The sequence below is a fragment of the Gavia stellata genome, chromosome Z, assembly GCF_030936135.1.
Source record: "Gavia stellata isolate bGavSte3 chromosome Z, bGavSte3.hap2, whole genome shotgun sequence".
Lineage (NCBI taxonomy): Eukaryota > Metazoa > Chordata > Aves > Gaviiformes > Gaviidae > Gavia > Gavia stellata.
Window position 1 is genome coordinate 68,897,720 of NC_082637.1, and position 118,573 is coordinate 69,016,292.

Below are 118,573 nucleotides of genomic sequence, written 5' to 3' on the forward strand. Positions count from 1 at the left end.
CACTTCCAGAGCTATTCTGAAATGTTACACGCTCTGTCTCCCTCTGGTGATCAGCGAGGCCACACGGCAGCGAGCCTCTCCGTGCAGCCGTCGTTTTTCTGTCACTGTACTTTCTCTGTCACTCGTGTTCTACACGCAGTATACAGTTCATTTTCCACTTAAACCCCAAATGATTGTATGCAAACAACGTCTGCATTCTTCCCCACAGACCTTATTTTTTAACAGCTTGGTCCCCGCAATAAAAAATTTGTCACCAATTTGCTGAAATACGTTCCTGTAATACTTTAATGCCAGAAGCTGGAGACCACTTTAAATCGCTATGCTCTAAAACCTGGAGCACGCTGCACTTGAAGAAGCACAAAAAAAGCATCTGGAATACAGAAACTAATACTCTAAGTATAGTTGCTAATTGGAGGAGCATACTACTGACATGATTTTGCAGTTACTGGGTTTCAAATATAATTTCAATGCTCACAGTTTGAACTTTACTTCTGGAAAGTTTGTATATAAAATCTTTCCAACCTTATGTTGAATCAAGTTCTAAATACATCATTGGGAAAATTTTGGCTCCTGAAAAGGCTTTTATGTGAAATATTTCTTAAACTGCTCCGTGGTGCCTTGCACAGCATGCCTTCACTGCTTTGAAGTCACCATTATTCTGAATAAGCAGTGTTTGACTGACATATGTTCTGCTACATAAATGCATATGAGGAGCAAAAAATGCCAGAGAAAAACTGTTAGTTTAACAGGTAGTTGCCAAGTTATATCTTATACCTATGTGACATCTTAAATCCTTCTGTTATATATATACACACACACATTTACATATACATATAAAAGAATATCTATCTATCCATCCATCCATCCATCTGTCCATCCATCCACCCATCTAGAGGACAAGGGTAGAAGTGAAAAATCGTTCTCTGTTAGAAATGGATTTCTCCTGTTTCTGGACCCCTGTGCTCTCTTTGTTTTCAGAATAAATTAATTCTGTTCCAGTATCTGACTTAACAGTCCAAGAGATGGTGACTTCCAACAGCTTCAAAAGGTGCTGTTACAGGAGAAGAATGAAGTGGCATCTTGACCACCAAGCACTTCACTAAGAGACAGCAATGGAGATCTCCAAGTGGCTTAGTTTCTTTGGTTTTAATCAACACCAGACTCTCTTCCTCTTAATCTCCGCTGGATATGGCCTGATCCTTGTCTTAAAGGCTGTTCAGAGCAGATAACACACCTGTTAAACACACCCAGATTCTGGCCTAAAAATTTTATGCTGAAGGACAAATCTCTCCTCTCTTTATATTGAAAAAGGCTGGAAAAGGATGAATAACAGCTCCCTAAAGGTGCCTACTCTTTTTCATGTGGCAAATTTCTTTATCCAAGAAAAACAGAAATTCAAAAAGAGCGAGCATCACTACTTTTCCAGTAGTGGACTTTTATAAATAAAACCTCAAAATAAATTGGAACATACATAAGCATTTGATTCCCAGATGGGTGTTTTGTCTATTCAACACTGCCTAATGAAATACGTGCGTATTTTATGTTTGTTGTTAAAGTATAATAAAAAGCAAAGGGGGAGGATGCCTGATTTTTTATTGCTACAGCATAAAAAGGGTTTTCTCCCTGTTTCTTTTACTGTGGGCTCTTTTGCAGCATTTGCTTAGCTTGTTCATATGAAGACAGCAAGCTTTCAGTGTGGATACCCACACTGGAATTTCTTTGTGAGTATTCTTTGTACATAGTGTCTTATAATACTTTGAAATACTCTTTAAAGCACTTGCCTTTAGCACCATCAGGTTTGTGAAGACACAGCACAATTGTACGGAAAGATGTCAAAAATTATGTCCAGTGCTGACAGTGGATGCCACTGGATGGCCATTTTTCATCACAGAATTAGAGACGCCTGTGAGTATGGTTGACTGTTTTCTAGCTACTTCATACTATAGAGGGAAAATAGCTTCAGAAAAGCAACTTGTGAGAGGATGTCCAGGAACATATCAGGCAGACACTTTCAAGCCAGTGAGAAATCCAAGTGACTTTTAGGTGAGAACAGTCAGCACTTTGCACACAGCACTGCTTGTACTTTGTATAAAATCAATGCATTTAAAATTATTTCTTGCAAATGTATTCCCAGAGGATCCAGAAATTATAGACTATAGAATTTGAGGATATTTCTTTCTCTTGTTAAGATTTTTAGGAAGTCAAAGTACAATTGTGAATTGTAACATTTTCTGTAAGGGGTGCTGTAAAGGGTATTCTCATTATCAAGTGTCTCAGAAAGTAATTCATACAAATGCAGCTGCCTCAGCCACTGTTTTGGGGTGTAAATCCTCACTCTAAGATAAAGTTTATTGTCTCCTCTAGGAGAACTGCCAGGCATCATGCTCCAGGAAACAGAAGAACTTGGCTGATTTATTTACCTCGTCCTGCCCGGGTAAAGGAAGGACCTGGAATGACACAGACGTAACTAGCATCGCATTGTGTATTGCCAAGTGAGACCTTCTTGAGCAACATCAGTGAATCAGCACCTGACACCAGCAGTAAACGCTGAGCAGTGCAGCAAGTGAGTGCTCTGCAGAACAAGGTACCCAAGAGAGCTAGCAGTACCTGTAACGGATTTACCCAATGACATCTTACAAATATTTCCCTCTGAAAAACAGGAAAAGGCTCACCAACAGCCTCTTTTACACATGTGCTCAGTGCAGCTCTTATTTTCTGCACAGGCCTTGCTCCCATTACTGGTAAAGCAGGCAGTTGCGTAGGGCACCAGCACTGCTGCCACTTTGCAGGTGTCAGGGCAGTGGGAACAATAGTGACTATTGCTGAGAGGTGGGAGTACTTTTGGCAGCAGCTATTGCTGAAGGTGCAACTCTCCTGTCCTCTTCTCCTCCCAGAACCTGGCAGCAGGAGCAGCAAGTCTGGCTTTCAAGAGCTCTTCACCAGTGCACCCTTCTCATGCCAAGAACTCAGCCCTTTATCACTTGAATGGCAAAAGTAACTTTTTCCTGTGCTGCTGGGAGAAGCCACATTTATCTTGTTGATGTCTCTAGGATGCTTTTTTATGCATATCTCCAGCAAGGGAAAGAGACAATCCATGTTTGGACAACAGGGAAGGGAACTGAGGGATAAGTACAGGACCAGGATCACTCCCAGGATTGCCACTCTCTCATCCCACACTTGCCCTACTAGCTTGCTTGGGCAGTGGCAGATTCTCTTCACCAAAATGGGTATCTTTAGTTGCTGCTGGAGGCTCTTCCTTTTCACTAAACCTGGACTGACCATTTACCTTTGGAGAGTGATCTCTCCTCTTTTCTCCTGTGCCACTACCGCACGTACAGTGAAATCTGAAGATCCTATAAAATAACCTTTTCTTATATCTCCGAAACCTGGCGCATAGTGAAAACTGGCCTTGCACTGAGCAAAAGGATTTTATCTGGTTTCTTAATGGACCAGAAACATACTTTAGAAGCTGCCACAATTCAGGCAGACATTTTCCAGGAAGCCTAAAGTTATGTCACTTATTTGATTCCTTAGCAAACCTCTGTGTGGATATTATTTGATCAATGTTGTCAGGTAATAAATGCCATATCACAGACCTCCGGCAGACTTGTTGGTTGTGTTGACAGTGCTATAAAAGCCATGAGTTGTAAAGACCTCAACAGTTTTCTCTCTTAAGCTGATTCTGCCACAACTGAATCACAGACGCATTGGAAGAGAGCAGCCTGAAAGGGATCTCAGGAGGTCATCCAAGTTCAACTGCATGCCAAGTTCAACCACCAATATGGTGGTTGTTGCTGGCATGTCATTTCTGACAGTTGTTTCTCTCACCTGTTCTTAAAATCCTCCAGTTATGACTCTCTCACGTCTTTCCCCAGGCTATTGATTCCAGTGCTGTCATTACTTGTGGAAAGTTTTGCTAACACATAACCTCCATCCCCTTTGCTACAGTTCTATATTCGCTGCTTCTTGTTCTACCCATAGCAGACAATGGGCAGAGCAACAAGGAAGGGCATTTATTCCCATCCTCCTTTTTAGTTGTGTACTGAAATACAGGTGTCTTGTCTTTGTCACTTGCCTTTTTTTTTTTTGGGGGGGGGGGGGGGCGGTAAGTAACTTCTTCTCAGCGTTTTCTTATGGCTTTGCACTTGTGCACTTTTGTGTTTCATTGTTTAATACATTTCTAGGTATGCTGTCCATATACACAGCTGAGAAGAAAAATGTAAAGATTGTCTTCTACTGCATGTCCATAGAGATATCTATCTGCATGCATACGCAGACACATGTATATGGCCAGGCCACAGCTTTTTACATTGCAAAACCCCTGAGTTGGTCCCTATTCTGCAGTTTTTCAAGGTTCTACAGATATCTGTACACCATGTACATGTACGTTTATGTTTACATCTATACAGGAAGGAGGATAAACTCCTCTCGGGCCTCTTCCCTTCCAGACCCACATGACATTATTTTGTCTTTTCTTGGAGCAGTATTGCTGACTGACAAAAGAGATATGTAAAAGCTAGTCCTGTGTTCTAACAGCCTCAGGATTTCTTATCAGTTTCCCAAATATACCCAGAATAATTATTTTCCTTCCTCCTGTACACTGCTTGCCAGTAAGCACACTGGCAAAAACACCTAGCAGTTAGAGTGGGAAAGGAAGTGGCTGTGCAGATGTCAAAGACAAAGAGTAACATTTTCTTCAGGAAACAGATGGCTTGAGCTAGTATTTATAGCTGTCCATATATGTTAGAAAAAAGCAGTCCATTTTGCAAAATCTGGAGTATCTGGAAAACTGATGATGCATTATTAAATGTGTGCAAGGAGGATGGATGGTGGATGCTGCCTATGTAGCACCCCTTCTTTATTTAGAAGAGGTTGTGCTGCATATTATGAACCTACCTGATTTTTCCTGGCTGCAGTCTCTGATACTTGGGTCAAAGTTACATATTGACTGGTCAATATAACAAAGAAAAGATTGGTACAGATAGTGGGCAGTATGTCTGGTGTATGCAAGAAGGTGATATGGCAGTGATATTGTGCAGAGGCAGAGGATGAACTGCAGATTATCTAGTGCTTGGGCTTTTTCACTTGGGCAATTTATACTTAACATAGTTCTGTGTTTGACAGACATTTTGGTTACAGGGCATGTGCTGTACTGACTTCCCATGCATAATTGTCTACTTACTTGCAACCTTAAAATGCTGTTTATAAACAGAGAAACAAGGTTATACAAAAGCTAATTATGTAACAGGCTATACTTGGGTACAATTGATGTACAGTTAGAAAGACATTTCTGAACTTACAATAGGAAATACAATATAATTTGAGAAATTATTCCTATTATGTTTTGAGAAACCATGTCATGACAGGCAGTTAAGCCTTGCAGTTTGATGCTACAAATGCAGGGACTACATTTTTCACAGACCTTCTTGTCAAATTTTCATCAAGTAAGTTTTTAAAAGGCTAAGAAATATTTCAAGGGTACTAGGACCTGAATCTTAGTCTACAAGCAGACAAGAGTTGTCTCACCATGAGATCCATTCACACAACCATTAATTCATACCTAGCATACGATGTGCTGACATTTTTACTTTACTTTTAACTGTATTGCATGGCCATATTCTGACATTGCTGTAACGTTAGGTGATGAAGCATGCTACAAATCAGCTCTCAGAGAACACGTTTCTGAGGCAATTACCATTTTATTATAAATAAGTGGATGTTGGAGTAGTTTTTTTACTGTTACGCTGTCAATTGTATTTTGTTATGCCATTGAACTTACATCAGCTTGATGTTACGAAAAGGTTTCTGAATGACAATTACAGTGAAATTAATATTAAATCTAAACTGTTTGTCTAACTTGTCTCCTTCATCTCCTTCATACACCAACTATGATGACTAGTTATTTTATTCATTAGTAACCTAGTAAACCAATGTATTTGAGCTCTAATATGGAGACTGAAAGGCGAATAAATGAAATATTACTAAAATGCTGCTCTACTAATGCAGGACAAAGCATAGCCCACCATCCTGCTGATGAAATAAAGTACCATACTTGGAGTTTTGATACTGCATGTATCCACATGCTGCCTATCTCGAATACCTGAAACAAACAAATGAATCAGCCAACCATGAAAAAGACAAGGCTCCTAGCAAATGATTTTCATTCTTCAAAACAGGAGAGCCAGAGAATACATGAAATTGGGAATTCACTACTGCTCTCCAACACCCTATTTATCACCTTTGGATACAGGACAAACACAGAGAGGTCTTGTTCTGGCATCTTTGGGGGTGACAGGACATGAAAAGCCCTTCTTTGTATCTGTCTGTGGTGTCCACAGGTATAGTTTTACTAGGACACGGACTGGTTCACTAACAAATTACTTCACTACCTTCTTTTGATCAGAAATTTCCAAGTGGGCATGGGAGGACTTTTTCTGCCAAGGGTTGAAATAGAAGGGGGTTTGTGCTCCTGTTAAAAGCTTCGGCTAACTGATATTTTCTGAAGATGTTTCCTGGAAAAAACCTGATCATCTCTTCTGCCTCTGGGAAATGCTTATGCTTTACTGACAGAAGCCTGATTTAGACTTATGGCAGGAGGGATCTGCTGGAGGATTATAAACCAAAGAGAAGGAGTTATGGCACCTGGATTCTATAGCTACCAAGGATTCAAATATGCAGAGCACACGCTTCAGCCAGCTGAAGATCTCAGAATCAGCATTTCTTTAATAGGCATGACATCAGTGTACCACGTGTAGGCTTTGGGGCCCTAGGTAGGAAAGAAACTACAGATTAGGAACAATAAAATCAGCAGTTTATACAACATGAGTTCACCTTCTCCAGAGATAAAATCCTCCAGACGCTACTTTTCATGCTTACATCAAGTTGGCCTCTCTTTTGCAGTAGCTAGCCCTGAAATGGCTTTCTGCCCCAATGGGCTCAGGAATCGTGGACAGCCATATGAACAGCACGTGTAGCATTCACTCGAAACACCCAACCCTCCCCAGCTGTATTCAATTATCCAATTACGTGGGATGGGAGTCTTCGACACAACATCAAGTACCTAGCTGATGTCCTTAACCACAGACCCTGAACATCTTCTGGCATCCCAATCCTATCTCATTTAGTAATCTCTATTGCCCTACAATACTTGCATAATTTGATTCACCATGTGCTGTATGAGAATATACTCTGTAGAAATTGCTACCCTGCAGAGAGCTGGTGACTCTTAAATCCTATCTCCAGAACAGGCAATTTCTTTCTTCCAGGATTTGACAAGACTTACACCTTGGTCTGTTTCAAATCCTTTCACAGAAGTTCAGTTTTATCCCCTGCTTCAGCTAGATACTACAGACCGCTATGGCTGACTTTACACATCTCCAGTCAGTCAAGATCACTCAGCAGGACTGCTGCTTCTGCCATTCACATGACCATAGTTAACACTCTTCACACTCTCAAAAATGCAAATTGCCAATTTGTTTTAAGCTCATCTACCAGACATATGATCTCTCCTTCTTATGCTCTCTTTCAGTATTCTGGCATTTGCAGCACATGTGTCTCTTCTCACTTTGCATTCAGATTTTTCATATGTACACAGACGACAGGAGGCCCAGTTAGAGGTATGTTCCTGGCTGACAGATATTTTTGGAGGTTTGGTTGTTTTTTTAAACAACACAGCTCAGGTCAGCTAGAGTGCTAGGTTTATTACTTTAGCTGAAAAATCAAAGTGTTGCCAAGTGACAGATAAGAACTGTGGAAAGAAAATCAGAATTTCATTTCTGTAAGTACACGCTTTTATTATTTCTATTTGTGGGATTTTTTTCTGGTCTCTCAGTTGGCTCCATTTTATCCAGTAGTACTCTGTGCTTATCCAAAGCCTATAAGCAGGCATTCAGTCATCTTGGTCTATGGCAGTTGTATGGCCAAATGTGACATCACTCTGAAGAGTGACCCGAAGAAAGACATTTATCTCACTTAATTAAAGGCATCCAACTACTAAGTATGTCTTCCAAGAGCTCTACTACCTCAGCTTCACCCTGTAGTAAGTAGGAATGGACTGGTACTCCTATAAATGAGATATCTATAGTAGGTAGGATGAATCACATTCAGGAAGTCCTTCTTCCTTCCCACTGACCAGAAAGGAAGCCCAATGGTCAAGATGAACACAGCAAAAAAGAGGCAAGAAAAACTGCATAGAAAGCAACTTCATTGTACTTAATCAAAATCCTCCTGAGCGTCCACATGATTTACTTACTAGTTCTGCAATTGCAGGAATTTAATTTGTGTAATCTCATAATTTTTTATGTCCCTGCCCACTGCAGGGAGGTTGGAACTAGATGACCTTTGAAGGTCCCTTCCAACCCAAACCACGCTATGATTGTGAAAAAAAATTTCTTTGGCAAACATCCTATGACTTCCCTATGTTCTATTAGAACAGTCAGTAAAATAAATCCTCATGTATTTGGATCTTTCTCATCAAACCGTAGCAGTCTTCAAATGGAAATAGATCAATGTAACCAAAATAAAGCAAATATATACATAGATGTTTGATATACCTAAATGTGTCAAGTAAAAATTGCTTAGCAGTGTGGATTTGGATGTTGTGCTGTATGACACATTTGCAGAATGTACTCATAGTTTACCAGAAACAAAGTGAATTCAGTAAGTGATTGCATTTTCTCTGAAAGTTTCAAAGAATATTCAATAAAAGGATCATGACAGCTTTGAGAGAATATGGACAAGGTTTTAGCAGATTACTCGGTAATTTGAACAGAGCTGAGCACTTTGCCAGTGTTTGGCAAGTAACAACAAATGGTAATTTAAAATTGCATTTATGCTTTCTTTTTATTTCTACACATTTTAAAGCTGAAAAGGGACCACTAAACAGTAAAGCGATTCTTGACTCAACTGACTGAACTGAAATCCTGGTACTGGACATTGTCTCATTATCAAATGAACACCAAAAAGACCAATAAACCACTTAAAGCTCAAAAGAAAAAACAGTGAATTATGAGAAGTATCTGCACTCAGTGTGTCCTATTAACACCATCTTTATTTTGTTTTTACAAAAAATAGAAATAACAACAGACAAAACATACTAAAAAAAAATTAATGCTTTTGCCTTGGTCTCACTGAGGAGCTGAGCAGGCAGAGTCCTGGCTGAAACTTTGACAGTATATGCTGTTGACAAAGGGAAATAAAGATATATGACAATATATCCATGCAAGACACAAAGTACAAAATGTGTTCTGTGGCCCAACAAACATTTTGGAGGTTGCCTGTGTCATAACAATTTTCAAATTGTTACTTTTGCTCACCCATGCCTTTACACAGCACAGCTTACAAACAAGTTACATATACACATATATCATAAAAAAGTTTGTATATGGTCTAACTGCTACAAATTAAGGCATCCTAACAGCTGCTGTTTTGCTGGTGAGGGGTATGTCTCATATTAGTGTTTCAAAAGGATATATTTCAGGTATTTCAAACAAAGTGAGACATCATGAGATGTGGTTTAGAGGAAGAATTCCTGCAGCTCTGGCTCTTCAGTACTCTTTTGACTGTCGGATTTCCGGCTTTTCCTATTGATGTCTTCACGCCTGGAAAGAAAAAGAAGAAAATTACTCATGCTAACACTAACAATATACAGGGATTTGTCTTGTGTTTGTTTGCTCTGTTTTATTCCTTTTGCAAGTATTGAACTCTGAATCTTTCTCTCTGGGCTTATTTCTCTAGACACATACTACACAAAATACTTTTTAATACTGTGGATTTTTACTGACTTTCTTGTAGCTCCTGTTCTGAAATCAAAATTGGAAACCAATGGGACAATGAAGAGCTTTTTAAGTCACGGCATTAATTAGTACACTGTCATAATGTTCTAGTAACAATGGAGAGAATGTCCAAAAATTCCTCGTCCTTTAGGGAAAAGTACTATAGCGATAAAAAGACCCACTACAACAAACATTAGACATATACTGTTTGTTTCTGACTCCATATGTAAAGGAGTCATCTAGTTCCCATTAATAATCATCAGACAGAAATAAACACTTTCAGAAGGTGATTCATTGGACTTACTTTATGTGTCCGCTTAAGTAGAAGACAGTGGCAAAGGCCATAGGAAAAATGGGAAGCAGTAATTCTCTTTCTGACAAGGGGCCTGTATCTCTTGACAAGGGGCCTGTATCTCTTTTAACATCGTAATTCAGGTAAAATCTCAATTCAAAACATTAAGATTTTATTACATACACAGATAAGGATAATTTCTCTACAGTGTGTCTTCATTTCCACACTAGGTAAACTTAAATTTAAAAAAATAATCCAAAAATTTATGTGTAGTGTGTGAGACTCAAATGATAGATTGCCAATTAAAGTAGAGAAATTAAGTATTTGTAACACTCAGCTTCTTCACTTCCTTTCTTATGTCCTTGTTTTGAATTCCCAGTATGTTTCCCCTCTCTTCAATTAACCTTACAGCTGAAGGACTTTTGATTAAGCATCCAGCCCACAGCAACTCAGGTTAAAAGGCTCATTTTTATTTATTACTGCTGAACAGTAAAACTGCTACCATACACTCAAGACTAGCTGGTATGTTGCTGCAAAGGACAGATAGTAGCGGGAGGTTAAAAACCCACAGCAAAGGGCAAGCGTATGTGTATAAAATGTTTGTCTTAAACTCACATATTTGTCAGCCTGATTCTTGTTAACCAGAATAGCTTTATTCCAGTCTACAATTACCACAAAGAACCAAATATCCCCAAGAGACTGATCCTTAGGATGCTTAGATAACCTTGTGGCTACTTCAGGATTTAACAGAAGTTGACCTTCTCAGGGACCACAGTTGTGGGTCCTAATAAGAGGGCATGAGGGATCATTTTATTTTAAAATCCTCTTTATTCATCTAAATTACTGTTGCCATATACCCAAAGCAAGAGCAAAAGACACAGAATTGAGCTAGGGGAGGTAGAATTTGTAGGACTGAGTTTGAGGAGGTAAGAGAGGAGCACTTTTTGCCATAACTACTTTTTGGCACTTAACATGCATTGCTGTTATCAACAGTATGTTTAGCATTAACCATGCAGTTTTATTAAAGGATGCTTTCCAAGACTAAAATAATTTGCCTCAATTAACTGCTGCAATAGCTTAGACTTGCAGTGCTGAAAGACCCTGTGGGTGAGTCCCCCATGCAGATACTCACTAGGCACTCCAAAGACCCCATTTTGCAGCTCTACAGTTGCACCGTGACCTCAAAGAGGACCATTTTTAGCTAATTCAGATGACTCTAGGTGACAATGCTGAACAGACATGCCTTTTACAACTGTGCCTGCTGACCCGAAGGAAACATATTACCAATATTACTAATTACTAACCAAATTTCTATTATGTTCTGGTGCCTGTGTCACCACAGAAATACTAAACATCCCCCCATGTACAGGCATTAATGCATGATCATAACAGTTCACAACAGAACAACTGTAAAATGTCTGGGACAAGGCCTAAATTACTTTCATATTGATTTTATACTGTACTAGTTTGAATCGTAACCATTTTATTAGACATACAGATAAGCACCCTTTTTCTAGAGTATATATTTGAAGCTGTAATTTATCCAGCACTAGGTCTGGCAGTGGGTTATCTGTTAGGTTAGATCCACTTACTATTTTACAAGCATGACCAGTTTACTATTTGGCAGAAACCTGATGGTAGGTTCTGCTGATTGCCCCGACATATGAAGCAATTTTTGCTGTTGATAGCTGCAGCTAACACAGGGTTTTGTATTGGTGAGTTAGTGCTTACTTTAATGTACTGCAGATCTCAGATGATTTAAAGTGTGGGAAAGAACTGTTCACTGGCATACGTGTAAGAAGGAAAAAACTACAAGCATTTGCTTAGAGTCGTAATATGCAAGAAACTAGCCAACCCTTCCAAAAAGGGAAGAAATATCCCAACCCATCCTGCACATCCGAAATTTACTCTAGGGCCTTAAGAAAAGTAGGGTGTATCAAATTTTAACAGGAGACTAGAGAATTTATTACAATCCTCTACAATTAAGCTGTGACCAATTTGAAAAAGTAAACTACAAACCCGTGACATACTTGGGTATTTTGAACGAAAAAATAAAACAAATGGTTGGACTTGATGATCTTACAGGTCTTTTCCAACCTTAGTGATTCCGTGATTTGAAATAGAAGCTGAAGAAAAAGAAGCTGGAAACTGGTGGACAGGAATGTCATCTGACTGAAGGTAGATTTTGTATAATGACTTCAGATTTCAGAAGATGCTAATAAAATCCGCTATATAAGGGTCTAGAGTTAAAACAGGTTTTGGACTGTGTCCAGAAATATAACTCCCCAATATAACAATCTACAAAGGTTCAAACCACCAAAGACTGCACTGTTTTCCAGAAAGGTTCTTTTTCAAAATGGTAATTACACCGTCTCCCTGGACCATCCAGGGAAAATTCAGACAGTGTCCAGTGCTTGTAGTGCACGTGATAGTGATGTTCTCCTATTATTTAAATTCCACAGGCTACAGGGCAGCACGCAGTGGACTAACGACAGGCACCCATTTTGCCATTCCAAAATCACAAGACATGCTAAAAGGCATCACAAAGGCTGGCTTAGAAGTTCTGAGAGCCTTCAGAGGTCTGCATTCCGATTTCTGAAAAGCACAATATAACTTCCATTCTTATGTGATTTTCGGAAATCTCATGCCAGAGACTCTGGCACACAATCTGCCCACTTCTGTCCTAATCTGTGGGTACAATAACAACCTCCTCAAGCTGTGCCCCTCGTGCACCCTGGTCCTTGTGTCCTACTCTCCGGTTTTCCATGTGCCCATTGCCATGGGGGCAGCTACAGGACATGGTGCCTGGATCAGCAGTGCCTGGAGAGACAGCCGGTTCAGGCCCAACCTTCACCCTCCCAGCAGGTGACTCTGCAGCTCTGCAGTGGAAGATGGACCTTCCCTGTCTCTCCTTGCTTCTGGGGAAATGCCATGCTGCCAGAGATTTCTCACAAGAGCTTTTACACAAGGTAATACTGAATTACAACAACTGGCTACATCCGGGAGACAGCCCTAACATAAGGATGAGATTAATGGTTTTGTATTACTCCACGGTCTAGACAGGCAGCTGGGTGTTTTGACTGGAGGCTGCCCGCTGGTGCTCCCTCAAACTGCTGCTGTGCAGTCAGTTTTCTGCACTGGAATTTCCCTCTTTGTTTTCAGGAGAGAATGAAACCTCTTGGAAACCTTACAGTTCTGTTTCCGGTTTCACATACACTGTGCCAATGACTTCAGATCAAGATTCCCATTTCCATTACAGAAATTGAATTTTTAAGTATGGGAAGGTCCTGGCATTAGAAAACAAGTGAACAAAAAAAATTATTAGAAAAGAGTAACTTGAAAGTAACTTAGCGTCCCGAACTGCAGAATGACTAATTTATAATTTGCCCAGAAGTATCTTCAAATGTATAATTTTGGTGTGAATAGCAATCATTTCCAGGCCCAATGAAAGGATTTGCATCTCAGTTTAACAGAAAAAAATTATCATCACAAGAATTTGTGAGTGTAAGAGTTGAATAAAAATGACAGGTAATTTTTACAAAGCATTTGCTTATAAAATAAACACACATTTTGTCAAATGTTGTTTTTCCCAACATGTCTTTATGGACCTCGAGGGACTGGTCTCTATCTGCCTGAATAGTCCTGATGGAACACGTCTAAATTAAGGAGTTTGAAACAGTCAGATTTACTTCAAAGTCTGAGGGAGAGTAAGAAAAATGTGTGAAAATAGGAGAACACTAGACTTAAAGTAGAGCATTATGCCTCATGTTCTCTGTACTCTCCATTTAGAGATAAACTGTGGTCTTTTTGCTCTCCTCATGAGAGGAAATTTAATTTCCATTCTCATCTGGTACTTGACTTTCATTCAACAGAGGCTGAATACTCAGCCAAAGTGCAGTGCACTCCCTGGTGGATTTATGAGTATGAATACTTTCTATACTTGCTTGGAACTGAAATGCTGTAGCCAGTTCAATGGTGACATCAGCAGAAATCCATCATAAATTTCTGCTTTTCTAGGAATTTAGATGTTCATCTGTTCATCTATTTCCCTTCTTGTGCATCATTTCAGTTATGAATAACGTTAGCAAACACATGCAATTTGAGAAAACAAAGCAACAGAGATGCTAAACATCACCATGCATAAGCACATACCAAGCATAGTTACACAGAAGTCCTTCATTCAACATGCTAGAGGAAAGACTGGTGTAGCTGAAGTAAGGACCCTAAGGAAGTACAACATCATATCAGTTAAAAACGTGCACCGAGCTTACCACATGCATAACATGGAAGTCTACCAAAACGTGCAGTGAAATAGCCACAATAAAATTTTACCAGGTTTCTTTTTGAGTTAGTAAATGAGGCCGAATCTGTTACCTCTTTGAGATGTATACTGTGGTCCCTTGGGTTGATATGAAAACGTATTCTTTCCACAATTTCCGCGTTGGCAACAATGACATGCAAATATGGCCTTTTTACAGACAACATGCATTTTACAGATAAAGCATCAATACTGTTAGAATTACCTCATCCAACTCTTCAAATTTCTTAGGGAACTATGAAAACTGCTCATGACCTTGCAATCTATCAGAACATATTTGAAGACGGACTGTCTTTTCCTCTGTCACTATAAAATCTGAATATTTCGAAAAAAATTGCCATTGTTTTATGAAATTACTTCTATGTTAAATCTGCTGTTCGACTAGACAGTGCATGTCTTTAAAGGCTCAAATCAGTAGTTCATACTGTGGTTCTGAGTAAACGTTAATAAATGCAATCCCACTTCAGTTTAGCCTATTAGGTCTCCTTTGAATTTTTCATTTAATTTCAAATTCTGCTATAGCACTACTGTTCTAGCAGTACCCATTAATATGGACTGCTCACTGTTTCCCGGTTCTCTCTTTCCACTGTTTCTTTTCCGTACTTAATTTTGCCTCCTCTATGCCTAAGATTTTCCTGTGTTTTTCTCCATTACCTTGTCATACATTTTACAGTATATAATTCACTATTCCTTCTCCTCTTCTTGGCCTGCTTTCTGTTCTTTTTCTTCATCTTGAAATTATTCTGTCGCCTCATGTCTTTCCATCCACCCTTTCCCTCCCACCCTGTATTTCACAGAGGATTAAATCATCTACCATTCCCTCTCACTCAAATCTTTATTGTATCTCCAGATGCTCGCGCTTCTCTCTGCTCCACAAACACACTGCGCTCACAGTATTTCCTCCCTCTGTCTCTTTCATTCAATACCTCTTCCTTTCCCTTGGAAGATACATTTTCTCAAAGTATTTTCTCCTTTCTTTCAAACAAGAGAGCCAGCCTCCTAACTGGAGACACCCCTCTTTCTGTTGGGATCCCAGAAGGGGCACTCTGTTGATCACAGAGAGAGGATGATCTGGATCCAGTACATTTTGCTACAGACCAACCATATGCTCTGCCACAAGAATACTCTGTGCTATGAGGAGAAGATAGGCAAAGAAGTCTGGGTACTGACAGCTCCAACACCTAGGGGATGGCTGTAGCTCCCACAGAAGCAGGAAGGACCATTTCTGCTATTTTTCCTCTTTGTATTATACCACTTATTTTTATCCTCATCCGTCTTGGCTATAGGACAGGACAGGGCTAGTCCTTCAACTATTTACTCCTCAGAAATCCCATGGATTCAAGTGTGACATTCTCATTGTATGACTTGTCACTCAGAGCAACATCAAACATCATTTCCAGGTGAATCACATCTCTGTGGAAAGCTTTCAACACAGAACATGTGAACCACGTGCACTAAGAATACAGACTCTACACAAGCAATACCTGCCACTCCTTGGAAAAGCCTTCCAAAATTAAAACAGTGGATGGGCTTTCTACAGGTCAAATACAGTAAAGTATTTGTGTGCATCCTTTTGCTATAGAAAGGCAGGAAGAAGGAGCTGTCAAACTTATTCATTACTTAAAGAGACAAGAGTGAAAAAGGCCCTTCCTCCTTTCAGTGCACTCACTGGCTTGTTTCTTCCTTTTGTGAGAGCTGCTGGACTTCCCTTGCTGTCTGCTGTCTTCCTTCCTAATGAGGTAAAAGGCAGCGTTGATGAGGTTTTGATCAGGTTTGCTGTTTGACAGTTGTTGTTGTTGTTATTTTGGTTGCCACTCAGTGTCTCCATTATGGACCGAAAGGTTCCAAAAGGCCTTTTCAGCTGGTCCCCCACTGGCTCCCCAGAGCTGGGTGGAGCCCGCACGAGTCCTTTGCCCCGGTCTTTATCCTTGTCCTCATTTAGTTCTGACTCGGCTAGCTCCACCTGCACCACAGGCTCCTCGAAAGTTACTCGGAGTTTCAAATTTTGGGAGGTTCTGCGCTTTGAAGATGGAGACTTCAGAGCACTCTTGGGGCTGGTGGCAACCTTTTGAGCAGCGGCACTGTCTGTGCTGGATGGAGAGTTGTCTCCACAGAACTGGCTCTGAGGTACGGTACCGGACTGACATGGGGCTTCATTATCCGGATCGCTGCTCTCTGAAGTAGGGGAAGGACTGTGGCCGTCCACAGACTTAGAGACCCTGATACCAAAAGGGAAGCGGCGTCCTGCTGCGGAAGTGTGTTTCTTAATCATCAGGTGCAAACTCTCCGTGCTCTCCACACTCTCCACGATGGGCTGAGGCCTTGGTTTGTCAGTTCTTTTCACAGGGGTGTTCTTGTGGTCCTCACAATTAGCTGAGTCTGTGTCAGACTCACTGAGCGACCTCTGCATCAGTTGCCTCAGTCTGGCTAACTTCAGCTCCCTTTTCTCTGGCAAAATCTTCTTCACGTTCTTGGAGGATGCATGAGCATCCTGAAATTCCAAAGTCAGCTTTTCCTGCATGCAGACGTTTTCAGAGATTTCCTTCCCCAACAACTGGCGCAATATTTTATCTGAGTCCTCATCTTTTATCTTGGCTCGAGTGTGACTAGAAGTTCCCAAGCTGCCAAGAATCTGAATCCCGTCTTGGGTGTTCAATTTACTTTTTGGTGGAGACAATTCATCTGCTTCAGATGGTTTCCACTGGGGTTTGCCAGAAGCAGGAGATGATGGTGAGCTTAAAGGAAAAAAGAGGAGGAAATACCACAGCCAAATTAATGCACGTATAAAATGTGAAACTGCCATTTCCAGTGTACGTGTCTGTCTCAGTTTATTGTTACTTATCCTCTTTCATTGCTACTCACATGGAATTCATTACTATGATGCCACAGTGAAGATTACATAGAGAAGGATGTAACCCTGCTTCCACTCCTAATTAGGATTTGAGCCTCTTCACTTTGTCTTACAAAGAAAAATCCTTAAAATCAAAACTTAGAATGGTTATTTCAGTGCCAAAGACGACTTTCTGAGGAAAACGTTAGAGAAACTACTGTTTCCTATTTGTGGGAGTTGATGTTCTAAAAGCGAAAAAACCCCGCAAGGCCAAATGCCTACTATCCAAGTCACATCATAACACAAAAGTAGCTTAGTCTAAATACTGAGAACACTCTCCGCATAGCCATGATTTCATAAATCTAAACTTCGTCTGGTATTAATAACAGCCATTTAAAGTCAGGGCCATTTGCACTCAAAACCTTTTCAGATATGAAATACTGAAAAGCATGAGAAAGCGAGGAAACAGCAATCTGAAGTAAGTCTGATTTGCAAAGAACATAAATTACAGACACCATTTCTTTCCCTGTGACATATGCTAGAGCTCATAATACTCCACGTTCTTATTTTAAACCACTTTTCCTCTAAGCAAGGGTAAGGTGATAAAATTAAGGTTAGTGTGAGGTAGTGAGTTCATAAATTTCCTTTCTTTTCTCACAAGCAACTTCCACGCTGATGAGTCCATAGATTTCACAGTGTACAAAATCCACATGCCTATACTAGCCACTTCATCTTCAATTCATTTTGCGCTTTTTCTCCTGTGGCAAACCGAAACAGACACTGAACAATATACATGTATCGACAATAGGCATTCCTAGTAAAAGGGATAGGTTCTCTTAGATCTGCTACTCATTCCTTGGATGATGATAATAGCCACAAGTGAGTCCTAGCTAGAAGGAAAAGTAGTAGCCAACAATGAAATAAAATTTTAAATAATAGAGTATAATTTTCAGACTTGCTCACTTAACTAAAAAGATGTTGAAACCTACCCTTTTACAGGAGTAACAAATGATGAGACATCTGCTCGTACCTGATCTTATCTGATACTGAAAGTAAAACAGTCCTACTGTTCTCCACTACTCAGATGCGAGACCACTTGGAAAGACCAAATGAGCTGGAAGAGAGCATGTGGTCCCATTGTCCCTGTTGAGCTGGCAGACAGGGAAGACAAAGACCATGATTGTGAAAAAAAGGACAAAACAACTCTTTCCAGTGTGGTTTTCTACTTCAGCAGGAGTTTGGAGTTTACAGCCCTTTCCTTAGCTGAAGTTCCTTTACACAAATGCATCTCCAATCGCAATGTAAATATTTGCACTTGTCTGAAACACTGACACATGAAATTCAGGGACATGGAGCACTTGTCCAAAAACAGTCACTGATCCTACGAGTTCATACTTGATGACCCAAAGCTCTGACCATCACACAGAAGCTTTTATGCTGGCTTTATACTTTAACATATATGTAGTTCCCTAACAACTCTGAAACAAGGAGAAGCGCTGTATATGTCTTCCAGAGAGAAAACTGAATTAGGAGGTAATGATAAACTGAGTCCTATTTGCATGTGAGTTACTTAACTCCTTTCAAAGTCTTCAGATTGCTATCAGAGAAAAGTTGTGTGCTTGCTTGACATCCGTGCTTCACACAGAAAGTCTATGGCAGAAGTCAGAGGTATGTTAGCAGACTCCAGATACAGTCCTCTCTCTTTACCTTCTTCTTCTTTAATGTTACTCTATTTGTGTCTATTTCTAGGACCTCTGACAGGATATGTAAACAATACATAAAACTCTGGAGTTTTGACTTTTTATGCAAGCTACTGCAGGCAAAAGATTTAACGAGCGCAAGGAGTCTTACTAATCTGAAAGAAGGTTTTGTTGGTAATTGGCTTTATGAATTACTGCTGGCAGTAATGTACAGTGGACCACTACAAGGTCAAACTTCACAACTTTCCTGGGGGTTTCTAGGATCCTCTGCTATTCATCTAATACAAAATATATTCTATTCCACTGTAAATCTGATTTTCATTCTGTTGGGAAACGGGGACTATTCATTTCATACCCAAAACTTCCAATATTTAGACAACATTACAAATGCTGTCAAATTCTAGAAGCTCAGCTTCAAGTCCACGAGGTAAAAAAAACACTTTACTTTACAGAACACATCTACTACATAGACAGGTCACAGCGTCTCCTGATAACCAATGTACCATGAAACTGTGCAAATCCAGGCTGCAGCACAATTCCAGTCACCTTACCTTGGGGATGTGGGCAGTGACTTCCCCTCTGACCGCTGGACTTCTAAAAGCTGCTGCAGTTGGTTCTGTAAAGTCACACGTTCCACTGTCTGCCTGCAAGAAAATGTAAGACTGTTTACCTTGAATTGTAAAACTGTCAGCATTAGTAAGCTACAGGATAACTGATACTGCCCATTCAACTTGGTACTCAAAAAGGAAGTCCTCTTCTCCTATACTTTATATAGTAAATAAAAAGAGAAATTATAAATAATAGCAGAAACAGAGAGTTTGTACTTGTCTCTGAATCGCTGTGGATATTTTGTGATTACTGTACAAAACCAGCTGAGAGACGCTTACTTGTCAGAGATTATTTATTATACTTCATATAAGGACAAGTGTGGGATCATAAGCAGCAGTTCACAGGAACTGAGTGACTCGCAGAAAATAGTAGTCCAGGAGCATAGATATGGCAGAGTAAACTTAGGGCCACTTGGTTCTTACTTGTTTGTGTAAAGGAAAAGGAAAGGTACCAATTAAGAAGTCACTTCCTACATTTGGTGGATGGCTTTTACTCAGCTAAATGATAGCTCAGACAACTGCTCTCTCCTTTTCTGTCTGCAAACGAACTCAGAGAGGAGTCTTTGCCCACTGGGAAGGGCTGGTCCAATCTTCTTCAGTGTCAGGGTGGAACTAAGTATGACCACTGTGTATTCAGGGAAGTAGGAAAAAACACATCTGCCTGCTGCGCAACCTTACCAAAGGTCCTACCTGTGCTCTGCACCCACCTTATACTCAGTAGTGCTGTACCTAGTGCAGTCTATCACTTTCAGTGTGGTGGTGTGATCTACACTGCTTTGTTAATAACTTTAGAGACCAACGTTTAAAAAATCGTAATAGTAGATATAAATCGTTAGCAATATGAAAGCGACATTCGTACTAGAAACTCCATTTACCATAGAATTGTAATCACAATCTCTGTTGTCCTGCCACACATTTATTTCCATAGGAAGGACTCAGTTGTACAAGATAACCTGCAAACCTTCAAGTAGTTCTACGAAAATGAAGGAATAGATCAACTTGCCACAAAAAGTTCTTCTCCCTCTCCCTGCTCCCATCCAATTTAGACCTTCCATTCTAACAACAAAACATCCCTGTAGCTTCTCGACCATCACAGATAACATTCAATCTTGTTTAGTGACCTGTAAGTTTCAGTGCCTCTATACACTGCACAGACAAAATTATTGGGAAACTAATAGAAAACAAGAAACCTACAGCTTTTTGTTACTGTACATACGCTATCTTTCGCCTGGAATACAAATGGTACATTTGGTTTTATTCCCTGGTCCTGATCAAATGACCAAGTGAAAATGACTTTTTATCTGCTTCTCCCAGGCTCTGCTTCTGTTGCTGTAGAAGTAATATGTTTTTAGTACTTTCATTCTTATTGGATCTGCAGAACTAATGCAGTTCTCTGCCAGTGAGCTGGACTCTTTCCTAGCTCGCATGCCATCAGCAGAAGAGTTAGCTGAGTTCCAAATGCAGTCTTTATAACTGGCAATGTCAAAGCCAGAAAGAATCCAGATGACTTTTTAGACTAGGGCTTGTACATGCAGGGCTGGCAGAAAACAAACATTTTACTTTTAATGTATCAGAGTGGATCTGAAAAGTGCTACAGAAATAAAGGTGGGATCTTGACATACTGCCTTGCCATCACATTTTACAATACAACCATCCTTTCTTCCTTTAATTTTCCATCTTCCTTCCTCTTGCCTACACGCTTCCTTAGACTATTTTAAAATTACTCCTACCATCTGTCAACATTGGCTTATATTGCAACTCCCCAGATACTCTCTTTTAAGAGCCAGGGAAATTTTCATTTGAGATTAGATTGTGATGCAATTTATCTGTTTTATTTGCCTTTTACGCTTCCTTCAACCTCTACTTCTAAATATCTAAATAATGTAGTTAACAGCTGCTTATGCTTTTAGCTTTAATGGAAATTTCTGCCACCTCTTCTGCTGAGTTTATTTTCTCATTCCACTTAAACATTTTATTGTGCTAAAAGAATTAAAATTTCCTCCATTTTCACAGTTTAACTAGTTAGTAAATAGTTCGCAGAATGCATACATCTTGCCAGCACTATCCCTAAAGATATATAACATACACATACATATCTAAGATAACATTGAAAACAAGGGATCACCACATCTTGGAATAGCAATATTGCTAAATATTAAACCAAGACTGATTTAGGAGACAAAATCACTGTAGCTTCAGGGGTAAGAGGGTCTACTTGCTTTATAATATTTAATGCCCAAATTCTGAGGGTCAATGACAATGTTCACAGTAAGTAATATGTAAGTACCCTTCTGTGTTTACTAAGACAACTGTGGACCCAACTATCTTTTAATGAAATCAGGGAGCTCAGTAACTGAACACGGAACAGGTTGAGGCACTGGGCTCTGCTGAAGTATCTTTCATAGCATGTTGCCTTACTTGTCTGTTTTGTTTCAAATAAAACAAGAATGGCCACTCTACAAAGCAGAAAATAAAACAGCTTAACTAAGTAAAAAAGAAATTAATATTGTAAATTTTATACTGGGTTTCTTACTATACATCTATATAACACTTACTACCACAAAAAAACCCAAAAAACCAAACCAGCAACTTGCACACACCTTACCATACCACCACAATAATTTTTTATTTGGCTATTTTTACAGCTATTCCTATGAAGTTTCAGGAAAATCACGGATTTTGTTTACAGAACACAGAAAAGTGGTGGCATTGGAGGACAATCACTTTCTCATCTTCATCTTTTGACTCATGGTTTGCTTTGATCTTTGCCTTGCCGGAGATTTTGGCTTGATAGCATATAAAAAAGATCAGTAAGTGTCTCATTCATTAATTGCTTCGCACATCCAGGTCCATAAACGTAGGACAGTACAACCCATTGGGAATGCAGATGGAACGGTCTGTCATGAAGCAGCGTTGTAAATGAAGTCTAGGGAAGCATTAATTTTATGTCATTAGTTCTGACTTGGTCTCTTCAGGTCAGGAAAGCCCAAACAATACAAGTCATTACTGCTAATGTCATCAGTGCTAGAAACCATGTATTTGTGCAGGTAAGAATTTTCTACACTGGCAACTAAGGTTTTTTTAGACAGATGAAATCAGTGAGGGAATAATTAAGATTGTAAAACCTATGGAGACCTCAGGAAGTAAAATGAAAGACAATATTTTGTACAGACTTTGTGAGAAACTTTTGCGATTGTCCTAAGCATTTTGTTTCGTTCAGAAAGTCCTTCTGGATTGACCACACTTCTATAATTTGCACGAGATGCAAACCAAAGCTTTTCTTTCGAAGCCAGTAACAGCAGTTTTTGTGGGCCACTTTACTTTTCACCTACGGAAAGAATTGCTTGGTTCCTTCCCTCTTTTGGGGAAAAGTCTCAGTTGATCCTCTTGTGAAGATTCGATGGAACATTTGTAGTTACCACTTACTTTCTTCTTTCAAATATAAAGGTTTTTCTCTCTGAATGGAGACTTAGACCCAACTCAAAAGGTTTTGCTATACTCCTCTGTATTTGTCATCTGAGCTGCTTTGGATCAAAGAGCTAAAAGATATGAAGACTCTGGCAAAATGTGATTTTACTGTTTTGGTTTTGTGCCTTCTTTTCAGGAATGGCTCCGAAGAATGTGATGGATTGGGATAATTTCTCTCCAAAACCGCTCTGTGTTGCCTTGATGACTGAAAGCTCATAAAACCAGAATGAAAGACAGTACTTCTTTCTTTGGTTTAGGACCTTTGAAGACAGGTCTTGCTAGGTGCTGGTCTAAGACAGTTTCTGTGCTGCTGTTCTTATTGCACAGTATCCACCATTCCAGCCTTCCTGTGGTTGGGGACATACAGTGTTATCAGAGAGAGGCTCTTATGCCTGGCTAGTAAGGCACCCAGAATAAAAGAAGATTGCATGAGCAGCTCATGTTTACAGCAGCTGAGGGAAGGCTGGGAAGCATGTAAGAGCTTTCTGCGTTGATGTTGACCATTCAAGTCATCTGTCATGATACAATTATAACTTCTTTGTCTCTAGAACAATGTCCATTAACACCAGCAGAAGTAGGTGGAGAAAATATAGGTAAGCCAGCTCAGCTGCCCATGTTGGAGGTATTCCTATATAACAGCAGTTTGAAGTGACTTAGACTGTAAACTGGGCTTCCATCTGTTGCTGTCTGATGCTTTCAGGATCTTCAGAGGTACTGTAGCCAATGAATTCTCCTGCTATGCTAGAGGTAAGGCCCCTTGAGAAGCTGCCCCAGGCATGCACTTCATACCATCCTTGGATTTTTATGCAGGATGGAGCTGCAAAACAGGGCAAGAATCTTCTTCCATCATCCCCTCTGGCTCCTGAGCATGGGCCTCTGAACATGGTCCATTGCTTCTGTCAGAGCCACTCACAACCTGAGGCTTGTAGCCCGAACAGCCATGCAGAAGCTGTTCTTTCAAGCAGAAAATAGAATATTTCACTGCCTCAGTAAAATGCAACAGGGTTGCACAAGAGACTCACATCTCTTTGTAGAAGAGGAAGAAAAGGCTGCTACTGCACTTACTGAAGCTGAAGCTGAAGCCTGAAAAAATAGGCTGCTGAAGGGAAGCAGATTTAACTCCAGCTGAGACAAGCAAAGGAACCCATCAGGAGTCAGATAAGAATCATTTACTTGGAAAAGTGTTAATGCTTTTGTTGGGAAAGTCAGAACTAGACTATTTCTATCGGGGTAAACAGCCTACTGACCGACATAACAAGTCTTTCTTTTCTATATGAGAGGTAAGACTTATATCAAGTACTGGATAAGCACTGAAGAGAACTGAAACATGGAGAATCTGCGGTTGCCGTTTTTACTTCCTGATGTGTGTGGGTTTTTTTCTGCTGAGTTATGGGGAAAATAAATTTTATTATATATTGATTGGAATATCTTTCTTATGAGGAAAGGCTGAGGGACTTGAGTCTTTTTAGTCTGGAGAAGACTGAGGGGGGATCTTATTAATGTTTACAAATACTTAAGGGGTGGGTGCCAGGAGGATGGGGCCAGTCTTTTTTCAGTGGTGCCCAGTGACAGGACAAGAGGTAATGGGCACAAACTTGGTCACAGGAAGTTCCATCTAAACATGAGGAGGAACTTCTTTCCTTTGAGGGTGGCAGAGCACTGGAACAGGCTGCCCAGAGAGGTTGTGCAGTCTCCTTCTCTGGAGATACTCAAAACTCGCCTGGATGCATTCCTGTGCAACCTGCTCTAGGAGAACCTGCTCTGGCGAGGGCAGGGGAGGTTGGATTAGGTGATCTACAGAGGTCCCTTCTAATCCCTATCAGTCTGTGATTCCGTGATTCTATGAGTCAGGTGCTAATGCAGGCTAATCAGGAAATACTCTATGTTCTGTTTTTTTCCTTTATATCAGCTGATATATTTTATTATTTCTCAGCAAATGAACCAACCACAAAACACCTGATACTTCTAAATGTCCAGTGAACAGTGTCAGACTGTACAATTATGAAAACTGTGAAAATTATAATCCTTAGTTCACTTTTTGTATTTGTGAGAGTATAAATGTAAAAGAAGAGTGAAGATATCCCAAAGAGAAAATGCCTTTAGACTACAAAATTTAGAGGAACAAACATAAAAATAAGCATACTTCAAATACAGGAAGGTATTCTGTAAGGACAAAGAGGACTGCTACTACACACTCCTTTTGCTATAAAACCAGTACAAAACAGATACCTGATTATACCAAAAGAGTGAATTAACAATACAGATAATTTTTACCCCTATTTTCAACACATCCAGTTTGAAACTCAAAATTGTATCACTGTAATGGATTGGCCCCAGCTGGCAGCCAAGCACCCACACAGCCAGTCTCTCAGTCCCCCTACCCCTTAGTGGTATGGGGACAGAAAATAGGAAGAACAGAGGCAAAAAAGCTTGTTGGTCAAAATAAAGACAGGGAGATCACTTACCAATTACTGTCATGGGCAAAAGAGAGTCAGCTCAGGGAATTTAACTTAATTCATTGCCAGTTAGCATAAATATTTCATTATCGATTCAGGTATTGGGAAACAAAAAAGGACAGACATTTAAAACACCTATCCTCCCCTTTTCCAGGCTCAACTTCATTCCCAGGTTTATCTGCACTCCAAACGCCTCTTCTCCCCCATTCACTCCCCCTACAGTGAAGTCTGGAGGCTTCACTCCAGACACCTCTCTTCCCCTCTTGTCATCGCTGCAGGTTATACCCAATCTTTTCAGTGAGGCCATGAGTAGCACAGGTCAGGGTTTGTGTGTAGCAGCTTCTCTCTGCTGCTCCTTCTCACTTTTTCCTGTGCTCTAGTGTGGGTCCTTTACAGACTGCAGTCTATTCAGGGAAACACGGGCTCTGGTGTGGGCTTATCCATGGGGTGCAGTCCTTTCAAGGGGTGTACCTTTTCCAGCACGTGTACTCCATGGGTCACAGTCCCTTTGGGGGTGTTCCTGCTCCACCGTGGCGCACCCCCTGCTCCTCTGACCTTGCTGTTACCTCTGTTTGTCACCCTTCTGTTCCCTCATCCTCTCTGGCATTTTCTGTCCTTTCTCAAATATGTTTTCACAGAGGTGCAGGTGCCACCAACTTGGTCGACAGGCTTAGCTGTGTCTTGCAGCGGGTCTGTTGCGGAGCCGGCTGGAACCAGGTGTGTCCAGCAAAGGGCAGCCCCTCACCTCTTCTCACAGAGGCCACCCCTGCAGCTCCCCTGCTTACAGAGTCTTGTAATTTATACCCAGTACAATTAGCCATGTGCTGCTTGCATAAAATGATACGGTCTCCTCTAAACATGGGATTGTCAGAGCCATTTTCATGGCTTGTGGTAGCTGATAAGCTCTTGATCAGGTGTGTAAGTTGGAACAACATTAGGTCAGTGCTGATGGTTTCTAGGAGTGTTATGAGCCTACTGACATGCTAAGTCACAGTAACTGCACCTACAATAAAAGCAAGCAATTGCATACATCCATGTTTCAAAATAACATACTCTTTACAGAATATTTATTAAAAACGATACTAAAATATTAAAACCAGATCCTATGAAGAAAAAACAGAACATAAGATATTTCCTGAGTAGCCATTGTGGGCTTTGGAAACCTTCCAAGTCCAAAAACCACCCCTCCAACTACTATTTCCATTATTCCTCCCAACATCAACATCCAGCACTGTAACTGGAAAGAGCCACTCACTGTATATAAAACCATGCTATGCGAACAGAAATTATGATCAGCAATGATGTGATCCCAAGGTATGCAAAGGGAAAAGGGGCCGTACCGCTTCATGCATACCCTTTTCCACTCCCACTCCCTTCATCTATGTTCACAGCAAACTGCCACAAAGAGAACAGCTGAAAAATTGAGCTGCTAAAGGTGAAGTGGCAAATGCTTGACAGCAGCAAAGAGTGGAGAAATAAGGTAGAAATATGACTTGAAAATATCATATATAAGAAGCAGAAAACAGACACTGCTAATAAATTGAAGACAAAGTAAGGTATTGTTTTAAGAATGATCCCTCTGCTAATAATGAAACACTTACTCCTTCAGCTGCTTAGTTAGCTTGACAACCTGAGAGGCCAATGACATACATGTCTCCACAACCACTAAGTAGCGGGAACACATGGTGTGCCCGTGTCGCTCAGCACTTTGTGAGGGTTTCTCTCCCACGTGGTTTTGCATGGTGACATTTGCTCCATATTCAACCAATGTCTGTAAAAACACAAAAGGAAATATTGACACCTGTAAGTGCAAGTCTCTGCTGTGACTTCTGATCAATGACAAGAACAGCTGGATGCAAAGCACTCCTGAATAAAATGCTTGGAAATGTTGGTCTAAGCCAAAAATTTTTAAAAAATCAGTCACTGACAAGTCTGTATGCAGCTTGAACTCAAAACACATACCTCTAAAATCTATCACTCAGGTGCAAGGATAACACAGAAGAGTGAGCTGTAGTTCAGAAGAACTATAAAAAGACTATATTCTTCCTTCCTCTTCCCTTGCAGTGCTACTCAATTTGTTTTCTATTCATTTATTTGCACAGCATAGCATGACTTGTAGCGTTCATACAGTGAGTGGGACCACCAGATGAAAACAGAGGACTTGCATTTAGGCACCTATTGATTGTCTCCTGAGCGACAGTAATAAACTTTTGCAGATGCACCTGTCTATGCTTTACTGAACATTGTGCTAACTTTGTGCATGGTAGACCTAGAAAAAAAGACACAAGCAAGTGTAATTCAAAGGACATCTTTGCCATATAACGTCAGGGTCCAGGGCAGCATAAACACATTGCTAGCCAGTTTATACAGGGTGGTGATGAGCTGTAAGGGCTCACCAGGTCTGGTATCTGCTGTTCTTGGGATCTCCACACTGCAAGGCATTGCAACACACCCTTAGAATCTCATTTTAGAAATGTCTTTGCTACTATATTTGCTGACTCCTTTTGTGGTTTAGCTCTCAGTTTCCTACCACAGCAGAATCCCTGAGTTTAAAACACTCAATGCAGCAGTCTCAATGCCCTGATTCCTTAGCCAAGTGATGTTTGGATATAAAAGGTGTGGCACATACTCCAACAACTCCTTTAGGTCAGACAGGCACAAATATCTTTTTGCAGAAAGAGATTTGTACAATGACTTTTTCAATCTAGTTGGGGTCTTTCTGTGTTTGGGTTGTTTTTTAATGCTGAAAGAAGTCTAATTGCTTTGCACTTGCTTGGTTACCCCCTATTTTCTTTTAAAGATATACTCAAATATGTGTCAGTTTTTACTCTTTAAGAAAAATAATGGCTTATACTCTGATGTACGCTCCTATGTTACTCACAGCACTAGTGAGGAACCCTAGCTTATTGCTGGACAACTGTCCAGGTTGTGAGCATGACATTTGAATTACCTCTGGGACTTGAATCCAGAGCGTTGTAAGGGCAAAAGAAGTTCTGGCAGGCTGACCTCAAGACACCCAATAACTGAAGCAAGAATTGAGACCAAACCTTCACTCTTTCTGAGCTGTTTGTGATAATCAGTGTTATGTACTATTTGCTTTACTGGAGAGCCTAGAATAAAACCTAAATGTTCTCAGCAATGTTCAGACATACACTGCTCATAGCAGTTGGGAAAAAATTCTGAACAAAACCATAATGCATCCAAAAACTACAGCATCATTAACATTCACAGACACACGCAAAAGAGGAATTGCATGGCTGAGTTCTTGGTTGACTTATCCAAGCAGAACTGGTAAGCCACTGAGGAGGGGAGTGGCCTTGTTGACTCAGAACAGCAGGCACAGAGACCTCTACATCTGCTGACAGAAAAGAGGAATGGTGGTCTGCTGCTCTGCTAAATCTATACAGAAAGGAAGTTTATGAACAGTCTTGCCCTGCATCGCATGTCAATAAATTGGGTATAATTTGACAGTAAAGAAAATCAGGAAGAGAGTTATGACCCTGCAGAAAGCAATCTTACAGTTTGGAACATGTTAGGAGTGTCACCTGCTCATAACTACAGTGAATGAGCGGACTGGGGAATCACTGACAGCTTGTGACCCCTCCATTTTTTGTACAGCTACCTATAATCTCCCTGCCTCCTTTATCACTTATTTCTTTTTACCAGATCATTCACTGTACATTGTTTTAAGTTAGACTATAAGCACACTGGGCAGAGGGCTTGTTTTGTTTCACAGCACAACAAAACATCAACTGCACTTAAGACTGTGAGACGTTAATGAGGTGACATTACTAAAATTGTATATTTTTGTTGTCATTTTTATTTTAATGATTTATTTCTCATGGCTTCACTTCAACACAAAACACTTATTGATTCATGCACTTATCTACAATAAAATAATCTTGAAAATTCTAAGTCATTTATTAAGTTTCATTTTTCATGGGGAAATAAGGGCTATTCCCTTTTTGGTTTAGTTTTATCCATGAAAAAAGCCTGCAGATGTCACCACTCTGTTCAAAATAATCTACTTTCATTTCTCCTTCAAATGCATTGTACATCTTGATGAGACACCGTTGAGTTAGCAACACTAAGCACACACCCTACCACAATGGTGCTCCCCACTAGTAAGTCATAAACATTTCTTCTATCAACTTTTTTGCAACTGATCATAACAATTGTCTACAATAGAATAATAAAAACACTAGATTTAGCACAGATGTGGTGATTTGTTTATTTTATTTTCATAAGAGTTTGTACGGGATCTTTACTGACATCTTTAAAAGAAAGACATGTTCCATCAATGAGAAAATGGAGAGATGGTCATATCCTCCAAATCTATTTGACTGTGTTCTTTTCAAGTCTATTTGTTCAGCTCAACTGTCACCTGTTTTTCTTTTTTTAATTTTGTGAGACTCTCAAACTGGCTTTTATGGAGTTATGTTTTCTCTGTGTCCAGATATATAAATAGACTGCTATAATAAGCAGCTATGCATGCTTAGATTCAACATAACAGTGTGCACAAATATATTTAGCTCTTTGAAGAGGTTAGCTAATGAGAATTGACTAGCTGTATTTCTTTTAGGGTTGAACTAATACAAATCTTGTGTATTTGCAGTGGCCTAAGAGGTGCTGTGGATCAGTTCTTGTGTGGTAACAGGATTAACATGTTTACTGATATATACCTGAGTCCTTAGACTCTGAGAAGTACTACTCCTTCTTAGACATGTTTTCCTCCCCTGCTTGACTTGATCACTTTGATGTCTATTCCTTGCCTTTCTGCCATGTGGTTATTTATTCTTGTATCTATTCTTCTCCAATGACTAATTGTTTCTCAAATACCTTTCTGCAATCTCCTGGAATAATTTTGTTAGTATTTCTTCTCCAGACACCTTCCACTTAAAGTGATGACAACACCAAATATTGAAATGTACTCCTGTGACTAATGGTTCCAGTAACTTTGATGGGCAGAGGGTACATCTGCAATTCAACACAAAGTTGAGACACTTTGCCTAGCCATCCAGTTCAACCCTACAGCTTTTTTGGTATGTCTGCATTGAACACTGGTACTGCACAGAGGTATCCAAACCAGTTTATTCAGATCTGACTCCCAAAAGTACTGTAGCTGTGCAAGCCTGCTCAGCAGGACAAATTACCCTTTTCAGCAGCTCTATACACAGAACTATGTTGCTGTCAGTGGCCAAGCTGATTCATTGAGAATTAGTTGGAAATTACCATCACGCTGCATTGTTTAGTGTGGATGCATTCAAGGATTACAAGTCCAGAATGGATGGTTTACTCAAGGTGGAAATCCTTCAACATAGAAGAAACTTATCTGTTAGACTTCCCCTAAGCTGGATAGCTACAACTATTCATTGGAAAAAGAAACAGAAGGGAAATATCAGAACAGTAAGAAGAGTACGCATATCTACACTGGCTGCCCTTTTTTAACGTTTTACATACACATTAGCTGCTTATGTATAAACAATATAATAATGCTTTCCTCTTGCAATACAACAGTTACTTTAGGTTAACAATAGCATAATTGAGAATAGAATCCAAAAAAAACAGGGTGTTTCGGTATTTCAGTCTGAGTCCTACTGGTTTAACATTCTTTTTTCTAGTATATTTTAATGTATCAATAATTAGTCCCACTTGTAAGATCTTGTATAATCATTTTAATGGTTGTTGTCATTCAAGTTTGATGTAAAGTGGTTTCTGATATAGCTGTCACTCTACCTGTATGCATCCTAGGTAGCCATGTTGAGCAGCTATGTGAACAGCAGTATTTCCATCCTGGTCAACTTCATCCAGTGAAATCCCTTGTTCTTGCATAAACTGAAGAAGCCACAGAAGGATTTTCTCCTAGGGGGAGAGGGAAAGAGATGTCACAAAGGATAAGAAATAATGAAAAGCTAAATGTACTAGAGGAATACTGCTACTGTCATCTGTTATTAATACTGTCCAATAATTCCTTGGTTTTAGTCTCTCTTAACTTTGTAGGACTTAGTGTATCACGGGTCTGCCTCTGGGTTGTTTTTTTTTCCCATGGAAATAAGCTGAAATACTTTATTTGTTTTATAAAAAGACATAACAGGAAAAATATGACTTCTATAACACATTCTGATAAATTGCACATTAAAAAGCATTCATACCTATATGTTGGAGAGGAGACCTGAGGCAGAACTGCCTGTGTGTCAATCTGAAAATCAGCTTGTGAAATTTGGTGAAACTTCACAAGCCTCTTTGGAAAATTAAAACAGGACTATGCGCAGATCACAGACCTGAGCAGTAAAGTTCTTCAAATCTATCAACATGCCCCAGCTCTGGGCTGTTGTGCAAGTGGAGAAGCAACACAACATTAAAACCAGGAAATCTCTCTATCCTGAACTCTCAGTGTATTGACTAATGGACTATTTGTATGTGCCTGCACATTGGGAAGGATGGGGAGACTTAGACAGCAAAACTTGCAAGTGAAATTCTGGAAGCCAAAACTGAGGTGCTAGCTTAATTCTTTTTAACATCGCTTTTTGTGTGTGTATGCAGGTGTAATACACATTTTTATGGGTATTCTTTTCTAAGAATGGAGAGTTTATATATGTGCACTAAGCTTATTAGATTTCTTATTTTCCCCAGCAGGTTTATTTGGAAAAATCTTCTTCTCTCTAGGAACCTTCCATGCTTCTCCAGATTAAATTTCATTGTGTCCTGCTGAACGTAATACATTGAAAATCTAGAATAGATCTATAGATTACATAAAAAAGTGAGGTTCATTGAAGGATAGCTGACTACAGCTGTGCTCCCAGTTTTTGCATCTGAATAGCTGAAAATGACTTTCTAGCTTAAAACTTTTTTATTTAAACATGTATTTTTTATTATCTTCCATTGGTATCTACCATGTGTTATACTGGGTAGGAGCTATATTTCAAAAGGGCTTTGTAGATTTTAGTGTTGGTGAGGCAAACACCAATGCACAGACAACCTGCAGCACTTCAGTTGCTTCAGTGATACATAAGTACATAATCGTCAACAGTTAGGTATATGGGTTTGTAAGAGTGAAGTGTACCTAAATAAAACAGTACTGAAAGCATGTCTAGGACTCTGAGCAGTAATCAGGTATGAAAAAGAAAGAATAAAAATGAGGAAAGGAAATTCTAGCTAGGAACCTTGGGTATAAACCTCTTTTTTTTTTTTTGTATAAAAGTACCACAGAAATTTTAATGCCAAGGAAAAGGACATGGATCCTTAGACTCTTTTAGGTCTCCTCCGAAGTATTTTGCCCATTCAAGCACCTGGATCTCCGTTTACTACTTCAGAGGGCTAGTCTGTCTGGAACTTATCTCTTCATATTTCCACTTTAATAGCAGTTTTGTTTTTATTACAGGGTGAAGGGATAGGTATTTTTACTTCTCCTTGGCTGAATGCCCAATGCAGCTGACAGCCAGCATGGAGAGATGATTTCAGATCACATATCCCTTTTAAAATACTTTTGAGCAATTTCTCAAGATGCCTGTGGTGTTGGCTAGCAATGAAGAAGGATTACACTACTCCTATGAATTGCCCTTATGTTTTAATAATTAAAAGAAAAATATTTTAGCAAAACTCCTCTGCAGAATTGGAAGACAACGATAGCTTTGAAATTATGTATTTCTTTGGAGCATAATAGGGACCAGAATATTAAGCACGTTCTGTAATTTTATGATCACAGTCAGCATGGAGCAAAGGATGCTTTCTAGTCATTTGTCTTATCAACACAGAAATCAAGTGCCTGGATGGCTAAATGCAATCATGTGTACTTAGGACTATCTGTGCATCAACTGATCACAGGCACGAAGTCAGAGGCCTACTCAAACAGTTTGCATTTCTCTCAAATGACTACATTTTTTAACAAATGTGTCCTTGACAAAAAGAGAAAAGAACTATTTTCTTCACTTACGTCTAGGAAAAATCAAAACATCATAAATCAAAATATATCATATATCACTTTAGTAACACTCACATTATGTATTTGGAAGAAAAGTGTTCTTAGGAATAGGTTTATAGTCATTAACTCAATTTATTCAGACAGAATGAAGAATAATAATATAATTCATGAGATTAACATAATGGAAAATAATCACGTATTTGTTATGTAACAGGAACTGAAAAACACTGACGAATTATCCAGTATATCTGATAATATTAAGACCTACAATGGTCTTATGTTGTAGCAGTGGTTAACATCCCGCTGGCATATCGTACACCTACAATAATTCAAACCTCCCTATAAAAAGATTCTGGGAAAATGTAACAATATGTAATTTCTGTTTTGGGACAGGCTGCAGATTTTGGCTCCATCAGCTGGCTTTTGGAGCAGAAAGAACAACTAACAAAGACCATTTAAATCATTAAACAGACTACAAATGGAAGGATTAGCAAGGTGAAGAGTACTGATTCTACAGCTAATCCTATTAATATTAATTAAATATTAATTAAATAAGCTGCCCTTCCCAGTATCCCTTCACAGCAGAGGAGTAGCAAGGAGTGAAACCAACACATTATCCTTGCAAAAATGACATTAGACAGGAAGGCAAACATCCTGAGGTGTAAAAAAGGTGTTTTGTTAGGCATTTGCATATCTGAATGTCCCACACTCCTCCCCACTGCACTCTCCAGCACTACACCACTGCCAAGTGGCGCACAGAACCCCTTCTAGGTCCTCAGTCATGCTGTAGGTCTGGTTACCTACATCCCCCTAGACTCTCTGGAGCTCAGAGGCAACAAACCCTTGTCATTCCCCACCCTCTGCCTCTTACCTGTGCAGTCCCTGCTACCACAGTATCCATGTTGGAAAGAAATTACAGCCCTGTGAAGATCTTAGTCAGGACCTACTATGTGCATCTATGACTGCACCACCTTCTCCTTCTTGTCACATGGTGACTGTGCTAGACACAGCTGGTACACAATCTGCCATGTACCTGTGACTTACTTACGCCTGGCATGGAGAGGCCTGACAACAACCATGGCTGCTTCTTGCATAATCCCATGCATGGGAAGATTATGGAAAGGTTCATCTTGAGGGCGCTCACAGGGCACATGCAGGACAACCAAGGGATCAGGCCCAGCCAGCACGGGTTCATGAAGGGCAGGTCCTGCTTGACCAACCTGATCTCCTCCTATGACCAGGTGACCCGCCTAGTGGGTGAGGGAAAGGCTGTGGATGTTGTCTACCTGGACTTTAGTAAAGCCTTCGACACTGTCTCCTACAGTATTCTCCCGGAGAAGCTGGTGAATCGTGGCTTGGACAGGTGCACTCTTTGCTGGTTGAAAAACTGGCTGGATGGCCGAGCCCAGAGAGTTGTGGTGAATGGAGTGAAATCCAGTTGGCGGCCGGTCACAAGTGCTGTTCCCCAGGGCTCAGTTTTGGGGCTGGTCTTAAGTTTAATACCTTTATCAATGATCTGTATGAGGGGATTGAGTGCACCCTCAGCAAGTTTGCAGACAACACCAAGTTGGGTGGGAGTGTTGATGTGCTCAAGGGTAGGAAGGCTCTGCAGAGGCATCTGGACAGGCTGGATCCATGGGCTGAGGACAATTGTGTGAATTTTAACAAGGCCAAGTGCTGGGTCCTGCACTTCGGTCACAACAACCCCATGCAATGCTACAGGCTTGGGGACGAGTGGCTGGAAAGCTGCCCCACAGAAAAGGACCTGGGGATGTCGGTCGACAGCCGGCTGAAGATGAGCCAGCAGTGTGCCCAGGTGGCCAAGAAGGCCAACGGCATCCTGGCCTGTATCAGAAACAGTGTGGCCAGGAGGAGTGGGGAGGTGATCGTGCCCCTGTACTCAGCACTGGTCAGGCTGCACCTCGAATCCTGTGTTCAGTTTTGGGCCCCTCACTACAAGAAGGACATTGAGGTTCTGGAGCGTGTCCAGAGAAGGGCGACGAAGCTGGTGAGGGGTCTGGAGCACAAGTCTTGTGAGGAGCGGCTGAGGGAGCTGGGGTTGCTGAGTCTGGAGAAGAGGAGGCTGAGGGGAGACCTCATCGCTCTCTACAATTATTTGAAAGGAGGTTGCAGAGAGGTGAGTGTTGGTCTCTTCTCCCAAGTGACAAGTGACAGGACAAGAGGAAATGGCCTCAGGTTGTGCCAGGGGAGGTTTAGGCTGGATATTAGGAAAAATTTCTTTACTGAGAGAGTGGTGAAGCACTGGAACAGGCTGCCCAGGGAGGTGGTGGAGTCACCATAGGTGGTGGCAGGGCATGGTTTAGTGGGCATGGTGGTGTTGGGTTAATGGTTGGACTTGATGGTCTTAAAGGTCTTTTCCAACCTTAGTGGTTCTGTGATTCTGTGAAAAAGACCTTGCTAGGAGGTATGCCAACCAGGCTACAGGTTGACTTTAAGCTCTTTTCCTCTTCCATCAGATGAACTTTCGTGGTCCGTCTCTCATTGGACAAATATAATATTGTTCAGATGTCTTTGGAGTCAGGCCATGACTGTTGTTTGATGACCTTTAACATAGGAGCTTTGCAACAAACTCCCTTTTGCTGCCCATTCTAAATGATATTTATTGAAGAAAAATATGGTGTACATGCCTAATGCCTGGGGAAACAATGGATGGACTGACTCTTTTAGAAAATGATTCAATAACAGGTCTTCCTTGTAAAAATATTACTCTTGTAATTCTGCCAAGACCAGTGTTTACATGGATTATCTCTTGTGTAAGTAATGGGATAGCGCCAAATATGCATTTGAATTTCTCAAAGTTTTTTTCTTCTTAACACAGTTGGGTAAGACAGTCTGGCATCTCTTCAGCCTCAGCATTGCCTCATGTTTGCAAGATACTTATGGATTATAAAAAAAAAAGATAATTGACATTACATGTGAACCTTATTTGGCATTCAGCTAAGAAAATTTGGCACCAATTTATATAACACCTTTTTAAATTTCATGGGTGGCTGATTGTAGTTGGTGTTTCTTAACTGGTAGAGCTTCTGTCCTGCTCTGAAAAGAATCTAGATAAAGTGTGCCAGCTCTGTTCCTGGCAGTAGACAGCATAGCTCACTGAAAAAAACCAAAGCTTCACTGGATTTAGTTTGTATAAATATTTTTAGAGATGAGGACAAAATTAGGCTAATCAATTGAAGATACGAATGTAAGTGCACATGAAATTTTCTCTTCCAAACTTTTTCTTCCCAGCAGCAAACACACCTTTCTCAAATCCAGGTCTGATCTGGCTCCCAGCCTCCCTATATTCAGTGCTAGGTTTACAGGCTAAACTTGCTATGGAAAGCAGGACACAGTCAATCAGTATATCCAGCAGGGTCCTAACTTGCACCAGTAACATCTGCATAGTACGTGAGTGGAGAGAAGGCAATGGAGGTCTTTGCACAGCGTGAAAACAAGGGTGTCTCTGTGCCTATGGAAACAGCAGGAGAAAGGATAGACTTCCAGCTCCACAGCCTTCCAAACCTGTCCCCTCTCTTTCCCTCCTCCTCCAGTAAATTCATACTTGGACAGGATCAGTTAACAGCAGAAACATGCCACAATAATTGTATGGCATTGAATGAGACAACCACACTTGTACAGGAAAGAAAAAGATTATTGTCTTAGCAGTTACATTTTGCTTGTTCTCTCTTAACAAGAGAAAAAAAAGCATTAGCATAAAAATAGTGAGTTTTCTGCATTTATCCTTAATGTCTGTTGAAGAAACTGGGTGATAAAGTGGCCCATCTGCCAAAGAGATTAGAGAAGAATAACCAATCACTATTACTTGTGTAGTAGATCCTGGAGAAGATCCTTTGAAGAGGGGTTATTGCAAGGTCTACTTAGGAAAACCAGACTTTGTGGGAAGAGAATGTGGTGCGATTAAGTGGTATATGTTTCCCCAGACATGAGCAGTGCACCAAAATGCTGTACTTCTGTGGTTTCTCATCATTAGATTTATAGATAAGTTAGGTGTGGAACAGGATTGTTTTACAACATATTTTTATATGTGATTCTCAATAAAACTGGCTAGAGCTAGGCAGATGATGTTCAAGTTTCACCACACTTGACTTCACTGCCAATATACTGAATTCCTAAATTGTCACCATTTGCCAAAATTTTTTGAGATTAGTCTCTCCTGGAAAGAGAATGTGAACTATCCCAAAATGTTTGATGATTTTCTGATGTGTTCTAGGAATCCCATAGGGATCATGAGAGCTAATCTCCCTATATGTTCTTGGGGTTGATAGGTTGGCCTAATATGCCAGCTAATCTTCTCCTAGCCATTACTTAAAGCTTTTTTTTTTTTTTTTTTAAAAAAAGACCTAAGAGGGAAAATACTGAAAAAAATACACAGATTAAGTGTGAAAAGATTTTACTATAGTTGAACTAAACACAAACACCTGTAATTAAATGCCACAAAATTATAAAGATGCTTTAAATTGAAATTCTTGTATGAGCATCTAAATAATCTATTTGAAAAAGTAAATGAAAGACATACCTGGCCATAGCAACCTGCATAATGAATAAGGCTTGGGTGGTCTTTTGAGCAACTTAATTCTGCAATAGCTTCTGTTTCGCTCACCATCCACCGAACGCACTCCAGCTGACCATTCTAAACAAATTAAAAAAAAAAATTTAAATTCCAACTCTTTCAGTTCTAAATGCATCTACAAACAGTGAAAGGAGGCTCGGAATTGTTAAAATGTTATGAAATTCCAGTTTGTTTGAAAGTGTGTTCTTTTATCTGCTCTCATGTAATTCACTTGTTTATCTTGCTGTCCTGGATCAGTTATAGTTTGGCTATTGATTATAGCAAAATGGGCAATGTGAAAGTGGCAGTCAAATAGTATTAAATACACAGTCTGACCCCTACTCTCAGATTGTTCAGAGCAAACCCACAGCTCTTTTTCCATTGCTTGTACAGCAAGGCTCAATGATTAAATGAGATGATTTGCTGGAGCAGAGTGAACAGTTTCCCTACAAAATCAAGTCTTCATTGATCACTAATTAAATGCATGCTTCCTAAATTATTCCTATGTCTGCAGTATCTGAACATCTAATTCTCATGGATTAGGACCGATTGGTAATAGATACCATTCAGACACAATGAGGTGGCTCTTGCTCTGAACGCCTTTTACAGACTAGTCTCAAGGTTCCCAAACTGCTATGCACACTCCCAGTAGTCTGCAAGTTGCTCTGAAGGGGGATGTAGATGCTGTGGAAACAGATGAATATTTTCTTCAGAGCATGCTTGTGGCACAGTGTATGGGCAAGAGTTTTTAGCAACTTCTCTTGCTGCAGCCCCTTTTCAGCAATGGTACCTTGGTAAATGCAGTTTGGCATGACCTACATTCCGGTCTGCTCTTACTTAATTTTTCAACTCTTATGTTCATAAAAGTTATTATATTCTTTATAGCTGAAACAAGTATTTCAATTGCTCAGTCAAAACCTCACAGAGGTCAACACACATAACATAAAAAGTTGTTTGTGTGCAGAAAATGGAAAAAGCTATCATGAGAAGGAAAGAAATATCCATGTCAAGTTTCAGGTTTATTTTTACAAAAAAAAGGAGAAGAATGTAATAAATATTAACCCATTTAAAATTATATGGGAGAAAGGAAAATTGGAATAAAATTATTTTTATATTTGTCTCTTTCCTTCCATATCTAATGTATGTATATAAACACAAAAATGCACAACATTTTACTTTACTTACTTTCCTCTATTTCTCTCAATTGTAGTAATGAAGTGAAACGATGAAACTACTTGTATTCTTTTTATTATGCTAGAAAAATCCTCCTCCTCATATTTGGGTTCAAATATTAGTAGCATGAGTAACTAATAATTTTTTATTTTGTTTTCCTTTGTATCACAACAGAGTAAAATATTTTTGTAATTTTAAAATTAAGGTAAAGTATTAATAAAATTAAGTACCTGCTAAATAAGATAATTTTGCTAATGTGGAAGGGATTTCTCCACAGTTAAGTTAAATAAACTATCAATACGACAGTGTGACTGGCCATAACATACTGCTCCATTTTCACACTCTAGCCCATTGCTCAAGGTCAGAAAGGGGTCTTAAATCAAAAGAATTAGTTTTAATTAATTCATTCCTTACTGGGAAATGTTATGCATTATCACTAAATTGTTGAAATTCTCTTCCATGGAAATTCATGTTTCTGCATACAATTTTTCTTCCATTCCAATAGTCATCATTCTTGTGGAACATAGGTGCACATCCCACATGGTATAACATTATGCGAGTTACAGTGGTATAAAGTAAGAGCAAGAAGAATAAAGTCCATTCTATCAGTGTGCAAAAATACTTTGGGAGTAAGGATCAAGAGCTACAAAGTTTAGTCATGCCAGATTACTTTAAGGCTCTCACAAAACTTTCCAATGATCCAGGACAAGTCCAGCCATGCAGGTCATCATTAGAAACACTTGGGCCTGAGCACCCACTCTTACATGAAGAACTCCATTACATTTACACACTTTTCTGTGAATGTCAAAGCATGCTCAAGTATTACAGAAACTAAAGGAATGAATTATTAAAAAAGCCAACCTTTCTGGAGAAAAAGACAAAAGGTTTTATTGGCCTACAAACACATTACATACTTAGGTTGAAAAGACAAGAAAGAAAACTACTTCCAACTAAAATTGTAAGACTTTAAATTGGCAGACTGTAACTATTCATTGTGGACACAGGGCACGGTACTGAAGCTAAATACCTTACTTTTATAATAGCATTTCATTAGTACAACTAGATATCAGTTTAATTTTATATTCATATGGCTTGTCCTAGAAAAATCAAAAAACCCCAACCCTGAAACCTGCACCAGGGTCCTAGGTCATTGAAATGACATCTCAAAGATGCAAACCTGCAGGCTGGAATCCACCAGTCCTCTGTCAGTTTCTACAGTTTTCCCAAGAAGCAAATAACAATAAAACCCAGGAAGAAACAGAAACTTTTGTATTATATTTCACCCCTTTCCTTGTTTCTTCTTAAGATACCTAGTGGCTAAAATGAATGGCATTCAACCATTCAGTCTCACTTACTAAAGAACCAGAATCAGTATGGTTAAATTATCAGCCTTCCTGTGCACCACTACGCTTTATTTTAGGGCAGCAATACCAATAATTTTCACATTTTCCCACATAATAGGTTTTCCTGTAAGCTTTGACATTAATTTTTGCAGTTTCTGACAGGTTGCTCCTTAACATGTACATTTTAGCTTTGGTGTGATTGTTCTAGACAACCAAGAAGTTTCACCTCCAGATGTGGATCAGAGGTTTTTTGTGCTTGGTAAACATGGTCTCACGCTTGTCTTACAAGATTAGACCTGTATTTGTAAAAAAACAAGAAACTGCTGTGTTTTCTAATGAAACAACTGAGTCTGAGTTAAATGAAAGTTCCTTAAAATATAACAATTTTTTTAGAGTCAGTTTACTGATTTAAAAATGAATGTACATGCATTGACAACAACATATAAAATGTCAGTGTTAGACAGCTGATACTGTATCAGCATAGTAATCCATTTTTATTTGCTGATGTGGTACCAGCCAACAGTTCTTTTTGCTCTCACTTGACAAAACGCTTGAAAAATAACATCCTGCTGGATGTAGTACTTACTGCCATCGCAGAAAGAAACTAAATGACCTTTATGTCACATTACAGTAGAGACAGAGACTAAGTTACCTTTATTGCTAACCCAGCTGGAGTTAGCTGCTCAATGTTTCGTTCATTCAAACAGTCTTCACCCATCAAAGAAGTGAGATGCTGCAGGCATTCTGCATGGCCCTTTGATGCTGCTACATGCAAAAGATTGTTGTCACATTCATCATGGATCTTATCCAGATTATCTGCTGCTAAATGTGGCTGTTAAAAAAGGCATTATGTTAGTTACAACTAAGGATAAAAAGATACACAGAACATTAAGTCTCACAGCCCAAGACACAAGCCAAATAAAAAGATGTTTCCCCATAGGCATGCTCTTTTATAACTCAAACCCAGGAACTTTTCACTTCACTATACAGAACCTGGCTACTATTAGCAAAAGGATAGAGGCAGGATGCTCGCTGCCTTGATTCACTGTGTAGCTTCTTTTCTTCTCATGCATTTGTCATACAACAGTGCAGATCTTGAGTAGCTTTAAGTCTTCGAACTAGTTTGATCAATGAAGTAGCTGCAAAAATACCCACATTTTCATAATTTCTGTCTATTTTGCATTTGGTTTCTCTTCTTTTTCTTTTTTTTCCCCCCCCCCATTATATTGATGAGTAATTGAACAGAAAATATCCATGATGCCTAAAAAAAGTTCCTGATTAATTTTGCTTATCACAAAAGTGGCATCTTGTGTTAAGCACAATCTAAAATGGAGTTAAAACACATGACAGAAGACTTTTATTTGATAGCTTGTTTCCATGAAGAAATTTGGAATTCTAAAAACTTGGAATATTTACCCAAAGTACTACACAACCATGACATAATACATTATTTCTGCCCAAATCTAATTCTGAGACAAAATAATTGGATTGAGAAACTCTAGTAGGAAAATGGAAGAAGGAAGGCAGAGTTAAGGAGTAGCAATGATAAGTTCCTAGAGTTGTGCACACTTGCCAGAGTATGGTTTGATGAGTCTACTTCATTCAGAGGTTTCAACCTGTTTGGAAAAAATACACATTTTCTTTCCATCTACCTACCTGTGATGATCTCTTGTTTTCTCACCCCAATTCCTATTTCAGGGTGTATTTAATTTGCTTTTACTTCTTACTGAGCAATCTAATATTCTCTTCTGCCTCTGTCTAGTCTTTGAATATCTGCCTTTGTTCTTGTTGCTATGCTAATAGCGTGCCTTTGTGCTTGAGCTAGACTGGTAAACAGAGAAGCTAAACAAAAATCTAACAAAAACAGTTCTTACATATACACTGTGCCTCCACCAGCCATTCTGAGTGGAGATCACATGCTCTGCATCATTGTGTTAACTTGCATCTAGTTACTTTGGAAACCATCATTGATAGTGCCTGATCACAGTGTTAGAATTTACTAAAAACCTTCATTTGGGTCAGAGGCCAATGAGACTTTAGAGAAAGTTCCTGCCTGAGAATGCTGCTGCAACAAGACAGCATTAAACACTCTTGAATAATAATCAGAATACAACAGAAGCCCCTCTGTTCCCATCATCGGCCTCTAAATAACATCTGAGGTAAACCAGCAATAACTGAACAAAGTAATCCACAACTGCTGTGAAAGGCAAAACTTAATTAAGATTTAAATTCAGTATTTAAGTGATCTCAATAGTTAAAACGCCTGCCTTCTATATGATTTTGGTGTACTGCATAAACTAGCAATCTTTGCCACTTTTACATAAAACTAGTATCTTGGTTTTGTTACATATTTGATTTAAAGATTAAAACTTTCCATTTGGAAGCCCATATGCTTGATTTCTAAGAAGCGTACAAGATAAAAAGGGCAGCAGTTCAAAATACACACTTCATCAGCTTTGCTGGCTTAATAAACCACATCACAGAGTGCCCTTATTCTATGTGCTCTATGAAAAAGTTGTTACTTACCAGTAAAGATATTTGGCCTTCCTTCACAATGTTTAAGATGCTTTTAATTTTTTTCACGTCTTCACTCCTCTCTTCTGGGCCCCCTGCACTGCTCCAGTTCATACTCAGTTCCTCTAGTTGCTTGCTTTCTGCCACTGCTGTCTGCAGGTGGAAAGTCCTCAGGTGGCAGTTTGGCATAGTCTTCTCACTTTTGTGAGCATGAGGATCAACAAATGTCCTACTGAGGAAGCCCTTGCCCTGGGCTTCAGATTCATGGACTGAGCTACACTTAACTGAAGGCTGGGAAAGCTCTAATTCTTCTGTTAAATGCTTGTGCTGATCAAGGACAATGGGCTGCGTTTTTCTCAGTTGAGAGCCTTTCACAGGAGACAGCACACAGAACTGCGTCCCGCTGGCAGGCGAGGTCTCTGTGTTCCCTGCAGAGCAGGTCTTGCCACTAAGACCATTCACTGTTGAACATATACCCAAAAGTTTTTTCTCAGGAGCTACCTTTGTAAAAGGAACAAGTTGCTGGCTTGATTTAATATAAGGCACATCCAAAATTTCATCCATATCCAGGTCATAGTGCTCCAGCTCCCCAAGCAGAACAGCGGGCTCGATGTTTTTGCTTTTAAGGCTCTCTCCTTCTCCTGGGCTCTGGTCATCATTTGGAGGTGCAGACTGAGAATCGCTGCCTTTCTGGTATTCTCCCTTCTGGTTCTTCTGGTCATCACTTTCATTGTTCTCAGAGCTTTCTGGCTGGTGTTTTAATGGGGAAACTCTCTTCACTGGTCTGAATTTATTGCACACATCTGCAATTCCTGTTGGTTTCTGTGCATTTCCGATAAGAGTTGAGACTCCACAGTTCCAGCTGCTGCTGGAAACTAGAGAAATAGAGGAATGTGATTTAGAAGTGATTACTACCAGACATGTGACATGATACAGCATGCTTTAAAGATATACCTGGCCAAACACTGGAAACAAGAATTACATGATAACATGCCACATTCATATCTAAGCAGATTTAATGGCATCTCTCTCAAAACATCTGAAGAATTTGACACTCCAGAAAAGAAACTTTCTTCAAACAGGACATACATTGTAATCACTTAGAAATAAAGTAATTTTAATCAGGAAATGGACATCAATAAGAGCCTAGTGGCATTTACAGTGGTCCTGCCCAATCATGCTAGTTTGCATTCTCCTTTTTTTATTGCACGGAGATGCATCACAAGAGTAGGATGTTTTTCTGAGAGGTCAACAAAGGGGTTAGTCAAATCATTTTAGTGGATTTGTTTTAACAACAGTAACAACAACTTAATTTTTAAGGCCTGTTATCTCTGAGAGATGTATTTTTCATACAAGAACTGGAAATTCATATGAACAGTGACTGAGAGCTGGGACTGTTCAGCCTGGAGAAGAGAAGGGTCACGAGGAATCTTATCCTTGTGTATAATTACATGATGGGAAGTAATGAAGAACAGGGGGCGAGGCTCTTGTCCATGACGCCCACTGACAGGACAAGAGGCAATGGGCACGACGTGAAACACGTGAAATTCCATCTGAACACAAGAAAACACTTTTTTACTGTGAGACTGGTCAAACACTTGCACAGGTTGCCCAGAGACATTGTGGAGTCTCCACCTGTGGTGATACTCAAAATCACAGAATCACAGAATCACTAAGGTTGGAAAAGACCTGTAAGATCATCAAGTCCAATCATCAACCCAACACCACCATGTCCATTAAACCATGTCCCACAATGCCACGTCCACATGTTCCTTGAACACCTCCAGTGATGGTGACTCCACCACCTCCCTGGGCAGCCTGTTCCAATGCTTCACCACTCTCTCAGTAAACAGTTTTTTCCTAATATCCAGCCTAAACCTCCCCTGGCACAACCTGAGGCCATTTGCTCTTGTCCTGTCACTCGTCACTTGGGAGAAGAGACCAACACCCACCTCTCTGCAACCTCCTTTCAGGTGATTGTAGAGAGTGATGAGGTCTCTCCCCTCAGCCTCCTCTTCTCCAGACTGAACAACCCCAGCTCCCTCAGCCGCTCCTCATCAGACTTGTGCTCCAGACCCCTCACCAGCTTCATCGCCCTTCTCTGGACATGCTCCAGCACCTCAGTGTCCTTCTTGTAGTGAGGGGCCCAAATCTGACTGGACACAGTCCTGGGCTTAACCTGCTCTAGCTGACCCTGCTTGGGCAGGGCCGTTGGACTAGAGGATCTCAAGTGGTCCCTGCCAACCTAAACTGTTTTGTGATTTTCTGATCTGAGAATTAAGCCTACTTATTCAGGTATGATGTTTCCTTTTCCAATTCTCCTCTGTATGTTGGGCTTCTCTGTCAAACTTTCCATCCATTGTATATATAACCTGTATACATATATATATATACACACAGACACACACGTATATATAGCTCTGGACCTTCCAGACTATTATTTCAGTGCACTGCAGGATATGGAGTTTGACCAGTGAATCCAACTTGCAGAGAAGAAAGGGAGCTCAAGGCACCTGAACTCTAAATCCTACTGAACTTGAACTCAATCTGACTGAACTTACACTCTTTCACACAGTCCCAGCTGGTGATATTTATGATCTCCATAATCAGTGGAACTATGGCAAAGAGTTTTCCTTATTTTGTTATTTTCAGTTGAGGGACAGCATTAAAACCACTAAAGCCTTTAGGCAGCTTCTATGCCCCTTTCAATGTACAATAAGAGTTAATGCATTCTGAAAGTCAAGAATACTGTTTAAACAAAGCAGATTTATTACACGTGCTAACTGCATATCAGTGGGATCTAATTTGTGGTCAGAACACACAATTTGCCATGAACACCCTCCTAAGGAAACAGATATATACACTTTCAGTGCAACATTAATGTCTGAAGTGAAAGATTGTATAGCTTAGTAGTTACGGATGTCTGAAAATTACCTTAATACTTTTGGAAGTGCTTAAGAATACATTTCCGAAGAAGAAATAAAAATATTAATAATCAAAAGGCATGTAACCTCGTGGGCCAATACAAAGAACGCACTGTAGTGACTTATTTATGTATTGTATAAGATTCTAGGTTCAAAGGCCTACACTTTTATGTTGGTTTTATTTACATGTGAAATTTTTTCCAAGTGATACAGTGAAATGGATACCATATGTTTCCCAGCTGTTTTGTTCTGACAGGAACTATTAAGCACTCAGTATGGAAATGAATTCTGTCTGAGTTTTATGAAAACACTGCTTTCAACACAGGGGTCTAGACAGAGGAAAAGGCATCAACGTTTTGTTTGTCGTCGCTTTATTTAAGCTTACATTTATTTTGTTGCGTGGCTTTCTCCGCTTTTTAACCTTAATAACACACATTTACACAAACCACTGATGATAAAATTGTAAAATCGGACACAGCGAAGAAGCAATGACCTTTGTTACAAATCTCCTGAATCATTGTAAAGTCATGTATTTCTCTTTTCTTTCATTACAGTTAGAGCGGAGTAAGGAACTTCCATTTTTTCATTGTTTTTCTTCCCAACATCTCTTTACAAACACTCTTTTTCCAGAAGACAAACTGGAACACCAAGAACAGTTAACAATATTTTTACTGACTTACAAACTTATTCTTCACTTAAATGGGATGATGAATTTACACTGCATTTAATAAAGGATTAGAATATAGTATTTAACCACATAGCAGTAGGGAAGAAAGCAAGACTGGTAGACACAATCCCTCTTTGTGCTATTTTCCACTTGGGTGCTGTACAGGCTGCATTAGTGCTTAGGACATTACAGCATGGTTTCCCCCTACACAACACTGAAACCACAGGCCAGAGTGGACCAAGGTGTGGCCTGAATCTCTTCCGTTCTGTTTTCAGATGCTTGCTCCCTGAAGAAGCAAAAGCAAGTGCTGCCTATGTCCTCCAAAGCAACAGCACAGCAGGAGTTATGTGAGTAGTCTTCAACAGCTGCGCCAGGGGAAAAGCCTCTTGCACATAGATGTCCTAGAACTACTGAGGGCCAATAATCAGAAAAAGGGACAATTAGGAAGCAACTTCTCTTGCAATTTAATTGCTTAATCAGATTTTATTTTAGGAATCAAAATTTACCTTGAACTTCCTAAAAAAGATCCTTATAACATGTTTCCTACTGGAAGCATCTGTTGACTTCAGGTCATTTTTCAACATCATCTCTGTATCTAGGGCATGGGGAGGTGAGAGGGGAAGTTTTATCTGATATATGAGCATCTGTAGAATTATAGGGTAACTATGAGTTTTGTCCAACCATCAAGACTACCTCATGCACAGATGAAACTTTACCCTTGTGACAGACAGTTTCTGTGATATTTACAATCTAATGCCAAACATCAGAATACCTTTAAATTGTCTTGAGTATAACAAACATAACAAAGAACTCAGCTTTTAGTTCAGCTCTGTAAGGAAACTACTACTGAAATTCATTGCTGGTGTGTGTGCAAGAGCCTGTCTCCCTGGCATATGGGTACAGTAACACTCTTTAAATGATGATACACTTCATGAAGTTTACAGCACTGGTGATGCAAACAGGAGGTGGCAAAAGGCTGTATATCACACATCAGTACCATTAGAAAACAAACTGACCACATTGCAGAGTGGTATTTGTAGATGTTGCTATGCCAGATCTTCATGAATGACTTGCATTCAAAGAGCACTGACTGACTGAGGAAATGGTCAAACTCCTAACAGTGTGTTTCTGTCACCATCACCAAGGACTCATTTTGGTTTACGCTTTGACCAAGATTCTCTAGTCACAAATGCTGTCATTGAAAAGCTGGGACATACAACAGGCGGTGATGCAGGCAAGCAGGAAAACAGATGTAAAGATCTGAGTCATTTGCAGATCAGTTGGCAATTGAGTCCTTGTTGGTCTGCTAGGTCACTTGACACCTACACACTGGTTTAACAGGAATGAAAAAGAGTATCAATTCACACCTGTTCTTCCGTAGGGGGCAACCAGTGATCCCCATTGCTATGCTACATTCTTCAATGAAATCCTTGAGCCTTTTTAGCTTGCCTTCTCTGTTCCTTCTCAGGATGGAGAGCGATATCTTATAGTCAACTGCATTGAACCACTGTCCAGGAGAAAAACTGGATGACTTCCCTTTATCCAAATAGTTATCAGTCATCAATGCCGTTAATGCTTCTGCCTAATGACCTGATCTGAGTCCAGACTGTGCTAACTCTAAATTCTCTGTATTTCAACCTTTGTTTTCTATGAAATCCATACCTGTGCAGTCACAAACCACAGTAAAACTGTGAATAATGGAGAACAATATGCTGCTTGGGCCCTGGAGCTGGTAGTCCTGGCTATGGTAAGACTATCTGCTAATTTTATCATGCCTAATAGATCTTTCAATGATCTATGAACATCTGAGATTGAATCACAGTTATTTCCTCCAGACAAAGAAGTGGGAGCACTATGGTTGCTTCCCTAATGCTTTGGAAGCAAGTACTTCCCAAAGTAACTTGGTTGCAATGTTCTTTATTGCCTGTATGAGTAAGGAGACTTAAGTCCTTGAGCAATCCAGTGTAACTGGAAATGAGCTCAGGGAGGTGGACAAGATGGCCTTCAGAGGTGCCTTCTGACTTAAGTTATGCTATGATGAAGACATAACCACCCTGAAAGAATGCTGCTTACCTGCAGGTAGCAGCAAGACTGGAAACAGAGTGCAAAACTGACAAAGACACAAGAGAAGACACTGTTTGGGGGCTTTTACCTCAAGACCTTGTCAGCATGTACTTAGAAACTCCCAGTACACAGTATTGTGAGGTACTCTCTGCACTTGCTCACAACACAAGACGAAGCTTCTTTACCATTTAGACTTCAATTGCTTACCCTCTAAAAAGGATGACCTTGGGAACTACTGACCAGTCAACCCCACTTCTGCGCCTGTGAAGATTGTGGAACAGATCCTCCTGGAAGTTATGTGAAGGCACGTGGATGACAGAGAGGTGAGTAGCGACAGCCAACGTGGCTTTACCAAGGCAAAATCATGCCTGACTAATCTTAGTGGCCTTCTATGACGGAGCGACTGCATCAGTGGACAAAAGAAGAGCTATGGATGCCATCTACCTCAATTTCTGTAAGGCCTTTGATACAGCACAATGTGATACCCCACAATATTTTTGCCCCTAATTTGGAGAGATAGGTTTGATGGATGGACTTTTTGATGGAAAAGGAATTGGCTGGATGGCTACATCCAAAGAGTTGCAGTCAACAGCTCAATGTCCAAATGGAGAATAGTAACAAGTGGTGTTTTTCAGGGGTTTGTATTGGGACTGGTACTGTTCAATGTCTTTATTAATGACATATTCAGCGGGATTGAGTGCACCCTCAAGCAAACTTGAAGATGACACCAAGTTGAATGGTGTAGTTGGTTCGCTTTAAGGGAAGGAAAGCTGTCCAGAGGGACTTTGACAAGGCTTGAAGACTGGGCCCATGTGAACGTCATGAAGTTCAATAAGGCCAAGTGCAAGGTTTTGCATCCTTACAATGAGGGTGGTGAGATACTGGCACAGGTTGCCCAGAGAAGCTGTGGATGCCCCATCCCTGGAAGTGTTCAAAGGTCAAGCTAGATGGGGCTTTGACCAAGCTGATCTACTGAAAGATGTCCCTGCCCATGGCAGGCGTGTTGGACTAGATGATCTTTGAAAGTCCCTTCCAACCCAAACCATTCTATGATTCTATAAATGAGAACAAAGTCTGTTAGGCTGACTCCGTTGCTACCAAAGGATGAATGCATTCAAATGACTTTCCTTTTTCTGAAACTCTTCCTCCTTGCTTTAAAAACTCACTTACTGTGGAGTTTACTCCATTTTCCATCGTCATCATTAAGGAAGCCTGGGATTAGCATTGACAACTGCCCATACCTATTAAATATTTTTTTAAATGCAGTATTTTAACATACTGCTCATGTACTATATAATCATTTGGGAGCCTGCAGTAAGTTTATCAAATGTTTCACGTTTAGAGTTTTACTGTCCTCTGAAACAAATGCCTGAGCTTCTTTCTTGTGATATGATTTCAGCAGACACTCTTGAATCAGTTAAAACTTGTACTCATTCCAGGTCCATTTAAAGCACTGTGATTCTGACTTAGTATGCAGACACCAAGGTGTTGTCTACACTAGGGAAACTTTTAGAAAATTCCTCATGGTTGTCAACACCAATTTATCTCCAACACTGGCAGCAATACTGGGGCTCCAAGAGATGGAGGAAGGGATGTCCCTTACATATCAATGGATAATCAACACCAGTTTTGAGTATCTATTTATTATTACTGTTTTATTAATATCACTGAAATCATATTTAACAATTTTAACTGAAGGTGGCACTGTTTTACAGTTTTAATATATTAATAACTTCCAGGAGTACATTTTAGGGTTCTTTAATGCAAGCTCTATAGCATGAGAACCTGAATTAAACAACAATCCTGCACAGATAAGAACGGAGAGGTTTTGTTCTCATTTAAGTGAAATTTGAAGCCACGCTAAAGAAGAAAGAAAGGGTAAACAGGGTAAATAACAATTCAGCCTTTTAAATAACCATGCATCTTTTCCAGGTGATTCAAACATCAATACAAACCTCAGTGAATGAATAAGTTTTCTTACCTTGGCTTGAGGAATAACACTACAAAAGCTGTAATTTCTGAAGTAGAGAGTATAGAAGAGGCAAAGAAATTTTCAAAATTAATAAATTGGGTTTACCTTTGTCCAGACTGATTTAAGGAGGTAAAGGGAGGTAGCAAGTAAAGTTCTACTGAAAACTCAGAAGAGGTCTTTCCAGCACAAAATGTGTAAAACAGGAAGAGGGAGGATGTGAAAGTGAGGTACGAAAAGAGCTTTTATATATAGCTATCACAGGTGTCACTGCACATTAATTATTGCTTTTTTCTGAGAAAATTCTCAGTATTCTACCAATTATTTCTATATTATTTCAGGCATATTTACCCAGGAAGTATTTGGAGCACAACAGACTGTGAATTTAATGCCATTTAACACTGCCTCCAAATCAAATTTCACTTTAATTTCTCTTATAGCTAAAAATCTACCAAAAGCTTGAGACAGAAATTGTGTGCAATTTTATATTCACTGATTTATTTCTTTTTCTCAAATAGGAAACTAATCTTCTGAAAAATTTTGTGTATGACAGTTACTTTAGGAATGAATAAAGTAATGCAGAAGGATAACTGCTGGACATTAAAGATGAACTTGCTTTTATTAACTTGTGAATAAAGATCTAGAGTAGGATATTGTCCTCATTTGAGACATACATTTAATGACAACCAAAAGTCATCATAAGCTGACAGAATATACTTCAATAGCGATATGGCTCAGTGAAGCTTGCTGAACACAGATGTCTTGAACCATTTGCTCAAGTGGCCTTAGAAAATCTGCCCAGAAAGAAAGCAAGCAATTTCATGCTTAATAACAAAAGCATAAAGGACTGATTTCTGTTTCAATTCATCATTCTACATTAGACAATGCTGGAAATCAATGGGCAGGCTGGCTAACACTTCATTTCAGAAAAATGAGTTGGCTAGATCCGTTTTTAAACTACACTCTTTAATTTTCTATCTTTGAAGAAGAACAATGCCCATCTTAGTGGTTATTATGCTAGCTGCAAATCATTCTCTTGAAGCATGATGGCAGAGAAAACAATTACTCTTAATCACTCTTTATTGTGGATAAACCTCGATTTGCCCTACACTTTTTCTCCTTTTCTCCAACCCCATATATCCTTCACCTTGTAATCTGGGGGTACTGACACAGATACTTAGGCTCCAAGGATCCCTTGGAATTTTCCTGAGCCAGAATTCCCTAAATCCAAGGAAGGACACAGAGTAATCAGGGCTGAGACTGTACTGACGGCATGACTTTCATGCACATCTTGCCAAAGGGTGAGGAAGGAACCACAGGACCTTCCCACTGGTCCAATCAAGGGAGGTGACAGTGGGAATTCAGGGAGGAAAAACTACATGTAGGGAAATCCTTTCTCAGACTTTCTAATCTCTCCATGTCCAAAAGAACAAGTAATTTTAGCAACAGTTACAGGCAGGCAGAAATAGTTAAAAAAAAAATAAAAATCTGTTGTCTATGTGAAATGCTTGAGAAAGCACATTAACTGGTGAACACTGGTTATGTTTGCCTAGGATTAAAAGTGCTTAGAGTAATTTGAAAACAATGTAACCAAACACTTTCATATGTTACTAACATATTATTCAATGTTTACATGAAATGGGGAAAGAAAATGGGATTTACAGGGCTATTTGCTAAACTTATGTGCAAACAATGAATAGTAAGACTTCCATAGTATCAGTCATATAACTAGAAAATGTAATTCCGCAAAGAGGAACTCTCTGGTTTAAATCTTGTTGGTGAAAATGGTTGTCCGCATATTTATATATATTTTCAAGTATAAAGTTGAATCTTATTTTCTCTATATTTTTATCTTAACTGTCTTAGTGAACTGAATATTTTTCTGAGACAAAGCTGACAGGGAATTATTTTTTAATTATTAGGGTCCTGTCATATCTAATCCTATGGCTAACTTATGCTTAACTTTCAGTTCTTTTAAAAAATAATTCTTGGATAGTTCTATTTCCACATTCTTCTCTGCTTTAAAGAAGAAATGCAACCTCTAACTGAGCAGGAGTCAGGATGAGATAGAAAGCTGCATCATCTCTTTGTAAAACCTCTGAGTTTTTCTGTGTGCAATTACTTAAATTGCCCATGGAATACAGATATAAAATAACATGAATGTCAAGCGTGCTAAAGATTTCTGATATAATTCATCTTCATCAAAAATAGCACATAGCAACAATAATTTCGGGAACATTTTTTTAATGGTCTACAATATGAAGAAGGCAAGGGACTGCATCAAAAGCAACTATGAAAATCAACAGATGCGGCCTTACACAATGTTGACAGATGCACCTCTGTTGATATTTCAAGATATTTCAGATATTGAAGTCTATACAGGGATGCAAAGTGATATCTTCCTGTTCAGCACTATATGTTTACTCAATGATTAAGCAGAGTAAAAATAAAATAGATTTTAGTACTATTTCCAATTCACCGAAACTCATAAGTGATAAGTAGAGAGAAAAAATAGATTTTAGTGCTGTTTCCAGTTTGCCGATACTACTATCAGTGCTAAAGACCTCTTTTTTGATGCAAGACTTTTAAACAAAGCTGTGAATTAATTTCCACTGGCAGACTCCCCAGTGCTACTACTGTCTCCCAGCAATGCCTGTACTTACTTCTGTCAAGCCCTTTTCAAGGCAATAGATGAGTGCAGATGTAATTAAAATCATAATTGAAAAATGTTCAATTGCAGAAGTGAGCATGAGACAACAGAGCTACACAATAAGTTGTCAATATCCCACAGTCTTAAGGAAAAGCTCATAATCAGTGCTTCGTCCTTGCTATTGGTCTGCATTTTACTTTAAGACTACTATCTGAATTTTAAAAATAATATATTCTTCTTCCTGAAAACAGATATTGATGCTGCCACTGTGGCTGGGCAGTCCTCATGAACTGACCACCCAAGACAATATGTCTTAGGGGCTATTCTTGCACTTCTTCTCTGGTTCACCTTGCTCTTGGAGCAGCTGAGTGAATTCAGCTCTTTTTATGACAAGAAAGATAATGCCCTGCCACCACATGATCAGCTGGTAATACTCATAGGCAGAGAGAGGGGGTGAAAAGGCGGTGGGTAGGAAACGGGAGGCAAGGAGATGTGGAAGAGATGAGGGGGGTACTGGCTGGGAAATGAAGGAGGTGACAATGAGGGGCAGTGAATGGTGGGGAGGAGAATGATGAGAAGAATAGGAGGAAGAAGGGTCTAGAAGAATGGTGGGAAGAATATTGGGAAAGACTTGGGGGGAAGACTGGGGGGAAAAACAGGGGAAAGACTCGTGGGGAAGAATAGTGGGAAAGACTGGGGAGGGAAGAATGTGGGGGAAGAAAAGGTAAGCTCTGTGGAAATGGGGATGAAGAATGGTGGGAAGGAATGGTGGGGAGAACAGGTGGGAAAACAGTGGGGACAATGGCAGATAGAATGGTGGGGAAAATTAGGGAGGAAGAATGGGAGAAGAATGTGGGGGAAGAATGGTGGGAGGAGTATGGGGAGGAATGAGAGGATGAATGGCAAGGAGATGGCAGGGAAGAATGTGGAGTAGAAGGGGGGAAGAAGTGGGGAAGACAGAGAGAAGAAGGAGAGAAGGAGGGAGGTAGACTAAGGGAAGAATGAGGGGAAGAATGGTGGGGAGAAATGGGGTGAGAATGGGAGAATGCGGAGAGAGTGGGGAGAATGGGGGTAAGAACATGTAAGAAGGAGGGAAGGACAGGGGACAAAAGGGGAAGAAGGGAGGAAGAAAGGGATGAGGAATGGGCGAAGAAGGAGCAAGAAGGTAGGAAGAAGAGAGAAGAAGGAGGATGGGTGCAAGGCAGGGCAAGGACGGAAGGCTGTAATGGGGGAGGATGGCAGAGGATGGGGAAGGACAGGAGGAAGATTGGACTAGAATGAGATAGGGCAAATTGAGAGGGGTGAATCAGGAGTCCTCTTGCTTTCCACTTCTTCCCAGCCTCTGCTTGCAGCAGGTAATACTGTGTGCGCAATCACTGCTGTGCCCTGTGCAGGCAGTGACATGGCAAGCAGGTATAGTAAGGAGAGCTTTGCTTCCTTTTATTGACAAGGGCAGTGGCATATGGCTGTGATGACCTGGCCTTTAATGATTCTGGCAGAAGAAATAGCTCTCAGAAAGTTTTAACTTAGTTATGCACCTCAGAAATTTACAACTCTCTGAAAGGAAATATAGAAATAAAAGTTGTCAAAGTATAGCACAGTTCTTAAAGCCTTCTATTGTCCCACAAATTCCAGATCTCCTGTTTGTGTTACAAAAGTATTTGATGGAACAACATTAACAAAAGTTCAATTAAAGCATCAGAAAGCACAATAAACTTTTCATAGCTCAACAAAAATGCTCCTCTCACCAATTCATTTCTCCTCCATCAGGAAGAGAATAACAAAAGGGGATTCATCTCATTTACAGAGTGAAAACCAACACTGAATGCACTTTTTGTCAGGGGGGCAGGGGGAAGGTCTCCAGCTGGTTCTCATCTATATGCCATGATTCTTCATTTAGTTTACACTATTAAACTCAAAAACTCGGCTTTAATCTTAACTATTACAGTATGCCTTAGAGTAGATTCTATCATGTAGCATCCTTGATACAGTTTCAGACTCTGGCAAAACATCATCCCTCAAACTGGTCGTGGCCATATGGGTAGTAAATGTATCCAACATTTTTTCATTGGCGCCTACATTATTACATCTTGTCACCAATGGTTTCTCGGGTTTTCAAGTAAATTGTTGCATATACTGTGGTTTGGAGCTGCTGAGATGAAGCCCTACATTTATCTGTATACAGCCAAATCCTTTTTTGGAACTTTTTTTCCTTCTAATGAACTAACATCTGTTGAAAAAAAGAAAGTCATGTTTCCAGAAAGCTGTACAAAAATGAGAGAAAACAAAACAACAGAACACTGCCAAGAAGCTATTGTTGCCAAGTTGTACATGATAAAAAGCAGCCTAGAAAATGATGGGTGGACAGAAGTGGGCATCATACCTGATCTGTCTTCATTTTGTGAATCACACCTTCTACATAATTCTGGGATGGTCTTGAGAGAAGTTACAGAATACTGTAAAAAAGGAAAAAATTTATTTGAATTTAGAAAGATAAAAAGTAAGACTTCCAAGAGGTCCTGACGTCATGGGCACAGCCTAAACCTACCAGCCCAAGGGTACTTCTGGCAGTCTGATGGTCTTCTCAGGTTGCATGAGAAAAGCAGATGGCATCTGCTTTTTTGTCCCACCTTAAGGGATATCAAACAGACTTTCAAAGCTACAGCAAAGCATCCTCCCACATCAGATTTCTCCTTCCTCAGATCACCATTACTCAAGCCACAAATACATTTTATATATCCATCCTTTCCATGGGGTGCAAGTGACATCAAAGGTGAGAATAGATCCAGACTTCACAGCAAACATCAAGGGACTCACTTTGCCCATGTGGGCATCTATTATGGTGATTATACTGCAAGATACATCATGCTTAAAAATTGGAATTCAAGCTTTCACAAACCAATATGTAAAAGCAATGCAGAATATTTGCACCTTAGGGATCTGATTTCAGAGAGGGATGCATGTACATACACATATCAGACAACAGGCTCATTTCTCTAACCTAGGCTCTATTAAAGCAAACTTGCATTATTACTTTGGTGTGACAGGATATGCCTGATTTTCATCAGTATGTTATTCTCCGAATTCAGCATTAAAAAGGAAAAAAACCAGGGATGACATATGTATCTTACTAAACAGAAATCTTTTTCTTATAAACTTGTGGAACACCCTTGGTAAGACACATGATCCAGTGTTATAAAACTACACATTCTGACATACAGAAATTAAGTTACTTAATAGCAAGTCTTCCTTAATCAAATGCTTAAATGTTACAGGAATCTTCACTTTAACAAATGAAAATCGTTATGTCTGTGAAAGATCAATGGGATTGCTCATATTAAAAAAACCTATTAAAAACAGTATTTTGGAAACTAAAACAGAAAAAAGCATTTAGGATTAGCACAACTGAAAGATTTTAAAGAATATATAAACACCATATGTTTTCACAGAAACAGATATTTTTAGCTGGTGTGCTATTGACCAATGAAGCAAAACAACTACATATAAAACCACATGAGCTTTCCACACAAAAAAGAAACGGTCATACATTGTCCTGTTTTTTGCTGACAGTTCATCATTCAAAGTTTGATGTGCATCTAATGCACAGCTGGCAATCTACTTCAAAATAATCTAAAGTCGACCTTATGTGACCAATTGCAGAAGTAATTTACTTCTCTGGTGCAAGTTTAAGACTGTTGCTCAATTGATTGTAGTTGCTTTATTAAGCCTCAAAAACCTCCCATGCCTTACTTTTTCCCTTGCTGACCTGATTCAGGGTTGAGAAACCTCCACTGCAACAAGAATCTCTCATAAATATTCCCAGGATCAGCACTGAACTTATTAATTAAAATGTGTAGCAACACTCCACAGAACTACCCAGTGACTCCAATCCCCATTAAACAAGGGGTTGTCTATAAGGCTGTGACTGCTCCAGGATGTGACAGCCTAAAGCAACAAAGAGCAGAAGAACAGAGACGGGGAGAAAGATGCAACTAAATACAAATTAATACAAGTTAAACACACACATGCACAAACACCATGTGCTGTGCTTCACTCTAGTTATTGTTTAATAAAGATTGAGCTGTTAAGCTATACATCTTGCTATTTCAGCACAAAGACTCAGAAGGCAATGTTGAACTGGTCTAGTAAGATTCTTAAGAGAATCCAAGGAACATGTCTCCAAGGAATATGGTAGCTTCATAAGACCAGCTGGTGCAGTTTAAACTATTACACAGTTTGTAATTCAATTAGAATGAGGCCTTTTGTATTCCATTGCTATGTGTTTTGTCAGGCAACCTCAAAAACAGAAAGCCATTTTTCTTTTTGTCTTTTTTTCCTGTTCTTTCCTGGAAGAACAGATTTTTTTTCTGTTTCAACATTGCACTAAAATGTATTCAGTTACCACCTCCCACCACCAAAAATCTATTAAATGTTATAAATTTGATTATGCATTTTAATCGTATTGGTTTGATTTCATTAACAGATTTCCTCCCACTCACCTCTGTCCTCAAAAAGTCTTCTGTGCATTTACGTTTCTGCCATCTGTATTTCGTGGAGAGGATGTGGAGAACTAGCTTTTGGTCCAGGAAGCAACTAAAATTACTCTCTAAAGTGGACCTTTCCCAACCATAAGCACAATCCATTGCTAGCTCTTCCCTCTAGAACTACTGCCTCTCATACTCTCGCTCCAGCTCTGATCATCAGTAATGTTTGTTAGCTTGTCTTCAACCAAAAATTTCAAGGCTACTAGCAGTATCACAGAGGGACAGCAAAAGAGGTTGAGATCGCAACCCTTCTCTGGAATAGAATTTTAGACTTAACGCTTATTCAACAGCATTTAAAATAAATTATTTCCCACTTTTCATTCAGCAATTTTAAGTTGTTTTACAAACAAAATTAAACACCATTTCTCACATTTCACCATTAGAGTAACTAAGCCAACCAGAGTTGAGGGCCATGCCCAAAAGTATAAGTGACAATGTGAGAGCTAAGCACATCAGGCTGCTTCGATAGTAATTGCTTACTGTGATCTTTAGTATTTAATCAAAGTATGTTCTGGTTGACAGTGAAATTCAGTAACAAAACTAAGGTCTCCTTCTCAGGATAATGCATGTAATGGCATTTTTGATTGCTGTTTGAGGTTTGGGTTCTTTTTCTGGATTTAAGGCATGCCTACGTCCAACCCAAAATAGTGAATTTCAGTAAACCCCTTAAGAACTTTGTAAGGTGGAAGAACAGTATCAACTGCAAACAAGAGACAAGAAGCAGTAACAAGTATTCCATGCAAATACAAGATATTCCCAATTTTCTTCAACAGACACTATTAATTCAGGGGAAAATGGAACCTCGCTTACCATGCAAAACATTTGTTAATTATGTAAAACTGAACTACAGAATCTGAATTAATGCAAATGTTAACCTTTTACGTTTCACGTAGTTCTCAAATTTTAATGCAATGAATTTTAAACCCAACACATGAGAAAAAAACTTCAATCTCTAGTAAGCCTGTACTGTGCTGTGCCACTTGTCTGCCACTTGCAGACTCACTTGTGTCTACAAGTATCAGAAAAAAGAAATACTGGATCACGAGTAGTAGCATAGAAATGTGTATACAAAGTAGTAAAAAAATTGTAAATCAAAAAGCAAAAGTTATTCTTTAACTTTCTGTTGTGGAGAATACCTTTAATGTCTCCTGAAATGGAGTCAAAGGGCAAAGCTGGACACATAGTGTGACTCTCAGACCACATCTTCAGAACCGTGACATCCCCAAAACACTAAGACCTCTGTCCTGCTCTAACTGGTGTCAGTATCAAAACTCAACAAGTTCACCTCCACTGGATCAAGATACCAGTGACTGTGTCCTGCTCTTAAATGCACAGCTCCTTGTTTTCATTTAGATAGAGAAAACAGACACCTTCCTTCATTATAGCTAATTTGTTTCCATGCGTTATTATTACTGTAAGCCCTTTAATAGTCTCATTTCAGTTTATTTGCTAGAGTGGAAAATAAACTGTTTCATTAATATTCAAATCCCATTAAATGAATATCTTTATATTACATTTGCTTAGTCATTTATAACTGTGCAACACCACCCTTTTTCCTAGACATTTACTTGGGACTAGCAAGCTACACTGAGAACAAGTAAAGCAACAATACTTGGCCTGAGGTTGCAGTAGTGTCAAATTAAGCAGCTCCAGAGCAAAATAGCAGAGGAAAGAGATTAGGATGGCACAGTGCCTGTAAGAAATAACACCTCCCCAAAATAAACTTTTTACTTAATGGCTGTGACCAGCATCTTTGGAGTACTGGTGAGGTTATTTGTGCTATGTATTGTTTATAGGATCTTATATAGACACTTCATATCTTATTCTTCCCTTTAACTTTAAAGAAGACCTATATAGACCCTAACACTGTTAAAGGTACAAAACGTATGTCTGAATGTAACGCTTTCTATGAGCATTTTAGTGGCCATCTGCATTTTGTTTCATTCTGAAAAGTGAGAGAGTAAAAAAAAAAAGAGAATTATCAATTAGTTCATCAGCTGGATGGGAAATAAATCAACTCGCTGCAGTTGGTGACTGTGCCTGCACAGCTACGTAGGACACTCCATGCTGAGCCCTGAAGTCCTGGTCGCTGGGTAGGCAAAGACTGGCTGTGTGTCACCTGTACACCTGTGTGAGCTGGAGGGGTGACCCAGCTCCTTCCATGGCCAAGGAGGGGTGACAGCAGGCTCAGGAGGTGCCCTGTTCCTAGTAAATGGGAGGCCAGGAGATCGGCCATACTCCTGACCATACATAGTTCACATCTGCCTTGCCAGGTGAGGACTGACATGAAGTTTTTCAAGCTGTTTCAAAATACCTGACAATTCAACAACTGCTTAATTGTGTTTGAATTCACTTACTGCACTCAGATTTCACAAACTTTCAAATTAGGCCCAGACCTGCACTGGCACCACTGAGCCAGGCTTTTATTCATACAGAGCTATTTGAATGATCAGAGGAATAATCTATACACTCAACCCCAAATAGCTTATAAATATCTAGCATCAGGAGCTCTGGTTTATGGCTAGGTCACTTCTGTAAACCAAGAAATAAAATAGTTTCAATCTGCACAATTTGCCAGTGTAATACAAATCCTGCATTTTAATTAAAGGATTAGGAAACCTTCAGGTAACTATAACAATAGCATACAACTCAGAAGCAGGAATAAATTTATGGGAAAATCATGACTACTAATGGGAAAAAGGGGAAAGTTTAAAACATAATTTTATAGTGTATCTATCATTTAATGCAACTTAAAGGTTGTAAATTTTTTTCTTCCTTTTGAGTAGTTATTTATGAAGAAATAAATGAAAATATTCAGCTTGGTCACTTAATATCATTGCAGACAGAATATTACTTTTATTTAATGTAAACAGGAGTCCCAGAAACCTATTCTGCTGTGTAAACTACACTCAAATATACTATACCAGATGGAGCTGGAATAGTACCATCTTAGTTTGCAAAATAAGCATTGTATTTGTATTCCAGGGCCCTGAGGGAATTAGTAGATGTAGTTGCTAAGCCATTCTCAATCATATTTGAAAAGTCATGGCAGTCAGGTCAAGCCTCCAGTGACTGGAGGAAAGGGAATACACCCATTTTTCACCAGAGTAAAAATGAGGACCCTGGGAACTACCAATCAGTCAGCCTCACCTCAGTGCCCAGTAATATTGTGGAACAGATGCTCCTGGAAGTTATGCTGAAATATATGGATGACAGGGAAACAATTAGAGAGAGCCAACATGGCTTTACAAAGGGCAAACTGTGCCTGACTAAGCTAGTGGCCTTCTGTGATGGAGTGACAAGAGCTATGGATGTCACCCACCTCAACTTCTGTAAGGCCTTTGATACAGTTCCCCACAACATTCTTACCTCTAAATTGGTGACATATGGGATTGGTGGGTGGATGGTTAGATGGATAAGGAACTGGCCACATCCAGCAAGTTACAGTCAACAGCTCAATCTCCAAGTGGAAACCAGTAATGAGTGATGTCCCACAAGGGTGCACGCTGGAACCAATACTATTTAATACCTTCATCAATGACATAGACAGTGGGATTTAGTGCACCCTCAGAAAGTTTCTGCATGACACCAAGCTGCGTGGTGCAGTTGATTCACTTAAGGGAAGGGATGCCATCCAGAGGGACCTTGACAGGCCTGAGGAGTGGGCCCATGCGAACCTCATGAAGTTCAACAAGGCCAAGGTCCTGCACCTGGGTCAGGGCAACCTCCAGTATCAATACAGACTGGGGAATTGAGAGCAGCCCTGCAGAGAAGGACTTGGGGATACCAGTAGATGAAAAATTTGACATAAGCTGGCAACGTGCACTTGCAGACTAGAAAGCCAGTCATATCCTGGGCTGCATCAAAAGAAGTATCGCCAGCTGGGTGAGGGAGGTGATTCTCCCCCTTGACTGTGCTCTCAGGAGACCCCACCTGGAGTACTGCATTCAGTTCTGGGGCCCCCAGTACAAGGAAGACATGGACCTGTTGAGTGGGTCCAGAGGAGGGCCACAGAAATGGTTGGAAGGCTGGACCACCTCTGCTATGAAGACAGGCTGAGAGAGTTGGGGTTGTTCATCCTGGAGAACAGAAAGCTGTAGGGAGACCTTCTTACAGCCTTTCAATACATAAGGGTACTTACAAGGAAAATAGAGAAAGACTGTTTACCAGGGCCTGTAGTGACAGGACAAGGGACAACTGAAAAAGGGTCAATTTAGATTGAATATAAGGAAGAAATTTTTTACGGTGAGGGTGGTGAGACACTGGAACAGGTTGCCCAGAGAAGTGGTGGATGCCCATCATTGACAATTGTATTGGGTTTACATGGCAAACTAGCAGAAGGGGCTGCAGGGGTGGCTTCTGTGAGAAAAGACCAGGGGCTGCCCCCATATGGGACAGAGCCAGTACCATCTGGCTCCAAGATGGACCCACTGCTGGCCAAAGCTGAGTCCATCAGTGATGTTGGTAGTGCCTCTGAGATAACATATTTAAGAAAGGGTAAAAAACACTGCACAACAGCAGTTGTGAGAGAGGAGTAAGAAAATGTGAGAGAAAGAACTGCGTGGACACCAAGGTCAGTGAAGAAGGAGGGGGAGGAGATGCTCCAGGCATTGGAGCAGAGGTTCCCCTGCAGCCCATGCAGAAGACCATGGTGGAGCAGATATCCCCCTGCAGCCCATGGAGGACCTCATGCTGGAGCAGGTGGATGTGCCCTGAAGGAACCTGCATCCTCTGGAGAGCCCATGCTGGAGTAGGCTCCTGGCAGGAACTGTGGCCTGTGGAGAGGAGCCTACGCAGGAGCAGGTTTTCTGGCAGCACCTGTGACCCCATGGGGGACCCATGCTGGAGCAGTCCATTCCTGACTGCAGCCCGTGGGAAGGACTCACTCTGGAGCAGTTCATGAAGGACTGTATCCTGTGGGAGGGACCCCACGCTGAAGCAGGAAAACAGCGTGAGGAGGAAGAAGCAGCAGAGACAAAGCATTATGAAATGACCAGAACCCCTATTCTCCCTGTCCCCCTGTGCTGATTGGGGCAGGGAGATAGAGAAGTCAGGAGTGAAGTTGAGCCTGGGAAGAAGGAAGGGGTGGGGGAAAGGTGTTTTTAGATTTGTTCTTATTTCTCATTATTCTACACTGTTTGATTGGCAATAAATTAAATTAATATCCCCATGTCAAGTCTGTTTTGCCTGTCATGGTAACTGATGAGTGATCTCCCTGTCCTTACCTTGGCCCATGAGCTTTTTGTTGTATTTTTCTCCCCATCTTGTTGATGGAGGGGGAGTAATAGAGCGGCTTGGTGGGGACCTGGTGGCCAGCCAAGGGCAACCCACCACAATGGGGCTTTGAACAACCTGATCCAGTGAAAGATGTCCCTGCCCATGGCAGGGGGGTTGGAACTAGACGATTTTGGAGAAGTGTACAGTTTCATTTTCTTATGTACAAATGCAACGTAAACCAAAAAAAAAAAAAAAGAAACCAAGCCCAGTTACATATCTATTTGCCTTTTAAAACAAATCCCTGTCTATTTTCTATGTCTTATTGTCTATGTCGTTTTGGTAATTTTAACTGAAATGGTCTAAAAAGGTAAGGGCTATACACAGTGGCTTTCGAATTCAGGTACATTTATAAGTGCATCCTTTTAACAGCCTTTTTGCTGCTATTATTTTTAGTCAGTACTTTTCTGCACTGGATTAGAACCAGAGGGCTAACAGGAACAATATAAATTGCTAATACTGATGGCGTGCAGCTGCTTTTTCCATGGCTGGCTAATGATAAAATGTGTAGGTCAGGTATCTCTAAGTTGTATATGGTGAGATATGAGTAGAGCACTAGAATAACCATGAATTCTCTTGTTAATCTGGATTCTGGCAACAAATCCTTTGTTCTCTTACCTGCTAAAGCAGGGAGTAAAACTGCTACCTCTATTTGTGCTGCTTTTTTATTCAAGGTTTAGCATCCAATGAAAAACAGCCTATTAAAACAGGCAGTTTGAGCTGTTCAGCGGAAAAGTGAGTAACCTAACCCACCAGTATGCAGCAACAGCCACAATGGGAGAGACATGGAGAGGTTACATCTATTATGTTTTACAGTTTTACAAAACTGAGTATAGAAACAGATACCAGGACATGATCTAGCATATAACAGTAATAAAAAGACAGTTGCCCAGAATAAGGTATTCACTCAAGATTGGCTCATTGTCTTATAATATTTTGGGCATTTGCCATATTCTCTTTAATAAAAATTCAATGTTACAATAGGTAAAAATAAAATCCTCTCCACAAGGAATCTGTCTGCAAATAAAGCATCTGGAATGTTTTAAAATGAATCATGAGTCCCAAATGCTAACGGGAAAACCAGGCCCTTTGTAAGAAAGAAAGAAATAAAACTGTAAAATAATGAAAAAAGTGGAAGGAGATGGTGGCACACTTTCTTTGATCTGAAAATTGAATTAACAATTTTCTTACAGTGGATTTAATTTATGTATTCAAGTCCATTGTTAATCAGACATTCAACATATTAGCGACCCTATTACACAAAAAGCAGAATCACTGGCAGTAGGAGAATTATTATGAGTAATAGAATATACTGTATCAGTGCTTTCTATAAGAACCACTAACAATGTAGACAAACAGTATTTTTGCTTGCAATTACAGCTGCAGTTGTTTTAGTTGTGACACTAAGGATCAGTGCTGTCTATGAATCCCTGGAAGTCTTTCTGCCTCTTTCTGTACTCTACCATGTCACAAGTAGCTACATAACACCTATTGATAAACTTTTGCTGTATTTGGAGATGGCTACTTGTGGAAAGGACAGAACAACAACTTAAATGAAAAAGAAGAAATTCAGAGGTGAGAGGGGCAGGTGGTCTTTTACAACTGAAATACCTTCAATTAAAAAAAAGCTAAACATCATTTTGGTGTCTAAGGCTAGCATTAGAGAGCATATAACTCATTCAAGACAACAGCGTAGATAAGCAACCCAGAAATAAAACTCATTTATTAATTTGATCTACAAGTTATTTTTACTACCTGAAGGAGAGGAATCAAGTTTTCCTTACAAGCTTATTAGAGATTTCCCTTACAAAACACCTTTTATTCTAGATTCAACCTATTTAAACATTCCTATATATGAGGTAAAAACAAGCGTGGCTTTTAACAATAGTGTTGTTTGTTGTATCAGGATTGAGATATCTAAGATTGTCTCAACTTGAGCAAATAAAATAAGACTTGTACTTACCGAGATATCATCACTAAAATCTATTTCATCCAAATCAAGGTATTCAGGGGCTTCCATTATTCTTCTATGGACATTTTGGGTGAGTCAGCACGGTAGTAAAGACCTAATTAAGAAAAGAGAAATGGATTGTCTACTAAAGAGTCAAACCCACACAGAAATAGTTTAATATAGTTGCTAGATTACTAAAAACATTTAACTTGCATGGTAAAGTCTTTCATAACTTAATCCTAAAAGTTAAATATGATTTGCCATCTCTACTCTGCATATCACAAAGAAGCCATTTCAATTTTTAGGGAGAACAGCTAAGTGGTACTTGAACTAGAGGTCAAAAATATGTGATTCAGCATCATTCAGTCCTTCCAGAAATTCAATACAGGTGTAAAGACCTAAGTTGTTGAGCACCCTCATGACCCTGCAACCACAGCTGCGCTAATGACCTATCTTCTCTTAAGGATGCTATTACTTTACTGGCCTGAACACAGCAACTTCTGTTACTATAGTTTTCCTCTGCTCAAGAAGGCAGAAAAGAACTGAGAATTGTGTTGTGCACAGAAAAAAAAATCCTATCACACCTTATCTCCACTTCTCCGTACAAGCAGACTAACACACAATGCAGCCATGATTCATCTGTCCTCACCCTGCAAGTGCACTTCCCCCAAAACAGTAACCAAGGCAAAACCAGTATTATATCAATGTGTATGAATTATCAAAGGCCTTAACCATTTCCTCACATCAAGGGAAAAAGAAGAGAAAACTCTTTTGCAAAGCAAGAAATTTGGCTGGAAAATTCAATATGTAATTCTGAATAAATTGGAGCTTAAACAATCAGAAGATCAAAGACAATAAAACCCTCATTACTTTCTTAATCCTAACTAGAATGAAGATGTGAATTATCCCTACAGACAAGTACAGCAGAAGCAAAAGTGGAAAAGGAAGCTATTTTAAAGGAATCTGAAAAAGAAAAGTGATAATGCTTTTTTAAATAATGTGAGGCACTATATAAGTCTTAAGTGCTATTACGGAAGCAAATTAAATCCTTCTAGTACTTGTACATAACAAAAGGAAATGCCTGAAGGAAAAAAATAATACAAGCCCAGTTTATTCATATGACAACTGCCAAGAAATATGTTTATGAATAATGAAGTCAGCTGTGTAGGTCTAAAAATCACTGTGTGAAACATTCATACGCCCTTAAGAATGTCCTAGATTAAGGGGTTTGAAGAAAATGCTTTTCTGCAGGAGTTACACTTATTGGCAAACAAAATCTCAGTTCTTATTCTCCTTCATAACACTGCACCCAAGTGCAAAGCTGATCTTAAGACACCTGTTCTTGAAAAGTTATTAGAAGAAGAACCCAGAGGCAAATCTACATTTTTAAGCTGAAAGAGCTGGAAAAGGAAATTTTTATTTCTCACCAAGTTACTAAAGGTAAAGGACTATTCAGCATCATTTTCTCTTTAGATGAAAAAGAAAAAAAAGGATGGGTTTTCTTTAAAGTATTAGGATATTTCTGCTCCTTGCAATATGAGAAGGAAGGAACTCCTGCGAAGGAGAAACTGGAGAGAAAGACAGCATGTAAGAACAACCTCAGCTACCTATTATTGGCTCTCACTCTGACTGTTAGACTTGAGTGAAGCAGTGGGAAAGGAAATGGCTACAAAAAGGTAAAAATGGTATAAAGCCCTCAGTCCAACTTGATATGAGGAAACAGAAGTGGCTATAATGTGAAACTAGTCGGAAGCTTTTCATTTTGCACAATTCCCAAATGCTAAGTTTATTCTTAGAGGGAACCACTAAAATCAGTCAAAATCCTTGTAATGAAAGGAATTAGGTGTTGTGAAAAGGTGTGACACATTCAAGTCTACAGATTCTTTTCCACATTAGAGATTTTGGTTTCTTAACAGAAACACAGAATTTCAGTTTATTTTTTTAAGGTTTACACTTTAACGTTTTGCATTTGGGTGCTTGTGCATTTTGCCCAAGCCTACTTGTGGCAAAGTGCACTGTCACTGTATTGGGTTTGCATGGCAAGGTTTTGGTAGTGGGGGCGTTACAGGGGTGGCTTCTGTGAGAATATGCCAGAAGCTATCCCCATGTCCAATAGATCCAGTGCCAGATGGCTCCAAGATGGATCCACCACTGGCCAAAGCTGAACCTGTCAGCGGTGGTGGTAGCGCCTCTGTGATAACATATTTAAGAAGGAGGAAAAACTGGGAAACGGCAGCCGGAGAAGAGAGGAGTGAGAATATGTGAGAGAAACAACTCTGCAGACACCAAGGTCAGTGAAGAAGGAGGGGAGGAGGAGCTCCAGGCGCCGGAGCAGAGATTCCCCTGCAGCCCGTGGTGAAGACCATGGTGAGGCAGGCTGTGCCCCTGCAGCCCATGGAGGTCCACGGTGGAGCAGATATCCACCTGCAGCCCATGGAGGACCCCACGCCAGAGCAGGTGGATGCACCCGAAGGAGGCTGTGACCCCGTGGGAAGCCCACACTGGAACAGGCTCCTGGCACGAACTGTGGCACAGTGTAGAGGGGCCCACGCTGGAGCAGGTTTTGCTGGCAGGACCTGTGACCCCATGGGGAACTCACACCGAAACAGCCTGTTTCTGAAGGACTGCACAACGTGGAAGGGACCCATGCTGGAGCAGTTTGTGAAGAACTGCAGTCTGTGGGAAGGACCCACATTGGAGAAGTTCGTGGAGGACTGTCTCCCATGGGGGGGACCCCATGCTGGAGCAGGGAACAAGTGTGAGAAGGAAGGAACAGCAGAGACAACATGTGATGAACTGACTGCAACCCCCATTTCCCACCCCCTGCACCACTTGGGGAGGAGGATGTAGAGGAGTTGGGAACAAAGGAGTGAAGTTGAACCTGGGAAGGCTGGGGCGGGGGGATGGTGTTCTAGGTTTTGTGTTTGTTTCTCACTGTCCTACTCTATCTTTAATTGGAAATGAATTAAATTAATTTCCCCCAAGTTGAGTCTGTTTTGCCTGCAATGGTAATTGGTGAATGACCTCCCTGTCTTGGTCTCAACCCATGAACTTTTTAATCTTATTTTCTCCCCTCGTCCTGTTCAGGAGGGGGAATGAGAGAGCGGTTGGGTAGGCACCTGGCATCCAGCCAAGGTCAACCTATCACAGTGTCACTCCACAGAGGTAAAGACTAGCTGTCAGTTTATCACTGCGACTATTGATACCAGCTCAAACCATATTGAGTCAGTTTTAGAAGTAAGATAAATGCCAACTGTATATGTACTATCCTACACAAATTACAGCATTGTAGAATCTGCCCAGTATCATTCCACAAGGTGATGCATGTATGAAGTAAGAATGAGAATTAAAATATAAAAGTTTGAAGGTTACAGACATATATGGACTGTATCACATACAGACTAAAACCATACCAAAGCTTCACTGTGTTTCAGTTTTTCACTGGAATTAAATGGATTAAAAAGACTCCCACCCAGTATGTTTAAAAATCAATGGAAGAGATACATAAAGCTACCTGAAACACGCCACATAATAAGCCAGAATCAAGAAGTGACCTAAAGATTTTATTTTGCAATTAAACCTGATTTATTCAGGTAAAAAAACTGCATAGCTATAATAAAAGAACTACTATTCCTGGTTACCAGACATCTCAAAATTTTAGAACAAGAAATTCTCAATCTTTCAAACTTAGTTTTTAGTTCTAAACTGCAAGAAGCCATTGAGGCAAAAAATGCTGCATCCATCCACGGCTGACGAAAGGACTGCATTTCACCTAGAGATGTGCAAAACTCATCATGCCAGTCCACAGTCTTGCAACATTACTTCCCAAAAATGCTATCTTCTGTCTTCTGAAAACCTAAAGACTATGAAACACACAATGGTTGAAGAGAAAGTTGGTAACCAAAACAAACACATTTTCTCTGTGGAAAACTTCTCTTTCTGAAGACAGTGCTCAGTTACATGTAAAGAAAGGGCGAGAGACTCATGCATTCTGTTTGCTATAAGATTTTCTTTTTTTTCGTGATGAGGTAAAACTGGACAGCAGCTCAGGACAAATACTATGACCAAATAAGATTTCCCATGACTACACTTAAAGTCTTATTCAAGAGATGCACTTTTTTGATACAATTTAACATAGTAGAATACACTATATATAATGCAAACCATATGCTAAGGATAGTACTCAGAGTTGTGGCTATTTTGAGACTTTTGCAGGGGCTGAATCCAGCCTATTACAAGAAATATAAACAATCTGAACAGCACTCACAAGCAGATCATAAGCACAACTGGTCAAATTCAAGGTAAAAATAATTGCAACCAAAATTGCAGCTGCCAGCAATGGATGACATGAGATGAATAATGTATTTCCAGTATCAACACCAAAGCGATACAGATGACTGTCTCTGGCCTGCCAGCAGAAATGCCTGATATTTAACTGAGAAATTTTCCTAGCTACATTTTGGAAGCTAGTCATTAAAAGTTCCACAAAATTTTAACCCCAAAAAGGGCATTTCTTGTCTGGCAATTTGGCTTGCAGAGAGACACATACATGGATATGTACGTTCTATACAAGTAAAAGAAATCCTGTCTGCTCTCAAAATCCACAGCTAAAAGAAGAAAATGACATAAACATCACCCATATGTACTCAAAAAAAAGTGTTTCTTATAGTTCTTATAGTTTCATTAAACAATTCCACCAGGAGAAATCATCCAGCTAAAAATTACCACACAGAAATGTGGTAATAGTAGTATCAGTACAATAACATATTGTATATGTTGCATTGCAACAGATACTTAACAGTGATTAGTCAGTAAAATAAAGAAAAAAAAAAATCATCCTTCTACTTTTCAAACAACAGCAATCCTTATTGTTTTTCCAAAACAGATTTCCTCTGTTGTTGTCCTCAGCCAAAACTACTTGTCTGAACTCAAATCCTGTTACTGACATTCAATACAATTAAGTGAATGAAGGAAAAAAGGGGCAAAGAAAGCAATTCCCAATAAAATAATAGTAATAAAAAAGCAATGAAGTATTAGATATAGGGAACAAATCCATCAATTTGTGCAAAGACTAAAAGTCCACTCTAGACTGATGGCATGCATTACCTACAGGTGAAACGCTTACATTGTTCACAGATTTCTTTGATAAACTAGAACAAGCTTTGGATTTGTCTTACTAGGCAGCCAACAACAACTCCTAGGGGCTGGTGTGCCTTTTGAGGATGAAGAAAACTCAATGTGAGAATGGCAGGAATGTTTTAAAAGACAATCCTTCCTCAGAATTTGTATTGTGAAGCCAATGGCCATCACCTTATCCACACTAATGCACATCAGGCCATACAGGTGAGCATTTACTGTCTGTCAATTAACTGAGTGAATGCAGAGGCTGGCACGGCAGGCAGAATGTAAGCAAGCATCAGGTTCAGTTTCTTGTTCTGTTTGCTCAATGCAAAACTGTGGACTAAGAAAGCATAACTGATTTGTAGTGACCCAGTTGCAACAAGGTTGTAGAGAATACAGTAGCTTAGGAAAGGAATCTGATCCAGTACCTCAGCCAAAAACAGTCTCAGTGCTGCATGTGAAAAACTAAATCCAAGAGGTAGCACAATGGAAATGTTCTTTATTGAGCCAAAACAAAACAACTAATTGAGAATGCATAATTTTAATTATTTATGGATACAGAAATAACAAGAACAAATAACAATAAAAATATCTGCTGTCAATTAAATGTCTACTTCAGTTGTAACTCTAACAAAATCTGCTAAATGCCACATGAGATTTTATTTTCCACATCTCAGAACTTCTATACCAAAATATTTGGGGATTTACTTAAACTTTCAATCAAATATAAAGTAAATCAGATGTAAATACTTCTCTAGTGGTTGGCAAAAGGCTGCTTCCTTAAGCACAGTTAATATTAAAGATTTAGGCTTTAAATACCAGAATGCCATGACAGTTGCTTTTTAATCAGAGGATAAGGTTCCATTTTACAATTATAGGTCTGAGATAACAAAATAAACATATTGCCCTTTCCTAAGCATCAGAGACTATAGTAGCTCAAGATGAACAAGATTCATGGGCAGAAAGGAAAGACTTAACATCTTTAATTTAAACACACAGTATGTGTTTTAAGTAATGCTTGAAATCTGGTAAGAGTCTGAACTTTATTCCCTAACATTAAGAAATACCAAGAGCATAAAACCAAGTTTCTTCACTTTCTAACAAATAGAACAGCGCAATGTCACATTATGTTAAATCTATTTAGCATGCAGTGAAAAGCCCAGCACCCAATTAAAACCTACAGTTCAGGAAGGCACATCATCTCTCAGCAGTAGAAAATATCCAGAACTTTGAATTCAGTTCCTCCATCCTTGTATTCCACCATAACAGTGAAGTTCTACCAAAAATTAACTTGGCCTTGTAACCCTATTTACTACACTGTATAAAGAAAGCACCATAGTATGTTCAGGAGCACAGCCATAATTAGGGGATATGGGAACTGCACTATTGAATGAAAGCAAGAAAGCTTGGCCACTGGGTCCTTGCAAAGCTAGTCTGGGCTAGCACCATCGCCTCTCCAGCTATCATACCTCTTACTACTTCTTATGCTCCCCAGTGCCTAGCTGTGTGTTGGCTCATACTAATTAAAGACTACACGTTCTTTGAGATGGGTATTGTGTAGTCAACTCTACATTTCTCTGGCTTTTTGCATAGCCTATGTCTTTGTCTATTAACAGAGCTCTGTGGTACAAGAGTAATCCAATTCAATAATAAACACGATGGATGCTGGAAAAGGTTATATTTGATGCTTTGTAGGAGATCTCCAGGACAACTAAAAATCTTTATTTACCAAATACAGATGGCACCTCCACAGGTGATAATTGCAGAACAGAAGGAGAAAGAGGGGAAGGGGAAGGGGAAGGGGAAGGGGAAGGGGAAGGGGAAGGGGAAGGGGAAGGGGAAGGGGAAGGGGAAGGGGAAGGGGAAGGGGAAGGGGAAGGGGAAGGGGAAGGGAAGGGGAAGGGAAGGGGAGGGAAGGGAAGGGAAGGGAAGGGAAGGGAAGGGAAGGGAAGGGAAGGGAAGGGAAGGGAAGGGAAGGGAAGGGAAGGGAAGGGACCTACAATTATCATCTAGTCATCAGCAATACTTTAAATTTAAAACTATACGTACATGAACTCTTAGAAGACTCCAGCTTCTCATTCATTTTCATTCATTCTCTTCATTATCTCTAAGGGGGAAATTACTTGGATATAATCAATAAATATTCAAACATAACTTCAAGAATGTACAGAGAGACACTGCAGCTCAAATGGAGGTTCATTTGCTTTTCAAGCATACCACTTTAGCGTCATGCATTCAAATAAAATGACAACCTGACATATGGTTAGACTATGTTGACACTTTCAAGTCATATAAGGGTTTGAGATACTATAATGCAGTCTGAAGTGCATTGTGCAACCAATTTTTGTTACCTTCTAGGGCTCCCAAAGTGTTTTTTCTAATTACGTGAAATAACATTTTTTCTATTACTTGTCATGCTCAGTGTCTGGATTGTCTCTTACTGACTGAGCACCTCTCTTGTGCTAGTTTGTTTTATTTACTTTTCTTCCTTCTGTGTAAGCCAAGAAAAATATATCATGCAAAGGAAATTATCTGTCCAGTCAAATTTAAAATACAAAAACATAAAGGGAAGGCTCAATAGGAGCAGGGGGAGATTTTAAAGAGTACAACTGAATTTTAAATAACAATTTATTTTTTAAAAAAAGAAAAGTTAACAGCAAGTCTGAAAAATGATGTGATTTATTTCAGTGAAGGAATGAATTCTGAGACCAGGATTACCTTATCCCTTATCACATTTATTCAGAAGTTTCCTGAGTTTAAAAGTTCACAGCAGCATTCATAGTAGTATGATACTTCTAAAGCAAGTCAAAATAAAAGCACTTCTTTTAATCAGCACGCAAGTACCATCAGTGCACAAGCTACACTGATAGGACAGGAAGAAGGAATGCAGCAAAGCACAACAATTTTCCAAGACCAAAATATGCTATTTTTAAAATTTAACTTCAGAAAAACTCTGCATTCCAGACACAGAGAAACAATCCACCCACAGCCCTGAAGAGGCAAAAATACTGAGCCTAGTTCTGTTCCTAAAGAAGTCAATGCACATTCAGCACTGGTTTTAGATAGGAACAAATGTATTTTTTCTGGCCAAACATAATCGAACTTCTCCTTATCATCTACCTAGCCCTCAAGATCACATATTCATCCATATTGCTTTGATAGAAAGCAATCCTATGGAGGCTTAAGGGAGATGATTTTGAAGAAATCATGCAGAGGTAGGTAATAGTGTATGGTTCACCTAGTCTATCTTCTACCCCCATGAATTGCATGGAAAATTCATCACAACTTGAGGCATTTTAACATCAAGTATTTTTAGCAATTACAATGACTGACACTATGTAGTCTGTAAGTAATACGTATGTCAGGATGCACAGAGTGAAGATAAAGTATGCTTATTAAGACTCAGCTCCTGGTGTTTGCTGGGGTTTTTTTTAGCACACTGAATAGTACTCCACATAACTTACTGCAAAAGCAAAGTGTTACTCCAAGGATGACATCTGACCCCCGCTAGAGTACAAGCAACCTTTGCCATTAATATCTGTGTGACTGACATTACCCACCTAAAGGCAAGGAGTGTCTAGTTGGCTGTTTGGAAGTAATTCCTTCTTGCTTTTCTAAATACTACTCCATTTAGGGCTCTCGTGAATAACCATTACATTTAATATTAAAAGAGAGTGATTCTACTTCTTCATTCCCAAAAGAAAACAGCAACCTAACGAAAAGAAATCAATATTCAGGCTACTGAGTGAACTGACTAACTGAAGAGTTGTTTTTACTGTAACACAACTTGAAACACATCTGCTCACTGCAAACGACCTCAGATTTCTCATAATAAAACCATCCTTTCCACCCCATGGTTTTATATTTCCTTCAAGATTTAAGCATAAAGAAAACTGGACTCCAAACATTCAGCCAGAATATATGCACTTGAGCATTCTGGAATGAGGCCTAGAAAAATAAACTTGTTTGTTTCAATTAGCCTTGAAGGAGAAACCTTTGGGGTTGGAAATTAATAGCTGTTATTTTAAAACTGAAACAGCATACATGATTCAAGCACTGTAAAAAAGCTAATTCATTGCCTGTCTAACTTTAATGACAGGATCAAAACAAATAAGACGTTAACTGATCTGTTGAAAAAGAGATATTTCATTGGCTGTATTTGATTAATTTATGTTTTTATTCCCTTTCAAATACTACAAGGCTATTTGCTCTTATTATGAAATACCCTACAGTGATGCAATATTAATATGCTTATTTCATTGTACTCTAGCTTATATGGCAACTGTTTGAGTCATTTCACACCAGCTAACTCTTTCTATGGGCTTTAAGACTCACCTACATACAGATCAAGACCAGACCAAACAACTCATCTCTGTAAATTATATATGTACATGGAGGGAAAGACCAGACAGAAACCTCACGAGAACACAGAGCAAGAACACATGCGGTTCCATTACCATAACTTATTTCTATAATGCCACTGTTTGTAGTGATCTAGTGACAACAGATTAGGATAGTAGCTGTACTGGACACTCTGTGCGCATTTGGAGTGGAACATACAGTTGCTGCCTTGGATGCAATCCTCAGCCAAACTGTAAGAAAAGCAGGTGGTGGGATTTACTCCAACTTCTAACATCTTAACTTTTGCATTAGAAGTGGAACCTGGTCTGGCTCTGCCACTTATCCACTTGCCAACTCATGCTAGTAAGAAAAGCAGTGCTTTAACTGACGTACCACTCACAGAGGTACAGTTTCTACTGACTGAGTGCACTGCAGCAGCATCCTTTCCTCTCCACTGTAACATGTTATACTTCTCACACACAGGGACTACAAAGTAACTTTAACCATTAATTTCTATAAGCTCATTCCTTATTTAGCAATTTTCCATATAGAAAAGAGATTCTACCTCTGAGAGAAGATAAAATGAAACAATGTTCATTTTTCTCAGCCATTTTTTGTTAAAGGGCATTAAACTAGTCAAGTGTGGAAAATATCCTGTAGTTCTACTTATTTCCACTGCTCCTTTCATCCCACTTACCTAAGCTGTGGAGTACTACTTCCTGCCAGCCACTGACCCTATTTGGGCATGAGGACTGCTCCCTTCACTTGTTTAAAAAGGGTCTTTAAATGGAAATGAGCTTCTGCTTCTTCCTTTAAACAGTTCTATGAATATGTATTTAACCTCATGTTATCTTCAGTTACAGCTCGTTCTCAAAACAAATTTGTTCACTATTCCCACTAAACATTTATGGCAGTGTAACTCTAAAATGACAAAGTGTTTCTGCTTAATGTAAAGAGTAATAGTTCTCAAACCTCTGTTACAGGAGAAATACTAATGTCCATTTAAAATTATCTACTTGTAAACTTAAAAACCAGTCATCTAGAGGTATATGAAATAGTCACCAAAAAAGCAACCTACTTGAAGTGTGATGTTCTTATCATTCAGCTATCAAAGGGCCACTTTTTCCACTCACAAAAAAGGTCAGCATCTTCCCCATGAAATATGCTTGATTTTCTCCTATGAAATGTGCCAATTTTTTTTTTTTTTTTAAATGGACACTTGCGGCAAACAGTGCACTTACAAGCAGGAATTCTAACAGCAAAGACAATTTAAAAAGTATTTTTCCATCAACAAAAATAAATCTTCAGAAAAGGAAAATCCATTTTCTTAAAGGAAAATGTGAAAAAATGAGCAAAGATGTTTTTGACAGCTTTATGTATCTTCAGAAATAACTCATAGATAGATCAGTACTATCGCCCCAAATAGCACAGAGTTTTTGAGGTTAAAGCACAGAATGTCTTAGGCTGGAAGGGTCCGCCTGAGACCATTTAGTCCAACCCTTCTCTCTGCTCATGCAGGGTCAGCCAGAATAAGTTATGCCCAGGACTGTGTCCAGTTAGATTCTGGGAATCTCCAAGGATGGGTACTCCACAAAGTCTCTGGGCAACCTGTGCCAGTGTTTGACCAGCCTCACAGTAAAACTGTTTTCTTGTGTTCAAATGGAATTTCATGCGTCTCAGTTCGTGCCCGTTGCCTCTTGTCCTGTCAGCGGGCACCACAGAGAAGAGCCTCGCTCCCTGTTCTTCATTCTATCCCATCATTTATACACATGGATTTATACACATGGATACGATTCTCGTGACCATTCTCTTCTGCAGGGTCAACAGTTCCAGCTCTCTCAGCCTCTGTTCATATGAAAGAGGCTCCCATCCCTTAATCATCTTTCTGTCTCTGCGCTGAACTTGCTCAAGTAAGTCCATATCTGTCTTGTACTGGGGAGTCCAGAACTGGACCCAGTATTCCAGGTGTGGCCTCATCAAGGCTGAATAGAGAGAAAGGACCACCTCTCCTGATTTGCTGGCAACACTCTGCCTAAAGCAGCCCAGAAGGCTGTTGGCTGCCTTTGCCACAGGGGCATACTGCTGGCTCATGGTCAGCTTGGAGTCCACAAGGACGCCCAGGTCCTTCTCTGCGGAGCTCGTTTCCATCCAGCTGGCCACAAGCATGTACTGGTGCATGGGGTTATTCCTCCCCAGATGCAGAACTTTGCACTTCCCTTTGTTGAACTTCATGTGATTCCTCTCTACCCAGTCCATCAGCCTGTTCAGGTCCCTCTGAACGGCAGCGCAAGTCCTCCCAGTTTTGTATCATCTGCAGACTTAATGGGACTGCACTCTGTCCCATTGTCCAGGTCTGTTTAACTGCTAATATGAAGATTTTAAGCAGTACTGGCACTGGTACTGACCACTGGGGTAGACCACTAGTGACTTGCCACTAACTGGACTTTGTGTTGCTGATCACAAGCCTCTGGGCTCGCTCAGTCAGTCTTGAATCCATCTCCCTGCCCACTTATTTCACCCAACCTTTGCCAGCTTGTCTATAAGGAAGTTATGGGAGACAGTGTCAAAAGTCTTACTAAACAACATCCACTGCTGTCCCATCATCCACCAAGCTAGTCACCAAAGTGTAGAATGCTGTCAGGTTGCTTATGCATTGTTTCCCCTTCATAAATCAATGCTGACTATTCTAGATTACTTTCTTGTACTTCAAGTGTTTGGAAGTGCTTTGCAGGAAGATTCTCTCCATGACCTTACTAGAGATTGAGGTGAGGCTGATCAGTGTGGTTTTCCCCAGGTTTTCCTTCTTGTCCTTCTTGAAGACAGGAGTGACATTTGGTCTTCTCGTCTTCAATCACCATCACTGTATTGGGTTTGTGTGGCAGCGTTTTGGTAGTGGGGGGGCTGCAGGGGTGGCTTCTGTGAGAAGCTGCTAGAAACTTCCCCTCTGCCTGATAGAGCCAATGCCAGCCGGCTCCAAGACGGACCTGCCACTGGCTAAGGCCAAGCTAATCAGCAAAAGTGGTAGCGCCTCTGTGATAACGTATTTAAGAAGGGGGGGAAAAACTGGGAAATGGCAGCCGGAGAAGAGAGGAGTGAGAATATGCGAGAGAAACAACTCTGCAGACACCAAGGTCAGGGAAGAAGGAGGGGGAGGAGGTGCTCCAGGTGCCACAGCAGAGATTCCCCTTCAGCCTGTGATGAAGACCGTGGTGAGGCAGGCTGTCCTCCTGCAGCTCATGGAGGTCCACAGTGGAGCAGATATCCACCTGCAGCCCGTGGAGGACCCCCATGCAGGAGCAGGTGGATGCCTGAAGGAGGCCGTGATCCTGTGGGAAGCCTGTGCTGGAGCAGGCTCCTGGCAGGACCTGTGGACCTGTGGAGAGAGGAGCCCATGCTGAAACATGTTTTCTGGCAGGACTTGCGACCCCGTGGGGGATCCACGCTGGAGCAGTCTGTTCCTGAAGGACTGCACCCCATGGAAAGGCCCCATGCTGGAGCAGTTTGTGAAGAACTGCAGCCCGTGGGAGGGACCCACGTTGGAGAAGTTCGTGGAGAACTGTCTCCCGTGGGAGGGACCCCACGCTGGAGCAGGGGAAGAGTGTGAGGAGGAAGGAGCGGCAGAAACAACATGTGATGAACTGACCACAACCCCCATTCCCCGTCCCCCTGTGCCACTCAGGCGGAATAGGTAGAGAAAATCGGGAATGAAGTTGAGCCCGGGAAGAAGGGAGGGGTGGGGGGAAGGTGTTGTTTTTTTAAGATTTGGTTTTATTTCTCATTATCCTACTCTGATTTTGATTGGTAATAAATTAAACTAATTTCCCCAAGTCAAGTCTGTCTTGCCCATGATGGTAGTTGGTGAGTGATCTCCCTATGTCCTTGTCTCGACCTACGAGCCTTTCGTCGTATTTTCTCTCTCCTGTCCAGCTGAGGAAGGGGAGTGAGTGAGAGGCTGTGTGGTGATTAGTCCAGCTGGGACTAAACCATGACAATGACCTTTCAAAGATAATTGAGAGTGGTCACACAATGACATCAGCCATCTCAGTCAGCACTCATGGGTGCAGCCTGTCAGGCACCATGGACTTACATGTGTCCAGTTTAAATGCTCCCTAACCTTGTCCTTCATCTTGTCCTCCTCCTCCTTCCTTGCTCCAAACCTTCCCGCTAACCTCAGGTGCCTGGGATTCCTGCAGCCTGTCAGACCAATAAAGACTGACACAAGACATTCAGTACCTTGGCCTTTTCTGTGTCTTTTGTCACCAGTTCCCCTGCCCCATTCAACAGCATGTTCATGCTTTCCCTACTCTTCCTTTTGCTGTTTATGTACTTGTGGAAGCCTTTCCTGTTACCCTTCACATCCTTTGCCAGATTCAACTCCAGGTCAGCCTTGGCTTTCTTAGCCCTAGCCATGCAAGATCAGACAACAACTCTATACTCCTGGGTCACTGCCCCTGTTTCCACCTCTTGTACATCTCACGTCTGAGTTCAGTCAGGGTTCCTGGCTCATCCATGCACCAAGCAGAACTGACCCCCGCCACCTTTGCTTGATTTTCTGCTTGTTGGGATGGACTTTTCTTGAGCTTGGAGGTGATCCTTGTATATCAACAAGTGCTTTCAGAATCCTCTTCTTTCCAGTGCTGTAACCCATGAGATTCTTTCAAGCAGATCACTGAAGAGATGTATGGACTAGTATTGGTGGCTGTTACGTTAACAATGACTTCTTTCTCTAAGCATTTATTTTCTATTATTTTGCTAACTTATAAATTTGTGTGAAACTAAATAAAAGGAAGTTTACATTTCAAACACTGGATATCATAAGGCTAGTAATGTAGGATATCCAACATTAAGAACTAAACCCAAGGCAGAGGCAAAGACTAATTTTGCATTTTATATACATTTTTACAGGTTGGCATGGTTTCAATGCTTTTTCATTTTAGTGTCCTTCTTATATATTGAAGTATTTAACAGAGAAAAGAACAAAAAAGAGACAATACTGTTTAAAGACTTTTTAGGGTGTGTAGAAACAGAAATACCTGTCAAAATAATTGTGTAATCATGATATAAATAAGCTGCAATTAGGATGTACTTATCATTTCATTATGCTGCTCATTATGACCAAGATATCCTGTTTGTTCTGCCTGTTCAAACAGAAAAAAACCCAAACCCTATTCATGAAAGCAATTCTTTACAGTGTTTCAAAAGGAAGCTGGAGCTGGTAAACACATGTTCTTATGGGAAATTGCCATAATCCTGACTATATCCCAGCAGGCTCTGAAAATATTTCTCACAAAGTCTCTTCTATAAAATCTAGAACATATGTATGACAGGGCTATGTTTCATGTCCTTTTAAGGAATTTGCTAGATTAATGAAGAGGACATTACTCTTGCATTTCCTTTCAAATGCCTGCCTTTTGCTACAGGTATTCTGCAATATTTGTTTTCTCTCCTATTTTTATGATTTCTGTACTTTGATCAATCTGTGAAAGAGGCCATGAAAGTTTACATCTAGACCCCCCACTGACAGCATCTTACTGTAGGCTTCTAATGCAGTATATCCAACACATAGTCTATTGATAAATGCATTTCATTACATTCGTACCATTAAGCTCCTACCATTCTTCCAAGACAGTTATCAGAGAAATCAATACAGTTGTTACTTTTTATGAGGTTGCTAAGAGGTTTTGAAATTGATCTTACAGTTTTTTTATTACTATTGACTGATACATCAAAAAGAACACAAACAGATCAACACATCTCCCTTACTAATTGTCATTCAGCTAAATATCTATAAGCCATTAGGGACACATAAAAGTCACAAATTTCTGTATGGGTAACACTAACATTGATGAAAATTTTAAAAAACTTCACCACTTGAAAAATGTAGATCACTCTTTACAATCTAAAGTGGACAGCATGATTTTCCTCAGCTATTTTTTCTTCACTACTACTTTTCTGAGTTTTCATCCTCTTGCATGAAACGAGGCAAGTCAATTACAGAAAACAAGATCACACTAGACATGGAAACATTCTGAACGCAACCAGAGAAAAAGGCAAGAAATATCTTGAGCTTTTTATTGTAAACATAGTTCTTTCATATTCCAAATCCGACACCTAGCAATTAGTCTTCCTGAAGAGCACTGTGATCCAGTATCACCTACTGTAATTATCTATTTTTACCAAAACCAGAACCAGTAGCAGTGAGAACTCTGCCAGTACTACTGTGTATATTGCTCTGAAAGCATGTATCATCTCCTCTCTCAACTGCTATTTTTTCCAGAATTGTTTACCAGACAGATGAACCCCCATGCTTCATTGTCTTCCACTCACTGGAGCAATACTGACCTTTACCATTTGTGCAAATTTAACTTACGTTTTTAAAAGATAACACAGATAAGGAAAGAGGGTGGGTGCACTTCTGCCCTGTGTAATTTACTAGATTTGTAAAAAGTGGATTTAGAACTCCTCCTTTTTACTCTCATTTACACTGTGTATTGATAGAAATAGCTGCAGAAAATGCAGGAGAGAGGAAGAAAAATTCAGACCTTTGATGAACATACAGGAATTTATAACTGATGCACTCCATGTTGAAGTGTCACAGATGGTAAGATTAGTTTTTAAACCAGTATGCTTTCCTTTACCACATGCAAAAATATTGCAATAGTATTTTTAACTTTTTGGATGTCAGTTGGCCACAATGACTTGCTACTGCAGTTGGAAACCGGACCACAGATATCCTACCACTGAAGTTTAAATCTATCTCTTGGGTTTGACTCCACACTATAAATTACTAAAACAAACAGAACAACTTTTCATTTGCACTCCTGTTACTTTCCATCCAGGACTCTACTCTCCAGACAACTATTCAGACTCCCCTGCTCCATTACATGTGACACTTTCAAAGCCCAAGATTTTAAGTGCTCTACATAAAGGACTCTAGTTACTTCTGTGGGTGTCACTGTTAATTAAGGACACATGGAAAGGAAATGAAGGAGCCAAAATGCAGCCTTGTTGTCTGGAAAAACACCAGAATACACGGACATGGGTGACAACAGTAGGAAAAATCAGAGCTGGGTAACAGGAAATGTTTGCAGCTGAGAGAAACACTCTAGTGCCTCTTGTTCAAGCATATGAAGAAGCTGAATGACTCAAAAATCAGCCTCAAATGAGTGAAAAATTGGGGCAATGACTTCAAAGTTTCAAAGGTAATGAAAAAACAAAAGTATTAATAAGGATTAGCCTACCGAAACTGTTAAAAACACATTTTAGTTTCTTTTTATATATTCTACTCAAACTTCACTGAACAAGAAGTCATTCATAAACCTATCAAACTGTGTAGTGAACTACACAGTGAGAACTAGGAAGTTTAACAGCTAAAGATGATCAGGTAGGGGCCAGTGATAAACAGAATGGGACAACCGAGATACCGTTACATATTGACTGATTTGTAACTAAGTTTTTTACTCAGCGGTAGCTTCATTTTTGCTTCATGCCAACTACGTTTCTGTTCAAGGCAACAAGAAAGCATGCCAAAACCAGATGGTTCTGCTCTCTGGTGACCATTAACTAACATCCAATTCTGATTCCTAGCTGCTAGCCTTCACAAGTGAGATTATGCAACCATATCACTTAGGAAAACCTCTGAAAGGGACTGTAATTTAAGGTATAGAAACTGTGTGCTCGAGCTGCTTATCATACAAAGAGAAGGACTGAGCTCTCACCATTGAACTATCATCTTCATTTCCAGTCCCCCCAAATCCTCCACCTCCACTGAGATAGCTTGTACTGCACTCTTGAACTCTTCTCTAGTAATGACTATTGGGCCTACTTGGAACAGCTGTTTCATTTAGTACAATCTGTTGACAGGGATTATTGAAAGAATGTATGGCCAAATACCACAATCTCTGTTTTTTCACTAAAAATTATAACAACCAACATTTCTACTTCTAGCTCTAGGAGAGTGTAAAAGAATAAAATTAGAAACCGCGACTACATGTATTTACTGAGGAAAAAAAACCCACTGAGAATATTTGGCAGACAGCAGCTTAGCTTCACAAGCAAATATTTAGTTATCTGCAACTGACAAGTAAGCAGAAACACTGATTGGCTAGATTTCGTTTAAAATCTGCACAAGTAATTTAGCATCAATGTTATAATGTTTAGTTTTTAAGTAAACAATATTGTCATAGGAAAGCTTGTGCTTGTGGATAGTAGCACTATAATTTGTAGTTTTATTAACGTAATTTTCTGCATCTATAAAGCACATCATCAGTCTTGGCATGTGACCAAGATACAAGCGTAGTCACTTTACCAGAAATAAATGTAGTTGGCTAGGCAGTGTTGTAAGACTGTTATTGCATTTTTCCAACAAAGAAATATTTCTTTTGCTGCCTCTTTTTCCCACACACACATACACTGAAAGAAGCAACAACACTCCAGGTAGGATCTGTCCCAGTTACAGGAAAAGAAGACAGCTTTAATACTGTTCAGAACAAATCAGCGCCAGTTGCAACTGTTTAAGACATTATTCCTTTTAAACCAGCTCCAATCTTTTCCATTCACTTGTTGCAAGGTAAAGGGGCATTACATCTGGTGAGCAGGGAGGAACAAGGATTTCCTGGTTCATATATCCTACTACACGGACGAAAGCGTTGACAATCCCAGAATTTGCATTGTGGAATACTGTCAAAGTTGGAAACCTTATGTGGTCCAGGATGTTCTTATGGTGTTTCAATTATACAGATGATTCACTGATCCTTATCATAGCCATATAGTCTGAAAAGGAACTCTGGATTGCAATGTCAGTTCAGCACTTAGCTGCTACTGATGAATATGATCTTAGGTTGCTTGTTATCCAGCAAATCTATCTTCCAAGAAGTATATTCCTGCTACTCAAAAGCCAGCTGTAACTCTCACGAATGCTTTTAGGAGATGAGAGATGATGCCTTACAATTCCAGAAGAACCCTGGCTGGGCAAAGAAAAGAGTGCATTGTTTGCAGCTGTCAGAGTCCTCTGCGAACCGGTGATTCAGGTTCACATAAAATAAGAATGTCCCTTATGTCATCACCATCGGTTCTTTTTTGTGAATAGTTGCGATATCATAGTAAAACCTTATGTGAACTACAGTACAGATAATGCACTGAGCCGGCAGTTATTCAGATATACAAATTTTGCAGCTTTACTGCCTTAAAAATGATACTGAGTTTAGGGAAGGCAGAACAACAGGGGCAAGTGAATTCTGAATCTGCCTGAAATTCTGGATCAGTCAGAGTCTCCAGCCCTCATAGCCAAGTTCTCGAAGTTCTGACCATTTATGAAGAATTTTACCCACTTCAGCTGTTCAATCACTCAAAGATCCAACACAGTCACAAGTGCAGGTGAGCAACTGAGTTTTGTAGCAGTACCATTCTTTGTGGATTTGCAGAAAGGCATGCAGAGCCATAAGAAGTGCTGGAGAGTCACACAAAGAAACTACCGAACGGCTTAAGGGAGAGTTTCAAGAAGAGATTAGGGACATCTGTATAACCGTAAGTGGTAAAGACAATAATCTCTCCTCTAACTGATAGATTCAAAAAGCCCATCACCAAAGTACTGATGGAAGCCACTTTCTTCCCTGCAAGATGACTCAATTTTCCATTTGCCTGCAAGTTAGTTAAGGCTTGTACAAATTACCTAAAAATGTAGCAGGACCTTTTAAGCAGTTATTTCCGGGCCAAGGAAAGTGGATCTAAGTCAGGTCTAACTAAGATCTTTCAGGATCAGCTGGCAGTCTCACTGGGCCACAAAATACACTATTGTGTACTTACGTATATATGGAAACCAAGAGTGCATATAACAAGCAATTCTACAGAATATTACGCTCTGTCTAATATACTACAGAACCTAAAATTCAGATTTATGCTGAACAGCCAGACAGGATTTGCTGCTCATGTAACTGCGATTCACCTACCCACCTGAAAACCAGAGGTGCCAAACCAGCCATCTCCAAAATGAACTCAGGGGAAGGTACTTTAGCCCCCAGAAGTTGTGACATATGTGCACTCCTCAGTTCAGAAATCTGAAAAGCTGCCTTTGAGTCTAGAAAAGAGCAAGCACAGATTCTCCTCCCGCTTTCACCAATGAATGACATCAACAGTTCTGGCATCAGCTGCGCTGGCTCCAAATTGCCACCTCTCTCAGCCCGGACAGGGCGCCTTAAAGTACTCCACAGCATGTGAGTGAGGGATGCAAAAAAAAGATTACGATCTCTTTCTTAATGTACACTAAATTTAGTTTTCAAAGCAAGAAAGAGAATGACTTCCTTCACTCTGTAGAATTATGGTGAAGTAAATACAGCATCAGTGATTTTTTCACTTTCTCAATTTTATGGAAGCAATTTCCCTCAAAGCAGGTTATTTATTATGTTGCCATCCTGGAGGCCCATGTCTAGAAAAATTGTAATCTGCAAATATTTTTAAAGGATTTTGTAAGTGCTGTAATTTTTCAAGCATCCTGTTTGGTTTAAACCACTCCATTTACGGGAAAAGAATTTTTGTGTCTGTTGGTCCTGGTGAAACTCGCATTTTTCACGTTGCAATTGGAGATCCAAAATACACTTAGGGAACATTAGATTACACTATACCTGTAGTTAAAACATCGTTTTCACTTTCTTCCCCATCACAGCAATCAATCTTAACATGTTTTTTAAATTAAAAAAGAAGAAAAAAATGCTTTTCTTAATTTGGATTCCAAACTGTTTCAAGACCCAAAATTACAGCAACAGATTGATACTGCCATATATTCTTATGGAGGTTCTAATAAGATTTATTATTAATCACACTGCATTATCGCCATAACCAAAACAACCTCTGAAATTGCAAGATCTCAGCAATGTGTAAAAAGCAGCTCTGTTAAGAAGGTCTATGAAAGGGTTTTTTCCTTTGCTTCTTGAAATGGTGAAAACCCTTAAAGGATATAATATCAATGAATGGACTAAAACAAAACAAAACAAAAAACTGAACCAAAGGAAAAAAAAAGTTACGTATCGTATCAAGCTATGAATAAGATTAAATTAGACCAGAAGCACAATCTGGAACAATCCGTAATAAAACAGAACATGCATAACAGTGGGAAATCTGCCATTGATATATTTTGGAGCACCAAATGTAGAAAGGCTCAAGTTTAAATTGCACAGCTAGTAACTAGTTCATTGTACCTCCTCTGTACTTTAAAAATATTTTCTTAAGCAGAGCTACCCAAAGAAGTCTTCAATACATTTGTTTTGAGTGTTGGTAATTTAATGCTAACACCAAACCCAGGTTAAAATAATACATTCATATACAGATCAGGAGATTGTGTATGACATAACTTTCCATGGAAAATTATGATTGAGCAGAAACATCAGGAATTAACAATTTTGTTCTTCAGTCTTTTTAGAAATGTGAAATCTGACCAGAAAACCTTGCTTAACAAAGTAAGCTTAAAAGATACTCATCTTTTTTTCTCTACTTCCTGCAGAATTTTAGGAAAAAAAGCTGCTTCTACTGAAAAGTGTGACTCCTTGGAGAAAACGCAAATACAGTATTTGCAATTACTAGGAAAAGCCCACTCCAAATTGAATTTATGACTTTACAAGTGAAAATATAGCAGCTGAACTAACAAAATCAGGTTGAGTTGGGTTTTTTTATAACTGCCTCTTTATATCAGTAAATTCTATGGCAGAAATAAATTTTATTTCATGTTGCCTATCTGTTCAACTTTAAATACCAATGGCAATGCAGCAAGTTCATAAATGTGAATCCTCAGGAGGCTTACACGCATCACTGAGAACAGTAAAATGAATGGTTACACATCTGCAGTCTGAACTTTGAGATGAATACAAGCAAATTGTGAATGCGCATTTTTCAAATGATTGCACCCATTCTTTTCCACTGACTCATGATTGTTGGCAGAAATGAATAATACATTCTAATATAATATAGAGATTCAACAATCACAAATACAGAGAGCATGTATGGGTATATATCCATCTTCTATGCATACATAATACTAAAGCTATAGGTTGTCATCTGTTTTTAATAATAAAACACCAAATAATTTATAATGCAGAACTGTAAAATGTATATAGAACACAGCATCAATCATGTACAAGTACTAGTGCTGTTCAACATTTCTGTAAATCCTCCATTAAACTTAGATTTGAGACTGAACCAGAGACTTATATGGATCGAGTCATGGTTGCTTGGAACACTGAAAGAGAGACATAAAATGCTGTGCTATTTCATGTCAAGATTATTTGCAGTTCACTTCATTATTTCAAAGAATACTAGTGACTGAAATACAGTGCACTCCACATTAAACCCAGTGCTTATTCCTTTTCTTTAATTCAGGAGGCAACTACTAAATGACAATTGGGAGATCAGCTGTCAGAACTCATAAATTATTTGACACAACCAGTACACTATTAATGCAAGCAAAGAAAGAGCAGAGCCTTGTGCAGCTATTCAGCAATATTGTCAAATAAGAAGGAATCAACTATTTGAATACTAACGATGTCTTGCTTTGCATTTCCACATTCCCTATCAAGCCTCATAACATACCATAAGCCATCCGTTCCGTATGGAAAACACACAGTAAAATGAAAATTCAACCATTATATCCTAAATGGTGGCTGAAAGTATAAAGCCCATGTGTCACCTAAAACCACTCCATAGTAACGTAAAACTTTAACAAAGTAAAGAAAGACCACGTCAGAAAGCGTGTATGAGTGTACACACTGTCCTTGTATTTACTTGAGCAAGACTTCAGAAACATGCATTTTTAGGGGAATTAAACATAACATTCAGGAAATTAATGGTTACATATGATTCACAATCAACTTGAGAAGAAAGTGATACATACAAATATGCATGATGTTTTGCTTTAACAACAGTTTACTCCAGGTACAATTTGAAAAGTACTGTGCCGTAAAAGTGTTCACAACTTCTAAAGTCTTTTGGCAAAGGTAATGAATATCCAACCTCTGCAGGGCGATTGCAAGTTCATGAACTACAGAAATAAAAAAGATGCCTTCTTTTAGTAGCCTAGTTCTTGTGTAAAAATCCAAAAATAATACACCCTAGTAACGGCATCCACAAGGAACGAGATACTTGGCCTCGAAGTAAGACAGAGCAGCAAAGGGCTTATGGCAACTGCCACTGCTAATGTAGGCTCCAGCACTTATGTTAGGATGAAATCAAGCATAACAGAGCTCAGTCTTTCCAAACCATGCATTGGTTTGGGGGGAGGTGGGGAATTCTGTGTCAACATCTTTAATAAAGCAGATGTGACTCATTGCACTCTCATTTAAAATCAGGAACTGAGGTCTCTCCTTTTTCCACTGAATAAACGGCAGCAGCACTGGGGGCAGTAGCACTGGGGGCAGTAATGATCCTTCGTAAGTTTCTGCTCTCAGTGCAATCAGTTCAATTAAAGCATAGTATCTGACACGGCTCAAATCCTGGCTTTGGTTTGTTTCCTTAATGCCATGCCACACCCTTATTCACCTTACCTTCTGCAGTGGCCCTGATCATAGAAAAATGTGGAATTAATTTAATTAGTATGCCACCCCTGTAAATCTTCCTAACTTGCTTTTTGCATTGAAGAACACATTTCATTTATAACTGTTGTTTCAATAAACCAAGTAATCTGAGATATCTTTGCTTAATATATTTCGAATGCTGAAAGCATCTGTTAGGTCATGTCGGGTTTTGGGGTTTTTTTATTATTATTTTTATGATGAGAAAAAAGCATTTTTCAAACACTTTCCTGCATCTTTCATTTAAATTCCTCAACCCAAATTCAATAATCATCCATTAGAATTTCAACACCTTGTAGTCTCATAGTGGTCTGTTCAATTACTTTTAGAGATATCGTGGGAAAGAACTAATGCCAAATGGTACTCAAGATCTTAAGTTTGTAACATTCAAATGCTGTATTTGAAGTTAGAAATTTAGAACTTGCCTCATTTACATTTGCCTGCCAAAATATATATCCTGCATTTAGTCCCATGATGATTTTTTGCTTCATGTGAGCTGTAATTACAAATTCAAGGCAAACTCCTATGTAAGTAACATTCCCTGCAAGGGTCACAATATGTCAAGTGTTTCCACCATTTGTGTGAAGTCTATGCACTGCCCTGCTCATGTGTGGAAGGCCTGTTTTCTCTGCAACAAGGGCCAAACCACTTTCCTACTCTGTCCTCCACCTGCACCCTTTTTTTTCCTCTTTTTTAAGTTCTGGACAATCAACTCTACTGTCCCATCCTTTGCACACTGAAATTCACTAGGACATTCAATGGCTAAACAAAGTGGGTTTTATTCATGGTTGGGATCTGGGGCACCAGCGGGTAACCAGCATTACACTTCCATTTCGTACGTAAGTCAGCCTTAGGCAGGGCACATCACAAAGAGCTTATATCTGAGCATATTGTGGCCATGGGCCAAACCCTCAAACCTTGAACTCAAAAACTTACTCACAAGAACTCACTCTTGTCACTCAGACCAGCCCACTTTCATTTGAGACTACTTGATGAATCACAAATTTGACTGCATATATTACACGTATTTACTTTTAAAGCAAATAAACACTATTAAAAAGCATTTAACAATTTTACTGCAAATATTAACTTTTCTCATAATTAGGAATGCCACTTCACCATTAACATCTATGCAAATATCTTTATTCTGATAAAATTAAAATGAAGAACAAAAACTTGACAATTTTTCATATCTCATTCCCTAGACATAGCCTATAATGCTGTTTGCAAAAATTCTTACAAGTTAAACAGTGTAAACTACTATAAATTTAAGCACTGTCAAACACTAACTTTTTATTTCAGTTAAAGTTTGGTGGAAACTGGAAAATTCAGTGATGAACAGCTAAATCATTCTTGAGAGACATCTATGCCCCTGAGATCAGAATGTAGTCTTCTGAAACTGTCACTGTGTTTTCATTTGAGAAATCAGAAATAGACTGCAACTGCACTTCTGCAGCTATACAATGCTATCCTACATAGAGTACTGCTATCTGATACTATTTGTTTTAAATAATACAGGCAGCAGGTATGACCCAGGTACTCAGTTGTACAGATATTAGTGCTCTAGCAAAAGTGTGGAATGAGATGATGGCAGAAATGCCAACTATAGAAGTAGTAGTATTTTTTAAGCTGTAATTTTGTAGTGCCTTTTTTCAGAGACTCCTAAAACCCTTTACAAAAATTTAATTACATTTTTGCAGCTATGCTAAAGAAATAAACCTCACCACATCAGAAACTGCAGTGTTACAAAATATATGCATTGGGACATTCATTTGCTTGTATTGATTTTGATACAGTCTACCCGAAGGATCACACTTTAATGTTTCACAAAAGCGTAGCTACTTTATGCAGGGCAGAACCAAAACTACTCAGAAATATCAGATGGCCATTTCCATTTCTTGTTTTCTCCCATCCAGCATTGAGCTAGTCTAAATCTTATCTATTTTAGTCTGTCTAAGCCTTATAGTGAACAGAAGATCATTTAAATCTTTACTGCTTTTTCAGCGATGCTCATCAGTATTGTCTAAGTGTTTCACAAACATTCATTAATTCGTTCACAATCTCCATTACAAGATGAGAAAGCATTATTACCCCGATCCAGAAATTGGAAACAGAGACAAAGGGACTTAAAGGAAGCCACAGAATAACACAGCAGAAGGGCCAGGATCAGAAACCCACATGGGAGTACCTGTGTATCTGTCCATACCTCCAGACTGTATTGATCGCTGCCAGAAGTGGGAGACCGGTCTCACTGAGGTTCATTTCTTTTACATACCAGATGCCAGAAGGCTCAATGTAAACAACCTAAATGTGAAAGCACACAGCTTTCGTGGCTACCCGCTATACAATGATTTGGGTTTCATGTTTAGCATCATACAGGACCACCATCACAGAGGCAGAGACACAGGCTAGTCAGTGTTGCCTTGTCCGTATTAATTGCAATGTTGTTTCTTCTTTTAGCACTGTTTTACAGAATCATAGAACCATTAAGGTTGGAAAGGACCTCTGGAGGTCATCTGGTCCAACCTCTGTTCTCAAGCAGCATCAGCTAAAGACAGTTGCCCAGGGCTGTGTCCAGACAGCTTTTGAATATCCCTAAGGGTGGAGACTCCACCAGCTCTCTGGGCAACCTGTGCCAGGGCTCAGTCACCCTCACAGTGACATAGTGTTTCCTGATGTTTAGAAGGCACTTCCTGTGTTTCAGTTTGTGCCTATTGCCCCTTTTCCTGTCCCTGGGCACCACTGGATAGAGCCTGGCTCCATCCTCCTTGCGCCCTCCCTGCAGGCGTTTATACATATATTGATGAGATCTCCCCTTGAACCTTTGCTCTCCAGGGTGAACGGTCCCAGATGTCTCAGCCTTTTCTCATGTGAAATGCTCCAATCTCTTACTCATGTTTGTGGCCCTTTGTTGGACTCTCTCCAGCATGTCCATGTCTCTCTCTCTTACTGGGGGAGCCCAGCACTGGACAGAGTACTCCAGATGTGGCCTCACCAGTGTTGAGTAGAAGGAAAGGAGCACCTCCCTCGACCTGCTGGACATACTCTGTCCAATGCAGCCCAAGACACCACTCACCGCCTTTGCCAAAAGGGCACACTACTGGCTCACGTTCAACCTGGTGTCCACCAGGACCCCCAAGTCCTTTTCTGCCAAGCTGCTTTCCAGCTGGGTGGCCCCCAGCATGTACTGGTGCCTGGGTTTGTTCCTCCCCCAGTGCAGAGCTTTGCACTTCAGTGCAGTAACTTGAGGTTACTGTCAGCCCACTTCTCCAGCCTGTTGAGGCCCCTCTGGTTGGCAGCATGACCCTCTGGCATATCAGCCACCCCTCCCGGTTTTGTGTCACCCGCAAACTTGCTGAGGGTGCACTCTGCCCCATCATCCAGATCATTAATGACGATGTTAAACAGTACTGGGCCCAGATTTGAACCCTGAGGTACACTGCCAGTCACTGGCCTCCAACTAGACTTTGTTCCACTGATCATGACCCTCTGGGCTTGGCCATACAGCCAGTTTTCAATCCACCTCACTGCTGGCTCATCCAGACCATACATAAACAGCTTGTCTATGAGGATCTTATGGGAGACAGTGTCAAAGGCCTCACTGAAGCCTCACTGCTCTCCTCTCATCTACCAGGCTAGGCATTCCATAATAGTTTCTTGAGTTGGTTAAGCATGACTTCCCCCCCCATGCTGACTACCACTGACGATTTTCTTGTCCTTCATGCGCCTGGACATGGTTTCCAGGATTAGGTGCTCCAGCATCTTCCCAGGGATTGAGGTGAGGCTGGTGGGCCTGTAGTTCCCCAGGTCCTCCTTCCCGCCCTTCTTGAAGATGGGGGTGACGTTTGCTTTCCTCCAGCCTTCAGGTCCTTATCCCAGTCACCATGATTGATCAAAGACCGTTGAGAGTGCCCTCACAATGACATCTGCCAGCTCCCTCAGCACACATGGGTACATCCCATCAGGGCCTATGGATTTACCTGTGTCCAGTCTGCTGAAGCATTCCCTGTCCTGATCCTATTCCACCAAGGGTATGTCTGCCTTGTCCCAACCTTGCCCCCCAAAGGCCAGTCTTGTTAGTAAAGACTGAGGCAAAGAAGGCATTCAGTACTTCCACCTTTTCCATCTCCTGTCTAACCAGGTCCCCATATTGTTTCTTTACCCCGTTATCTATGTGCCTTCCAGCTCCATTAGCAAATGAGCCGAGGTTTGCTAAACATCCCTGACCACCATGCAACCTGCCAAAAAGGGGAAGAGCGAGGACAGCACAAAGTGGCTCTCCCATTTTTTAATTTACAAGCATCTGACTCTCCAACCACCACAAATCTTTTAACTATTCATGTAATTTCCGACAATGGTTTTATTTTTGAAGGAGCTTCAACCAAAGGAAGACACCGAGTTCTCCGCTTCCAGCACACAACGATATATCTGTGTAGAGCGTAGTCCTGTGGGAGGGCTTGCCTAGCATTATGCAGGGCAACTGGGAAGACTGAGGAAGACTAAGTACACCACAGGAGATACACTCAGCCTCTAGCACCTTCAAACTATGAAGATGCTGGAACCGGTCAGGAAAGGTATGAATCTTTTTCATAACAAAAAATATTAGGCACTGTCAGAGCTCCGTATTACAAAAAGATGTTGCTATTGACAATTCTGGCTACTACAGATCCCTCATATATTTTCTTCTCATTTTATAGGTGAATAAGTGAAAAGTTTTAGATAATTTATTAAGACCATGTGGTGCTAGAACCAGGCTGAGCTGGTACATGCTTTCATTCTTGTGCTCCATCCGGTGAATCAAGGCTGTTCTTTTTGCTCAGATGGGTGTCAAGGACAGTCATAAGAAATACTTTTTTTAACGAACTGTTTAAGGAAAGATGAGGGAATATTTCATTTATTTCAGTTCAACCATTTACCTAGAAACAAAATATTTTCTTGGCAGATAGGTAAGCTGCAACATTTCACCAGGCTGAAAAGCTCAGCTTCACCTTACTCCTCTACAGCGTGTCTCACATCACAGAAACATATGCCTTGTTAGACTCTATTTTGTATTCCTCTTTGTTTGACAGTACTTGCCTTTATGTGAAATATTTTTCTGGCATGAAAAGAATTTGCATGAATTAATCTTTTTATATCCTAACTTCAATTTTCAAGCCATGTTTTCTCCCTGGTCTTTGTTAAATAGCACGAAAATTATGAAAATTGCACAGTAAAAGAATTGGATACTCAACAGATCTTTTCAGACTATATCCTTAAATACAGATCAGTTTTGTGGTTTTCTTTGGTTGGTTGGTTGGTTGGCTTTTAATGAGGAAGGGAAAGTCTATTTCTGAATAAAAAATACTAAAATCTGATGTGCAGGTATACTTGTTGTTGTCAGACTTTAGTCTTACAACATGGTACCTTAATTAGAAGCACCCTTCATTGGCAAGACTGTGGAGTAACTTAACAATTAATCTGACTGACAAAGCAAAAATAACCTTTATTACATCCATTAAAAAAAACCCCAAACCAAAAACCAAATCAAAACAACAAGAAACTCTTAGCAGTGCAGGGCTCTTCCTTGAAATGTTCAAAACCCGTACACGTTACTTCTCTTAAAAATACATTCAAATCCTTTTAATAAAGTTGGACTGTGTTTTATATATGATAATCACCTTACTGTCATTGCTGACATTTTTCATGTAATTTCACAATTTTTTTTCACATAATTGTGCTCTAAGTTCTATGCTTTCATAAAGAAAATTTTAAAATGCTAACTTTCTAACATTGCTATGTCAACCTGGTCTCTCATCTGGATTATAACACTTGCAAAAATGTGTGGCCTGGATCTGGAGGTTCTTTAAGGCTGAGCTTAACAATCAAATTTGGAATAGAGACTATAAAATGAATTTTTGGAGTGGAAAATTGCCAGAAGTCTCTCCTACACTCCGTTGCCCTTTCTATAATTCCTTGCAGAAGGGAATTAAATTGTGAAATAAACAACTAAACTCAGTGGACTGTCTCAATACAAAGAATAAGGGACGCATGCCCATATGCAAAGCATCCACCAACAACGTTGTAGGGAAGCAATGGGCATGCAGTTGTGAATTTATGTCAGCATGTGTAGGAGTATCCCCGGTAGTGCTAATCTAGACAGCACAGTTAAAAATAGCAGTGAAGACAGATGAAAGCAGACTTCAGCATGGCTTAACAATCTGTCCAGAAGGCTTGGACAGCCCTCTCTTAAGTCTAGGCTGGCGTGTCTTCACATCATATACAGATCAAAGCTAGTACAGATCTGCCTGCATGTCCTGCAGTCACACTACTCGACTGCAGTGTAGACACATTCAGAAATAGCGCTACTGTAGATACGTTCATCTAAAAACTGCGTTTGCAAAAAGCAAAGCCTGGGAACATACAGCATATGGGACCTGATGAGGAACACATGCTGGAGAGTGTCCATTTTGATAAATTGTATTAGCTGGGCTCATTCCTTGCCCTACACAACCTGCTTCCCTTGTACTCCTGGAAGACACCGTAACACGTGCCGGTTGGCCTTCCCTGTGGGGATTCACAGAGTCAGGCCAGATTAACCTGATCCTTCAGGTACAGGGACTCACCCAGCTTTACTGTCTAATGAAAAGACACTGTTACACTCTACAGGCAGCTGGAGGCGACTGTGTTACGTGTAAACGGCACTCAGTCCTCTTCATGAAGTACGAACGCCGGATGCCAAAGCCCTAATCAAGGCAGGCACATTAGCTAACTACGGTTTCAAGATCAGTTATTTCAGAAGAACATCAACATACCAACAATGCCTTCATCCACTTCTGCTGCTACCAGAGGCAGAACTTACTGTGATGCAGAAACGCAGGAGCTGATAAAGTCCTTCAGATTCAGGACCTCCTCCCCTCAAATGGAGGCTTGCTGTACAGCTGCAACACTACATCCTCTACTTGCTACAAACTACAAACTACTACAGACAATACATCCTCTCAGGGGTGGCTTAGTACCATTTGTCCAGCAAGTGACCAAAGGGATTTACACATGTTCTTAAACTGACTGCGTAATGAATGATTCACTCCAGGGAGATGTTGTGTGCATTTTGCTAAATCACAACCAGAAGACAAGTTAAGAAGGAATGCAGTTCTTCAGCACGCTTAGCTGCCTCAGGAGGAGAGTATAAAGACACACAAGCTAGTGTTGACTCAGACAATTAAAGTTCTGGTAGAAATTGGATCACAGCAGCAGGGATTACAGACGGGCTAATTTACCATGAGAAGCGAGCTAGTGAAATACAGAAAGTTCTGGGTGCAGGGATAAAAATCCCATGCTGCTGCCTGTCTCACTGTGGAAACTGTTGAGCACATGTACAGTTGTGCTCCACTTAGTTGTCCAGACCGGAGCATCTCAGCACTCAATCACAGCTAAATCTCCAGTCATCGGGCAGTGCTGTTCCAGCCATTTCACCTCAGATCCGATTCGTGAAGTGCTTTACTAGGTAGTGTAGAGTGGCAATGGTTAACTCCTTCACACAGGGAGCATCACAATAAAGACCAGAAATACAATTTCCATTACGCTGTTTGCTAATGTGCTTCATCTGTGACCTTCAAGGACAACTGTAAGGAGGTGGGTGAGAGTTTAATTGCTCTCTGTTCAGTCCTAGAGGACGACAGCTAAAGTTGCCAACTATGGTGCGAAAAACCTACCCATTAGACTGACATTATCACTGCTTTTGAAATCACTATGGAGCAGCTGAGATAATTGCTAAATTTCTGTCATACATACCAGTAGCAGATTCATAATGCTGAACAATAAGTAATGATTTTAGATTAATCTCTCAGATATTGGTGCTCCCAAAACTCTGCTCCAAGATATGTTGTATTGAGCTATTTGTAAACAGAGCCTTCCTGAATCTAGGATTAAGAGTCAACTTATCACCAAAAGCAGTACCATTATCATTTATCAAAGACACAACATGGTATACTAACACAAACAAACATTAACAGAGACATAATGAACTAAATGCAAAACGTCCAACCATCAATTTTTGGAACTGCACCATGTGCTCTGTAACAGTATATCACAGATTTGCTTTTTTAACTTGCAACTAATTCCTCTGACAGCATTTTTTCCAAGATCTGGCCTGTTCAATCATAACAGCAACTACTGTTATCATAAGTAGACTTTGAAAGGTAATTCTCCTTTTCCTATGAAAAACTTAAAATGCCATACACAAATAATTAATACAAAGATGTGTATAGAGGAATACAAACAAACTCAGCCTCCTGAAAATTATGCTATCAAATTCCTTTAAGCAAATATCACATCAAGATGATGTATAAAGTATCATATTTGAAAGGACAGTGAAAACTAAAACCTCCTTTTTCTGACCTGTTGCTTGTTCCATGGGTACACCACTTCACTCCATTCACATCCTCCGCAAGGATGACCACTAATTTAAACATGAATGATGTTAGTCAACGGGCCCTGGTAACTACGATTCTGCAGATACGAAGTGAAAAGCATTTGCGGAGTTCAAGGTTACAGTATTTACTCAAAGTTGCTTACATTTAGCCACCATGAATTCCTTCACCTCTAATTTAAAACCTGGTTTAGGTTAATGAAAAGCAAATAATGAATGATGTAAGTGTAACTCAGTTTTCTGGCGATTCCATTCTGTAACTCAAGATAAGTTTTTGCCCATGTCCTAGCAACAAGCACAAATATTGTGCTTTATCCAGTGTTCAACACATGAGTTTGCAAAATGAGAATATCCCAGTATTTAACATAACTAGGATACATACCTTAAGATTCTCTGATGTACAAGAGGAGAAATGAGTATACTTAGACTGAGCACAATAGAAGTAAGACAGGGAATGTGACATGCAGCTTATTTACCTTGCTAGCACTCTTCTGCTTCTTTGTGCACTATATTTCCCAGTTTTATTTTGCTTTATTTTGTTTGTTTGTTTGTTGTTTTTAAAAACATCTTGGACACAGCATTTACAAATATTCAAATAAATCTCCCACCATGCTGACAACTTCAATATTTAAAATCTTGAGCCAATTCAAAAGCAATTCTTGGGCTCTTCATAAATTTACTACTGTGACTCAACTGGAACTGACAGCGTAGCATACAAAAGGCAGAATATTTACAGTTGTATTTTAGTAAAACAGAACATGAGATATGTACATGCACGTATAAACATGCCAGCAGTTATATGTTGTTAGTCTGGACAGCTAAAGGTATTTCCTATTTCTTAAGAAAAATGCCAGTCAGCATGGCCAGATCCTGCAAAAGAACTACATGGATGAATAACTAGCAGAGCAGTCAAATCATAATCATGTGCATACCCGTGTCATGCACATGTGAGAAAGCTATGCAGCACAGCCTGATTTTTACTCACAGATGTAGACAAGTTTGCTAACATGGGGGGGGTTTGAAGGGAAGTGTTAAGTTCCTGATTAGAATTTCATTTTAAATGGTAAGTTCCAGATTGATACAGTAACAATAAAACAGATGGGGGGAGAGAGGGGGAGGATTTATACACAAGGAGAGGTCATGGAATACACTGTATTGAGTTTAAAAGATAAGTGAGACAATGCCTTTTTCTTTGGTGTAAACAAAGAAAAATAATGCCAGCAGTTTGACTGCAAACAAGAACTGGGGAGGAAACAGAACTGAAAAGGAAATGCTTACAGTAAACCTTACAAACCTAACGCTACATTTTAACCAGAAAAATACATTTTCAAGCATTTCTCAGTAATTCTTTATAAAGTGCAAATCAACCACTCACATTCAAAATAAGCTTTTGTAAATGCTCCTTAACGTACAAGAAAATATACCTAAAGAAGGATTGCCCCAACTGCCAAACTGTGACAGCTGAATTGTACTTCTCCTTGGTACCTCTAAGATCTTCAGACCTCTGAATCACTTGGAGCTTTATCTTAGAAGATGAAATTAGTTTCACCTTAGACAGGTAAGCAGCAGGTGATATTTCTACCACAATAATTAATTAAATTACTTTTTCCCCCTCAGTTAAAAACTCTCTTGGGACCTTAAATCAATAAGGTATCTGATGCATATGTTCTATTTTCTTGTTTCTAATGGTTCCACTGTGCATATAAATCTATCATACAACCACATTTGCATTTAAAGAGAAATTCCCTTGTGTTTACTATGCACCTGCTCCATGTAAGCCTATCTTCTCTGTCTCCTTTGAGAAACAGACAGATCTGCCAGAAAACAAGAGAGCACAGGCACAATGCTCCTCCAAGTCCTCTTGCCAATTATCTAAGCATTATTTCCTTTAGTTTAGTTATGGTCCTATTCTGACAACAGTTGAAATGAACAACTACTTGCCCTTCCAAAATCCAATACTTCTCAACTTTAACACATTTTTCATCTTGACAATGAACATATACATTTCAACTGTACAAAATCACTGTATTCTCTAAGAAATATACAGTAAAGCATTGGCAAACGGGTTCTTTACAAAGACTTTCACCTGAAAAACAGGAACTTTTCTTTATTTTACTTAGCACTAATTAACATGGCTGCATAAAGAAGGATGAGGATATTCTCTTTTGGACATCTTACCTTCAGCTGTAACCTGAAATAGCTGTAGGTTTACTCTAATAAAACTGAAATAAAAATGGTAATTTTTCCCTTCTCTTCCCCTCCTTAATCCTGTAACCATGCTCATAATTCACAGGTTGCTTCTGGAGCTTCATGCAGGTAATCAGAGACAGACAGGGGTGGAAATAAAGCTCTGCTGCACATCAAGTCTAATCAGCTGAAACATTTAAAAACTGGGTGAGGGGAGATAACACGCTGCATCCCACAAAGGCTGCTGGAACTACTGGTCTTTGTGCCTGTGCAGCAACACCACTCCATGCATACATGATACCAAACGATGCCACAACTACGAGTACCAGCATCCCTGCACTATTGCCAAGGTGACTTTTGGGCTGCTGTCCATGACGGTCGAGTCCCCCCCACTGGGCTGCCTCTGGCTGTGCGCTCCCCTTTTTTGCTGGCATCTCATCACAGCATGGAGGCAGCGCTACCTGCGTGGCTCCATTACAGAGGACAGAAACCAGAGTGACCACAGCAGGGCTGTCACGCTTTCCCCTTCCTGTTTCTAATCAGGCAAGTGTCCAAGCAGGATAGAGCTGCTGTGGATGTAGAGACAACAGGGCTTTGGGAAGTCCTGGAAGAGGACTGTGCGAGAAGGAGAGCTGTACCAGTGTGGGTGGTATCCCACTTCAGGTTTGTGTGGGAAGAAGACTTCTTGCACCTATGGAGTTCACATGGGGACAGGTTTCGGCTCCCAGCAAGACCGGACAACTGGGAAGCAGAGGGGCAGTAAGAGGCACTTCCTAGTTTCTTGAAGCTCTGCTGATGTCTTGTCAAAAAATGGTTACAAAATATGTAGATATTTGGGATTATGGTTTTCCAGTCATGAAAAAAAGTAAATGCAAAGTGACCTATCACTTATTCACAGCACTCAGGGGAGGGACTGCATCTCCAAAGGTACCACTCAGTCACCTTGTCCAACCAGTCTACTTTTTACATGCAGCTCTTTGTAAACTCAGAAGCTGGGCCTGAAGAAATCATGTTATACTTACTTAACACGTTGTTGTCATTAGAGAAAAAACATGAAGAAGAGGAGCAGTTTCTATCTAATATAATTTACTATCTTCTATAGGACTTCCTTACCTGAAAAGCTGCCCGTCTCCTTAGGCCAAAATGCCACTTAAAGTATTTTGAATAGCCCACGCTGCACTACTCGCTCAGACAAGGAGTTATTTTAACAGGCTGGTCTCTTACAGGCTCCTCGCATTTGGAGATAACTTCACTGGCCCTTTCCTCTGATACAACTCTATTTTACCCACTTTTTCAACAAGCTACAAGCCACCTTTGCTTTCTGCAGCACGTCGAGTCAATGACACAGACCAGAAATCACAAAGATCTGAAAAATGACTGAACTGCTGGTTTAAGGTACCAGTAGTGACTGGGTGAAGTGGAACAGTCAGTTTGCATCAGTCAGTCTTTGACACACGAAAACACGCAGAAATGAAACATACCACACCTTACAAAGGGAACCTTTTCACACCAGGCATGGACACTATGCCTCTGTCTGAAGGAATACCTAAAGGAAAAGTTACTATAGAATTTTGGAACTGTAACTATAGTGGTGAGGCAAGTTTCCTCTTGACAGCTAGACAGGTCAAATTCTAATGGTTTTATTCACATGAAAACCCCTGCTCACTGTGTTTGAACTCCGTCTTGAGCTACCCCTCAAGCCTGCTCTCAAGACCAGGTTTCCAGCTTAGGTGCAAAATCTTCAAAATATCGCTCCACTACGGCACCAGGCATACTTGCGGACTCAGCAGTACAAAGAGAGAAGTGTCTTACCATGTTCACCCCATGAGCTAGTTGCAGGGGATTTTAGGGTGAAGAAGCGCATGTTTACGGGTGGTAGTAAGGCAACGGGTCACATTATTTATCTCTCATTGGGAGTATATACAGTATATATACCTATTAAATTCAGTAAGGGCGGGACACTATTAAAGTCTGCTACAGCACGCTGTACAAGGCTTAAATACGCGCACATCGTTCAACATAACTCCTGGCTGCAGAATCAGAGCTATATGCACAAGATGCAAAGTAATTTTGATTTTCCTATGCTACAATTGTATCCCTTTCTTCAACCATTTCAATATCACAGAAGGGTCCAACAATCAAACGATTTGCTTCGAAATATCTTTTTTAAAACTTTCTTAGTTACCTTTTGCAGTTGGATCTCTGAGGTGTACAGCAAGGCCATGCTTCCAAGATTTTTCTATGGAACCGTAAACACTAGCAGGTTTTTGTTGGGTTTTGGGGGGAGGTTGAGCAGCAGTGTGACTGATTAGTATCTCTTTAAGAGCTGTGGCTTTAAGCCAACCATTGAAAGTGCCATGAGGTGATAACACTGACAATGAAGACTGAGGCTATTTAGGAGCTGCTTTGTATCCAGCACCATCAGGACCTGATCCTCGAGCTCTTCTTCTTATAAATTGCATTTGCTCGCGTGAAAACCCTCACTGATACGGGTCTGAAAAAGGTTTGATCCCTGGTGCTGCAAAAACACGATCTTGGACTGACCCAAGTATGAGCCAAGGCACAGTTTCGCTACCAGGCAACTTTGCATTTGCTTCCCCACAGTTACAAACACGCAACTCCTACTCGATTTTCTTCCAGATTTCGGCATGCCCCGGTGGGACCGCGGGGTGCTGAAGGCTGCGTCCCCGCCAGGGACGCCCGGCTCCGAGCAGAGCAGAAGCAGATTTGCGTCGGCTGCGGGTGTCAGCGGGTTTCGCTGCACTACGAGGGGTTTTGCAGCGGCACTTCGCAGAGCTGACATCACGTATGTGCTCGGCCCTAATAAAACCCCCCGCGTTCAGCCCTGATTTCATGCGGAAAGCACTTCCCCGGGGCGGGCTGGCGGGGGCCGGGGATCGCCCCCCCCACCCCGCTCCCGCCCCCCGGACGCCCCTCCGGCCGCCCCGACACCCCCTCTCCCGCGCCCCGCGGGGACGGCCCGGCGAGGGGAAGCCCGCAGCCGCGCCGGGCGTCTCCAGAGCTACCCGCACCCCCCGCATCCCCCGCGGGGGACCCCGGGCCCGGCTCCGCGCCCCTCTCCCGCCGCCCCCGGGGACAGCGTTGTCGGCGGCAACAAAGCCCCCCCGCCCGCTCCGCTCTGCTCCGCTCCGCTCGCCTCACCTCACCCCGCCGCTCCGCTCCGCTCCGCTCGGCCGCGGCCGTTTCACGGCAGCCGTGGAGTGATGGAGACGGGGGAAGGACCCAGGTGCCGCCTCTCGGCTGCCGCCCCCCGCCACTCCCCGCCGGTGCAGGCAGGGCTCCGGCAGCGGCCCGGCTCCCGCTGCCCCGCCCTCCGCCCCTGCCCTTCCACCGGCCAGCGGCCGGGAGGAGGGAGTGGGGCGGCCCCGCCGCACACTCGGCTCCCCGGCCGCCCGGCGGCGCGCTCCCGAGGGCGGCACTCACCCGCCCCGCCGCGCCCGCGCCTCCGCCTCCCGCCGCCGCGGCGGGGGCCTGCTGCGTCACAATGCCGCCGCGCCCCTGCCGCGCTCCGCGGTCTCGGGGCGCGGGGGGCGCTGCCACGTGACTGGCGGCGGCGGCGGCGGGCTGTACCGGCGGCGCCCCCCCACCCCCGGGGCGGGGGGAGAGGCCCCCGCGGAGGCGTTGGGGGCCGCGGCTGCCGGCGCGGGATGGCCGGGGCGCCCCACGGCGCCGCGGAGGCAGCCCTGCCCCGCCGGGAGCCCCGGGGCCAGGGCCCGCCCCGCGGCCGGCGGAGGGGGCCTCCTCTCGCCCCGCGGCTGGCTGGCAGCACCCCACGCGGGTTTTACGCACGTGTAGAGCGGTGCCCGCGGCATCTGACAGTGCCGCGCCGTCGTGTCAGATGCTAAGCGCGTGGCGCTGCGCTGCACTAAAAATACCTGAAAATATTGAGTTCACTCCGCTCACATCTGTTTAAAATAAAAACTTGGTGGGTTTGGGGCTGTTATTTTTTTTTTTTTTTTTGGTCTTCTATAAAACCTGGAAAGCGTCGCTGCTTCCCTCTGGTTCACGCGGATGGAGCCGGTGGCTCCCTCCAACGCCTCCCCGCTGAGCGGGTGTCACCTGCCTTGGAGAGAAACCTCTGCCTTCGCCCCCACTGCTGAGGGCCCGCAGAGCTGCAAGGGGTGCTCTCGTCCCCAGCCGCTCTGCGCGCTTGGCAAGCCTGCCGGAAGCCCAGGGCTGCTCCCAGGCGCTGCAGGGGCTGCGTGGGGAAAGGAGTCCTCCTAACAGGTCGGCCGGAGCAACGCCCTGCCACCGGGGCATCGGGTGGCAGCAGGGGAAGAGCAGAAAAGCGAACCTTCGGCTGGTTTTCTTCGTGGTGATTTCGCCTGTTCTGTGCCGTGCTTTCACAGCATTAACAGGGGTTATTTTTTTTCCCTTACCGTTCATAGGCACATTTTCCATCCTGTCTCTTAGCTGTTACACACCTTTCCCTCTCCCCCTGCTTTTGTGTGCTTTTACGTTTCAAACACAGAGCTGCTTAGATTTCATTTTCTCTGATGAGCAAACACTGCAAAAGCCCAAAAGATGCATGTAGGAAATTAAAGTGAATTTGTGCTAGTTTGGCATTTTGGAAAACTATCGCCCGCAGCACATATAGAGCACACTCAGCAGTACCGCCAAGTATGCCCACATCAGTCAGCACGTAGCACTGCTCTGGACAAGTATCTCTGGAAACCGGGAAAACAGTTCAGTCTCCAGCTCAGGGGGTCTCTGTCCTTCCAATAGGGATTTCTGGTGAAAGTCCTAATCATTCCACTTAATCCTGAGACACAGTCATCAGACAGTAACAGCCTTGAGCAGCTTTTCACCTGAACCCAGCGACTTGGAGATGAAAGGAAATGCTGTCCTCCATCATATGTTCCTTGAGCTATCTAGGTGCTGCAGTGTCATGCATTTTCAAGCATTTTGTAGATCATTTGACATACTTGCCCAGAAGTGGAAAGCTGTTACAGTTCTTTCTTCTTAAATCGCATTTTTAAGATGTGTAGAAAATAAGCTTGACTATTAATTACAGTGGATTCTAATCTTCGTGTGCAAGGCCAACTATGTGGAGCAATACTATCTTAACCACCTTAAAAACGTCTGCGCTGATTGAGGGTGAGGGGGGGAAGGTTTACTTTGGAAACGTCTTTTGCTTTTATGTCATTCGCTTTTATGAAAGGGCATATTTGGACACTGCACGTTTCACACTTGTACATATATGGAGATTAAGTAACCATTTGGGGTATTTGTAATGCATTTGATTAGGTGGTTTTATACAGGAATGTTGGTCAGCTGTGTGTGATTAAATGGTTTGAAAGGAATGCAGGTCAGCTCCAGAACACAATGTTATATAGGAGTATGGCCTGCTTGACGAACAGTGTTGATGAAAAACCAAAACCAAAAAAATCTTATTTTAATTCAGAGGCTATAAATACCATCCATATGCAAATACAGCTTGTAAGATAAAAGCTTGCCAATGTCTTTGTATGTGTTATATATGATAGTATCTCAATTAGAGCTGATAACCCTGTTTATATATCCACTTCTGAACTCATTGCTGGAAATACTGTTTGAATAAGAAGTGCTGATTAGGCTATATGGCTGTACAAAAACTAAATCATGATATACAACTTCAGTTCTTTTAAGAATTTCAGGATGAATTTTTACTGCCGGTTACCTGGCACCATCATTATTTTTTGCCTAAAATAAAATCACAGAACTCTAGCTCTCTTCTTACTGTGTGTGCAGACACAAGATTTTGCTGAAATAGAAACAACTTCTCATTGGTAATCCTACTCCCAATGGAGTAAAGTGGTTCAAAAATGTTTTGCACATTGTTTTCCTAGTACGTTTCTCCAGGGTCATTTAATGGTTCGTTGAACCTCAGTATTCCTACTTGACGAAGCCGAGGCTGGTATTTGCGTCAGAACTGCACAGCATATGGTTGGATGCACATGGGAACAGACAGAACTTCTGTGGGCTAGCAGCACGTGCAAAACTGAATTCTGTGGCCCCCATCAAGAGCCCATGACAGTCCGCAGCGATCACAGCATCCATCAGTGACCACATCCATTGATGCCAATGAATATAGAATCATAGAATCATTTAGGTTGGAAAAGACCTTTAAGATCATCAAGTCCAATCGTAAACCTAACCCTGCTAAGCTCACCAAATGAGAGAAAACCCTCCATTACTTTTGAAACTCCTCTAAGAGATGACCTTGAGACAGGCTTAAATGTGTGGTGCTTGATAATACTGGCCATGAAGACATGACCACATTTTAGTTAAGTCACGAAGCCCATGGAGATATGTCCTGCAGGAGCTTTTCTATTCCTGTGCAGGACCAAATCTGGTGCCTCTATACTCGTTCCTGGAAATGCACAGCAGTCCTATGATGGAAAAGGTGGTCAGAAACAGAAAGGAGGCAGCAGGAACCTAGAAGAGATAAGTCCAGTGAGGTATAGTATGTTGCTATTTTTTTCAGAGCAGCAAGGTTGGGAATCAGTGTTCTGCTGTACAGGTAACTTAGTCGGTAATGCTGTAAGGTTTTTAAAGTGCTTCATACATAAAGGCAGCCTGTGGACTTCCACATGGTGACCTAGGACTGCTGACGTGTGATATCTCCACCAAGGAACATCACCAATGATATCATATTAAGCAAAACCTAGCAATTACAGAGTAAGTGTATCTCCTGAAATAAGAAAGAGCAAGCTTTCACTCAGTCATGTGACGATCCGTGATGACTCCCAGTCATTCAAAGCAGTCATTGGGGCGCTTAGATGTTCTATTTAAAAAAAAAAAAAAATCCCATTCGGCTTTGAGGACCGGAAAGAATAACTACCATTTTTAGAGCATGACTGAATTTATATACTCATTTCAAAAGAGTGAGCCCAAATCAGGTGCGTTGTTCCTATCTTCACCTTCAGATTCTGAGTGGAGATAAATGGGACACAGATCAAGTCAACCTTGCATCTAACTTTCAAAAAACATCGTTCTTAGTTTTTCCGACCTTCAGTTTGCCATACAATATATCAAATATTTTACTCAATTTGGAAAAACATTTTCATTCTGAAAAGTATATAAAAATATAGCAAATATAGGTATAGCCAAAATTCTGTTAGACTGAGAGAATGACAACAACATTTCATAGGCTGTGAGAAGTACTGACTTACTGTTTCACTTTGATTACAAAAACCAGTACCACGCATATGCCAATAAGTAAGTCTACCATCTTAGATTCATGAAATTGCTACATCTGCAGGAACTGTGAGACTGCATACCTGGGACTGCAATAAAAATGAACTGTTCTTCTGCTGTGTTTTTGTACTGTTTTCAGTGTTTATAATGTCTGAGCCTAATCTGTTTGCCCACAATGGGGCAATCTCCTGTCAATAAATTTCAGAAATCAAGAGGTTGCCTAGAAAAGAATGCAGATCGGATCCTCATCCATAAGAAAAGATGGGATTACAAAAACTTGAATAATTAGTTCAAAAACACCTTTCAGTGCATACAGCTTTGTTTATGGGATTGTGCAGGAAGGTATCCTCTGCAATCTTAAGAGGTCATTTACTTGGCAACTAGCGTGAGGCTAGAGGAGTCTCAAGTCTGGGCTTTATTAAATGCTTACCAATTTGATCTGTTCTGTTGGGTGAATCACACAGAGAATTTCACAATGTGGCATCCAAGGTCCTGCTCACACATTCAGCACAACTGTGCAGAAGAAGTGAACATAATATATATGGCTGGAAAGGTAGAACATGGCATTACTGGATCAAAAGGTCAGGGACAATTACCATAATCAGCTACTCCAGCTTCTGGCATAAAGCCCCATAATTCCTAGTTGAACTAGAGAATGTTTTTCAGAAAGTGATCTAATCCTGTTCACTACACTCCTAACAACGTTGTTGTAATAGATAATTAGCTTCACTGTTAAATTATGTATGCTTTGTCCGGCTTCTCATTCAGCGGTTTGAGTTTTGAAATTCTGACACAGGCTTTAGTTTTGCCTTTGCCTGCTGTAAATAAGAAACTCTCCATTCTCATAGATTTTCTTACCATCCATGTATTTCCAGTATATTTTTAAGCTTTCTTTCAAAAGATTTTTGGATCGATTATAAAGGATTTATTTGAATTCCCTGAGATTTTGACAATAATGCAAGCCCACAACTTTGAATTCATGAATATTTGACGTCACGGATTTTCATTCTGAAAATTAATGTTGGCAAATTGGAAAGCTTTTAAGTGTGGTCCTCAAAACAAATTACAGATGGTAATGCATCTTCTTCTTTCTGTTATTCCTTTGCTATATGTACAAAGACCACCTTTGGATATGGCCGCATAAACAAGTTGCCACAAGGTAAGATGGACTTTGAAGTAGCGGATTACATCCTCTGCTCCATAACTGCCCTGGTGTAGTTCCTTCTCTCTCCCATGCTGAAGTTGGATTACTTGCTCAGGGAATGTGTTCTTGTTAAGGGACAAGTGAGCTTGCACTCATCAGAAGGCGAGAGCGCGCACAGAAGCAGATCCCACAAAGCAGCTGAATCTCACAGCTTATATGTTAGCTTATGGCATTATAGCTTGCTTGTGGGATTACTTGGCTACTGTTTTATCCTGGGAATACAGGTGTAGTTGGCTGTCCAGAATTACACTCCGCTTTTGTCCCACCCTGTATGTGTGACCTGCATTCTTTGATGTGACCTCATTAGACACAAAAAACAAGGAAAAAAGGAAGAGTTGTTTTTTTATATGATTAGAATATAAAGATGTTGTATGGTGCCAATTTAGAGATAAGAGAAAAAGTCAAAAGTCTTGGAGTTTAAGTTCAATGTCGATTTACACATATCCTTTTCAATTCAGTAGGGGTATGAATGAGTCATTAGAGGAAATCCTGACTGGGCAACACATTAAATTGGATTAAGACCAAATATTATGTTTCACTTAAGCCTTAAGCAAAATCTGTACCACCATAAACTCATTGTAGGAGCTAGAAGTGAATTCTAATCACAGCAACCCTATAAATTAATGAAAAACTTTACAGCTATAACCGATACATTGCTACTAATTCAACTGTTTTGAAGATGCCCGCATTAAAAACATTATTCTGAGAAATTTTAAATCCATGCTTACTGTCAATCTCTTGGCAGAAGGCTCCATCTCCTGAATTAGGTCAAAGCAAGACATTTCAAACAATCTTTAAGAAGTAATTGCTAAAATAATGATATGAAAAAAAAAAGGCTGGAGAAATCTCTGGAAACCAGCTGACTGTAATAAAGGCCTAAACGGAAGACAACATAAGACTTCTAGAATACTTTGTAATAAATCCCTACATGAGAAAGGAGTACTATTTCTCATTAAAAAGACTGTGGAAAAGCTTCAACTTTGGGAGTTGACCAAATGCCTATATTGCGGGCTGGTACTTCTCTGCTGAAATGAAGAGCTATGCAATAATTCTCAGTGGACGCAACTTGGGGGCCACAGAGACAAGATGAGGAGTTTCTAAGCAGTTAGAGAGGTGGCTGTTTTCTGTTTACTTGTCCCGCTGGATCTCAGACAACACATGTAGACACACAGATGCACATAGACACACACATCTACCTGCATATCTGTCTATATGAAAGGAACTTGTCACAGTGATAGCTAAAAGTAGCCCTGAAAATCAGTCCTTGGAAGTAAACACCAATTCTTTAATCCATTGTAATTCTCTGCGAATCACTTAGAAGACAGGATTCATCTGTTAGGTTAGCTCAACAAACGAGAGTATACAGTGGTTTGCTTTGCTTCTTATAAAAGTAAGGGTGCTAACAGTGGCCACACTACACAGTTACAGAGCACTCATTGTGCTGCCTTCTTGAACAACATCTCAAAATACTCCTGTCAAGATGACAACAGTCATCTTGCCAGGAGCTACTCTGGCACTACTCTGGGTAAAAACTATAACAGAGTTACAATATATTGAGATGGATGATAGCAAACGAATGTGGCAGTTGCACAGAAGTTGAGTACAGGCATTTCGTGGATGAGTGTCTACAGAAGGCTATGGCCATGGTCACTAAACAGCCAGTTCACCTGTAGCATCAGAGAAAAGGCAGTCTCATTTTTGTGGTCAGGTGTTGAGGGTTTTCACTTCCTCAGTGGCTGACAAGATGCTTCTGAACGTTAGAGTTCACATTAAGAAAAAAACCTCCCCATTCACATGACTTCTTGTTTAGCAAATCTGTGTTCACCAGAGCTTACTAAAACCACCTCCCTGCCTGAGCTTCTGTGTATAAGATCTAAAATAGTGTGAACAAAGAAAAGCACAGGAAAATTGTGCTTTCATTTACCGTAATAAACATTTTGAATTAAAGATTTTTACACGGTATTATACATTCCTAGTGGATAAAGTGAATTGTTTTGTGAATCTTCAAACTGACTGCTTGATGACTCTATAGGGAAAACCTGTTTTTCCTACCCTTGTACAGAGGCAGTTACAAACAAGCTTATTTCAGGCAGCATTTTCCTTTGGCTATGCTATGTTGTATTTCACTGCTGTTTTCTTTCAGTGTTGTAATTATTTATCTGTTTGCCACCTCTGATGACTAGCACGTAGCTATTTAAAGTACTGTGAACTAAAGAAGAAACAATTTTTGTTCTTTTTTCTACAACTTTTGCCGTTGCTAGTAAGTAATATGTACTCCTATTTGACTGCAATAAACTATTTGTAGAAGAATCACTATTATAAAGGGGTATTGGATTGTGGTACTCTTTGTAAATATCCTTGACAAGCAGATAAGGACTGTGGGCAAAATAGACCAAAACCTAATTAAGAAACAAGGTGTTGTTCTCCATAAGGAAGAAAGCATATTGTCAAAGCAAAAGCTGAACTGAAGTCCAAACTAACTCCCTCTGAACTCAGAATACCAGTTCTCCTGACATGGTCAATGGTACAGAATTTAATTTCTCTGTCTCCCAACACTCAAACATGCGATTATGAACCAGCAATAACACAATTTGGTAATTATCATTTGAAGTCATCATTTAGTTGTTCTGATACCAAATAGGGTTTCTGCCAAAGAAAACTTTGTTAGTTATTCAAATAGCGTTGCATTAAGCATTCAAAAGACTTCGAAAACTCAAAACAGCAGACGTGTCCCATGGGATTCACAGCTCATATTGTCAACCCATCCTCTGTCCCATGATCATCACTGTGATTTACAAAAATAAAACCAGAAAAAAACCCTAAAAAACAATACGGGGCAAATAACAGCTGTTCTAAATTGTTACAGCTTTTTGCAGTCAAGGAAGAATGATGCTGATTTACACCCGTGGAGATTACAGCTCTGATCTTTCATTTTCTTCCTTCCAATATGTCAATAACGGTCATAATAGTAGCCAATGATAACACATCTTATGTAGTATTCATATTTTCTTTGTATTTGTCCTCTTAGTATTGTGTACTACACTACAGTTATTTTTCTCTTTTCTCCAGACATTTCCTTTTCTCCTCCTCTTTCTTTTGTGTCTTTTCCCTTGAGATACTATTGTTATTTGAACTGGCAAAGAAACAGGTTCCAGTTTTTTTCTCCAGAAGAAAACAGATTTATGTGAATCTTTCTTGGCAGCCTGTTCCTCACCCATGGGCCACCATGGAAGTATCAGCCTCTGCGCTTAGTGACAACTCCATTGTTCTAGATACTTGTTGTTATTGTGGTGTGCCTGCGTAATCAGGACAACTCCAGAATACTTAGCTTGTTGAGAGCTTGGAAAATGAAGATGTGAAATTATATCTTCTCTTCTTGTTCTAGTCTCCTTGCCATACAAGAGGATTACAAAGGGGCTTGAAACTTGTCAGCTGCCTGAACAGAATGTGCTAATTTCCAAGGAAGACTTATGTTAAGCTTTAGCTGGTTTCTTACATACAATTTCTCCTCCCAGTGCAAGAACTGGAAGCTGCATAATCAAAGCACAACTGCACTGGCATGTGCTAACCTGGCAGATGGTTCCTCTGGAGCTGCTAGCAGCTGGTGTAGTTTAGAAATGCCTTTTGGTTGCTTTAAACTGTTTGGGAGCTGGCATTGGACCAACATGAGGATCAAGCTATCCAGCCCTCCTCCCCCCCACCCCTTTATGTGATTGCCAAGTCCAGATTGAATGCTTCAGAGAATCTACATCAAGAATTTGGAGTTTAACCCAGAAACCTACTGGATCAGATGCTATATCTGTACTATCAGAATTTGTACAGTGATAGGCTGTCACATCATTCACCCTGTGGGAAATTTTTCCGGGCCAGATATGGTACACTGCAATAATGAAGCCTGAAGGCTCACAAGCTCATTGGTCATCCCAGCCAAATCTCCATCTGCCAGAACAAGCTGTCTCCTGGCCAGCCACAAAAACCAAGGTGCTTCTGCCAGCTCTTGCTTTTGGGGTATCTAGTAATGGTGAAGCATTTAAAGGCCAAGTTTAGAACCAGACCTAAGACTCTGAGGTCAGTTCTTTCACTTAAGGATGACATCAGCAAAAGTAAAATATAAGTGAAAGTTCAAGCATTGGAGATCATGGAGGTAACTATGAATATGCTAAAAAGGGTTTGTGAATTTTAAGGATAAAATAGACAAAACAAGAGTAATTGTCATCTGACATTGATAGGTGCCAGAACCCTACATTTCCTTTTGAAGCCACCCCTATTTAAGGAAAGCAGGGAAATTTGCAGTTTCAGCACCTGTCAAGATTAAACACTCTGACTTCAGAAAATTTTTCCAAACATAGGTTGGAACATGAAAGTGGAGAGAATCCTGAAAGCAGAAAAGGAAGGCACAACGGATAGAGAAAAATAGGAAAAATTCAGGAGAGAGATTGTACTTAGTCTAGTGTGAGTGGGTGAGAACTTGATAATGACATGTAAGAAGGTTGGGAGTACAGTCAGCAGATCCAGAGAGAACATAGGTCAGAAAGGTGTTAACTGCAAGAGAAATACCTTCAAGGAATTTCAGACCATATGGAGTAATTATAAAATGTATTATTATTTTGTTGGTGAGAACAGAGAGTAGTGCCCATGTAGGTCCCCAACTGACATTTAAAAGGTAGAGGAATTCTTCCATGCATTCTTTTGCTTCTCTTTTTACATGAAAATCCAATGTCATTGCCAGTGTCAGCTCTTTGTTAACCATCTATTCTGACACTGCGTAGAAATAGCACATGACCCTGGACTGCTGGATGGCTTTTCAATGCCTTCTTGACTTAAAGGAAATAGTAAAACTTTTCATGTAGTTGAATACGAAATAATCCTGATCCAGCACTGAGATGCATATCTCTGGCATTGTTCTTCCCCTTGCCAAACGTTCTCTCAGCCAGCTGGTATTTTAGTTTTAATATCCTTGATTTGACGTATCCCTTCTGTTTGTTCTATTTGATTCTTTTTTTCACCTCATGTCATTCTTCCATATGTAACACTAACTAGAGATAAACAACAAGAAAAGAACCTCAACAAGAGTATCATCAGGAAAAAGCAAACAAATAAAATAACCTCATCTGTTTCAAAATCCTGCCTATAACTCCACAGGTAATTGTTGTCCAAATGAAACGAAAATTTATTTGCCACATCTAATTTCTCTGGGGTGGATGTGATATATTCATCACTTATCTTCTCTCTCCTTCTCCTAATTTATCTCCTTGAATTCTCATATATCAATTGTGGAAACCTGCATTTCCACACTTTCACTCTATATCTATCCTTCATTTTCCTTCATGGTCAGCATCATGACACTACGGCAAGTAACGACAAAGTACGCATGCCACTTAGAGCTGAATCTCTACTTCATTCTGACTGCAGAGTGGCTTAAGCTACATGTGCTAGGGACACATGGAGTGTTTGGTGAACATGCTGCAATGGAATTAATTTAACTTATAACCTGCTTCAACTATTCCATCAACTGTCCCATCAACAACAGACAAGACAAATTCGTCATATTTTTAGATATTCATGTCCATTGGAAAGCACTGTCCATTATCACCATTTCTCTCTGAATTAGAGCCAAACTAGATTTCCAACATAAGTAGTCAGGAATACTGAAAGTATTACATATATTGTGAACATCATGTTACACTGAAAAACTATCCCATTAGGTAAGTGGATGAAGGTTTAAGGTCAGAGTTCTTGTTGGCTACAGAAACCTCACTATTTTTAAGATTTCAAGAAAAAAGTAAGTATACAAAAGTAATAATACAAAGTTTCTTTGAGTTCTCTTCATCTGCAGCTGCTGAATTTTAATTCACCATTTCTGAACATTTTCATGCTTGAAGGTAATGGATGACTTTTTTTTTTTTTTTTTTTTGTGTGTGTGTGTGTGGATGGAACGTGTAGTAACATAGTGCCATCTTCAATAATGTGTGGACCAATTCAACCTCTCAAGGACTACCTACTATTAATTTTATGTTGTTAATTGTTGTTTGCTTTGTTGTTTTGACAAAGCTGTTCAGAGTAAACTGCGCACCATCACTAAATCCATGGTGAAGAGAAGTGGGTCAACTAATTTAAAACAATTCTTTTCAGTGTGCTTCTCTTTTTTTTTTTTTTTTTAAGAGATACAGGTTTCAAAGTGGGTTGTCAAAGTGTTGCAAGCTCCCATGCAGAATGTAATTCTGGCTCTACTGAAAAGAAAAAGACAAAATTTCCCCTGGCTTCACTGGCGTCAGGATTTTACTTGAAAGCTGCCATGTTTCCGTATTGCAGAGGTCAACTAATTTGCCACTTAACCTATGTTTGTTTTTTACATATCCTGTGAGGCAGACCCACAAAGTTCAGAACTTTTTGAGAGATTCAGAGAGTGTAACAACTGCTAAAATAGGAAATCTTTTATTTGATGTAATGCTATACTTCTGAAATTAAACTGTTGTTGCTGGTTAAAATAACAAGATGTGTTCAGGTTTGTAGGAATGGGGTTAGGTTGCAGATTAGTCCTGAAGTACCAGATCACTCAGTTCTGCTAGACAAACAGTTTTAAAAGCAATGCTTTATTTCAGGGTGGAATAAGCCTAGGCTGTCCTTTCTTCTTTTAGATTTAGGGAGGACGTTATGTGGTAAGACAAAAACACAGTTAGTTGGTAGAAATAGTCACTTATTTATTCCACTAAGCTGTCATCCTTAAAACCAAGGAGTAAGTTCATCACCACTACATTTTTTTGTTCACATGCTTTTGATGTTATAATGCATTCTCAATGCACATCATGCAGCCTACAATCTCACACAGTTATAAATAGCCATGTACCTTGTGTAGCCGAAGCAAATTGTTTAAAACACATATCTTTATGAATTTTAAAAGTGATAAAAGAATAGGTGGGTGTTGTTCAAAGAGGTAAATGTTGGAGAAATGCTGACAGATTTTTAGCTACAGAAGTATTAGGGAGCACTGCCATGGTAATAGTACAAGCTGTGCTAACAAAGTCTATAATAGGATCAAGCTGGATAAACCTTTCTCCTTACACATGAAAGAACACCTTTATAAGTCAGTGTTTTTCTCAGTTATAATCCTGGAAGTCCAATTCATGGAAAGTTTATCATATAAGACTTTCACTCAAGGAGACGAGCACAGTTTGAAAAGTAGGGCAGGAGTTAGATCTATCAGCTCATGTTTGAGCTTGCAAGTAAATTAATTTGTTTTAAAAAGAAAATTTTGTGGTAAATAAAGGACAGAACATCAGACCAATCTTTTCTTTTGCTGCAATGAATTTTGCTTGTACATAAGAAGAGCAAATTCAAGTACTTGTAGTCTATAATAAGCTGAAATATTTGAAGACCCTAATGGTTGAGTGCATTGCACATATGTTATTGGGGGTGATGAGAAATGACAAAAGGAACACAACTACCTTCTTCCCCAGCCTCCCTTCCTGAAATGTTGATACCCCTGAGTGTATTAAGGTGTGCTGCAAGCACCACAGAATTTGCATACTTTCTGGTCAACAGTAACAACCACAGCAAACTGGTATGCCTTTGGAAAACAAAAATACAATGATGGAAGGTTCACCTGTCCTTTGTGATCACCTTTTCTGAAAGGACAAAATATCCAGTAACATTATCCAAAAAGTCACCTCACTGTATCTTTCACTATATTCTCCCTGAAATTTGATTCAAAGCAAGATACATGAAGTACACAGTCACAACTAGGTTATTACAGACTAGAGAAGAAGGGCTCTCTGTTCGTAGGACGGTAGAGAAGTCTAAAGGGATAACTAGCCAAAGTAAGCAGGCCATAGGCAAAATGAGCAGTAAAATGAAGGAAAAGATATCAAATAATAAATGCATTATACAAGAACTCAGACCAAGGTTAGACAGTACGGAGATAAAAATATCCACATTGCTGTTCGTGTACTACCCTTTGGCACATGAAATAAGTCTAGATTGAGGCATGGAGGTTTATTCTCTGTTCTTGTCACTCAGCTTTTCTTCATGCCTGTAACTAGAATAAGTAAGGCTCTTTCATATTTCAGAACCTAAAGCTCTTTGCTTCTGGAGTTCTTAGACAACATGTTTTCTTTGTAACTTAAATCTCTCCTGTTACTTCCTCATTTACAACTGCAAATTTAATGTGATTTTTTTTTTTTTTTTTTCTGTAAAGATTGTCATACTACCTCCTTTATATCCATGAAGAAAAGATGATGAAGTTTGTCTTTCCTCTGCTGCTGCTGGATGGTATCCATTATTTATTTATAACATAACCATTAAATTTGGCTCTTTTTTGTTGTTGTGAATTTCCCGTTAAACACCCTATGTGAATATGCCCATTGTTCAAGCAGCGACTAATGCAAAATGATTTGTAAGAAGATGCTACAGCCAACAGCTTACCTGTGAATTGTCCTCTGTTAGCATTTGACAGTCACAGAGTCTGGTGTTTGAGTTACATGATCAGTCCATTCTTTTGTATTCACAGAGAGGGCTAGAGCATTTAAGCAAGATAAAGCAAAGTTAAGGAAGTACCAGAAAGAATACAATGTGCTTTTCCTTTGCCTTTTCTGCAGGTACACTATATGCTGCCTGATGATGTCGTTACAGGAATCAGAAGCACCTTTCTGCCTCTCAACTGAGAGAGACAGAAAGCCAAGAATCACTGAAAACAAGATTAAAAAAAGATGTAGAGAAAAAATATAAAGTAACTTTTCTCTTGTCACATTCATGAAAATGGGTGCCCTTTTCTGAAGGTGGTCATTTTTGAGTGAAGTACCTACCGATTTATGTGTCTCTTGATTCATCTTTTCAGTATCGTGCCTCTGGCCAGAGGCTGGGGTAAACTGTATTCCTATTCCGATGTAGGTTAGCACATGGTTGTTTCACTGAAACTTTCCTCTCCTTCCACTGCTTCTTCTCCTTAAAATAGAGATATCTATATCTATTTGTCTGTATGTCCAAATCACTTAAAGCAGTGATTTCTTAAGTGTTGGCAAGCCTAAAAAACTCTTCATGTCCACCTCCAGAACTCACTTCCAATCTAAATTACTCTCTGTAAACCCTTTCCAATATTCAAATGGCTTCTATCCTTTCTTACTCCTCAGAAAATCTGTGATGGAATAGGTGCAATTTCTTAAAGTTAAAAATACCAAAGGAATGGCAAAATTGGGACTAAACTTCTGAGTTTGACTCTGAGAGCATGCCTGTATGAGAGGCTGCAAGGAGACCAGTACTTGCTCTGATTACTCTAGATAGCTGAAGTTATATGGTGCCTTAGCATGGCAGTGGGCCTGAGATAATATGTCTGCCTTTCAGCAAAACTCTCATCAGGCCCTACTGAACTAGTTACAGCACTTGACTAACACTACTAAAATCACTTCCAGATTGGAACAGACCTATCACCATCTAGCTTGGGGCACAGGCAGTGGGGTTTGCACCTGTGTAAGAAGACACACTTCTAGCTTCCTTTCTAATAAATGTTATGAGCATCTTCCATTTCCAGCTGCTACTTTTAGCATACTGCATCATGACACTTCAACCTTACAGTAAACACTAATTAAAACAGATCATGCAATTTTATTACCATTTTTCTTGTCATAATATTTGGTAAGGACAAATTCTCATGCTTAAAGAAAAAATATTTTGAAGGAGTCAGAGTTTCGACGAATGTCATTTCATGAATTGTGAGGAATTATTATTTCATGAATAACAAAGAAAGTGGTGAAAAAGCATAATAGCAGCTGACCCAGATAGTACCCACCTCTTTCTAAAATGGCAATCCTGAAATAATCTCTTTCATTATTTAGGACTGACATTAAGAATTCTGATGTAACTCTTGAACCTGAAATTCTCAAATTATGCTTTCTTGACACAGGGTTACCTTCTCAACTTAATTTTCTGCCATTGCCATAATACTTAATCTCAGGAATTCCACTTCTGAATATTTCATTGCTGAAGTGGGTCAACAATGCAATGAAAGTATCATTTTCTAATTCTTTCAAGAAAGCACATTTGGCCAGCCCCTCTCTCTCCTTTTCTTTACACAGCTTGACTAAATATAAGAATTGATGCCATTTGTATAAAAACGACAGTCTGACGAAAAATTGCAAGTTGGTTTTGTTGCAACAAATTTTCATGGGGTTTGTATGAACCTTTATTTAAAAGACACTCAAGTGGATTTCACTTCTTAATCTTTGATATACTACTGAAAATTTGGTTACTTTAAAAAAACCTGACTTGACCTGACTTGTAAATCATAACAATAGCAACAAAATCAGTCACCAGTTTATTCATATAAGGCAGAATTCTCAATTTTACTCTTTAAGCCTTGTTTTGACGGCTAGTCCTCTGGTCATAGGTGATGGGTACATTTAAGTCTCACATGAGGGGATGAGCGAGTACACCAAATGAACTGTAAACACAAAGGCCTCCATTCTCTGCTGGCTAGTCTCTGCTAAAGTCTTTTCACATCGCACAGGGAAAGCAATCAGTGTCTGAACCTTTCTGATGCTTGCAAAGGTGGCAAGGCTTTCTACCAAGAGAGGATTTGTACAGCAAGGTGGTGTCTATAAGCTATTCCTGATTTTTTTAAAGTTACCTTGTTGACCTCTTGCTTTATCTGCAGACACCATTGTTACAAAGTGGACAACCCCTCCCAGTAAGAGTATCATATAAAAAACAGCTGACCAGCATCGACTGGGGTTAGGCAAAGACAGGGATGCTTTGGTACCGTGGATTCTGAAGAAAAAGAAACATTCAGATCCAGACTGCGTCCAGAAATAACACGCTTTGTTTGAATTCCCGGGGGAAGGGGAGGCAGGGGAAACCATGACCTTCTGCTTTGCCTGCTTTTGTACAACCTAAATTCAATCTATAAGAAGGAATGAAACAGTCAGCATTTCAGAAGCTTACCAGATAAATTACTAGTGCCACGTCTATTTGTAATTATAGGTCAGTTCTTAATACTGCTGTAAACCACACATTCCAGGGCTTTGCAAGCACTTAAAAGCATATTTTAATCTCTTTGGATAAAAGAAGCTGCCACTGGCAACAATAAAAGAAATGCAGGCTAAGTCCCTTAGTTCTTACTCAAAATGATGCTTTTCACTACTTTAAACAGCTCCCCCAGCACACAAGCTGTGTGCACTCACATACCACCCACACTAAGCTATTTCTTTTGACAGTTTCAACTACGTTATGGAAAAAGTCAGTGATGTACCATATCACAGCACCACACTGACAGCACTCTCATGATACCATGGCTGGAAAGTCTAACAATAATATCAGAGGCAATGTCTCATAAAAGGCATTCACTGCTAGTGGCTCCACAGATGTATCAGATCCAAAGAAGCTGCAGGCAGGATATGGTGTCAATAGTAAGGGCTTTGCTTCCTACGGATATAATGAACCCTTCTGGTTTTTGGAAGTAGTACAAGGACAATGACTTGTTTTTGTTTTACTGTAGATGCTATGTTCAAAAGTAAGGAAAAAGTAGATAAATTAAAGTTAATTGCCTCTTTTAAACCTA

The 118,573-nt window shown here is 40.2% G+C and overlaps 1 protein-coding gene across 1 annotated transcript; it reads right to left on the reverse strand.

The window, feature by feature from the left end:
- Window positions 1–9,385: 9,385 nt before the first annotated feature.
- On the reverse strand, window positions 9,386–65,102 carry SNCAIP (synuclein alpha interacting protein). The gene is made up of 11 exons (XM_059833569.1): window positions 65,025–65,102; window positions 55,627–55,699; window positions 42,982–43,844; window positions 41,108–41,287; window positions 37,907–38,020; window positions 31,182–31,307; window positions 27,047–27,216; window positions 19,465–19,557; window positions 16,053–17,118; window positions 14,218–14,288; window positions 9,386–9,599 (listed from the first exon to the last, which is right to left on the reverse strand). The coding sequence occupies exons 1-11, from the start codon at window positions 65,079–65,081 to the stop codon at window positions 9,515–9,517; spliced, it is 2,898 nt and encodes a 965-aa protein (XP_059689552.1). The 5' UTR covers window positions 65,082–65,102; the 3' UTR covers window positions 9,386–9,514.
- Window positions 65,103–118,573: the final 53,471 nt, after the last annotated feature.

Excerpts from the sequence above, each read along its gene's own strand:
- SNCAIP (XM_059833569.1), bottom strand. The coding sequence starts at position 65,081 with ATGGAAGCCCCTGAATACCTTGATTTGGATGAAATAGATTTTAGTGAT. Across the intron at positions 55,700-65,024 it reads ATTTTAGTGATGATATCTCG|TATTCTGTAACTTCTCTCAA; the intron begins GTAAGTACAAGT and ends CCTTTTTTACAG. Across the intron at positions 41,288-42,981 it reads AAGGCCAAATATCTTTACTG|CCACATTTAGCAGCAGATAA; the intron begins GTAAGTAACAAC and ends CTTTTTTAACAG.